At 41.6% G+C, this 124,759-nt stretch overlaps 1 long non-coding RNA gene, 2 other non-coding genes and 1 pseudogene across 3 annotated transcripts; 3 read left to right on the forward strand and 1 right to left on the reverse strand.

Moving 5' to 3' along the window:
- The first annotated feature begins 36,054 nt into the window (after positions 1-36,054).
- LOC141374021 (uncharacterized) lies at positions 36,055-107,734 on the forward strand. Its single transcript, XR_012380568.1, has 5 exons — positions 36,055-36,214; positions 37,010-37,186; positions 96,725-96,785; positions 105,777-105,898; positions 107,631-107,734. It is a non-coding gene; the product is annotated as an uncharacterized lncRNA (long non-coding RNA).
- TRNAC-GCA (transfer RNA cysteine (anticodon GCA)) lies at positions 36,784-36,855 on the forward strand. The gene has a single exon. It is a non-coding gene; the product is annotated as a tRNA-Cys (tRNA).
- TRNAC-GCA (transfer RNA cysteine (anticodon GCA)) lies at positions 39,462-39,533 on the forward strand. Its single transcript has one exon. It is a non-coding gene; the product is annotated as a tRNA-Cys (tRNA).
- On the reverse strand, positions 44,651-45,498 carry LOC112831786 (nascent polypeptide-associated complex subunit alpha pseudogene; annotated as a pseudogene).
- Positions 107,735-124,759: the final 17,025 nt, after the last annotated feature.

Raw genomic sequence — 124,759 nt, forward strand, 5'->3', positions numbered from 1 at the left:
TAGTTAGACCCCTGGCTAATGGTCCTTGCAAAATTTATGATGCCTTTAGCTACAGAGTGGATGTGAGAGGTCAGAGGCAGACAGTGGGCGAGAGAACACTGTCCCTGCCCTTAAGAGCGCAAAGCCATAAGCAAGACAGACTTGAAAAACAAATAATTCCCCCTCAGTAATCTCAGCTATATTCCAACCGTTGGAGAGACATTGTGGGAAATTGGAGGAGGAAAAGCCTGATTTTTTTCCAGGTTTCCTAGAGGAGACATTTGAGCTGATTTTGAAGCAGGGAGAAGGGTTCTTTAGGCGAGCAAGAGGGTGAGACAAACTGGGCTGGGACTGGGGAGAATTCTAGGCAAAAGGAGCAGAATTAGCAGAGGCATAAGTGTGTCAGGAGTGTGTTTGTGGATGGGGTGTGTGTGGAGGGGTCTGGCAGATAAGGAAGAGACCAAATGTTGGGGATGGGAGAGAGGAGTTGTGAGTGGGCCCCATGATCGGGGACTTTAACAGTGCAGGCCACAGGAGAGCAGTATAGGATTTGAATTTAGGAAAGATTGCTTTGGCAGCAGTGGGCAAGATGGATGGGAACAGGGTGATTAACACCCAGCTCAAACTGCTTCTCCAGAAAAATCGCTGTCCTCTGGCGGCCTTCAAAGGGATTCCTGCTCTTGGTCTTTTTTCCTAAATTTAACCTTTTCAGATATGAATGGGCGCGCAAAACAGTAGGTCTGAGTGTGGTCCAAGTTTCTGCAGTTCTGAAGAGCTCCCCAGTCGTGCTGTCTACCTTAAAAACAGCCAGTTATTTTACCCAGCAAAAGGAGTTTATTCAGGAATAGCAGAGGACAAGTAAATTAGGGGAAACAGTAGGCAAGTCCCGAGAGACAAAGGGAAGGTCGGCTTTTAGTAGATAATAGGAGGAAATTGGGGAGGATAGTTTTGAACAAAAGTTCATTGAAGCACAAGAGTTTGAGGTTGTGGAAATTGGCTGCAAGCAGTGGTTAGTGCGTTGTTGCGGGGCAGGGAGAGATCTTCCTTCCCTCCTGAATGATCTTCCTTCTTGCTGCTTAGGTAGGCTGCAGTGAGTGTTGCCTGCACGACAGCTCCCTCTTCAGGGCTTCCTGACTCCATTAAAGTTTTTTTCTTTTTACTTTGAGTATAGTGGACACACAGTGTTATGTTAGTTTCAGGTGTATCGCCCTGGCAACCATCCGTTTGTTCTCTGTACTGATAGCTAACTCCATTTTATTTATTTATTTAAAGGTTTTATTTATTTATTTGACAGAGAGAGACACAGCGAGAGAGGGAACACAAGCATGGGGAGCGGGAGAGGGAGAAGCAGGCTTCCCGCGGAGCGGGGAACCCGATGCGGGGCTCGATCCCAGGACCCCGGGATCATGACCTGAGCCGAAGGCAGACGCTTAACGCCTGAGCCACCCAGGCGCCTGCTAACTCCATTTTAAATGAGACTTCCTTACTTATTTCACTTCCTTAATAGCCAAAACTATTGGTCCACAGACACACTTTGAGGAGGAAGGCTTCAACTTGTGTGCACAACGGAATGATCTGGGGTTTTTTTTGTTGTTGTTGTTTTTGTTTTTTAAAAACTGGTGTCCAGTACCACTCGTAAGACTCATTTAAATAGTTACAGGTTGTGGTCTGGACAGTGAGAATTTTAAAAGTGCCCCAGGTGAAAGATCAGGTTCTTCTGTTTGTTTTGATTCAAAATTTTCACTAGAGGATGCTGGGATCTGGAAGCACCGGCCAGGCAGCCATGCAGGGTGAGAAGTGAATGGGGATTCAGTGTCCTGGGAGGGAAGGAGTCATTGCTTCACCCTGGGCTTGTGTTGCCTGGAGGCGGGAGTGGGCTGAGATGGAATGGGACTTCCCTGCTCATTGTGCTTCAGAGCGGGTGGTCCCTGGGAGTGGGGGGATATCCTAGGGAACCTCTAATAATTGCCTGGTAGTGGTGGCTTTACCTGTCAGCCCATTTCCATCAGCAAGGAGGGAAACTGTTCTCCTAGCTTCTTGGATCTTCCCCTTAACTCTTCTTTCCTTGCCTTGGTAGGGAAGGAAAAATTCTTCCTCTACCTTTCAAGGTCTTCAAGCTGGACAAAGAATTAAATTTATATGAGACAGATTAACAGGAGAAAAAAACCAAAGCTTTATTATGTGTGCCTGAACACGAAATTGAGACCTAGAGAAATGACTGAGGCAGGCGGATTTTACGCTTTTTAGACAAAGAAAAGATACATTGGTGAGGAATTAACAGGTTAAAGAAAACAGATGTTTGGAAGGTTTAATTAGTTAAGAAGTCTAAATAGAATTTGGGCTGAGGTGTAGTAGATTAGGAAAAAAGTAATAAGATTTCTTTCTATAGCTTTCTCGGCTTTCAAGTTCCTCTCTGGTCATGAGGATATTTTCTTACTTAGGGCAGGGAGAGTACTTTCATATGGGAGATTTATTTCCTGCTTTCAGGGGGACAGAGGAGGGTCTGAGTGTCCTTGCACCAGCTGTTTCTTATATAACTTTTATTTAAAATAATCAATATGCAAAGGTGGCACATTTTGGGGTGGCCTACCCTTAGCTCCTACACCTTCAAGAGTTGTCGTGATATGATATTGGCTTTAAAGTTCCTCCATGAGAATGGCACCAGCCATCTTCTCCCACACTCTATTTGTACTGCAACAAGCCTCCTTATTTCATACACACTATTTCTTTCCCATGCCTGAAGATGCTAGCTAGAACCACCAGTACAATGTTGTATTGAAGTGGTAAAAGAGTCTGACCGTCCTTGAGTTATTTCTGATTTTATAAAAAATGATCTTAACGTGTTATCATGTTTGCTTTTATTTCTGGAGGGGAGGGGGCTGCTCTTTATTAGGTGCAAGAAATTTCCTCTATTCTTGAGGTTAGGAAAAAAAATTTTTAAATTATGAATATTACTGATGTTCATCAAAGGTTCTTTTTTATCTGTTGAGATGACATAGTTTTCTCATTAAGTTTTTTAAGGTGGAGAATCACCTTAAAATTAAAGGATTCTCTAATCCTTGCATTTCTGGGTAAAATCTATTTTATTTACTTTATCTTTTTTTTTACATTATCTTTTTTTAATTGATGTAGACTTGACATACAATGTTGATATTAGTTTCAGATATACAACATAGTGATTCAACAAGTCTGTATGTTACTCAGTGCTCACCACAGCAAGTGTAGTGATTTATCTTTAAAACATTATGGGATTTGCTTTGCAAGCAGTTTGTTTACCATTTTTGGTAATTTGTATTAATGAATGGGATTGTCCTGCTATGTTTCTTATCCACAATTTATCAGTTTGGACATCAAGGTTATGCTAAACTCATTAAATGATTCTCTGTTTACCTATTCCCTGAAAGAGTTTGTACAAGCCTGGAATTATTCATTTCATAATGGTTGACAGAGCTTGTTGGTAAAATTATTGGAGCCTGAGGTTTTTATTTTTGGTAGATTTTTAATTAATAACTTAATTCTATACTGGTTGTAGTGTTCCCTGGTTTCTATAGTGTATATACTCCTCTTATGGCTAATAGCAATCTATCAACAGTTAACTATTGGCTTACAAAATTCCTTAATATTTAATAATTGGCCCTGGATTCCAGTGTGAGGTGGCTCCAGGATAATTTTTTGAGAGAGAGAGAGAGAGAGAGCACGAGCAAGCATGCAGGAGCTGGGGTGGGGAGGGGCAGAGGGAGAGGGAGAGGATCTTAAGCAGGCTCCATACTATGTCTTTTCATTCTTAATATTATCTTGGGGGGCTTTTTTCCTTGATCAATCATCCTAATGGTTCATCTACTTTGTTTTTGTCATCCCTCTCTACTGTATGTTTTATATTGTATTAATTTCTATTTACTTAATTTTTTCTTCCATTTACTTTCTTTGGCTTTAGTCTATTACTTTTTTAACTTCTTGAGTTAGATACTCTGTCAGTCAGGGTTCTCGACAGAGCCACGCAATAGATGCATACTCAAAGAAAGGATTAACTGAAGATAGTTTTTTTTTTTCAAAGATTTTATTTATTTGACACAGAGAGAGAGAGGGAGAGAGAGCACAAGCAGGGGGAGTGGCATACAGAGGGAGAGGGAGAAGCAGACTCCCCATGGAGTAGGGAGCCCGATGCGGGGCTCAATCCCAGGACCCTGGGGTCATGACCTGAGCTGAAGGCAGACGCTCAATGACTGAGCCACCCAGGCGCCCCTAACTGAAGATAGTTTAATGAGGAGAGTACTTATGCAGTTGTGACAGGGTAAGGAAACCAACAAGAGGTGAAGCACCCAGAATTTACAACAATAGGAAGCCATTATTACTCCTCAGTCTGAGGTTGTGAGAGAAGGTGCAGTACTTTCAGAAGCACCTCCCCGCCATGAGACAAGTGGCCTTGGCAGAGGAGCTGCCCCCAAAGAGCTATGACCTTAGGCAGAACAATGTTGCCTCTGCAAACTCCATGGCTCAGTAAGGAGGGAATGGAGAATAAGTAACCCTCTTTCTTTTCCTACCCTCTGAGGTCTGCCACTGTCATCCATTGGGTAAACCCAACTAGAAGCCAGTTGAAAGTTACCTGGGGTAATATGGTCCTTGGAGGTGAGATTCTTGGGGGCATAGAATAAGAGAAGGGCAACTGATAGAGGGGTGTGAGAAAGCAATCAGCAGAGAGACTTAGATCATTTATTTAGTCCCTCCCCACCCTTGCTAAGTCTGTGTATTTAAGGCTATATATTTCCCTCTAACTACTATTTTAGCTGCATCTCATAAATTGTAAAGTGAGATATACTCATTATTGTTCATTTCTAAATATTTTGTAGATTCTGGTAAGATTTCTTCTTTAATTTGTGAATTATTTAGGTGTATATATTTATTTCCAAACAGAAGGACTTTTGTGGTTTTCGTTTTGGTATTGAATTTTAATGTAATCACATTGATCTGAGACTGTAGTATGTTTGACACTAATTCTTGGAAATGTTTTAGGACTTGTTTTCTGGCCTAGTACATAATGTTCTCTGTGTGCTTGGAAAGCTTGTGTATTTCAAAGCATCTGGTAGTAGTAGTCTATGTATGTCTATTTGTCCCCATTAGATCAAGTGTCTTTATTCAGATCTTTTACGTCCTTAGTGTTGTCTTCTTAATCTATCAATGACCGAGAGAAGTGTATTAAAATCTGTCATTATGATGGGGGATTTTTTTCCATTTCTGTTTTACTTTCAATCTAATAAAATATTAGACAGAGTTTGGAGTCATTTCTTCCTGGAGAATTCAACTCTTTACAAAATGTGCTGACCTTTTTCATATGCTATTATTATTATTTTTTGTGTAAAAATTGATTTTGCACATGTGACTTCCTCCAGTAGGTACATTCTTCTCACATCCTTCTTGTCCTCATGGATTCTTGCCAATCCTTTAATTCACAGCTCATCTTATGCAAGCTTTCTTGACACCTCAGAATAGGTCAGGCTCCTGTCTATGTGGATGATTTAGCATCTTCGTTGTCTCTTTTTGGTGATCTTAATAGTTTGTAATTTTACATTTCAGAGTGATTATTTGATTTCATATCTGAGTCCCTCAATAGGCAGTAAGATCTATAATGGCAGGGAAAACGTTCGTAGTTGTTCACCATTGTGTCTCTAGAACCTAAAAGTTCTGAAATTAATAACTTCTTAGTAAGTATTTGATGAATAAACAAATGAAGTGAAAGCTGCTTGTAAAAGTGGTGTATTAGTTTATTAGAGCTGCCATAACAAAGTACCACAAACAGGGTGGCCCAACAACAGAAATCTACTGTCTCACTGTTCTGGAGGTTAGAAGTCCAAAATCAAGGTGTTGGTAATGTGGCTTCCTTCTGAGGGCTGTGAGGGAGGGATCTGTTTCAGGCCTCTTTTCTTGGCTTGTGGATGGCCCTCTCCCCCTTTTGTCTCTTCCCATTATCTTTGCTATGCAGATCTCTATGTCCCAGTTTCCTCTTTTTATAAGGACATCGGTCATATTGGATTAAGTCCTGCCCTAATAATCTCACTTTAACTTGATTACCTCTGTAAAGACCCTATTTCCAAGTAAGGTCACATTCTGAGGTACTGGATATTAGGGTTTCAGCATAATTTTGGAGGGACACAATTCAACCCATAATTAACACATGCTTATAAGCTACTTCCTTCACTGGCCACTGGAGGTTGAAGCTGAGAAGGAGGGCAAATTCCTGATGTGTGTACAAATGTGTGGGGGGGTATGTTTTAAAGGAACAGAAGCAGGGAAGGCACCCAACCAGCTTGTGGTAGATCTGGAACATAAACTCTTTAACTCATAAGAGGTTTGCCTTTTTCTATATTTGGATGTTTACTTTTGCTTTTGTGGGATAATGTAGCACTTTGAACACATGGGATTTAAAAAAATGATATATTAGTCTAGGGGAGTTTTCCCCAATTTCTTAATCGGTGAATTAAAGGTTTTATGGCAAAACATGTTTAGGAAATACTTCAGATACCCATCACCTTCTTGGAGTGTTACAAAGGCACAGGGACATTAAAGGCTCTGAGAAATCTTGCGGTAATGTGACCTAATTAATTTTATTGAATTCAGTATTTCTTGAACTTATTTTTACCAAGGAATACTCTCATTTTTATAGAATAATTTACCAATATACTGTATCATTTGATCAGATGGGTTTGGGAAATGCTGGTCTGGGGTTGTTTCTGTGGGTGGGAGAGAGCTGTCAACCCTGGTGGCTTCCTTTGTGTCTTTTTTCTCCTTATAATGGAGCAATTATTCTCTCTCTCTCTCTTCCTGTTTCTACTTCATCAGTGCTTAGGTCTGTCACATTTAGGTTTTCTAGAAATGGCAAAGGCTCTGGCTGAGGTTAGTAGTTTTGGTTGCTGTTAAAAAAGGGAGTAGACAGTTGTGTTTATTGGTGACATTTTGTTTACGAGGAGCTTTACAGGAGATTTGTAAAGAAAACTTCCTTCATTCCATTGCTCTTAGAAACTCTACAAGTCAAGCATAAGCTCCTTTCTGGGTCTCCATGTGCCCCAGCGATGATGTGAGCAGTAGTCATGCATCTGTGACAAGCTTTTCTTCGTGGAGATCCCAGTTTCAAGAGCATCTACAGTGTAAAGTATCACTCCTTAGTGGGAAGTTGATTTCAAACAACGGGTGAGAGGATGAGATCAGGCTGGTGTTAATTCCTTGCAGCCAATCACACAGGTTTTTGTGAGAACCAAGAGCAGGCTTCTTCTAAAGCATCTGCTCCTTCCCACGTCCTCCCGCTTAAGAGTGAAGAGGAAATGTGCTTGGGAGAACCCCCAGTCCTGCAGCTCCGGCCTCCCTGGAGATGGATAGGTCAACATTTAGGTGAGTGCGATTGGGGAGCTAGTGAGTCACTGCCTTTTCACATCCTTACTCATCACCATCTGTGACAGACCAGCAACCCCTGGACAGGACTGCCTGCGATCACGTACGGGATACTAAGGAGGCTGAGGGAGGAACATGAACTCCCCGACCTTCAGCCTGGGGGCTCAGTCAAAGGATGCTGGGAGTGCCAGGATCCAAGGAGCCAGCGGAGGTTTAGGGAGGCTCTGGGGTGAATTTGATCCAGGAAACAGAGCTGTGAACAACTTGAATGAGCAGCCCCGAAGGGTTCTCTTTGGAAACGTTCTCTACCGTCCATTTGGCTGTTACATAATCCTAGGGTCCTTCAGTTTACAAATGAAGTAATAAGAGTAGTAACAATTGCTACAGATTGATTGCTTACTGTGTGTCAAATACGCTTGCTAAGTGCTTTATAAGCACTGTCTTTTAATCTGTAAAATCACCCTATAATGGGGGTTCTTTTTTTCTTTCTTTCTTTTTTAAATTTTATTTTATTATGTTATGTTAGTCACCCTACAGTACCTCATTAGTTTTTGATGTAGTGTTCCACGATTCATTGTTTGCGTATAACACCCAGTGCTCCACGCAGTACGTGCCCTCCTTAATACCCATCACCAGGCTAACCCACCCCCCACCCCCCTCCCCTCTAGAACCCTCAGTTTGTTTCTCAGAGTCCATAGTCTCTCATGGTTCGTCTCTCCCTCTGAATCCCCCCCTTCATGTTTCCCTTCCTTCTCCTAATGTCCTCCATGCTCTTCCTTATGTGCCACAAATAAGTGAAACCATATGATAATTGACTTTCTCCGCTTGACTTATTTCACTTAGCCTAATCTCCTCCAGTCCCATCCATGTGGATGTAAAAGCTGGGTATTCATCCTTTCTGATGGCTGAGTAATATTCCATTGTATATATGGACCACATCTTCTTTATTATAATGGGGGTTTATAACTATCTTTATTTTGTAGATGTTGAAGCAGAGGATCAAGAAGGTAAAGCCACCTGCCCAAGGTCAAACATAGCTGAGACTCCCACCTGGATCTGACATCTGAGCTCCTGCTCTGAACCACCTAACTTCATCCTAACTTCATGCAGTGTATGAGGCACTTTGTGAATGGAAATGCGCTTTCCCATGTATCTCCCTCCACCTCTGCTACGATTGTGTGAGACGGCGTGAGCAGGTACAAGTACTCCCCTGTTGCAGAAGAGGAAACTGAGGCACAGAGAGGTTGAGTGACTTGCCCAAGTTCCACAGTGATAAGTGATAAGATCCACATAGTCTCCAATTCCAGTTTTTTCCCACTGGCCATGCTGTTTTCCAGTCCTTCTTCTTCTTTAAGCCTAAAGGTATGGTCAGGGCTTGAGTTGAAACCCAAGTAGTTACAGAAAGTACATCATAAAGCTCTTAGGATGGAAAGTTATTACTATTTTTTAAATTAAATTAAAAAATTTTTTTGAGAGAGAGAGAGCTTGAACGAACGGGGTGGGGGAGGGGCAGAGGAGAGGGAGAGAGAGAATCTTAAGCAGGCTCCACACGAGCCTAAGGCAGGGCTCAGTCTCACGACCCTGAGATCGTGACCCGAGCTAAAATCAAGAGTTGGCTGCTTGACCAACTGAGCCACCCAGACTCCCCTATTATTTGTTGTTTTTAAACAACATATAAAATTTATAATTTTTTTTTAAAGATTTCATTTATTTATTTGAGAGAGAGCGAGAGGGAAAGAGAGCACAGAGGGAGAGGGAGAAGCAGACTCCCACTGAGCAGGGGGCCCTCTGGGGGACTGGATCCCAGGACCCTGGATCCCAGCACTCTGGGTCATGACCTGAGCTGAGACAGACGCTTAACCGACTGAGCCGCCCCAGGAGCCCCTAAAATGTATAGTTTTAGTTTGAAATGCAACTGTTTCACTGACCTGCTTCCTACTGCTTCTCCTTAAATAACAAGCAAACTTGATGTAATAAAACTTTAACAAAAGTCTAAGTTGCCAACGCAAAATCCATCCTTTTTAACTTTATGGTCACCTGAGGGGCCAGAGAGTGAATATAAGTAGAATACAGAGGTGGGAGAAGCAAGCAGGGAGGGCAGCATGTGGGGAGGAAGAGAGCAAAGAGCGAAGAGCCTGTGAAATGGAGCTAGTCTGAAAGGCCTCATTTGAAAAATTTTTTGTGGATTAAACTTTAGTGGCTTAAAAGACAAAAACAAAAATAAAAATCCAGACAGACTGCAAACTGATAAAGCTGCTCTTCATACCTTTACCTCTTATTGATACATATAAAAATACTTACAGGTGAAATGATAGGATGTCCGAGATTTCAAAATAATCTAGTAGGTAGGGAAGTGAATGGGGTAGGTCAAGTTTGGCCACTTGATAATTGTTGACGTTGGGTGACAGGTACATGGGGATTTATTATAATATCGCCTCTATATATGTTTGAAAATTTTCATAGTAGAAAGTTTTTATTTTTTTAGAAGAAACTACTTCATTATAGCTAACTGGTGCCATCTATGGGTCATTCATGGAAACTGTCCTTTAAGGGAGGAAAACCCGGCAAGGCCAAGACATGTTGCAGAATAACCAAGAAGTCAAACACCTGGCTACTCAGTTACTGGGAAGGACTAAATACTGGGCAGCTGATGGGCCTTCTACTGTTTTAGGAGTCAGAGGCTTGGGAATAATATGAAATACTGACTTTCTATGTCTTTCCATGTTGAATTCACAGGCCCAGAGTTTAGCACAAGATTGGGTCAGCTGCTAGTAGTCACTAAATGCTAATTCATACAGGTGTGATTCCCTGGACAACAAAACAATGTTTGCAGAAATGGAATGGGTTATGTTGCAAAATTCGTGGGGTCTGGGTCCCGCGGTGTGGATGATTCAGCCATACTAGCTGGAAGAGTTCAAAAGTTATGATTTCTTCATCTGTAGAAACAAATAGCATACATGTACCTTTTTTTTTTCTTTTCCTCTTTTTCTGGAGAGACCTTAGCAAATCAACAACTAGTTTGGAGGGTCATGTAAATTCTAATATAAATAACTTTTGACATTGGAAAATAATTTTTCTGAAATGGTCTCTGCACTAATGTTTCTTAATCTTTCTTAGGTTATTTGGAATCTGTAACAGTAGTTTTCTGGAGTTGAGTGGCCCAGGGGTTGGACTTTTGTCACATCCTGCCTTCTCACTGAGTTGACACTTTTCTACCCAAATGTAGCCAACTTGCAGGCTCAGGTCATGAGACCATTTTTATCAGGAAAGAGATGGGGAGACAAGTATTTCGGTGTCTATGTCCCTTCTGCCTCTCTTCCTTTTCTCGTTTAATCCTCACAAACACCTCTCACGTTGTATTCATCTTAGTTTGCTAGGACTGCCAGAACAAATATTTGGTTTAAACCCAACAGACATTTATTTCCTTAGAGCTCTGGAGGCTACCAGTCCAAGATCAAGGTGTCTGTAGGGTTCATTTCGTCGGAGGCCTCTCTCCTTGGCTTGCAGATGGCCCCTCCTCTTGCTGTGTCCTTGCACAGCCATTTCTCCATGCATGCATATCTTCTTCTTCCTATAGGGACAGCAGCTTTATTGGATTAGGGCCCATTCCAATGATCTCATTTAACCTTAATTATCTTTTTAAAGACTCTATCTCTGTGTATACCTGAAACTACTATAACACTGTCTATTAATTTTACTTCTATAAAAAAAAAGAAAAAGAACCTATCTCCAAACACATTCTGAGGAACTGGAGTTAAGATTTCTTTCTTTCCTTTCTTTCTTTCTTTCCTTCCTTCCTCCCTCCCTCCCTTCCTTCCTTCCTTCCTTCCTTCCTTCCTTCCTTCCTTCCTTCCTTCCTTCCTTTCTTTCAAGATTTTATTTATTTATTTGTCAGAGAGAGAGAGAGAGAGAGAGAGCGAACACAAGCAGGGGGAGCAGCAGGGCAGAGGGAGAAGCAGGCTCCCCACTGAGCAAGGAGCCTGACATGGGACTCGATCTTGGGACCATGGGATCATGACCTGAGCTGAAGGCAGATGCTTAACTGACCCAGCCACCCAGGTGCCCCTGGAGTTGGGATTTCAACACATGAATGGGGAGAGGGGGAGACACACGATTAAGCCCATACCAGTGTTATTATTATTCCATTTTTTGCTAGTGATGAAGCCAAGACCTGGAGAATTTCCATATCCCCCCAAGGTCTCGTAACTCAGAAGTAGCACTGTCTGTATTTGAAGCTCGATTATTTGCACACTTTTCTTTCTCCCACACTGCATGCTAGTTTCTTTTTGTGCTAGCAAACACTTTTCCCGTCTCTGATCTCCTCCTGATGAGCTAGACATCATCCTCTCAGCTTCCCTGATCTTTTGTTGTCTCTGAGAATGAAGACTTTTGTTGTTGTTGCTTCATTTTGGTATTTACTGAAGGTTTTTTGGTTTATAATTTTTAAATTTATTTGCATTTATTTCAGTAATAACTGAAGGTTTTTAACTGCTCATCTCTCCAGGTAGTTCGACATGGGATAAGACAAATAGTAAAGGTGGGGGAATAGTGAGTTCTTGTCCGATTTCCCTAGTCTGTGGTCCCATTGCCTTTCTTAGCCGGCTCTTGAGCTGAGCCTTCTTGTTTTCTCCTTTTATCCTGAACATTAGTTGTTAAATAATCTTCGTCTCCCTTCATCTGCTCCCCTTATCACTCCATCTTCCTCTGACCTGTTTCTCCAAGAAGATGTCTGGAGTCAGTCCCTTAATAAAGTTTGAAGGACCACTTTGAGCAGACCAGCAGTGGTGAATCAGCAGGTGATTCAAAAGCCTGCTGACTTCCAAGTGGCAATTTATATTTTAGGGGAACACCAAATGGGTAGTTTTTATTATTTGCTGTCTTCTTGGTATAGGACTTTTTTTCATACCTGTCAATAATATTAATAATGAAACTTTCTGTTCAAGATGGCTGACCAGGAATGCCTCTTTACCTGTTCTCCCTTCCTAAATCCCATTGGATTGAATGAAGAAATAAAAAAAATTGAGGATACAAATACCTTATATTTCTACTTTCACACATAGTCACTTAATTTTTACAACAAATTTGGGAGGTAAAGTAGTAATACCAGCATTTTCCGTAAGGAAGCTAAATCACAGGGATGCCTGGGCGGCTCAGTCAGTTGAGCTTCTGCCTTTGGCTCAGATCATGATCCCAGGGTCCCGGGATGGAGCCCCACATCGGACTCCCTGCTCAGTGGGGAGCCTGCTTCTCTCCGTGCCTGCTTCTCCCCCTGCTTGTGTGTGTTCTCTCTCTCTCTCTCTGACAAATAAATAAATAAATAAAATATATTTTTAAAGATGTTATTTATTTGGGAGAGAGAATGAGAGAGAGCATGAGAGGGGGGAGGGTTAGAGGGAGAAGCAGACTCCCTGCTGAGCCGGGAGCCCAATGTGGGGCTCTATCCTGGGACTCCAGGGTCATGACCTGAGCCGAAGGCAGTCGCTTAACCAACTGAGCCACCCAGGCGCCCTAAATAAATAAAATCTTTAAAAAAAAAAAAAAAGGAAGCTAAGTCACCTTGCTTGCCCAAGGCAAAACAACATACCAGTTGGGGACCTGACACCTCAAGTGGAATCCAGAATTGCCTCATTGGGAGCTCTGGTCTGTCTAGGTTATTTGGTTTAGCAAGTCTAACCGTCTGATCAGGCAGCACTGACTTCTAATTACTTAAGAATTGCTTATATGGAGAAACCACTTTACATCTAATTTAAAGTCCGAAGATCTGTTTTTATTTGCATTAGTTCTCAATTTACAGTGTAGGATGCATCTGACTTCACCATCCATCCCTCCAGATGATCAGCATTTTCTTGGTGCTTGGATGAAGCTGAGGCTCATGAAGCTGCCTATTTTAGGCAACTCTGTATTTCATTTAGTTTTATAATAGTATCTGTGTTTTCACTTGGGGCCTGAAATAATAATCCAATTTGATATATAATTAAAAAAAACCTTTCATCATATTGGTGTTTAGTTGAAAGTAATGCCAACTGTCCAGTTTCTAAAAGATAAGCAGAAACAGGTGAAGCAGGTGTCTATGGAGACTTTGCCTTTGTCCCTGAGTCCAAAAATGTGTGAAAACCATGGTTTCAGATCATTCTAAATAAAAATGAAAGATTCAAGAGCAGTTATGTAAAGAAGAAATGCATCCAACCCATGCCTTACTGATGTCATTAAATAAGTGTTTAATGACCAAAAGCTATTCAGGAGAAAAATGAGCATGAATCCCTATACTGTCCTCAGAAAACCACTTAAAACTAAACATAGCAGATGTAAGAGTGGATTTTACAAATCAAACTAAACCAAGTCAAACAAACAAAAAACCAGTACCTAAATCTAAGAATTTAAGAGCTGCAAGATGTACCCAATAACTGAAGGACTTGAAAATAGGCTAACATTTAAAAATAATGATTTTTCTTATTTGCTGTATGCTTTTTGTGGAAAGCTTCTTATTTGCTTAAATTCATTATATATTTGGAGAAATAAAACTGTGATTTTACTATATGAACATAATTGCTGCTATTTTTTTAAGAGATCTTATTTATTTATTTGAGAGAGAGAGAATGCGAAGAGGGAGAGGGGGAGAATCTCAAGCAGACTCCGCACTGAGCACAGAGCCCAGCAGGGTTTGATCTCACGACCCTGAGATTATGACCCGAGTCTAAACCAAGCGTCAGACGCTCAACCGACTGAGCCACCTAGGCACCCCAAATCACTGCTACTTTTTAATTGTATCCTCTGCCATTCTCTTTATTTCTTTGTTTCTGAATGTGTATAAGCATACGCATATTTACACACAGGTACCATGTGCACCATACGTACACACACACACACACACACACACACGTAGCTAGTGGCTACCATACGCACACACACACACACACGCCAGTGTATATTCAGGATTATATAACATATGCTGTTTTATAAGCTCTTTTTTCCCTTTAACATATAATGAGTTTATTTCCATGACAATGAATGGATGTATATACTAAAAAGTGCTTTATTCCCAAGGCCAATTCACAAGTAGCCTGGCCCTCACCTCCAAGGTTCATTCATATTGGCAGGACCTCTTTCTTTCTCATGGATGAATAATATTCTGTTGTGTAGGTATACCACATCTTTATCTACTCGTTTTGGCTGTTGTGAATAATGCTACAGTGAACACAAGAAGGCAGATATCTCTATAAGATAGTGATTTCCTTGCCTTAGGATTACCCAAAAATGGGATCATACAGTAATTCTATTTTTCATTTTTTGAGGAATCTCCATATGGTTTTCCATAGCGGCCGCACCAATGTACACCAACAGTGTACAGTGGTTTCATTTTCTCCACATCGTCACCAACACTTGTTATCTCTTGTCTTTTTGATTGTCGCTCTTCTAACAGGTATGAGGTGATACTCTCTTGTGGTTTCGATTTGCATTTCCCTGATGATGAATGATGTTGAACACCTTTTCAGGTACTTATTATTCATCTGTATGTCTTCTTTGGGAAAATGTTTATTCATTTCCTCTGTTCATTTTAAAATCAGATTACTTATTTTTTATTATTGAGTTGTATGAGTTTTAAAAATATATCTTGGATATAGCCCCTTATATGATATATGGTTTGCAAATATTTTCTCTCATTCCACACGTTGCCTTTTCATTTTGTTGATGGTTTCTTCTGCTGTGTAGAAGCTTTTTAGCTTGATGTAGTCCTGCTTGTTGATTTTTGCTTTGTTGCTGGTACTTTTTTTAAATTTATTTTTAAGATTTTATTTATTTATTTGACAGAGAGCGGGAGAGCGCAAGCACAAGCAGGTGGAGCGGCAGGCAGAGGGAGAGGGAGAAGCAGGGTCCCTACTGAGCAGAGAGCCTGAGGTGGGGCTCAATCCCAGGACCCTGGGATCATGACCTGGGTTGAGGGCAGACATTTAACTAACTGAGCCACCCAGGCGCTCTGAAATTTTCTGTTTTTAAAAAAACTGAGAGAGTTTACTCTAAAATAATATTGGCTTTCTTTTTAAAAAATATTCTTAATTACTGATTACATTTCTTTAATAACTATGATGCAGTATTGAAATCCACTCCTTTCTGAGTTATAATTTCCCATGAATTTATCTATATCATCGAAGTTTTCAAACTCTACATATGTTCACTTTTTTATTGCTAATATTTTATGACTATTAGAGTTATGTTGTGCTTTTCCACATTTCTTAAATTGCATGCTTGGATATTCCTGATGATGATCAGTAAAGAAGAGAAGGCATCATGGAAAAGTTACTTGGATACAATTTCATCCTGTTGCTTTCTTATTGATCACTAATCTCAGGGATTCTAGATGTTGATTCACTTGTGATTGATTTATGGATGGTTTTGAAATATTTCTTATTAGTGAACTTTGACTTGGACTCTCCTAAATGCTAAATGGATGTCCCATCTGAGGCTGTAGAAAGGTAATTCAAGGGTCAGTGGCACTGATATGAGATCTTTTGACAGGATGTGCCTATGTGTCCGGGGAAGATGGTACGCCTCAGGGTCCAGCATGGAGGCAGCCAATGGAGGGACGCCGGACTTTGCGTGGGAAAGGCTCACTTGCTTTTTGCTTGTCCCGGAGCGTCGGGCTGAGGGGCAGGCGTCTGATTTGAAACACCTGCGGGGGCCTGCTCTCGCTCTCGCTCCAGGCTGGAGAGTGGCGGGCGCCATGTTCGTCTGCATGCTCTCCCTGCGCCGCGCTCTGTTGCTAGTACTTTTGATGTCATACCCAAAAAATCATTGCCACAACCAGTGTCAAGGAACTTTTTCCCCATGTACAACTTATATTTTAGTACTCATTGTGATAGCTTCCTTGCCATTGTTTTTTTTTATTATTATGTTATGTTAATCACCATACATCATTAGTTTTTTCTTTAAATTTTTATTGTTATGTTAATCACCATACATTACATCATTAGTTTTTTATGTAGTGTTCCATGATTCATTGTTTGTGCATAACACCCAGTGGTCCATGGAGAACGTGCCCTCTTTAATACCCATCACCAGGCTAACCCATCCGCCCACCCTCCTCCCCTCTAGAACCCTCAGTTTGTTTCTCAGAGTCCATCGTCTCTCATGGTTTGTCTCCCCCTCCAATTTCCCCGCCTTCATTCTTCCCCTCCTGCTATCTTCTTCTTCTTCTTCTTTTTTTTCCTTAACATATATTGCATTATTTGTTTCAGAGGTACAGGTCTGTGATTCAGCAGTCTTGCACAATTCACAGCATTCACCATAGCACATACCCTCCCCAATGTCTATCACCCTGCCACCCCATCCCTCCCACCCCACCCCCACTCCAGCAACCCTCAGTTTGTTTCCTGAGATTTAAGAATTCCTCATATCAGTGAGGCCATATGATACATGTCTTTCTGTGATTGACTTACTTCACTCAGCATAACACCCTCCAGTTCCATCCACGTTGTTGCAAATGGCAAGATCTCATTCCTTTTGATGGCTGCATAATATTCCATTGTATATATATGCCACATCTTTGTTATCCATTCATCTGTCAATGGACATCTGGGCTCTTTCCACAGTTTGGCTATTGTGGACATTGCTGCTATAAACATCGGGGTGCACATACCCCTTCAGATCCCTACATTTGTATCTTTGGGGTAAATACCCAGTAGTGCAATTGCTGGATCGTACATCATTAGTTTTTGATGTAGTGTTCCATGATTCATTGTTTGCGTATAACACTCAGTGTTCCATGCAGAATGTGCCCTTTTTAATACCATCACCAGGCTAACCCATCCCCCCACCCCCCTCTTGCCATTGTTTTTTAAAGATTTTATTTATTTATTTGAGAGAGAGAGGGAGAGAGAGAGAGAGCGTGTGAGCACAAGCAGGGGAAGTGGCAGAGGGAGAAGCAGACTCCCCACTGAGCAGGGAGCCCGACGTGGGGCTCCATCCCAGGACCCTGGGATCATGACCTGAGCCGAAGGCAGATGCTTAACCAATGGAGCCACCCAGGCGCCCCCTTCCTTGCCACTTCTGACTCATTTTCAGCACAATCACTTGCAAGCCTTTTGTTGTCCATCACGTGTCAAAAATATTCACTGGGATGTGATGTGAGGGCAAGAAGAAATGTGATGGCAGAAGATAGTACTGTAATGGGGCCAATGGTGGGGGCAGTTCCCTCTGGGTGCTGGCCGTAAGTGGGGGCATTGTCTGTAAAGCATTTAAAAATAGTAATAAAACTAAAAGTTGGTCTGCTTTTTATTATCACCATGCACCAGCAATTCTAAACAATGTCAGTGATACAATACTTCGTCTGTTCTTCCGCTGACCGCTCTCACCCACTTCCCACTTGGAACACCACTGCTCAGCAAACACCAGAGTGCCAGGCTTTTTCTGCAGTGAGGGAAGCAGTTTGATGCATTTGTGCCTTCTGGATGAGAGCATTAAAATAGCATATAGCAGACCTGCGCCGTCCAATAAGGTAGCCACAGCCACATGGGACTATTTACATTTAAATCAATGAAAAATAGTATTAAATATTAATTTCCTCAGTCTGACTCACCAGCCACATTTCAAGAGTTCATCAGCAGCTCCTTGTAGCTGGTGGCTACTTTATTGAACAGCACAGACATAGAGTATTTCCATCATTAGAAGAAGTTCTATTAGGGGCACCCGGGTGGCTCAGTCAGTTAAACATCTGCCTTCGGCTCAGGTCATGGTCCCAGGGTCCTGGGATCGAGTCCTGCATTGGGCTCCCTGCTCAGTGGGGAGCCTGCTTCTCCCTCTCCCACTCCCCCTCAAGCCACAGCCCGGACAAGAGGGCTTGTGCTCAATCTCTGTCAAATAAATAAAAAAAATCTTTAAAAAAAAAAAAAGAAAAAGTTCTATTAGTCAGTGTTGCTCTACACTATACCAACTGTCTGACCTTATGAAAATATCTATTAATTGTACACTATTTATATATAACATTATTATGTATAATGCTATTTATTGTATTTAATGCTGCTTATTATATATATTATGCTATTATTAAATTAAATATATTATTAATAAACAGTATTACATGTATTATATGTATTTAATATTTCTGAAATGAACAGTGGCATAGCAAATCACCATTTTATGGAACAGCATTAAGTGAGCTATGTCTCTACCCATAAAAGTTTAAGAATAGTTCTGTTCCATGTAAATATTACTGAATGCCTACTATGTGCCAGAACTCTACTAAGTACTGGAGATAGCAAAGTAAGTAATCAGATTCCTGCCTAGGATATCATTGTCTAGTACGGGAAGCATACAGGTAAACAAATATTATATTGCTGCATGGTATCTGTAATAATTGAAGTGTGCTTAAAGTATGGAGTCAGCACAAAGGAAGGTCTAATAAACTATCTCTACCTTGAAGGCGGGAGGAAGTTGGTATTTGAAGTAAGTGAGGGAAAGGGCAATGTGTTAATTGGAGAAATGAAGATCTAGGATGATTTATTCACAAGGATCAGTTCAGCCCATGCCATTGTAAAAAGGAATAAACAAAATGGTTTCTGGTCTTCAGGAAAAATGGTGAGCTGTGTCCCTAAGTACTTCAAATATTGCTGTTGCTAAATTGGAAGATGAGTTTGGTTGGTGGGATAAGAATGGCAATGGAGTTAATGTTACAGATTCTGTGTATTTTGGGGGAAGCCAATGTTAGAGAAGATGTAGGTTTGGTAAGAAGAAAATGGTAACATGATTATTGATTCAAGACATGAAAGAGTGAAGAGGTGTTGAATGAATTGGGGATAATGGCATGCTAAGGTAGGGAAGTAGAGAAGGAGCATATTATAAAGGGCAAAACATCTTAGGAAAAACCAACGGGACCAGACCATCTTTGATCCAGTGTTGAATTCTATCTAGAATAAAGCTAGAGCTTTTTGCCATAATTATGGCAGCATAATTACACAGCAGAGGAACTGGAGCCCCAGAGGGGGTGTAGTTTTGTCAAACTCCTAACTGCTTTCTAATACATTGGTGCTTATAAAACACTTGTGGGATAAATATAAATGTACTTATTGTGGTGGATCTCAGAATTTAGTGAGTATGGGAGTCTGCTAAGGAGCTTGTTAGAAATAAAGACGCCCTCCCCACCTCACTCCAGTGGGTTTGGGAGGAGGCCAAGAATTTTTATTTTTTTATTTTATTTTTTTAAAGATTTTATTTATTTGTTTGACAGAGAGAGCACAAGCGGGGTGGGGGGGGCAGAGGCAGAGGGAGAAGCAGGCTCCCCACTGAGCACGGAGCCTGATGCAGGGCTCTATCCCCGACTGAGCCACCCAGGCATCCCAAGAATTTTTATTTTTAACAAGTATCCCATGTATTTCTGATGAAGGTGGTCCTATTGACTGCAGTTTAAAAAATACTAGTTTATCAGAAAGATCAAATGGTCAGGCTACTGGAAGATTTCTGATCATGCCCCCCTTTACTCAAAAGAATAAAAAGAATATGCAAAGTGATTATTAGTTTTGATTTCCAACATCCTGAGAAATTTGCATCTAAAGCACATCGCAAATGGATTCCAGAAATTAGTTATTACATGTGGAAATGGGCTGACCTCACTAAGACTACTAAGAGGGAAATAATCGCTTGCACTTTAAGATTTATTTAATTTACAGCATACATTTATTAGTGATAATTTGCTTAGTTCTATAATTGGGCACAAGGGTAGGGCTTGTCTAGCCAACAGCTCTAGGCAAAATGCTAAGTAGAGACTGAGTGGAAATCAAAATCTTTGTAGCCAGTATGCTGCCTCTCCAACAGTTCTCAAAGATTCTTTCCAAGTTCCCCTGAGCAATGTTTCCCATTTGAGATAAGGAGGCAGCTCAATGTCCTGCTAGTTCACCATTATTGATTTTCCCTAAACTTCCTTTCTGGCCAAATGAAGGGCTCTCCATCAGGGGATCTTCAAGGGAGAGCAGCTCTTCTAGACGAGTGTGGTTTAATGTTCTGCATCCTTGGGGATAAAAGAGAGCCGAGAGGGGTACCTGGGCTTCTTGGAACGGAACAGAGACAAAGGTGAGGAGAATGTAATGAGGTGTTTTGAATCTCTGTGGCTTCTTTATGTTTGATCTTGTACATCCCTTATAACTCCATTTACTTTAGTTATTAAGTTCTTAAATGAATAGTGTTTATTCCTTATTGGGTGGATGACAAATTCAGGTGTGACCTGGATAATCAGGAAGTCTTGGAGAGGGTTCTAAGAGGACAAAATTCTGGAAGAGGAATCGAGAACAGTTCGGCCTCCCAGCAGCCTGCTGGAAGAATGTGGATGGGCTGATGGAGATAAAGGTATAACCTCAGGAGAGGTTAGAAAATGGAAATACCTTTTGTGAGTGCTAAAAATCTCACTAAGTCTCACTGTTACTACCTTTAGGTAGAGTTCCATCTTCCTCATTTGCCTGGAACTGATATGTGTGAGGCTCTTTTCTCTGGACAGGAAGTAACTATGTAGTCAGCCCAGGAAACTGAACTCATGTTACTAAGTGGGTCTCCTCACCACCACGCTCAAGAAAAAGAGTATGAAAGGTTTTCTATATCCGGGAGTGGACTTTTTGGGTGATGATAGACTGGAGGATTTGGGGACGATAGATTAGGGAAGGTAACCCTCCTGTGACCCAGGCTAGGGTTGGTTGGAGCCTGAGGACAGACTAGGACAGCCTAGAACAACAGTGCTGATTAGAAGGAAGTGTAGTGGATGATGGAGTGGGGAGGAGCAGAAATGACAAGGGAGTGGGAAGACTCGGGCTTGGGATACCTGTTCTCAAAAGGTCACGTTTGAGACACTTTCTCCTCCAACTTCCAGAGCTCCAAATAAACCATCTGACTTGTGATATGAAAACCCACATCACACAACTTATGATCCACAGCAACAACTGAGATCACTGGCCCCACAGGACCACACCATTCTTGGGGTTTCCAGTTTAAGGAGACAATGACTATAGAACAAAACAAAAAGTCTCAGTGGTTGCTATTTATACCCCCACAGAAACTCTCGCATTATCTAAGGCATTGGTTCTCAAAGTGTGGGCCATGGACCAACAGTATTAGCAACATTCGGGAAATGGTTAGAAATGCAAATTCTCGAGCCCTCACCTCTGATCACTGACTCAGACACTCAGGATCTCATCTCTGAGCCTTAAGGTGCCCAACACTTAGCCAACCTGAAAAACACCCCCACCCCAACTTCTTGGCTTTAATTGGGTTACTGTTTTAGAATTTTGGGGAATTTTAAGAATTTGGGAGTCATGTTTTACTCCCTCTCACTTGGAGCACACAAAGGAATAGCCAATAAATTGAACAAACTCAATGCTTTTCTTTCCTCACCAACTGTCAGAGCTCTTAGAACATGAAATAAAAATAGAAGAAAATTCTATTAGCAAAGAAAATCCATAGCAGATTGGAAAGCTGTAGATATGACATTAAGATCAAGGTCTTGCAAAATGTATATTCGTATGAGATGTACAGATACCTTTATAAAATTCATGAAAAGGGAGGAAGAAAACGGTGTGGAGAGGTGTAGGCTCCAGAGAGTCAGCACCATTTGCTCCTCAGCCTGTGTACATTTCTGGCTGATGCCTTTATTTCTCACCCTTAATAATGGTGGTTCTCACCTTGAACACAGTGGCTCTTCCAACAGCCCTGCTCTGATTTCCTGGTGCACCGTCATTTTCTGCTGTCTCACTCACTTGCCGTATTTTCTCCCTCTCCCTCCATTTCCCACTTCTTTCTTTTGGTGGAATTGCCGGTACACACCCCTGTCTATTCCAGACCAAGGTAGAATACGCCTTGGCCCTTCCTATCCCTCCTGACTATCTCATGACATATCTCCCCCTCATTACCTTAATAGTGGTCCTGTTGGGAGAAAGCCATGTTCACCCACCACCTATGTACTTTCTTTTAGCTGAAGACTCAATTCTACTAATGCCTTTCAGGTCGGGTTGCTAGATTACTAAATAAAAATATAGGAAGTCCAGTTAAATTTGAATTTCAGATAAACAATGAATAGTTATTTTAGTATAAGTATGTCCCATGCAATATTTGCAGCACACTTATACTAAAAAATCTATTTGTTGTTTATGTGAAATTCGAATTTAACTAGATGTCTTGAGTTTTATCTGGCAAGCTTACTTGCGGGGAACAGGGATTCCCACTTTGGTTGCCTAATCCAGGAGAGGTACTTTCTTTTAGAAAAGAACATATTTAGTCATAAAAATAAGGACAGGCTATTTGTACACAGCTGTGCTGTGTAATAAGATAGCCGCTAGCCACATATCGATTGCTATTGAGGACCTGAACTGGGGATTGTTTGAACAGTGTATACCCAATTTTGAAGGCTAAGTATGAAAAAGGAATATAACATTTTTATATTTTATAGTCTCAATAATTTTTTACATATCGATTACTTTTGAAATGATAATCATTTAAAATATTAGGTTAAAATGTATTTTGAAAATTAATTTCACCTGTTTATTTTTACTTTTAAATGTAGCTACTAGAAAATTAAAAATTATATATGTACCAATTTACACTTCCGGCCATGGTGTGTGAGGGTCTGCTTTTCTCCATGTCCTCACCGACACTTGGAGGGAATGTAAAATTGTACAACCACTGTAGAAAGCCGTATGGAGTTTCCTCAAAAAATTAAAGATAGAAATACTATGTGATCCAGCATTTTCACTACTGGGTATTTATCCAAAGAAAATGAAAACTCTAATTTGAAAAGATATATGCACGTCTATATTTATTGCAGCATTGTTTATAATAGACAAGACATGGAAGCAACCCAAGTGTCCATCCATAGATGAATGGATAAAGAAGATGTGGAATGTATAGACAGTGGAAATATTACTCAGCCATAAAAAGAATAAAATTTTGCCATTTGCAACAACATGGATGCACCTAGAGGGTATTATGCTAATTGAAATTTGTCAGAGAAAGACAAATATAATTTCATTTATATGTGAAATCTAAAAAATAAAATATATAAGCAAACAAGAAAAGCAGAAACAGACTTATAAATATAGAGAACAGAATGGTGGTTGCCAGGGGGAGAGGGTTGGGGAGATGGGTGAAACAGGTGAAGGGGATTAAGAGGTACAGACTTTCAGCTCCAAAACCAATAAGCCATGGAGATGAAAAGTACAGTATAGAACGTAGTCAATAACATTGTAATAATGTTGTATGGTGATGGATGGTAACTACACTTACTGTGGCGAGCACTAAGTAATGTATGGAATTGTTGAGTCACTATGTTGTACACCTGAAACTAACATAACATTATATGTCAACTATACCTCAATAATAAAAAAATAGTATATGTAGCTCACATTTGAGGTCTCCATTACGTGTCCAATGGACAGTGCTGGCCTGGAGTGGAAGCCAAGTCAGGGAGACCTAATGGCCGGCCATGAGGCAGATGCCCCCATGCCTAGGGGTTAGAGTCCCCTCATTACAAACATATTGTGGCTGACACGGTTGGGGGTGTACCCAATCCTTGAATATAGTATGTATTCACAAAGTTTTCATTGTTTTTATTTTCTAGTCTGATGATTTTTGGTGATTGGTGATTTTTGAATGATTGCCAAAAAATAGTCAGGGCTGATGTTTGCTATTCTGTGCATTTGGCAGTTGAGTTCTGACATTAGATTGAGATGTGGTGGGAGGGGGTACTGAAGGAGGAGGCGAGCTGGGAAAGATCCTGGCTCCTGGAAGCGGCGCCAAGTTGTTCTTTTTCACTTCTTTTTCTTTCTTTGGTTTTATGATTGCAAACTGGTGGTGGCAGGACAGCTCTGACTATATTTGTTAGAAGCAGATGTCCATGTTAATTTAGGATTTTGGAGACTGAAAACCATAGAGAGTGGCACTATGAAATATGGAAGAGGCAAATGAAAATTTTGTCAGCCAAATCTCTACAAGTCTCCTGACTTCTGAAAACTGTTTACAGAACTGGTTTCTGAAATTGGGACATCTTTTTATAACTGAAATATTTCAGGATTTCGAGGTTTAGATCTAGGACTTAAATTCTCCTTGATCTGCTACTGCCTTTCTCCCCCCACTTACCAACCTTCTTCTGAAGTTCCTGGAAAGTAAAGAAACACTAGTGAAAGCAAAGAAAACTTGAGACCTTACAGGAGCCAAGGGCTTGCTTGGTCTGGTAAAAAAAACCTGATCTCTACCAAGTTCCGTTTAAAATCTGTATGCCAACCATGTCAAACTGAAGAATCCGTTCTTGGCTGCAGGATCTGCCATCTGTCAATTTCCATTTTTTGTTCCTAATCTTCACCACCCACTGCCTGGGTTGCTGCATTGCCCTCCACAGATGCCTTGTCACTTGGTTCTAGGATATGGCATCCAAGATCTCAGGCCAGTAAAGAAGAGTTGCTGCCACATCCCTTATCCGCCACCAATCTAGTGAATCTGGTGGTTATTTCACTGAATCCTGTGGCCCTCTCCCCTGTGGCAGGCCTTCTTGTTGGCATTGCTGTCATTATTTGGGGGACCCCTGTAGTCTATGCATAACACATGGCTTGTCAGTAAGAGGAAAGCTGATGACATTGGCTGGCAGAATGAGGCAGGGAACAGAGACACTGGGGCTGTGTGCCAGATGCCATTTTGGGAGAAGGAGAACGTCTCACTTCCTTGAAGCCTCAGGATCTCAGACCCAAAGGAAACTGGGACTGGGTGTGTAGGAGGAGGGGTAGGTGCTGAGCAGGAGATTTGACTGTGTGGGAAAGTGCCGCTGGCTGCACTCTCTCCCTGACTGGGCATCTCCTTCACTGGGCAGCCTGGCTTGCCTAGACAGGGGTCTGAGGATTGGTACCTGGCTTGGAGCTCTGCCAGGTGAAGCTGGAGATTTGCCAGAAACTTATCAATCACTAATCATTGGTCCTTGTCCTACACCAACGGGAAACTGGAGATGTAAGGCAATATTCTAGATGGATGTGCCAGGACAGATAAGAACAAACAAAACATTCAGACATGTCGGGCTTTGCTCGCCAGACCATATCGCCAAATTCAACTATTCTACTTTGATTTCATTTTCCTTATTTACTGCCTAGTCATAATCATGTTGCTCACCATTATGTTTGTACTATCTTGGGTTTCATCCATAAGGCAGTGACCCTGCAAATCAGAGCAGGTGAGGGAAGGACGGGGTCTGGATCTGAGCCTCATATACCCCGGTGATGGTGGCCGGGGCTAGTCCGTGAGGTAGAAAAGAAACAAGACCCAAGGGCTTTGTAGTCTCCAGTCTTGGTTGAGGCATAGAGTGGTAGAATGGCCCAACAGCTGTAGCAATGACAGGGAATACAGGCAGGTAGTTCCACTTACAAATTGCTACGTGATAAACCATCCCAAAGTTAATGTGCAATACAACAGCTGTTTATTACACTTATGAATTCTGTGTGTTGGGAATTTAGAAAGGGCATGATGGAGATGGTTTGTCTCTGCCTTGCATCATCTGGGGCCTTAGCTGGGAAGACCTGAAGTCGGGATGACTTGCCAGCTAGGACTAGAATGATCTAAAGACTTGTTCACTCACATGTCTTGCTGTTGGACTTTAGCTGGGGCTGTTGGCCTGAATCCCTGCACATGATCTTTCCCGATGGCAGCTTGGGCTTCTTCCCAGCATGGTAGCTGGGATTCAAGAGCACGAATCCCAAGAAAAACAGGCGGAAGCTGCATGTCCCTTTCTGACCTAGTCTCAGAAGGCCTACAACATTGCTTCTGCCATCCTTTGTGGGTTGTAGAAGTCCCGAGCACCTGGTCAGAATCAAGGGGCAGGGACTACTTTTTAAGGGGAGAAGTGATGAAGAATTTTGGGGTCATGTTTTAAAGCACAATCTATCCCCTGACCACAAATGTTTACATTCTTCCCGCATGCAAAATACATTCACTCCTCCCAAGTCCCTACAAAAGTCTCATTCCATTATGAAATCAAGCTCAACCTCAAGGTGCAAGTGCAAACGAGGCCCCCTTGGGTGTGGCTCCTCAAATCCTTCTTGTGTACCATCCTTCTCAGTCTGAAGACCTGTGAACTGAGGAGATTGATCATGTGTCCCCCTATGAGGGGACAGGCCCAGGATATACACAATAGACACTCCCATTCAAAAAAGAGGGGAAACAGGAGGCACACAACAGCCCCTGGTCTGCAGCAATTCTAGAATCTAGCAAGGCGCATGTGACGAATTCCCTGTTAGGGTTCAGGGCTACTGTCATGATTTTCTATGCGTCTTGACTCTGCCTTCTGGGTTCTTAGTTTTGCCCAAAGTTACCTTTCCTTGGTTATAAGAAATGGACTCATAGGCAACCCCAGGAGGTTTGGGAAGGGAGGCGGCCAAGTACCTGGGCCACCCGTCCATAGCGGGCAGAGCTCTGGCCCCTGGCTTTGGTTCTGGAGCAGGGACCTGACCATCAGTGGGCAGACTCTGGTGATAAAGTGAGATCTATAGCTCTCTGTCCTTGGGGTGGGAGGACTAGACAGAAGTTAGTGTCTGATGTCCCTTACACAAAGTGGGGACCTGGGTCTAGGTATGCATTAGTGCAGGGAGCTTGGAGGACCCAGGTAGATGAGGCAGTTTTCCTAAAAGACAACGACTAAAGCTCTTTCAATCCATGTGAAGTGGGTCAAGTCAGAAAAAACTTTATGCTTGTTTTTTTTATTCACTTCCCAGAAGTCAATCAAGGCCCTTTGAGAACTGTATTCTTCCCAGCAATCTTAAATAATGCATTAACTTGCTGTTCCCAGGGGACATAATCAAGGAGTTTTAACCTATAGTAGTTTTCCTTCAGAGCTACTGGAATATTTTAATTATTTCCTTACAGTTTATATTTCACACACTTCCAAATAGGGTTGAGGCAGTTACATTTGAAAAACAAGACTAGCAAAATAAAGTAAAAACCATGTGAATAAGTATGCTAAAAACCATGTGAATAAATATGCTAAAAACTAGAATTAATTTAGTTACAGTGATTGAATATTAAATTTACTCTGAGTTTCATTCTGAAATATGCTGTGTCTATGGTCTGACATATCTTTGAAAATGTACAAAAGTCTAAATATTTGTTTCTGGGAATATTTACTTCCAGCTCCTTTAAAGATGAAGCTTATCTTAGTGTATATGGGGTGTTATTTGGAAGATGTATTTTGAATGGAATGTTTGAAGTTGGAGGGGTCTTGAGAGATCAATTCCAGGTCTTTCTCTCTGCAGATAAAGGTTGGAGGATCCAAAGAGATTCAGGGGCTTGCCCAAAGATCTGATTGAACAGAGCTGGAGTTGATGGCTAGCCAGGGTCCTCCTCCATACCATAAAGGAGAGATTCTTAGATCTGAAGTTTTCAGTGACTGCTCTGTAAAGCTTAATGAGAAAGGAAAAAAAAAAACCCTGTATATTTGCTGCAAGAAATTATGATTTGATATACACAGGGCTGATTTCAGATATAAAGTGACTCTAAACAGACACGAACAGGTAAGGGTAAGTGTACGACTAGGAAGGGAGATCTCAAGGGAGGCCAGAAGTTATTCTGGGTGTTGCTCACAGTGAGATTCCAGAGAAAATGACAGATTGAAGTCTCCATGCTACTTTCTCTTTGGCCATCCAATGGGAGAATGCCAGTATAAAGAACGATTTGGTCAGACCAAAGAATTTCAGCTTCCGTGTGTCGTTTGCTGACTTATTTCCTCCAGTAATTAGGATTGAATCAGAACCATATATGTGATATAAAGGATTTAGTATAGAGGTGAGACCTTATTCAGTTGTGGGAGCTGATTGAGCAATATACATAAGTCTGGTGCCCTGGGTCTGGTGCTGGGCCTGTGGTCAATGAGGCCAGCAGTCATGACGAGAGGGAAGATGGACATGAAGTGGGGGAGAAAAATGACAAACTGGAACCCCCATCAGTCTCTCAACGTCTCCAAACCTCCAACTTCAATGATGTGGGTGAGCTCCTGGCACATTTCACCCCAGAGCTGCTCTTACGAGGATTCAGAGAAGCTAAGGAGGAGGTCCAGCAGGAAGTGGATAGAACTGTGGGCCTGGGACTGCCCAAAGCCAACAATGTGGGCCCAGAAATCAGTGCATATGAGTGAACCACAACAGCACCTGTTCTAGCTCCCTCTATCTCAGTGTAAACATTTCCCTCCACCTTCTATCTCCTGCACACTCTCTTGTGGGTGCAACCCTAGCCCAGAACCATGCAGAGAAAGGAATTCTGGGAGATGTAGTTCCAGCTTAACTCAGTTGCTTTCATTCAAGCCACCACATCTATGAATTAAATTATTCTCTTTATCCCCCCAATAACCATATATTCAGTGTGCTATCCAAACAATTGGCAGGTTGGCTATTTTTATTTTATTAAAAATTTTTTTTTATTGAGGTATAGTTGACACACGATGTTACATTAGTTTTAGGTGTATAACATAGTGACTCGACAACTCTACATGTTATGCTGAGCTTACCACAAGTGTAGCTGCCATCTGTCACCATACAGTGCTATTATGATATCATTGACTGTATTCCCTATGCTGTGGCTTTGATCCCCATGACGTATTCATTCCAATAACTGGAAGCCCGTGTCTCCTTTCCCCTTCACCCATTTTGCCCATCCTTTTACACTGTTCCCTCTGGCCTCTTCTTAATGAGTCTGTTCCTGCTTTTTTTGTGTGTTCATTTGTTTTGTTTTTTATTTTTTTTAAATATATTTTTTTAAAGATTTATTTATTTATTTGACAGAGAGAGAGACACACACAGTGAGAGAGGGAACACAAGCAGGGGGAGTGGGAGAGGGAGAAGCAGGCCTCCCGCAGAGCAGGGAGCCCGATGCGGGGCTCGATCCCAGGACCCTGGGATCATGACCTGAGCCGAAGGCAGACACCCAACGACTGAGCCACCCAGGCGCCCCCATTTGTTTTGTTTTTTAGATTCCACATATAAGTGAAATCATAATATTTGTCTTTTTCTGTCTGACTTATTTCACTTAACATAATACTCTTTAGGTTCATCCATGTTGTCACAAATGACAGGATCTAATTCTTTTTATGGCTGAGTAATATTTCACTATATATATATATCACATCTTTATCCATTCCTCTATCGATGGACACTTGGGCTGCTTCCATATCTTGGCTATCATAAATAAAGCTGCAATAAACATAGGTGTGCATATATCTTTTCAAAATAGTGTTTTTGTTTTCTTTGTGTAAATACCCAGGAGTGGAATTATTATTATTAATATTTAAATATTTATTTATTTATTTATTTATTTATTTATTTATTTTAGAGAGAGAGAGAGCCTGAGCAAGTGGGTGGAGGGGCAGAGGGAGAGAATCTTCAAGCTGACTCCCTGCTGGGAACAGAGTCCCACTCCAGGCTGGATACTTCCACCCATGAGATCATGACCTGAGCCAAAACCAAGAGTCGAACACTTAACTGAGCCACCCAGTTACCCCCAGTAGTGGAATTATTGATAGTATGGCATTTCTAATTTTTTGAGGAAGCTCCGTACTGTTTTCCACAATGGCTGCACCAGTTTGCATTCCCACCAACAATTCACGAGGGTTCCTTTTTCTCCACATTCTCAATAACACTTGTTATTTCTTGTCTTTTTGATTCTAGCCATTCTGGCAGGTGTGAGGTGATATATCATTGTAGTTTTGATTGTTGGCCATCTGCATGTCTTCTTTGGGGAAATGTCTGTTCAGGTCCTCCACCCATTTTAAAATCAGATTATTTGGGGTTTTTTGGGGGGGCGTGTTGACTTGTATAAATTCTTTATATATTCGAGATATTAACCCCTTATTGGATATATCATTTACAAATATCTTCTCTCATTCAGTAGATTATCATTTTGTATTTTTTATTTTTATGGTTTCCTTCGCTGTGCAAAACTATTTTGGTGTAGTCTCAATAGTTTACTTTTGCTTTTGTTTCCCTTGCCTGAGGAGACATATCTAGAAAAATATTGCTAAGGCTGATGTCAAAGAGATCACTGCCATGTTGGCTATTTTTGGAAAATTTTTAGGAAAACTTAGAGAGGGGCAATATACGCCAGCAAGACAATATTTCATGAAACAAATTAGCAAAGGCATTCATAGAAGGACACAGGACTATGGTTGTCACATAGTAACTTGTAAGGAACAAACTTGCCCATAAATAAGGCACATCTGTACATGAAATTTTAACTTCTGCACTGAAACACTGCAATGTGAGTAGCTTGAATGGACCTTGTAAAAGGGCCATTGTTTCATCTAGAGAATAAATTGAACCCTGGGAGATTGAATCTAGATTGCTTTGCGAGAGAGAAAGGAAGAAGGGAGGAGAGAAGGGGAGGAGACCGTGATTTTGAGAATGAGTTTTAAGGTAAAAAACAGACCTTGCTGTGACCTCAGGGCTATAGCAGAGCACATGGTTTTCCCTTGAAGCCTCTGGAGATGTCAACTGCAAAGCAATTACTAAAAATATCATTTGGCCAATCTTCCCCATGACAACCCATGTGGGTGCCCTTTGACTGGGACACCCCCTCACCCCACAATTTTAGTAAAACTAACATGTACCAGCCCCCAACTTTCTTTCACCTGGCTGAAGGCTTAGCACAAATTGAATGACTTCCCTAGACAGGGTATGGATAGAGTAGACAACCTGAGCACAGGACAGGTGGATTTGTGGGTTTGACTGTGGGGCTAAATCCAGAGGCTGCTTTTCCAAGAACAGAAGAATAGGCTCTAATATTAGCTTTATTTTGCTTCTTGGTTAACTGGGTAATGAAAAGGGGCTAAAATAAATGATGCGGTGACCATCTGGGGAATAAAGAATGCCAGGCGGTGGTAGGCCCTGCTGGGAGCAGACAGAGGCATTTGGGTTTGCTGTTGAGTTAGAGGAAGAATTTGTCTTGGTCTGTGAATCAGGCAAAATCTGTTCACTAAGTTGGAGGTCGTGGAGTAGCTTCCCATCAAGTGATATAAATGCTTACATTGCCTGCCGTTTCTACAGTAGGCATGTGTTTGGTTTTTTGAGGTGGCTTCTTTCATTACTCAAGTTCTTTGTAATATTAGGGCATAGGCTTTTTTTGTGTGTGAAAAAACACATAACATTAAATTTACCATTCTAATCATTCTAAGGGTACAGTTCATTAATGTTAAGTATGTTCATATTATTGTGCAATAGATCTCTAAAACTTCCCTATCTTGCAAAACTGAAACTCTATACCCAGTAAACATTAATTCCTTTCTTCCTCCAGCCCTTGACAAGTATTTTTTTCTTTCTTTTCCTAAACCACTTTATTGAGGTATGATTGACATAAAAAAAGTATACATGTGTAATGTATACAACAACTTGTTGAATTTGGAAACAAGTACAGACTCATGAAACTATCGCCACATTCAAGGCTTTAAATATCCATCACCTCACCTCCAAGTTTCCTCTCACCCCCTTTATTTCTAAATTTCTATCTATCTATCTGTCTATCTATCATCCATTTATCTATATATCTTAATAGATTTTTTCTTCTGTGATAAGAGCACTTTACATAAGAGCACTTAGCAAACTTTTAAGTATACAATAAAATATTGTCAACTGTTGGCCATATGTTGTACTGTAGATCTCCAGAACTTATTCATCTAGCTTCACTGAAACTTTGTATCCTCTTAACTGGCATTTCCCCATTTCCCCCTCCACTCAGATTCTGGTAACCACTGTTCTATGTACTCTCTAGTTCTATGAGTTTGGCTATTGTACATTCCTCATAAAGTGGGATCATGCATTGTTTGTCATTCTGTGTCTGGCTTATCTCACTTAGCATAAACTCCTCCAGGCCGATCCATCTTGTCACAAATGGTAGGATTTCCTTCTTTTTCAAGGCTGATTAATATTCCATTGTATATTTATACCACATTTCCTTTATCCATTCATATGGTGATGGACAGTTGGGTTGCTTCCACATCTTGGCTATTGTGAATAATGCTACAGTGAACCCGGGTGTGCAAATATCTCTTCGATATTCTTCTTTGAATTCTTTTGGAATATGTATGAGAAGTAGTATTGCTGGATCACATGGTAGTTCTATTTTTAATTTTTTGAAGAAACACCATACTGCTTTCCATAGTGGCTGCACCATTTATGCTAACAGTGCACAAGGATTCCAATTTCTCTTTAACCTCACTAACACTTGTTATTCTCTGCTTTTTTGATAGTAGCCATCCTAAGGGATGTAAGGTATCTCATTGTGGTTTTGGTTTGCATTTCTCTTGTGATTAGTGATGTTGAGCATCTTTTCCTAGAGCATAGGTATTTATAAGAAAAAAAATCTTTTGTGGAATAAAATGAGGAAAAATTAGGTAGTAAGGCTGATGGTAAATCTTGTGCCCACAGTAACATATTCCCTTTCTTTTTAATCACTTTTTCTGTCATTTTTGGGCCATCATTTTGCTTTTGACCTAGTCTCCCCACTAGAAGTTAATTTTTAATTTGTGAGTCATACATTGTTGGGATTGGAAAAGATTAAGGAGATCTTCTAAGGGCAACATCCCCATTTTCGAGTCAAGAACCCTGAGGATGAAAAAATGAAAAAGAATTCAACTAAGAAGGAATATAAGGGGAGAAATCCTTAATATAAGGAGAAAGAGACTTCTGATTACTGAAACTTAAATTCTAATTCATTCCCATTATGAAAGAGTCCTGTGGAATCTGGAAATATCAGGAAGACCCAATTTCCAAAACTCTGTGGTCGAGCATGTTTTGAATAACTGCCACAGTTTTCATGACATTTCTGCCAGATGTCTTGTGCTGTCATCTCCTCCTCTTCTGTAGCCCTGATGTAAATCTTTGAGTGATGGGCTTTGGAGCTCAGATTAGATCATTTGGCTTGTATACCTTATAATTAAAACATATATTAACTTTTACTTATGTTTGATAATGAGACCCAGTTCACATGTGTGACATGATGATAAAGGGAAGAGAAGTTAGGAATACAATAGCAGGCCAGTTCAACCATCATTTCTGATCTCCTAGCTTGTAGGTAGGGCAGGCGGGGGTGGTCTGTGCCTCCTGAGGTATAAGAAATCTCAACAAATGTGGACAGTATCCTCAAGGCCAGAGCAGGCCCAACCATTCTCCCCAGAGCTTGCTGTGTGTATTAAGGGTTCTCTTGAGAAACGGAACCAACAGATACATGAATAGATTTATTATGGAGGCTGGACAGTCCCAAGATCTGCAGTCACCAAGCAGAAGACCCAGAAGAGCTGATGAGTAGTTCCAGTCTGAGTCCAAAGACCTAGGACCGGATGGTGTGAGTACTAGGCGGAAAGACAGCAGACTCAAGCCCCAGGAGCTGATATTTCTATTTGATTCTGAAGGCAGGAAAAGACTAATTGCCTAGCTCAAAGAAGTCAGGCAGGAGGAAGTCCCTATTACTTTTCTTCTATTCAGCCCTTTAGTGGATTGGATGAAGCCCATCTAAAAAGGGAGAATCCATCTGCTTTATTTGATCTCTGATTCAAATGTTAATCTTACACAGACTTGTACAGACACACCAAGAATAATGTTTGGCCAGATGTCTAGGCACTCTAAAACCATCACACTGTGGCTACCCTCTGAGGGTTTCCAAGATGACTTTTTTGAACCCATGGACATATTTACCAGCTGTGTGACCTTGGGTAAGGTATTTAACTTCACTGTGCCTCAATTTCCTCATTGTGAAGGTGATAACAATTCCTCTCTCACTGGGTTGTTTTAAGGATTAAGTGAACTAATATTTGTAAAGTGCTTAGAACCCTGCATGGCAAATTATAAGTACAGCATGTGTTTAATGCAACTTTAACATATTTCAATAGCTTTGTATTTATTTTGATGTGTAGTAGAAGGAAATACAACTGGCATGATTTCAAGGATATTTTTGCTTAGGATGAGGTGAAAAAAAACCGGTAGCTTGATTTCAAGACAAATAGTAAGTAAATACTGGTATGGTAGACCTTGTGATAGGGGAAAATGAATGATTCTGTTTGGGAAATATTGTGGATGAGAAAAAAATAAGATAATATGTAGGGTAACCAATGAAACCCAACCCAGTTTTCTGGGGGAGTTCGTGGGACACAGGACCTTCAGTGCTGAAACCAGGAGAATGCACCGCAAATCAGGATGTTTAGTGTACTCATATGTAATGTGGAATTCGATAACATTTCTGGACATTAGAGACTATTTGAAGCTCCATTTTCCTTTCCAACTAATGAACTCTTGAGCTGGGCTAGAAGTGGCAATTGGTTCACAAGTAGATGCTCATAAAATTTAGATAGAGCCACTGGCATTTGGATCATATGAGGACAATGAAGTTGGCTGGTACATATGAGAGACAGTTTTGTTTGATAACACCAATAAAGTAATCAATAAGATAGAAGCAGCTCAACCAGTCAGCACCAAATGAGCAGTTTTTTTCTCTTCTCCTTTCTTCTTTCCCACAAAAATCCTGTGCTTTCCCCACAGGAGCGGGACCCTTTTCTGACGACTCCATCCGGAATCTGTACATCCCAAATTGCAATTCTGACACCCCAAATAAAGGCCTTTGTTCTTTTTTCAGTTTCCCCTCCTTTTCTCAGTTGACAGTAAGTTTGATATTTATCCCAGAGTCACACATTGTTCCTGGCACAGGGGGTCTCCAAGGAGCTGGTAGTAGGTAGAACCTTGGTTCTGATCCTGCTTTGATATGTCTGTGACTTTATTTATTTATTTATTATTTATTTTTTTAAAGAGTCATCCATTTATTTAAGAGAGAGAGAAAGAGAGAGAGAGAGAGAGTGCGCACGTGCTGGGGGAGGGGCAGAAGGAGAGAGAGAGAGAATCTCAAGCAGACTCCTTGCTGAGGGTGGAGCCCAATGCAGGGTTTGATCCCAGGACCCTGAGATCATGACCTGAGCTGAAATGGAGAGTTGGACGCCTAACCAACTGAGCCACCCAGATATGTCTGTGACTTTAAACAAGGGTCTTCAGTTTCCCTCCATCTGTGTTTCTTGGTCTGCAAAAGAAGTGGTTGGAATAAATGATCTCCAAATCCCGTCCAGTGCTGGTTCTTAGATATGAAGCACACACTATATCTGTTGCGGCTAAAATCTCAATTCCACTGATGTTCCAGGTGAGAAAAGAACAATGAGAAAAGCATGTACTGTTAGTCTCTTCAGGGGCTCTCAAATCCAGCCTAAGGCAGAGGAGAAAAAGAATGGAATGGAGTTTCTCCCCTCTCCTGACTTCCAACCAACCACAGCCCTGACACAAAGTGACCAGCCCAAGCTTAGGATGCTTTAAAAAGACCTGAAAAATGTATGTGGTCTGGGAAATCAGCAGAAGACAGACTTCTCAATAGGTTTAAACATGCAAGATTTCCATAAGAAGGACTTGAACTGTTTGTTGGGGTGAGAGATGTCTTTATGTAAAGCCATGAAATATAGGTGGCTTTAATTGTGGCTGTGTTTGGAAGCTGAAAAGGAATCTTTGGTGGTAAGTAGGACTGGGAAAAATAATTGACTTAATTGATTAAAGGCTCCTGTTTGGAGCCTTGTTTCTCTTCATCCAATGAACTTTCGGAGTTGACAATATTCCAAGTTCCAGGCAAGTTATGTGTTTTTTTTTTTTTTAAGATTATTTATTTATTTATTTATTTAACAGAGTTAGAGAGAGCACAAGTAAGCAGAGCGGCAGCCAGAGGGAGAGGGAGAAGCAGGTTCACCGCTGAGCAGGGAGCCCGATGCAGGGCTCGATCCCAGGACCTCAGGATCATGACCTGAGCCGAAGGCAGACGCTTAACCAACTGAGCCACCCAGGCGCCCCTCCAGGCAAGTTATGTTACATAAGAATGTAACTCGCTGACCATCTGTTTTTGTAAGATTAAAATCATCTTACAGTCCTGGCTTGGAAAAGCTATTTCACACCAATCATTATTTATACATATTTTTTTTCCAGAATCAATTTAATGTAACAAATATCTACTGAGGGCAGTTATGAGCTCAGTTCTGTGAAGTCATGAAGAGGAATAAGAATCTCAGTTGCTAGGAGCCCCAGCTATAAAGGAAGTGTGACAGGAATCCAGTCATCGGCATTATGTTGATGTTGCCATTTGTGGAAACCCTGATGATTTTTACCTGGCACTGAGATTCACTTTATGTGAGATGGGGTGGGCAGACAGGCTCTGGGTATTGGGAAGTCTAAGAAGAGTTTCTGGGCTCCAAGAGCTTAGTTTTCAGGAGTCCTGTCGTTTTTTCATAATAAACTTCTTCTAAGGCTTGTAATGCCCAGACGCCTTCCAGGCAGCGTTCTCTCTAATTATAGCTCCCCTGAGTCACTGGAGGTTTCAGAACCAGAGTGTCGAGAGAGAGATAGACTATAAAAACAAGCTTATATCACTGGGGGTATAGCTCAGGGGTAGAGCATTTGACTGCAGATCAAGAGGTCCCTGGTTCAAATCCAGGTGCCCCCTGTACACTCAAATTTTGCTTCAGAAGGATATGGATTGATTTTGGCTCTATTATTTTCCATAACTCATGGCTGAATAATAACTAATGTCCTTTGTGCATATGCCAGGCACCAGTCTGAATTCTTTGCATCAATTATCTCCTCCATTTCCCTCCCAGATTCTACAAGATACATACCATGCCATCAGTATCTTCATTTTACACGAGGAGACAGACAGACTTGGAGACACCCAGTAATTGGCTGATGGTCAAAAATCTACAAAGAGAAGGCTTAGGATTTGGACTCAGAGCACATGTCCTCAATGACTTCCTGATGCTACTTGTACTGTTCTAGTGGTAAAAGTTTTGTGACAAAATTCCGCTTAGTAATGCTCCCAAGGTGCCAGGACTGTCCGTCCACTTTTAGAATCTTTGGGCTGCAGGGTCAACCCAGGGACTTAGTGACCGTGCTCACACTGTGCAGTGCCCTGGGGAAAGTAAGTCTTCATTCATAAAACACTGCTAGGGGTGAGCATGAAAGGGCCCGAAGTTTAGGGAGCTGCACTCTTTTCCTGCTCTAAAGCTCGAGGAATTTCTATTGCCTTTCCACCCCCCATTCCTTTCCTGTAGCCCCGCACTCCCACCACAGGTGCCTTCACTCAGGACCCAGGTGTGGGCCAGAGGTCAGGCCCGAGTCTGAGTCTAACCCCTGCCCACAGCCCAGGCCATGCTGTGTCTTTAGAGGGGCTTGAACAACACACAGAATGCCGACTATGAGGCAGGACTGTGCCAAGCGGGAACCCCAAGGTGACTAGGGCACGGCCCTGGTCTCAGTGTGCTCTCCACCAGGAAGCAGGGCTGCAAAGTGCACCATCAGAGGGATGGGATGTGCAGGGAGCTGTGCCAATGTCAGGTATGCAGAGGAGGCAGTGATGCTGTCCCTCTAGGGGAGGGAAGGGTAAGGGAGGCTTCCTTGGGTTGCTGATGGCAACAAGTTTCAAAGACGAATAATATCTCCCAGGACAGAGCATGGAGTGGAGGAAGGGGTGTGGGGCGTGGCGGCTGAGTTGCAGCCGGACTAGGCTGCCTGGGCCAAGGCTGGGACCAGATGGATGCAGGTGGAGGCAGCTGGAGAACACAACAAGATTTGGGAGTGTCAGAAGATGAAGTTGAAGAGGCAGATAGAGATCCACATGAAAACAAGCCCGCCTATTGTGCTGAGACTTGGAGCTTCTGGGGGAGGCATTTAAAGGGCCGTGACCCAGATAGACGCCATTTTAAGCAGGGTGCTCTGGGAGCAGGAAGGGGGGCGGCTGTGAGCAGTGGAGGCTGGGAGGAGGCCATTTAGGGGGTGGTGACATTGCCAGTGTGGGGGTGGGGATGGACCTAAGTGACGTCAGAGCTAAAATGAGCAATACCCAGCGATTAACTGGAGCTGGAGAAGAGAAGCTGAGAGAAGCCCACGGTTGTCAGTGTTCTGACCAAATGATGGAGTACACGGTGGTGTCACCAACCCAGATGGGGAGGCGGCTGATCATATGGTTAGGGAGGCAGGCCTGGCGCTGAGCCCCAAGCCTACACCGGAATCCCGGCCTCAGCACCTCCTGGCTGTGTGACCACTCTGTGCTTCAGTTTCCCTACGTGCAAAATCCATATGCTGATATTAATACCTATTTTATAGCATCTTTGTGATGATCCCCTGGGAAGTTATGGGTGGAACCTTTACTACAATGGCTGGCACATAGCAAATGTCCGGTAAATATGAGCTGTTATTATGACGACAAAGCAAAATGAGGAAGAGGTGCAGGTTTGGGCAGGCAGGTGGCACGTTTGTTTTGGGGCACACTGGGTATGAAATCTGAGGTTTTTGTAAGGCCTCAGAGGGGAGCGGCTGCGAACGGGCATCTGGGCCCCCCCCGAGAGCTGGTGAACTGAGGCTTCAGCTGCTGTTGGCTCCTCGGCTTCGTGGAGGCGACAGGCCTCTTCAGGGAGGATTTGTTGCAACGGCAGAGATTCTCTCGACCTTTCTTCTCAGTCTCAGAGATACACAAGATTAAAAATCCTCAGACGGGAGCTGAAGGCAATAGGATTCAGAGGTATTAGAGGTGAACTTTGGACTTTGGAATACCTTGTTGTTGTTCGACTGTAAACCGGGACAGTTCATCCTGGATGGAGTCCCCTTTGAAAATCTGATGAAAACATACACACTATCCGATACGTGCACACACACGACATTTGCCTATCATTTCAGAGTCATACCTGAACCTCTGAAGTTTCTGGATACCTGGTTAAGGTGCCCTCCCCGTCCAATACTCGTCGGTGACCCAGTACTTAAACATTCATCGGTGTGAGGGTGCGGGGGAGAACATCTGTAGATGTGCCCAGAGATTCCTGGGCAGTTGGTAGTGTATTTTAAAAACTGGAAGATTATACTGAGAATTACACTGAGCTTTAGGTGCTGGGAAGAGGACGAACATACATGTTCTGGGAAAAGTAGGAGCTGGTGTGTGGCTGAAAGGGAATTGAGGATGAGTTTAAATCCAAGAAGAATCTCAGCTGTAAAAGGTATTTATGAAGTATGATGTAACTCATAGAAGGGAAATAAGTGTCTATGTGAAGCCTGCTGCCATCAGGGGGTATAGCTCAGTGGTAGAGCATTTGACTGCAGATCAAGAGGTCCCTGGTTCAAATCCAGGTGCCCCCTCTGTGATCTTTTGCTCTTCTTGACAGGCTTTTTAAAACACTGGGTTTAGGGTGAGGCAAGCAACTAGGGGCTCAAAATTTAAGGCTGTGCTCACTCTCATGTAAGTCCCTTAGCTTGTTAATTCCCCACAGTAGAGCCTTGTGCATATGAATTCACCCCTCTTCCAACATATACACACATAAACACAGTCATCCACCCAGAGACATATATACACACACCCCACACACCAGATGTCCCCCAACCACATACACACACCTGGACCCACACAGCATCACACAGACTCACCAACAGACAAAACATACACACACGCATACATGGACTTTCTCACAGATACCTTTATTTTTCCTTTCTGTATGTTCAATCTTATTAACCAGACCCTTTCTAGCTTCCTTTCTCCAAACTTTTACCCATTTACTAGTTTGGATTTACAAAAGAGTTGTAAAGATAATATAGAGAGGTCCCGTATACCCTTTGCTCAGCTTCCCCTAATGTTAATATCTTGCATAACCACGGCACATTAATCAAAACTATGCAATAAACATTGATGCAACACTATTAACCAAACCTTAGACGACATTCAGATGTCACCAATTTTTCCACTAACATCTTTTTCTCTGTTCCAGGATTCAATTCAAGATACCATATTGCCTTGAGTTATAATGGCTCCTTAGTTTCCTTCAGTCTCTGACAGATGCTCAGTCTTTCCTTGTGTTGTTTTTTTGTTTGTTTTTATAATCTTAACACTTTTGAAAAGTCCTGGTCAGATATTTTGTAGAATGCCCCTCATTTTGGGTTTGTCTGGTGTTTTCTCATGATTAGACTGAGGTTATGGATTTTGGGGAAAAATATCACAAAGGTCATGTGCCCTTGTTGTCCTCTCTTAGTAGGGGTAGAAGAAAAGCCCTGCAAAAATTTAGGAGTCCGCTGCATTGTAAAAATTTAAATGTACAATGGCTGAGGCTTATCAGGATATGCCTTCTAAAGTGAGATACCTCACAGAATGAAGCACATCACTTGGTGGGTCTCTTTGGATTTTGGTGTCAGTGTATTTGGATGGGCTTCTTTGGTATATCTACTAGATAACAATAACCCAGAAGATTGTCAGTTTTTTTTTTTTTTTTTTTTTTTTTTTTTTTTTGTGGATCCTAGAAAAAGAAAAGGGTCTGCACTCAGTCGGGGCCAGGGGGAAAGCTGTTCCTCCACGTGGGTGTTATGACTTAGTATTGCAAGCGTAAGTGGCAGCTCCAGCCTGGTTAATTCATCTTTCCTTTGTTTCATAGTGCATTGAATTTACCTCTTGTTTATGCTAGTACGTGGTACAACGTAACTGTTTATATGTCTATGTATTAGGCTAACCTTGGCAACAGTGTGGTGATAACTCTGAAATCTCAAGAGCTTAACACAAGGAAGATTTATATCTTATCCATGCAAGATCTGGAGCAGGTCTGGTGGTCCTTCACCCTCTTGTAGCTAGGTCATCAAGCAAAATGTGGCCTCCAGGGTCATCACTCCAGGGGTAGTGAGAGTTGGAGGAATCGCACGCCTGCTGCCTTAGCCCGGGCAAGATGCACCACACCTCAGCTCACAGTTCATGGGACAGAACTAGTCACATGGCCCCCACTTCATTGCAATGGAGACTGGAAAAAGTTAAGAAAGCGTTTGGATGTTAGTGAGTATTAACTTTTACTGCCATAACTGATCTTGCCTACTCCAGTGTGGGCCCCTAGCTGGTAGCAATTCTTTTTGATTCTTATTGTTATCACCAGTGACTGGTAAGTACCTTGTCCATTGTCAGGGCTCAGAAAGTATTTGATGAATAATGACTATTGGCTAATTGAGTGAATGAGTAAATGAAGCAAGATACATAAACAAGGTATATTCTTAAATTATTTGGAAACTGATTTTAGTATAAGGCAAGAATTATACCTCTCACATTGAAAAAAATGACTTATTGATGCTTTCTAAGCAATCTCTTAAAAGATTCAAACTTTTGTTGAAGAAGACAACTTCATGCCCATCAAGTAAAACACAGAACACTAATTTTTTTGCAGCTTTGTTTTACTTTGAAAAAGAAATGGTTACTACTCTGCCTCCCTTTCTAAAATTGTCCACATGACATTTACCCATTATAAAGTCAAAATACCTTTATTGTATAAAACCTTAAGCATATATCAAAGAATGTAGGAGGGAATTAAATTTGGTTGGATCTTTACTACCATCTTTTGTTAACTATTGTCTGTTAAATGTGATGGTGTTTGTACACGTGGGTGCATGTTTTACGTAAGTATACGTAAACATAACAAAAATGTATCAGGCATATCTAAGCAACATCTCAGATCCTCTTGTCTGTTCCTGTTTCTGAGGCCCTTGGCCAGCTTTTCTCCCCTGGCTGCCACTGCAGTAGCTGAGGAGGTATGGACTCTATCAACGTCACTCTGGTCCACCCAGCAGTCCCTCTCCTGTCCCTGCTGGATGCCTCTCACCTCCTACTCTTGGCTTCCCTCTTGCTTTTGAGTTATAAGAGGCCATGAGACCCCCTTGGTACCCCCACATGCAGAATCTGGAGGTGTTCAGGAGTTAATGCATCATGGGGAAAACGTTTCACCGACAAGATACAGAAGCTGAGGGCTAAGTCTTCTCCTCCCTTCCTCAGCACAGACTGTCCTGTGATGCAGTAGTTCATACACCCTTTGGAGAGACAGCTTTACGAGCTCGAGCAGTCAAGTGCACTTGTTAACAAGTGACAGCCAGCTTGGAAATGCCCCTTTGCACTAACTTACCCTTTCTCTGCCTCACCCCCTTTTACCCCTCTCCTCCCAGGGATCACACTTGGTGAAAAACTAGTGACACCCAAGCTTTTGCCTCGAGCTCTAGGCTCTGGGGTATCCAGAGACCACAGACAGTCAGGATACTCTTTCCAGTTCTCTCTCAGCCTTTACCACCACACAAGAGAAAGGAATTGCGTCCAAGCTCTCATTAAACAAAGGTATCATCCCTGCCAGGTTCCAACTGCCAGGATCTGCATCTCTTCCCCTGAGTTTTTTTTGTTTTTTTTTTGTTTTGTTCCCCCTGTTTTGGCAGCCAGAGTCTCTATCTATATCTGCCCCGGGGAGCAGCCTTCAAAGAACAACAGACAGAGGTTGCTGTTTAAATAACTCAGATTCCTTAACCCCTCCCCCATGGACGAACTTAGCCAAGATGCCATCCACCTTGGCTCCAGAGTTCCCAACAGTGTTAGGTGGGGCTGCCCACAGCGTTAACTTGTATGACAGAGCAAACTTCATTGGCTGCTTCCCTTTTCCTGTCTCACTTCCGCTCTCCTCCATCAGTGTTATCTTGTGGTCACCTCCCGAAGAAGCTCCTTGAATTTGGGTTCTGGACGCAGAGTCTGCTGCTATGGGAACCCAAGCCAAGACATCAGCCTACAACATAATTTAAAAGATTGTTATAACCTGATCCTTTTCATTTAACAAAATAACCTGTACCTGATGTTCAATATTCTAAAACTTATCTAAAATAGAAGAGTTTAAATGCTGCATGGTATTTATCATATGGACTGTAGAAAGAATATGTTGGACATTTCTGCTTCCAACTTTCCTATCCAGCTGTAGGGAACCCAGCACCAAACAGAGCCAGATAGGCTTTGTCTCTGGGGGTCAGAGTTGCAAATAAATAAGCTATAGATCAGTCATTTGTGCACATGTTGGGAAAGGAATAGCCAACATAGAGATTTCCCCTGACTTCTATTTGATGTTTTTTGAAGGTTGCCCTGTAGCAGGGATTCTTAGAGAAATATCAAAAGCATCTCGATTATGTTCTGCTTTAAAAGGAAATGAATTGCCTCCAAGCTTTCATTAAACAAGGTACCATCTTGTCTCATTTCCCTTTGAAAAATAATGACTGCAAAAGCTCATTATGTGGTACTTTGCTGCCTGATGGATTTTGTTTTACTGTGGGACAATTTGGGCTTCCTGCTTCCTAAGGGACAGACCTCTCTCACTGTTAGACAGTTAGGATGACTGCTAAAGTTTTATTCCAACCCCCTGAATGATTTGGGGCCAGTTAACAAAACTTTGTCAGTTCTGGGTTTTCATTTGTACATTGGAGGTAATAAGAGTGTTCCCCTTACTAAGTTTGATGTCCGAATTGTATGCTGCCAATGAATCCACAGTGGCTGCTCAGTAAATGATAGCAATTACTTCACAGTGATTGCATTTTCAGTGGTGAGAGGAGTAGCACAGAGCAGAGGGTGGGGCTTAAGAAATTTTCCAGGGGACGTAGCAGTGGGACAAGCAGATATCTAATTAGATTCAGGGAACACGAATGGCTGTCTGCTCAAAGGTATCTCCTCTACATGCTCTTCCTGCTGCGTCAGAGTTGGACTCAAAACCCTGCAGAATTCCAGCCCTTCTGCCTGGCATAGCCCTTCTCAAAGTACACCAGGAACATCAGCAATGCCTCGGGAACTAGTTAGAAGTGCAGATTGTCAGTTTCCTCCTGGGACATTAGAATAAGAATTTCTGGAGGTGGGGCTCGGTAATTTATGTTTTATTTATTTTTAAGATTTTATTTATTTGTCAGAGAGAGCAAGAGAGCACAAGCAGGGGGAGCAGCAGGCAGAGGGAGAAGCAGACTCCCATCTGAGCAGGGAGTCTGACGTTGGGCTCGATCCCAGGACCCTGGGATCATGACCTGAGCCGAAGGCAGACGCCTAACTGACTGAGCCACCCAAGGGCCCTGGTAATTTATGTTTTAGAATGCTACTCTTGTGCATCCAGGTTTAGAAAATCCCCAGTCTACTCTAAGCCTCTACCTTGGCTTGTCTAGCCCCTCCTCCCATGGCCAGCCCAGGGGGCTCTGCCAGATTCATGTTCCTCCTCTTCAAGCCTTCACCCTGAAATGTTACTGTGTGTTCAGTTGCAATTACACACGCCTTTCCAGCTCTGATTTTCATCTCTTGTCTTGTGCACTACACTAAGACCTTAGGTCTGCCATTGGGTGTGATTTCAATCCCTCCCTTTGTCCCTGTGTCTGGCAGCTCCAGACAACTCCTCCTGGTGCAGTTTAGTGTCCTCAGTCTCCCTGGAGTCTGATGAGGAAGCTGATATTTCTTTTTTTTTTCATCCAACAAGAAGCCATAACTTTATTAATGATAGAAACAGTACAAATTTCAAACCAAGCTGCAGTTATTCTTTTGAAACACCAAAAAAAGTCCTCGTTTTCAGATGGTTACATTGTTAATTCCATAATAGCATTTACAATATCATTACTGTTGTTCTTCAGGGCTCGGACTGCCTTTGCTCTTGACACATTTGCTTGTGACATGACCAATTCTATGTCCTTAACCTCTACACCGGTTTCATCAACTTCTTCTTTTTCACTCTCCTCTTGTACAGTTGGAGTCTGTGTGTTTTCTTGAATGTTTGAGACAGCTTCACCTTGAACTTTGAATTTCTCAGCAGCTGCTAGTTGTGCTTGCTGAGATAAATCCTCGATCTTGGCTTCCCCCAAAACTATGTAGGTATCTGAAGCTGGGCTCTTGTAGACATCTGGTTTTGTGATGACAAAGAGGATATTCTTAGATTTCCGGATAGTGACTCTTGTAACCCCTGTAACCTGTCGAAGACCCAGTTTGGACATAGCCTTCCGTGTCTTCTTTTCACTCCGGCTCTGTTTTGCTTTACTGACTGGTTCTTCATCAATTTCAGCAGCTGCTGCCAGCTGGGCCTGTTGTGTGGTTGCCTGTGTGGAATCCTGTTCCTCAAGCTCTGGTACTGATTCATCACTGTCAGATTCTGTTCCAGACCCTGTCTCAGCCTGGGGCTGTGGCAACTCCTGCTCTGTAGCAGGGACGGTTTCTGTGGCTTCACCAGGCATTTTGTGAGGGGAACACAGAACCAAGATGGCAGCAGAAAGAGAGCGAGCGAGAGCGTGACCCACGCCTGTTGCAGAAGGAAGCCTGGTGGAGTGGCGAAGCTGATATTTCTACCAGGTTTTGGCCCCTGCAGAAGGATTGGCCCATTAGTAGCCCAACATTCGGGCTCAGTGCTGCCCCAGTCTCCAAGAGAGAGTCAGGCATCCTTTTTAAGATTGAGTCCCTGAGTCATAAGCTGTCATTTCTGTTACATTTTATTTGTTAGAAACAAATCACCAAGAGTGGTTCACATTCAAGGGGAGGGGAATTAGGCTTTACTTTCTGAAGGGAGGAGTTTCAAAAATTTGAGGGCATGTTTTATAACCACAGAGTCAGTCTTTGGGGAAAGCTTCTTTCCACATACCACCCATTTTTTTTTTTTTTTTTTTTTTTTAGAGAGAGAGCATGCGAGCATGGGGAGGGAGGATAGGAAGGGCAGAGAGAGAGAAAGGGAGAGAGAGAGAGAGAGAGACACTTAAGCAGACTCCATGCTCAGCGTGGATCCTGACTCAGGGCTCGACCTCACGACCCCGAGATCATGACCTGAACCAAAATCGAGAGTTGGATGCTTAATTGACTGAGCCACCCAGGTGCCCCCATACTACCCAATTCTTAAGATGATCTGCTCTGCTGGCCCATTCTGGCAGATTCTAGATGCTCACCTTTATCTTTGGCCAGGGGTCCTAAACCAGCCACTAGACAGAGAGCCTTTTCTATTTCTAATATTCAATTGAGGTTGCTATCAATATCCAAAGGGTCTAATCTCTTTATAATGATAAGGTTCAGTCATTTATTGAGCACTTACTGTGTGAATTGGTAACTGGTGCATTGGTTATGCCCTAATTGCCTGTATCTTCCTTGGTGAGTCACATGCCCTAACACAACCAACCAAAGCCTTTGTCACTAAGAGATTAAATTGAGTTAATAAGTTCCAAATTTTTGTATATTAACCAGGCACAGAACTGCCACATGAATATATGCAGCTAGAACAGAATGCAAAGCTGCTCAGCTGAGAGGGTGAGAAGTGGCTGAAATCTGGCCCACACTCCACCAGCTGAGTTAATTTGGACTCCATGTGCCTAGAGGAAAGGGAGACGTTTTCTGATGTGCACAGGTGTGCTATTGATCTGCTCAGCATGAAGCCCTCAGGGCTAATTTTTACATCCGTGTGTGTGAGCTGGCAGTGGCCCTGGTTGGATGTCTTTTTGTTGCACACAACAGAAACCAACTCAAACTGGTTTTAGCAAAACAGAAATTTAAACGAAAAAAAATCTAGCTTTCATAGTTGGCTTCAACATGGCTGGATCCAAGTAACCAGGTCATGTAGCCAGGAATCTCTTTCTCTCCTTTTCTTAGATCTGCCTTTCTTCATGTTAACATTATTCACAGGAAGAGTCTCTTAAGTGGTGGCATGTTGACCAGATTTACCTCCTCTCTTAGCCACCCCAGGACTAAAAGAAGTTTTCTAGTGTTTCCAGTCCTGTGGTTAAATCTCATGGGTCTGTTTTGAAGCATTCATGTGCCAATGGCCATGAAATTCTCTGATTTGACTGTCTCTAGAGCTGGGGAGTTGGTTCTACCCTGTTCAAACCACACTAAATTTGAGAGTGGATGGTTATCTATTTTTTTAAAAAATGATGCTTTTACCAGAAAAAAAATAGTGGAAATAGATCTTGGATGGATTAACAATAATACATAGCTACTACATCTATTCACTGGATTCACACTTGGGTATGGCCAGTCAGCATAGAGTCAAATTACAGAAAGGGGACTGAGAAGATGATAAAGAAAAAGTGTGCGTCTTACCCATAATCCTGTGGCAGCCACAGGTTACCCTCAGGTAACCTACAGATTCTCTTCTCAGGGAATTGAAAAGCTATTCCCGTAGCTCGGTTTGGCCTCTCAGTATCGGCGATATAACTGGGATCTCTTACATAGCCTCTGGATTTTATCTCATTCCATCCATTCCTATCTAGCTCTTGCTCATGGCTCCTTGTAGTATATACTGCAGAAGCCTGGGTTTGAAGAATACTCATGGTATGCTTTGGATATGTCAGTCCTTGATGTCCCTGACTTTTCCTTTCTTGTTCTCAGGCTGTCTCACTTCTGAGTCTTTTTCTGAGGAGTGGGAGCTGATATCTATAGGCACAGACTCTTCTGAAGGGACCCCAAAGAGCCTTCTTCTCATTCACAGGAGGTAGGTAGACCTACCTGAGAAAGGTCTAGAAGAGGATGGTCTAAGAAATGCTAGTTTGTTATGTTACCTGTCAGAATCCAGAGATTTGATCACAAGGCAGGAAACAGTCACTTGAGGAATTTATCCTATTTGGGGCCATGTGCTTCAGGGTGGCCCATTCTTGGCCAGTGTTTTAAGCCAATCCATCAGTTGCATTTCTTGGTCTACAGAAATTGGTTAGGAAACGGAGTCACAACCCAAGGACAGCCAATGCTTCTCAAAGGGAATGTTTCTGGTTCTTTTAGGAAAGGGTTCCTTTTTTGTTTGTTTACTTCTTGCAGGCCTTGAACCTGGAAGTATGCAAAAGCTGGAGCTTTTTTGCCAGCTAAAAGCCATAAAGAGTAATCAGCTCTGAGGAGCCACTAGTACAGAGGAAGTGAAAGCTAAGAAATGGAGAGAAAAAGGCCAAGACCTGGGAGGTAGTTTTAGACCCTGGAGCAAGTCATGCCTGACTTGCTAGACAACTCCTGGGCATTTCAGTCTTGAGATCCAGAAAATTCACTGTCTGTCTTGTTCTCTATCACCTGCAAACAAAAAATTCCTCAGGAATGCATCCTGACACCATGCTGTTCCAGTGATTACAGAGGTCCACTAGGGCCTTCATGCTCCTCTTCAGACCCAGAGCGCGGCTTCTCACATCCCCAACCCTATCTCCAGAATCCCAGTTAGCCCCTCCCCACCCTGCTGAACCCGTTTCTCTCTTTGTAAATATATGATAATAAGTCATGCCACCCACCACCTACGGGGGTTGAGGACTAATTAGAACACTTGCGAAATTCTTTGCTTTTACAAAATGTCAGCAAAAGAGCTCTATGTATTATCTCTTACTCTTGATTCTCCTGCCCTTAAAAAAACTTCTGCAAAATAAAATTTGTCTTTTCTTTTAAAATATGACCAATTATCTAGATTTGCTTCTTTTTAAAAAAAATTTATTTATTTGACAGAGAGAGAGACAGCTAGAGAGGAAACAAAAGCAGGGAGAGTGGGTGAGGGAGAAGCAGGCTCCCTGCTGAGCAGGGAGCCCTATGTTGCAGGGCTCCATCCCAGGACCCTGGGATCCCAGGCACCTCCTAGATTCACTTCTTAAGGCGCAAACAGCTAGATGAAAAATATTTCTCTCTGTGGTAGGGGGTGGGATTCGGGGACAAACTGGCTCTCTCTTTTCTGTTCTCTCACTTTTCCCCCTGGATTTTTCTAAATTCTTGACTTTTGGGTTTCCAGTACGGGAAAGAAATGCAGTTATTCAGACAATGCCAACACCAGTGAGAGGTTAACTTGACTTTGTTTTGAATCTGGGTTTATCCCCAATTGGTATCATTTTGAGAAAATGTTCCCCTCATTTGTGTGAGTAAAGTAGCTTTACCATGGAGGAAATTGACCATCTGATAAGAACATCAGGAAAGAAAAAAGTGCATGAAAATGTATTGGAAAGGAAGGGGAGAAATAGAGGATGAGCAGTAAAGAGAGGAAGGTGACATGGATTGAGATAGAAAATGTACTTGAATCAACCTCTGATCATGGTGTCAAATTTTGGTTAGATAATAGAATACTGGTAGGGTTGCCAGATTTAGCAAATAAAAATACAAGACACCAAGTTGAACTTGAATTTTAGATAAATAATAAATAATTTTTTAGTGTAAGTATGACACATTTAAAGATTGCCAGACAATCTTTGAATGTAGGAATATGGGGATTTTTCTTTCTTAGGGTCAATGAGTTTTCTTGCTAACATTCCGGAACCTATGAGTGAGACTGACTCCAGCTCCTATCTTGAGATCGAAACCATGGAGTAGTTGTCTTATAAGTTCCTGAAACTTCTAGGCTCTTCCCTGTTTCAGCAGATGCCTTCAGAGGGCTGAAATGTTCACATATTCTTTTTATCTGAGCACTGTGAATGTATCATCCTTTTTTAAAAATACTTTTTTATTGTGGGAAATTTTCAAATACACACAAAAGTAGAGAGAATTACCATGAACTTCCATTACTCTGTTTGAAGAGTTGTCAACATTTTGCCAATCTTGGCCTGCTTACTCCCCACGCCCCCTTATTTTGCAGTAGTATTTTAAAGAAAATCCTAAACTTCACGTCACCTTCAGATACGATGTTTCTTTTTAAATTTTATGTTCCCTCTCCTGTCCTTAAGTATATATCTGATCTGTTTAATATTGCCAAGATTCCACTTTCCCCCTTTGTTTCCTTTCATATAAAATAGTTAATATAAAATAACAGCTCTCTTCCTTCATAAGATGATCTTGGTTCATTTTCTTCCTCAAAGCATCCCTGTAGTTCAAGCCTTTGCCTCACTCTGGTGACCTGTTCAGGCCTCAGGGATCTGGCCCGCATTGTGCTGAGGTGTCTGTGGACCATGGTGGGTGGGAGAAGGGTTGGGGGTGAGGGGGTCATTTTTTGGCTTTCTCTCAAACTTCCTTCCTGTGACAAGTACTCATCCTTTCTCTCTTTACTCCTAGCTTTATGCATCATGCAAGTCTATACTTTTTAGGGTAACTATGGGATCCTCTGATTTAATATTTAAATATTCCCAAGAGGGGGCGCCTGGGTGGCTCAGTCAGTTAAGCATCTGCCTTTGACTCGGGTCATGATTCCCAGGGTCCTAGGATTGAGCCCCGCATTGGGCTCCTACTCCCGCTGCTTGTGTTCCCTCTCTCGCTGTGTCTCTGTCTGTCAAATAAATAAATCTTAAAAAAAAAAAATTCCCAAGAGTAGGTTTGAAGACACTGTGAGCAGCATGACAGAGGACTGTGGCTCTCACTCTTCGGGGAACACATGGTCCCCTGAGGTCTTGTTAAAACACAGACCCCGAGCCCACCCCGAGAAGTTCTGGTTCCATAGGTCTGGAGTGGGGTCTGGTGGTCTGGGGAGCACAACCTTAGAACCACTGGGATAGTAACAACTTTCTGGTTATGCAACCCTGAAGAAGAATCCTTGTTCTGGGACCATGGGCAGGTTACTTAACCTCTCTGATGTAGTCTCCTCATCTGTGATCAACAGATGGTCATTTCTTCTCCCTTTCCAGTGATGACTTGCTGCTTTTAAGAGTGTTAACAGAGAAGGGGAGGCAAAACTGAAAAGGAACAAAGGCCTTTATTTGGGGCCTCAGAATTGTAATTTGGGGCACGCAAATTCCAGAGTAACCAGAAACGTGTCCTGCTCATGTGGGAGAAATCAAGGGATTTTTATGAAAAGAAGGAGGGGAAGGGGTAATTCCATAATTTAGATAAAAAAGAGAACAGAAAAAAAAAACACACTGCTAATCTGGTGCTGACCGGTTGAGCAGTTTCTGATTACTATCCTATTGATTATTTTATTGGTGCTATCAAACAAAACTGTCCCTGGTATGCACCAGTTATCTTTCCTGCCCTCATATGATCCAAACTAGCCAGCTGCTCTGTTGAAATTCTATGAACAACTGCTTGTAAACCACTTGCCACTTTTGGCCCAATTCAGAAGTCTTAGTTGGAAAGAACAGAGCTTCCAATGGAGTCTCCCATGTCCAGAAATGTTAGACGTTTCTACAAACGCAAGAGCTCACCCTTCCTTTGTGCTGTTTTGTCAGTGGCTAATTGGAAATGGTTTTGCCTGGAATCCAGTTGCATCCGTAGTGTGGAGTTTTGGGTCAAAAAGGTACTGTTGAACTCGGGGTTGTACTCTGGCTCCTGAAGAGAGGGAATGATGAGGAGATACCTAAAGGTCGTTCATTCAACCAGTTTGTATTGAGCACCTACTGTGTGCCAGGCACTGTTCCAGCTGCCAGAGATACAGTTAGACAGGATCGTCGTCCTTAAGAAATTTGCATTCTAATAGGATGAGAAAGAAGGGAACATTCCTGGTGAGGCCCTGAGGAAATAGGAAAAATACAGCGAGGAGCCAGTTAAATAATAATTTATAGTATTCCCTCACAGTTCCGGAGGCTGCAAGTCCAAAGTCAGCTTTGCTGGGCTAAAGGTACGGTGCTGGCAGGACTGCACTCTCTCTGGAGGCTCTTGGGGACAATCTGTCTCTTACCTGTTTTGGCTTCTAAAGCGCATTCCTGGGCTCATGGTTCCTTCCTCCATCTTCAGACCTCCCTTCCATCTCCTCACCTCACCTCCTGTTGCCTCCATAACACAAGACAGTGTGGGGGCAGTGCAGAATGTAGAGGAAGGGTGGAAGATGACCCAGAAAGGACGGGAACAATGTCTGAGAACTGTGCTGACTGTGGCCGCCGGGGCTCCGCGAGGCCATGTGGTCACACAGCAATGATAAGCAGTGTGTATTGGGAGGTCTCCACGGACCAGTGCTTTACAGTTCTCACAATTACCCTTTGAGGGAGGTGCTTTTACACATGACAAAACTAACGCTCAAAGTTCAACTTGCCCAGAGTCACTCGGTGAAGTGGTAACACCAGGAGTCCAAGGCAGGCAGCCTGCCTCCAGAGCAGAGCCCCAACGAAAGCCTTCCTACTCAGTATGTAGACTAGCAGCACTGGAATCCCCACCACGAACTCGAACTCAGCAAAAGTGCAGACTCTCGGGCTCCACCCTCTACCTGCTGAATCAGATTCTGCATTTTCCCAAGAGCCCCTGGGATTCCGATGCAGGAATTGGTTAGAGAATCCCTGCCCTCAAGCATTCCATTGGAAATGCCGTGAAAGGACCTTTCCAGCAAGCTGAGGAAGCTATCTTGCTCTTTGGTGTTCGCTTTAACAATACTAGGGAGCCCAGTTATTCTGATATGTCTTCATCTGAGTAAGTAAACAACAATTAAAAATAAACCCTCCCTGAGTTCATGTCTCTAGGCCTAAGGAAGGACATCACAGTGCCCTCTAAATAGCAGTTACTTGTCTCCTGGGCACCAAAATATTTGCTGACTCAGTTATTCATCATCTCTGTGTGCTGCGGGGTCCAGGGTGATAAATTATGGAAGAGAGTTATTAAATTACAGCAGTCTCTCTTACATCAGATGCTGGTGTTAGGCATATTTTGGGCATTGCTATCATCACACAGGAAGTAGAGAATTGTGATTATTGTGCTTATAAAAGATGGCTATTCTCAGAAGTTTGTTTTTACCCTGGGTCCTTGTTAGGCTGGTATTCTATTTCTAAGGCTTAGAGTGTGTGGTTTTGGCTGAATCAAGGAATAGAATATATAGAAATAGAATCGGGCTAGCAGACCAGTGTTTCTCATGAGCCATTTGCATTAGAATTGCTTGGTGCTGGCTAAATGTATAGATCTTTGGGCCCCCCCTGGAAAATTAGAGTGAAGGGTGAGATCCAGAAATTTTAATTTTTAACTGGCTAACCTGGCAATTCTTACATAAGTGAATCTTTGAGAATTACCATTGTATACATCAGACCTAACTCTGTTATTGTGTGATGACGAATCAGAAAAAAAGAGCAGTATAATGACTTGGCCTAAAATTTCAGTGCCCCACAGAGAGTAACATTTCCAACTTCCTATAATATAATATATATATATGTGTGTATATATATATGAATATAAAAGTCTTGTATAGATGGTTGGCTTTTTCGGAGAGCCTTTTGGATCTATCAGCATCTCTCTCTTTTTTTGGGTCTATCAGCATCTAATAAAGGCAAGGCTAGCTGATTGTGTGGCTACATGTGAGATAGGCAAGTAAATGCCAAAGAAACAGTAGTGCAATGTAAAAATTCTCTCATGTGATAGATACTAAGTGACCATTTTGTCGTCAGGCATGCCAAATCCAGAGGATTTTTGCTAGAATTGAAAGAGTTAAGGCACCTGGAAGAGTTCCTTGAACGAGCTGACATAATGCCACAAATTGCCAGGAGGGGGCAGCAGAGAGCTGCCGAATGGCCCATAGTGGCCCGTTGAACCAAGGTTATCAATTAGGAGATGTTAGAACAGCGGCCAAAAGCTGGTTCTCCCAGGTGTGTCTGCTAAGGAGACATCTAACCTGGACAGTCTGAAGCTTGGCCCTAAAAGAAGAAATCTGGGTCTGAAGCAGAGGCAGTTACCTCTTAATGAAAAAAGGCAATGCCCAGGCTAGTGGGTGGAGGAGAAAAGCGGGAGTCAGAAAGGCAAGCTGAGTGAGTCAGGAGCCAGGGGTAAGTGGTGGTGTGCCACAGTGGGGTGGTGGACTCATCAGGAAGCTAAGGGGCTGTCGGGGAGCACAAGCTTCTTCTGAGGCACTTACCTTGATTTACAGCATTTTAAGGGCCACTGCCCTGGTAAGATCAGGAAACAATGGGGCTCCTGATGAAGAACATTTCCTAACCAGATTATTAAAAAACCTGGAACTTAATCCTTTATTTGACAAGCCCTTTCATAGTGCAATCTTCAAATTCTTTTTGGAAAATGCCCTAGTATTAAAAAAAAAACTTAAGGAAAACAAGGCAGTGCATGATTAAATACTGCAATTATGGTACAATCAATACTTGCTCCAGAAGCTTCAGTGAAGGGAGAGATCAATGAAGGTTTGAGTGGCCAAGGAAGGTTTTTTTTTTAAGGAAGTGAAATATGATCTGAGCCTTAACCAGCGAGTATGATTTAGAAAAGCAAATGAGGACACTCAATGAGTCAAGGGAGAAAACCTCTGTCTGTTTGCAGGCCTGTGATATAGCCTGTCTGCCTATATCAAGGGGGCCTGGAGTGTTTGTTGGGCTGGGGCATAAAGACACTTGTTTAACCTTTGTTTGATGGTTTCTGACACATTTTGAAGGAAGAGGGTCCAGCTTCTTATGCAATAGGAGTGTATCACTCACTTAGAGGAAATAAACATTGATGCCACATGCATCTGATGCAGGTAGCTCACAATGAGAGAATTTGCTAGCGGGGACATGTTGTCTGATTCCTTCCACTTAGGGCACCATAATCTTGACTCTGCGAATAGGCAGGATCTGCTCAGGGCATGTCTAGATCTATAAGATTATACCCAAATTTTACGAAGATGATAAAAGGTTTTATTGCAAATTCCTGAAATCATATTCTGTGCTGAGAACCAGGTACGGTTAACCATGTGCTTACACAAACAGAGACCCATCTCACAACAGATCTATCTTCTACCCACGAACGGGCAGGTGATTAGCCCTTATCGTTGTGGCCCAGAGAGTAATTATCACGTATTTGGGTAGATTTTGTTTGTATACCCCATCTCTCCCCGGATGTTAGCTTCGCGCTTTTTATTACTAATCACTGATAGATCTTTCTGTCTTTGCTTATAAACTAGTTAAAAACACTATCTCCTTTTCAACTAATTTTTATAGAGTGCTTCATGTCCCTCCAACACACTCTATAAAGTATTAGCCTTTATTTGGGTTCTTGACACAGCAGCTCTTGTTTTTCGGATGTAGTGTCTCTCAACTTTATTTGTGTATTTATTTATTCATGTATTCATTCATTAATTCATGCATTTATTTTTGAGTCTGAGTAACTTGAAAGATAAAACACTTCCCATCAAAATCAGTAACAGTGGCTCCCTGTGCCAGTGATTCTCTTGGGAATGGAAGTGGGGCTGAGGGTGAAGTTTCCATTGGCGATTCATCACAGAGATCCCAAGAAATCCTCCCCTCTAAGCCCTGCGCTGCTTCTAGCTCAGAAGCATTGCTATCACTTCAGGATTCAGGACAGCGTGAGTGTGTCCGGCACAAGCGCAGGTATCTTGCAGTAATCCGTGTTCTCTATCTGCTATGGTTTGGGAAATTTTTCCTTCTGGCGAATCCCTTTGGTAGGTCCAATCACTTCCAGTTTGGGATCCAAGGGAAAGCATGTTCCTCATGGGTGGTACCAAGGGACCTTCTTGGAGAACACCTCCACATTTCTTCCTGGCAGCGTGAGTTTAGAGGGAGATCAGCGATAGTATTATTTAATCATTTAATGCCCACTCTCGGGTTATGCATTCTTTCAAGAAAGCGTTTCCCTTGAGGACATTCCTCAGGGTGTCAGGACACCCATAAACAATTATTTGAGGAAGAGAAAAGAGCTAAAGTTAGGGTCAGTTGTCTGAAGCTCCACATAAGAAGGATAACTTAGATGAGAGGAAATTAACCCTTGGAGGTGTTTCATACCTCTAAATGGCTGAGAGTTGTAGGAAGTATCAACAAATCTGAAATCACAGTTGAATGCTGTGTTAGTGAGTCCAGGCCATAATAAAATGGATGAGGGTTGCATATGTCTGTAGATGGGACTATGTTTTACATGCAGAGAGTAGGTAGTTTATTTCTAATTAACTGATCTGATCCACACTGCTGGATCCTAATTTTTAGTCCAACGGAATAATTTTAGTCCAACTCAGTAATTTAAAGTCTCTATAAATTTATGCTTATTTTCTTTGCATAGACACTGTCTTCCTGTCCCTACCCATTGTGCCTCTCTAAAGTGGTGGTGGATCCATTAGGTGTTGTCGTATATGTGACCTTGGCTGGTTGGTGTGGCGGTGGGGGGGGGCGGGGATGGAATTCTTGGACTGCACTGTTCTCTGGAACTGCTCCCATCACTGTGGCAGAGGGGCTGTGTTGGGCTGCTCCCCAGCTTGGAGAACTCCAAGGTTAACTAGCTCCTCCAGAGGAGTGTTCAGCTGATGTCCACTGCTGAACCGCAATGGTTTGGCAGGTTTCCCTGTTACCTTAGCCCTGCCCTCATTCTTGCTGTGCTGTGGGTACCCCTGAAGCCTGGCGGGGATTGCTTCTGTGAAACTCCCCAGGCTGACTTTCAGGGGCTTTGGGGAGTTTTGGGTACCATCTATGGGACCAGAAGGCAGCAGCTTTGGAGAGTTAACTAAAACCTTTCCTCAGGGATGCTCACACCAGTGTATTTTCATTCCAGTGCTGGAAACCATAAGCTGGATAGAAGTCTTTTACTTTTTGTAAATTCCCTCAACCCCTTCCTAATACACCTCTGTTCTCTGAGTCTCCAATCCAAATAAGGGAGACTGATGTGCATCTTGCCTTCCTCTGTTTCCTTTCTTCCTTCCTCCATCCCTCAGGTTGGAAGGGGAAAACTTTGTGTTTCCCACTTCCTTGCCATCTTATCTTCTTTCTCCCCTGGGGCAGCAAGCATCATAGTGAGTCATCAAATGTGTGTGGAGTAACCTCCCTATGGTGATCCCCACCCTACATGGACTGGCAGCATCAGCACTACCTGGGAGCTTATTAAAATGCAGAATCTCAGGCCCTACTTACCCAATGGACCAGAAGCTGCCTTTTTAACAAGATCCCCTGGTGACTTATGTTTATATTGAGGTTTGAGAAGCACAGTTGTAGAAGAAACTGTATGATCTTATTCACGTAGGCTTAGCCCTTAGCAAGTTAATAGGAATTAAAGAGATTTAAAAAATTCCTTTTCTCTTGAAAAACCTTGCTCTTATAAACCATTAAGTTGCTGCAAAACTCCAAAGCTGAATATTAACTGTTTTACTTTTTGCACTCTTGCTTTAATAAATCATTAACCTTCTAAAGGGAAATAGATGTTTCTGAGAGACTATGTGATGTTTGGTATGAGGAAATACAGATGTTAATCATACTAAAGTATTGTCCCTTAGAGATTTTGGAAAAAGAGAAGAAAATAATGAGAGATGAAGTAAGTAAAACAGTTAAGTTGGGGACAATATAATTTGTTATACTTAAATCTTTTTGTAATGACTCTGGTACTGTACAATTTATAAGTAGAAAGCAAATTTAACTGATTTATGTCACTATATCCATGCTTCCTAAAAGTGTGTTTTGCCAAAATGTCCAAAAAAGGTGGGTTTCAGGGGGGCCTGTGTGGCTCAGTTAGGTGTCCCACTCTTGATCTCAGCTCAGGTCTTGATCTCACAGTCATGAGTTCGAGCCTGGTGTTGGGCTCCATGCTGGGTGTGGAGCCTACTTAAAAAAAAAAAGGTGGCTTTCATAATCAGTTTAAAAAGTGCTATGAACTATATATCACTCTTGGAGACTTACAATAAATATTGTTATTATAAAGGAGCTGCAAAGTCCTGACGGGAAATCCCTCTAACTCATCTAACAGGGTTTTCTACAACTCGCTTGTCTGTGGAACACTGTTTCATGTAATATCCATTAGCATACCACAGAACCTATGTCCTCTAGAACATGCTTTAGGATATTCTAATCTAGGGGCACCTGGGTGGCTCAGTTGGTTGGTTGTCTGCCTTTGGCTCAGGTCATAATCCCAGGGTCCTGGGATAGAATCCCGCATTGGGCTCCTTGCTCAGCAGGGAGTCTGCTTCTCCCTCTGCCTCTGTCCCTTCCCCCCTTGTGCTCTCTTTTGCTCAGATAAACAAATAAAATCTTTCTAAAAAAAAAAGAATATTCTTTTTTTTTTAAAGATTTTATTTATTTATTTGTCAGAGAGAGAGAGAGAGAGCACGAGCAGGGGAAAGGCAGACAGAGGGAGAAGCAGACTCCCCACTGAGCAAGGACCCCAATTCGGGACTTGATCCCAGGACCCTGGGATCATGACTTGAACGAAAGGTAACCACTTAATCAACTGAGCCATGCAGGCATCCCAAGAAAGAATATTCTAATCTAAAATAACCCCTTACATTAACTATGCAATGATTGCAAGTCTAAGTTGTGGCGTTCCCAAGTGCAACCTGGTGGCTCCTAACTGGTCTAAACTGACCCAGATTCTCTTGATTCACAATCAACGTCAAGGGCCCTAGGATCCACAGGGCTCCCTCCAGGTGGTGCCTCCTCCTCCCCTGTGTCCTAGACCTGGCTGCTCTGCTGAGATATCTTTGTATAGCTAGGCCTTGTTTTCTGCCTCTATAATCAGCCAGTTCAGTTGACACCATGGATTGTTGGCTTGCCTCTCAATTCACTTTCACCTCAGATGCCACCTCTTAGATCTTGGAATTGAGCATGGAACATAGGATAAAGAAGCTGACATCTCCCTCTCACAACCCAGCTCAGCTCCCAGGCCAGGTTCCTGAGACTCTTGCTGCTGAAGAGGAGAGCTGCACAATTACTGAAGTAAATCTACTCTAATGAGTCAGCACAGACTGCCTGATGACAGCTGCAAGAACCAAGACATGGCTTTGCAAACCACAAAAGAGGACACATCATCTGTATGGGGTTTCTGTGTCCTTTCTTGGCAGTCTTGGAATATTGTTCATGTGCTGTGTGAGGCTAGACTTGCAATTTCAGGTTCTTTCTGGTAACATTGCGTAAAGTACATGCATGTTTAGAGAGGATGAGGTCTCAGAGATTCCCTCCTCTTTTTCTCTTGTGGCAGAAAGAATCTGGTGTGCACTGTGTTTGGAAGCCAAGCCTCATGCTGTAGTTACACATACGATCAACTGTGTATAGGTTAGCATGGAGTATAATTCCATGGGACTGATGTTGCTAGATATGAGTCAGAAGAGAGTCCTATGGTTGAAAAATGTTGGGAACTGCTGGGATGATAGTTGGAATATTGGTGGGGTCAGAGTGGGATGGAAGGAGTGTCAGAAAGCTAATGGATTGTGAGAAGGCAGTCGAATTACACACCTATGCTCAAGACATGGCCTCATACTAGGAGGGAAATACTTCCCTGCCCCTCGACTAGGGTTTGGCTATGTGTCTTGCTTTGGCCAATAGGATATTAGCAGACTTGACATGAGCAGAGGCTTGAAATAGGCATGTGCAAGAGCTTCCCCTGGGTGGTCTACTCCTTCTCAGTCTGGGCCTCAGAATGAATACTCCAGAGGCTGGCCTGAGCCCAAAAGCCAAGCTCAGCCAATCCTTAGCCTGAAACAGAGGTGCCTGACTTAGTCCAGCCTAAGTCAGCCAAATTACTATCAACCTGCAGACTTATAAGTGTCAGAGTAATTGCATGCTGTAAGCATTCCCCATGGAATTTTGGGGTTGCTTGTTATGCAGCACTATTGTGGCAATGGCTGCCTAATATACTGGATTAAAGAAATTAAATAGGTTTCTGCATTGCATTATTTCTTTAATCTTCTGTGTGCACAGCAAATCTTTAAGATGGCCGTAGAATTAGTGGCAATTCTCATTAGACCTTTCTTTTTCAGAACAATTTATGATATCAAGGCAGGTAGAGATATAACCAGAGTTGGCTTTTAGGGGGAGGGTAATTAACCCTCCTCTTTTCTCCAGCCCCTAATATAACACACACATACAGAAGTTCACCCTGATAAGAAGGATTGCTGATATGATGGGCTACAGCTCCACAGTTAAAGGGTCAAAGTGTTAGAAGGAATAGTTTTGGATGTGGAGAGGGGAAAGGTGAAGTTTTTGAGGTTGTTCCATTTATTATCTTTATGCACATAGCTGTTAATCGATAGATAGCAAATATTCATTCTCTGGGAAACGGCTCAAAAGACAGCATAAAATGAAGAAAATACGTACTGTCTGAGGTAGGGGAGCTACCCACCTGTGAGGAATTAAGAATGGACCTCAGAAGTGTGGCAATAAGGTAATCCAGCTAATTACCACACCTGCTAGTTCACTGGGGGTATGTTTCCTTCCCAAGTTTTTCTTGTACCTCCTTTTCTCTTATGAGGGCTGACTGGAGCTGTACCCTCATGGCAGGAGCCTCCTACATCGAGCAAGCCTTGGGTGGGGGACCCCGTACTGCTCTGCTAGAGGTCAGTCTTCAGGAGAAGTGGTTCCGTGTTCCTCCTGGGTAGATGTGTACTTTCCTTGCCTGCTCTCGCCGCTGGAGTGATGAAACCCAAAGCTAAGCCAAAGACACCAAGGAGGCCATTTACTTCTACCCTTTGGGACAGGGGTTGGAAAAAACTCTGTTTTTCCAGAACCACACAGTAAGTATTGTAGACTTCTCAGGCCACGCAGTCTCCATCACAACCACTCATCTCTGTGGTTGTAGTGTGAAGACAGCCACAGATAGTATATCAATGAAGGAATGTGGTTGGGTTCCAAGAAAGCTTACTTACAAAGACAGGTGATGGGATGAATTTGGCCTGTGGCCATAGTTTGCTGACCTCTGCTTTGAGAAATGATTTCTTAACAGCGAACGCATCACTGTGCTTTAAGTCAACCAAAGCCCGTTGTCCGGAAAACACATTTTCCTGAGGCTTCCCCTCGGCACTTCTTGATCATGAACCTGTGGCATAAAGTGTTAGGTTGGAGGGTCCCGGCTTTTTGTCATCATTCCCTCTTTTTTCTCAGATGGGACAAAAGCATAATTTATAATGCTCTTGTGAAGTGAGCTGTATGCATTATAATTTTGCCCCTCTTTTGTAGGTGCTTGACATTTACTTTCGAATCATCCACAAAAGACATGGGGGGAAAATCTAATAGCAAAATAAATTGTAGGACATTAAATACTACAGTTTGGTTAATTGTAAAAAGATAGGTTAACTTTGCAATAACCATTGTGAGACATGAGACCCTGGTGTATTGCTTGTGCATTAGAAGGGTAGGCAGCATATTTAGTGTAGGTGAGTAGGGATAACTCTGAATTCAATTTCACAGTAATGAGACCCACGCTATCTGCACAATAGCCTTCCTGCATTTCTGTGCACTTGAAACTTTAATGACATTACCTCAAAACATGGCCCAGATTTCTTTCCTTTTATGAATCTCCTAAGTTTTGTGCCACCACGATTTCTCATAGAATAACTGCAGGCCATACGTTTAAGCAAGCTGAAATGAGTTACACAAGAAGTCACTCCTGCTGTTCATGATCCACTTAATTACCAGCTTTGCTAGATCACCCATCAGTAACCCCAGAACTTTTCTAAAGAAACACAGCCACAGTCAAGGGGAGAGATTTGATGGTTGACAGCATGTGGCTGCATTTTTCTGTCTTTGGATACCAGTGGATTCATTTTCAGGCTTGCAAAGGTCTTAGGCACCTCCATGCCTTCATTCCACAGTGGGAAGTTTCTCTAGACACTATGGGAGCACAAAGAATGCAAGGAGAGAATTCTGGCAGCTAATTTATAAATCTTTATCTTAAATTCTATCCTATTGGCTCTCCTGAACTCTATGAAATCGAATTAGACAATTCTGTCTGATTTTCTCCCCAAACCTTATGTGCGTTTTGTATCTTCTCATTTTGATGCCTAATGAGTGGGACTGGGTTCACGCTTATGTGCTGGTCTTCCTGGGGTCTATGAAGCCATTTCCAGAGTGAAAAAAAAAATCACAGACAACAGTTCCAATTAGCAGAATGTGTGTAACTTTCTTCTAAAAGAACCCAAAGGAGTAGCCTGGGTGACATCTGCTTTGGATTAGTTCCTGCTTTCAGTGCCTAGGCAGGGAGGCTTTCCGATAAAACAAAACAGCACCCCCTGACCCCCGCCCTGAAAAATGAAGATGTAATGTGTCCAGTGTGTTAGAGGCTTTGGAAGTGACCCAAACACCAACACAAAGTAGACTGTATAATTGCTTCTTCTGTTGCATTTATTTTATCGCATTTTATTTATTTATTTATTTATTTATTTATTTATTTATTTAGTTGCATATTTACTACCTTGTGTGACCTAATGGGCCTATTAGAAGGGGTATGTAAGTCAGATTTTGTTTGCCTTTGTTTTGGTAACCAGTGTCTGTCCATCTCACTTTTCCTACCAACTATTTGGAGGACCCGCTTTCCCCTTTTTGTTGTTAAAATTCTACTTTCCAACTCCAGACTCACCCAACTCCATGCCACGTAAGGCGGTCACATCATTGCCTACCTTCCGGCCACCAACATGAGTTTTAATTGGGTCATAGGTTCATTGTTAAGCCAATGAGATATCTTGAGGCTATCCCTGAGACATATAGGATAGAAGCAAGTGTTCTCTCTACCGGTTTTGAATAGAACACGCTGTAGCTCTTTGTATAGTTTTAGCCATTTTACTGTCCTGTGAACGTGAAGCATGCGTTCAACCTCTACAGGGCAGAGCTGAGAAATAAAGAGAAAGAAAGGTTTTGGGTCCCTAATCAGTTCACATTTGATTTCCCCCTGGATTTTTCAATGATACAAGATAATAAATTCTTTTCTTGCTTAAGCCCTTTGGGTTGTATTTTCTGTTACTTGTAAGCAAATGAGGTGTAAATAGTCAGATCCAGATGACCACTGTTCATGCTGAAAGGAACCTCAGGGATGATCCACTTCAACACCTTTAGAGTGAATAAATCAGGGAGGTGGGACTCTGACTTGATGCCAGTTCCATAGTCTGCTGGTGGTAGAAGTATGTGTAGCATCTGGCTCTCTTTCCTTTCCTGCTGTTAAATTAAGAACTATATCTATCCTTAGGAGATGTGACACATTCCAGAAAGTTGCTTCATCTTTTTTATTTATTCTCATTCAAATATGCCAGCTCTAATGTCCGTTTTTACTTTTATCTTCTAAAATAAAATCACAACTGGCTTGCCAACTAAAAAAAAAAAATTAAACCCACAAAAATAAGAGTTATTGTAACAGGCCTTTGACTTGTCAATTTGAGTTGAAACTATAACATTCCCTATGACTATGTGATGGGCCTGCTCTGGTCTTTGTTACCTCAAAAGTGGGTGCATCCTACCCACTGGCATCAGGTAACTTGACTTCGTTCCCATGGTGACTTCTAATGGGCCCAACCTCCCAGACTTGGGGACTGAGCCCCCATCCCTTTCTCTCCTGGAGTCAGCCTCTGCTCAGGTACCTTCTCAACTTTGGGCAGAGTCTCTGGCCCTCCCCAGAGTTGATGTTAAAGTCTTATCTCCACTCACACTGCCCTGCCCCACCTCACTGAACTCTCTTCCTAGGATTCTACATATGGTTTGAACTCTGGTTCTCTTTATAAACCTGTAATGATGGTCCTTTCTGCCTCATTAAAGGATATATGTGTTGTTTTCTTGCTCAGATGGCCCTTGGAACTCCTCTGACTATGCTCCTTGGGAAACCTGGTATATTGCCTTTTCTTTTTCTCAAATAGAGCAATTACCCTATTTGCTACTCCCAGAAGACTTTAGCTAATGCTGATGTCCTGAGGGCCTAATTGAATTTATAGACTTAAGAAAAAATAAATATGAGCCAATATTTAAAAACCTGTGATATTATGTCGCAAGTATCTAGTTTTAGACTATTCTTTAAAAATGAGATGATCTGGCAACAGTGTTTCCCCATTTTCACCTTTTACAACTGTTGGATGTGAGTTTCAGGTGCCCTTTTGGAGAGTGTGCCACAGTCCCCAGCATTCCCTATTGTACTGTCATGTGAGCAACAGCCCCCACAGCATCACAGGGGCCAGCCAGGAGTGATGGTGGCCTATGAGCGTGGGACAGCTTTAAAGGAGAGTGGGGTTGGAGGGAGAGGGACAGTGCTTATTTCTGGTTGGGTTCTTTCTGCATTGGAGATTTGGATGCGGGAAGTTTGTTGGGCTTTGCTCTCAAGATCAGCCCCTGGGCTGAGAGGGAGTAAAGAAAACAAGACTGGGAAGAGAGAGAAGTTGAACAACAAAAGACCTCAGTCAGTCCTACAGGGGGTTCTGCAGCCGGGATGACATTTCAGAGTTGTCCTGGATTGGGCCAAGTAGATTAAACCTTTATATTTTCCACCCCAATCTCTGGATGTGGGCTGCTCCTGAGAAGACAGAGTACACCCGAGGTAGGGGGGCTCTCTTCGGCTGGGAGCAGTCCCCACAGAGGGACTCAGCTGAGAGCTTTCAGGCTCCACAGCTCCCAGCACCTGGAAGTATGAATACGTTAGTCCTGGAGGGGCAATGCAGGTGGCTCTCAACAGCATCTACTAGAGTGAGGTTTGGCAAACTGGGGCCCAAGGGCCCAATGCGGCCTGCCACACGTTTTAGTAAATAAGATTTTACTGGAACACGGTCATGGTCATTCACTTCTACACCGTCTGTGGCTGCTTTCCTTTCACAAAGGCAGAGTTGACTGGTTGTGCCTAGAGTATTTATTATCTGGCCCTTGCAGAAAAAGTTTGCTGCAGACACCCGAGGTAGGAGTAGACAATCCAAAGTGTCTTGTTCAGCAGAAGGTCTTTGTGACATTTTCCAAATACTAGGGTAGTAGGAAGCGGGTGGAAGGAGGGAAAGGTGAGCATAAGGGGGAAGATTCTGGCTTAGGCAGGAGGCCTCATTAAAAAATTTGCCTCGAGCCATTTAAGTACAAGAAGGTAACTTCTGGAGGTCTCACTGAGCTGACCTGCAGCCTGGCTCAGGGTTTTCTCCTTCTTCTACATGATGGGGTCAAAGAAGGAAGTCCATGATTGTTTTTACAAAGGTGAGGTAATTCATGAGAGGCTCATATTTTTAAATTCATTTGCTACAGCAAAAGAGAGGGTGGCCAACTCAGTCTTGTAACAAAGTCTGGGATTTAAAAGGGTCTGGCATATTCAGGAGCTCTAAGGCCCATGTTAGAGAGAAGGGGAGAGCTCCAGAGGAGCCATGGCTCAAATTCTCCATGGTTAGAGACAAACACATCTGAATGTCAGTTGGCCAAGATATACATTTAGAACAAATGAGACTGCCCAAGCTTTAGTATGAGCTTGTTCATTTCCATGTTCAGTGTTCATTTCAATGTGGTGCTTCTTTATCATTCACTTAAAATAGGTAGTTTCTATAACAACAGTCCTAAATTAAATAAATGCATGCTCGTCTCTTTGTTATGGAGGAAAACAATGTTTCAAAGACTCTTTTCTGCTTTGCTAATCACTTTCAAAGCTGAAAAAAATGTTCTGACTTCATAACTTCATAGGAGACTGAGCCCATCTCACTAAGTTGTCTCTGTGAGCTCTGAATTACTATTTTGGGGCAGAACCCAGCTGCCTGTGGAGGCCAGATACCCATTTGTCTCTGTACAGCAGTGAGGTTAGATGCATTTGGTCTTGAGTCTGGGCCGAGACAGTTAAAAATGCAAGACACTGAGTGTGGAAGACACCCACGAGCCCTTCAGCAGGGCAGGTGGGAGGGGAAGTTCAGGATGAAAGGAAGCTTTTGAAGGGTGAGGGCAGTGTTTCTTAAGAAAGACCATCTACTGCAGGATCACTTGGAGAGCTTGATTTTAAGAAAACACTCCTGAACCCCAACTTGATCCTTCCAAATCAGATTCTATGAGAGTGGAACTCCAGAATCTGGACTTTTTAAAAAACAAGGTCTTCAGGTGATTCTGATGCACACAAGTTAGAGGAACATCTTGGCTCATCTTTTGCTCCCTTGCTATCTATCTACCTCATCCAGGGGAAAATGTATTTACATGACTAGCAAGAACATATTTGTTGGGGGGTGGATAAAATTCCAATGAGGAATTTGTATTTTGATGGGTTTGGCATTTAGGGATGTGGTGGTGATGCCATTAGGGTTTATGATTTTTTGTGTTCGAATTGCAGATCTGTCATCCATTCTTGCTAAATTCAGTCAACAAACATTTAAATATTGATTGACCACCAGCCATGTTGCGGGCATTGTGCTAGGCTTGGTGAGTACTGGGAAATATAAAAAGAATGCCTACCCTCAAGGAGTGCACAGTCTGGCAATTGCTGCCATTTCACAGATGACAGACTTTGGTGGACAGAGGTGGGCTGCTACTAAGTGGCAGAACTGGGACTCCGTTTTGAACTCTGAGTCTCCTAGTCTGGTGTTTTTTTGAGCCCTTCTATCTTTTTAAATGTAATGATGCCCTTTCTTTAAAAAAACTAAACTTGGCTTGGAACATGAAGAATCATACTCAGCATATTTTTATATAGCATATAAAAATATTTTTATATAACATAAAATATATGCTATATAGCATAAAAGTATATGCTATATAGCATAAAGCATATGGCATATAGTTATTTTATTTTAATGCCCCAGCCATCTCTTTGGAGTCAGAAATCCTGCTATCATTTGGAAATGATTCTGACTATGCAAGTTTCTCACTATAATCATGTTCAAGTTGCAAGACTTTCTTTCAAAACTCTCCTAAGGAAGCTTCCCTGCAAGGAGGTCACAGAGAACAAGATCCAGTACTGCAGAGATGTTGAATAAGAGGAAAATGGAGGCACAGTCAATGTGTCTCCCACATTCGTGGGACATATGAGGCCATTAGTGACCCCTGGGGTGAGTAGTCCTGTCCAGTGGTCTGGACAGAAGCCAGAAAGCAGGAGAGTAAAGAGGAGTTGAGGGAGGAGCAGGAGAATGGAGCTGAACTCAATTAAATGATCAAGATAAATGGGATCAGATAAATGGAGGGAACTGAGACAGGGAGCAAAATTTGGCCAAAGAAGCTGGGAAATTGAGCATAGGGAGCGGCAGGTTAGAACTGGAGCTGAGGTTATTTCCAGAAATGCAGAGCAACACCCAGAGGCCGTTGTTTACACTCACCCAAGTGGGCAGGCCACATCTTGTTACAGCAGTTGGGACTACATAGCTGGCTCTGATGTGGTCTTTGGCCAAAACAAGTAATGAGGTCAGCTCAGACTCGAAGGATTAGGAAATAGGTGTTTAATGGGAAAACTGAAAAATCACACTGCAAACTGGAGTAATTGGGGCCACTTTTGCAAATAGTCTACCCAATCATCCTTCTGCTTCCATGAGCAGGCAGAACCCACCATATTGGCATGTAAGTCACACTTCGTTGTCTGCACAGAAAATCAACTCCCTTTCCCCAGGGGTGAGGTCTGCCCAGGTACCCACTGAATGAATTGATGGCTACCCAGTTATTCTATCTCCACTGCCTTGTCTTAGGCCTGGAAAGCAGGCTTCTTGGCCCTGATTACCTCCAACATGCTCTGTAGTCCCTTTGAACTTGAAATGCTTTTAGTAATGCCTTGCCACCCAAGGGACCCAGTTCTGAGAGGAATGTATAATGTTAGCAGAAATGAACAATACAAAAGAGGCAATTGAGCCACATGACTTCTGGGAACATCCAACACAAAAATGTTGTCATTTCGACACTCCCTGGTCTTCTCAGAAAACGACCAATAGCACAATGAACTTGATGTCATTAAGCAGTAAACTCCCTAGGTGATTATGTTGGCTAAACTTAATATGTACAGAATGTTGCCTTCCTCCTTCACCATCACTGTGCTGCTAGGAGCTGCCTTTAGGACTTCTTTGTAGTTGAACAAAGCTGGTGACAATCCCAGTGTACTCAGTGAACCCCTTCCAAGGGATGGCCCTTGAATATCAAATATGCTGCTCTCTCTCCACAGGGCATGCAACGACCATTAACATTCTTCTCATGCCTTTTGTGAGAATTACAAACTAATTACAGAATGCATAATTAAGTGCTTCATCTTTCAAATGTGAAAAAAACCCCACAACAAACAAGCATTCCTCCCTTTGAGCTTGATTTTACTATTGGTGATTAGCAACATGATTCACTCTGAAATGGGAAGGCTGTGCTTTGAAGCATACTTCTCATTTTTTAAGCATAATAAAAGGTTGGAAGCTCAGGACAGGTTTGAGGTATTTTTCCCCATAGAAGTAGAGTTCATCGGAAACCCCTTACCTCTCACCCTTTGTGAATTATTGTTTAGTTCTCATGGGGCTTGTGGAGTGCATTCTTTCTTCATTGGCTCAGGTCAAGGTAGTGGGTCTCCGAGGCATAAGACAACAACTACTGACATTCACTTAGCACATTATAGTCAGGGGAGCTTCTTTATACCCATATCTCATTTAGTACTTACAACAAGCCTGTAAGGAAGCTGATTCTATCTCAATTTCACAGTTGAGGGTCCTGAAAGCCAAGGAGTTGATGTGATTCAGAGTCATATGACTAACTAAAGGATGACTGGGATCTGTGGCCAGGCTCAATATGATTCTAAAATTCCATGTGTTTCCTCCTACAACATTATGGAAAGGATGGGGGTTCAGCTGGATAAGTTGTTTGGACCATACCTTGGGATCCCCCACTTTATTTTTCTCTTGTGTTTGATACAACCCAGCACTGCTCTTTGTGATGTTTGGTGGGAGTCGAGTTATGACAGCACAAATAAACAGGCAAACTCATCCATTCAAGGAAGCAGATGTAATACTGTCTGTATGTTGAGATTTAATTATGGGGTCAGACCTTGTTATAAGATAATTTCCCCTTAAAATGGCTTAGAGAGTGTGGAGGAAGCCTCCATAGACATGAACATGCTTCAAAGTAATTAGACATATGTATCAGAAAACATCTACTTCTCTATTCACACCACACTTTTTGAAAAAAGATTTTATTTTTAAGTAATCTTTATGCTCAATATGGAGCTCAAATGTACAACCCCGAGATCAAGAGTTGCACGCTGCACTGACTGAGCCGGCCAGTGCCCCCACACTTACAACATTTCTGACACAAGATGTGTGGGTTTTTTCCACACCCACCAATTCTTGGACACCAGCTGGGTGTCCTGCAATTCAGTTCAATTCTGATGCTGTCTCCCTGGAGTTAGTATTAGTATCAGATCCCACAAGTTAAGGGCTCAGTCTCACAAGACTGACCCCCGCCCCCACCCAGTTTTAGAGACCAATCACAAGTCCAGGTTGTCACCTATAGTACAATTCAGGGAAACACTTATGTATCCTGGTTTAATAAATAATAAAGGAAATGTTAAAGGATATAGAAGGACAGCCGAAGGAAAATATACATAGGGTGAGGTCTGAAAGGGTCCTGAGCACAGGAACTTCTGTCTCTGTGGAGTTGGACAGGTGGATGCGTTCTCCAACCCAGAAGCTCTCCAAACCTCATACTTTGGTTAATTAACTTGATTTCCAGCCCCTATCTCCTCTCTGAAAAAATGGGAGGTAGGTCTGAAAGTTCTAAGATTCTAATCATGGCTTGGTCTTTCTGGTGACCAGCTCCCCTCCAGGAGTCCACCAAGAGATGCTTGTTAGAACAAAAGATGCTCCTATCACCCAGGAAAGTCTGAGGGATTCAGAAGCTTGTGTCAGACACGCCTATCACTCAAGAAATTACAAGGGTTTTAGGAGCTCTGTGTGAGGAACTGGGGTCAAAGACCAAATATTAGTAGGAACCAAGGTAGTGGGCAGAGAATATATATATATATATAATGTGTGTATAACTCTCTTATTATTTCATAACACATTAACCCCATGAATAGCTACTGTCTGCCCCCTCCTTGCCCACTTCTCTCATTTTATTATCTTTTCTCTTTTTTGTCCCCACTAGATTATACAGCTGTCCACATTTAAATCCCAAATTGGAAATTGCATGTATATTTAATGTATGAATCAACTGACATTCTTCCTGTCTTGGGTCTGGAAAATGAAGTCTAGGAGAGCTCTGTTGGGATTTCCAGAAACTGCCAATGATCTCTTTTGTAGTAGATGTTCTAGAAACCCTACTTATACTTCACTGGTCTACCATCCAAGTGATGGCACTTGATTTCTTTTCCTGAGAACTTTCTCTGGATACCAGAGTCCATTTGAGTACCCACCAGGCATCCTCCAGAACATCTTCTGAGACTAGTCCTCAAACAATGAGTTATAGGAACTGGTGGACAAATACTCCAGCTCCCTCACTTCTTTGGCAGGATAACTTTGAGGCATATGGCCTCCAGAGTTTTTCCAGTGAGACTGGGCTCTAGGTACCTACTAACATACCCGACTTGATATTGCTGCCTTTTCGTTCCCCTGTCTTGCTCCCCCCTCCCCTGCTGGTGTTTCCTTTATCTCCCACATAACTACTTGCATTCGGTTCTACTCACAGCAGATTTAGGGTCGGTCTCTGAAGGAATCCAAACCAAGACACCTTTGTACTCAAGCAGTAGAGATACTTCCTTCTGCTAAGTCAACAAGTGTTTGTCAAGTACCAATTCTAGGTCAAGCATCATGTGTGGAGAGCAGGATATCCCAAGTGAGTTCTCCAGACTCACTCTGGTCAAAGCAGATCGGGAAGTATAGCATGCTACAATCTCCCATATAGCACATTGGCATATTAAAGGTTCTGAGAAGTTGAGCAATAAAGAAACAAGCTTACCATTGTTTATTTTAGTATTTCTTAAAATTTTTAGGTAAGGAACTCAGTTTCTCTGCCATAGCAGCTATTATATTCCTGGGCAGCGTGATGGCAAATGCTTATCTAGATGGACTGTTACACCAGGAAGGAGCAACTCAGGACAGAATTCTGATACCAGGAGTTTCTTCTATGCGGTGACAGATTTTTTCAGAAAGAATGTTAAACCAAATCTTTTAGGGTTAGTCTTCTTTCAATATGACACTAAAATACTCTCATTCTCTCCATCTCTGTCTCTCTTAACATGTCTATATATTTATGAATTCATCCACTTAACCATTCTCTTATTCACTCATTTGATTAATATTTGAATAATTACCATATGCAAGGCATAGTGCTGCATATTGGGAGATATAATGCATAAGTGGATGTAACATTTCCACCTTTCCAAATATTACTCAACCCTAAAGAGAATGAGATCTTGTCATTTGTGACAACATGGAAGGACCTAGAGGGTATTATGCTAGGTGAAATTAAGTCAGAGAAAGACTATCATAGGATTTCGCTTATTTGTGAATCTAAAAAACAAAACAAATGAACAAGCAAAAAGTCAGAAACACCCATAAATACAGGGAACAAACTGTTGGTTGCTAGAGGGAAGAGGGGATAGGGAGACGGGCAAAATGGGTGAAGGGCGGTGGGAGATACAGGCTTCCAGTTATGGAATGAATAAGTCACGGTGATGAAAGGTACAGCATAGGGTATACAGTCAATGATATTGTAATAGTGTTGTGTGGTGACAGGTGGTGGCTGCACTTGGGGTGAGCGGAGCATAATGTATAGAGTTGTTGCATCACTATGTTGTATACCTGACACTAATGTCATTGTGTGTCAACTATACTTCAATTAAAAAAAAATTTCCACCTTTCCAAAGTACAGAACCATTTTGATACATTTTGGGTCTTATAAAACTAAAAATCTACTTTGTGTTCTGTCAATTTCGGTGAAAATATTAATTTTTGATACTTTATTTGTTTAGAGAAGTTTTAGATTTACAACAAAATTGAGAAGGAGGTACAGAGATTTCTTAAATACCCCCTGTCCCCCTACATGTCTAGCCTCCCCCATTATCAACATCACTCACTGGAGTGGTACATTTTATACCAAGGATGAAGCTACATTGACACATCATAATCACTCAGTCTGTAGTTTACCTTAGAGTTCACTCTTGGTGTTGTACATTGTATGGGTTTGGACAAATATATAATGATGTGCATCTATCATTATAATATTATATAGAGTATTTTCACTGCCCTAAAAGTCCTCTGAGCTCCACCTGTTCATCTGGATTTGGCCATTCTAATAGTATAGTGGTATTTCATTGTTCCTTGAATTTGCATTTCTCTGATGACATTTGAAGGGGAGCATCTTTCATATGCTTATTTGCCATCTGTATATCTTCTTTGGTGAGGTTTCTGTTAAAGTCTTTGGTCCATTTTTAGATGAGGTTGTTTTCTTATTAATGAATTTTAAGAATTCTTTGTATATTTTAGATAACTCCTCTATCAGATGAGTTCTTTGCAAATATTTTCTCTCATTCTGTGGTTTGTCTTTCAATTCTCTTGATATTGTCTTTCACACGGCCGAAGTTTTTAATTTTAATGAAGTCCAGCCTATCAATTATTTCTTTCATGGACTGTGTCTTTGGTGTTTTGTCTAAAAAGACGTCGCCATGCCCAACGTCATCTAGGTTTTGCCTATATTATCTTCCGGGAGTTTTATAGTTTTGCATTTTACATTTAGGTCTGAGATCCATTTTGAGTTAATTTTTGTGGAGGGTATAAGACTTGTGTCTAGATTCACTTTTTGCATGTGGATGTCCAGTTGTTCCAGCACCATTTGTTAAAGGGACTGTCTTTGCTCTATTGTATTGCCTTTGCTCTTTTGTGAAAGATCAGTTGACTATACTTATTAAAGTCTATTTCTGGGCTCTCTCTTTTGTTCCATTGATCTATTTGTGTGTTCTTTTGCTAATACTGCCCCCTCTTGATTACTTATAGTAAGTTTTGAAGTTGGGTAGTGTCAGTTCTCCAACTTTGTTCTTCAAAATTTTTTCGGCTATTTGAGGTCTTTTGTCTCTCCATATAGACTTTAGAATCATTTTTTCTATTTCCATAAAATAACTTGCTGGGATTTTGATCAGAACTGCACTGAACCTATAGATCAAGGTGGGAAGAACTGACATCTTGACCGTATTGAGTCTTTCTGTCCATGAATATGAAATGTCTTCATTTATTTAGTTTTGCTTTGATTTTGTTCATCATTTTGTAGTTTTTCTCAAATAACACTTACACATATCTTGTTAGATTTATGTCTAAGTATTTAATTTTTGGGGTACCAATGTAAATGATGTTGTGTTTTTAATTTCAAATTCTAATTGTTCATTGTTGACTTTTGCAAAGTATTTGTTTTAAAATCAATTTTGTATAAAGTATGTTTTTGATCACGATGGAATTAAGTTAGAAATGATAGAAAGAAAGATGTTCGGGAAACTCACTAACGTGGAAATTGAACGATACTCCTAAGTAACCAATGGGTCAAAGAAGAAATCACAGGGGACATTAAAAAGTACTTTGAGATGACTAATGTAAAGTACTGCTTGGAGATAAGTTTATAGCTATAAAATGCCTGTTAGAAAAGAATAAAGATCTAAAATCAATAACTTAACCTTTCACTTTAAGGCACTGGAAAAAAAAAGAACAAACTAAACTTAAATCAAGCAGAAGAAAGGGAATAATAAGGATGAAGGCAGAAATTAATGAAGTGGAGAAATGAGAAACAGTAGAGAAAATCAACAAAACTTAAAGCTGTGTTTCTTCAAAAAAGATCAACAAAATTGACAAACTTTTCACTAGATTGACCAAGAAAAAAAGGGAAGAGTCAAATTATTAATATCAGAAATGAAGAGGGGACATGATTACTGTGTGTCTTAGTCAGCTCGGGCTGCTCTAACAAGATACCATACATTGGGTAGCTTATCAACAACTGAAATTTAGAGGCTGGGAAGTCTGAGATCAAGGTGCCAGCATGGCTGGGTTCTGGTGAGCTCTCTCTTTCAAGTGGCAGACGGCTGACTTATTGTAGCCTTACATGGTAGAAAGAGTACATTCTAGCTGGCTCTCAGGCCTCTTCTTGTAAGTGCACTAAACTCATTCATGAGGGCTCTACCCCCATCATCAAATTACCAAAGTCCCTACCTCCAAATAGTATCACCTTGGGGGATTAGATTTCAACATATGAATTTGGTGGGGACACAAACCTTCAGTCTTTAACAGCAATCTTACAGAAATTAAAAAAATATGTTAAAGGAATATTATGAACAGCTGTATGCCAATAAAGTAGATAGCTTAGATAAAATGAACAAATTTGTAGAAAGACACAAACTACCAAAATGAAATCAAGAAGTAGAATGTCTGAACAGACCAATAATAAGTAGAGATTGAATTAGTAGTTTAAAAAAAGTGCCCCCAAAGAAAATCTCAGGCCCACATGACTTTACCAGTGAATTCTACCAAATATTTAGATAGGAATTAATACCAATTTTTCACAAACTCTTTGAAAAAACAGAAGAGGAGGGAACATGATTAATACAATCTGCTTCTTCGGTTCCCAGCTCCACAACTTCAGACCCTAGTTTACAACTCATCCCTTGCATGAGTTGAGCTTACTACTTACCACTTCAGTTTGGCCTCGGAATCCCTATGTGTGAATTGTCCCTTTGGAAAAATCCTGATGAGATGAAACCTAAGATCCTGGATCTATTCCTGTCTCTTGGCTTGGGCCTCAGAGGACCAGACCCTGTGCAGCTGAGATGCTGTCTCTCTCTATTACTTCCCTGGGCTAAGAAATGGTTTAGCCACCCAAGAGACATTGGGGCTAAATGCTACTCATCATGCCTCTGGTTGTATTTAAGCCAATCAACAGCCATATAGACTCCCTCAGAGTGTATGCCAACTGATTCTAGATCAGCTTCCAGCCAGGACCTGTCTGGTAGCACCAGGTCAAGGGAGGGCGTGTGCAAGCACATGGCTAGGTTCAGTCTTTTCCCAGGGAAATGAACCATCTTTAAGAGGTTTTTGGCTCCAATTAAGCAGGACAACTCGATGGCTATGTCTGGCTTTATGGTCTATATCAGAAGCTTCTTGGAATAAACTGATTCATATGAAGGGCTTATAATAGTGTCTTGGACGTAAAAAACCCTCAACAAATTAACCATTTATTGTTCACCACGTTTATGGTGCCTCTTATGGAGACTCAATAAATGATAATTTACCACTCCTGCCAACTCATGCTATCCTGTGTCTCCTACAGAGTTTATATGAAATCAAGAGAGAAATAATCCTGTGGGTTCTTGGTAATCTGCAAGGCACAAAACAAATGCAAAGGAAAAATTTCCTGATCCTAACAGCATTTATGATTTTCAAAGAATTATGAGAAAAAAATAGTAGACGTGTATGAGAGTTTTTGACTAACTGATTACTAAAAAAGTTTACGAAATCTTAGCAGGGTTAAACAATAAAATCCCTTTAGCAAACTTATCATTAGACCTGCTGTGGAATTACTAATTTTTCATGACATAAGAAAAAGTTAATGTGTTTTTCTTATGCCTAAATCTAATCTTATGACTTAACTCTAAGCATAGATTTATTATATGTGATGGAATTCTAGGATGTATATTTTGAGACAATTCACACTAATTATTCCTTACATTTTCCTTCTCGTTATCTTGTTAGAGTTGAGGGAGAAGACTATTTTTGAACTTGAAAGCTTCTATGTAAAAAGAGTAAGGTTCCCATTGTTTTTAATGTACCCTAATTACTCCAGAAAGAGTCAGCCAGGGGCTAAGAATATTTTATAAAAATAACCCCAAATCAGTTTGTTCTCTCTTGTCTCTGCCCCATCCTGCCTGATGGGACCTGGTTTCCTCTACAGGGCTCTGGAAGTTCCTGGAGCAGGTCTCACAAGTGCTCTTCCCCAGTCTGCTTTTAGTCTTTTCCTCTCATGCACTGATCTGCTGTGGTAGATCCTCCCAGTCCTGCCTTACCACTCCCGATGGAGCTGTTGCTGCCTCAATGGTGCCAGTCCTTGTCCAAAAGCCACTGACCCTAACCCAGTGTGTCCCGTCACCACAGAACCTGCTGCTATTAATGCCTCCTTAATGGCCCAAGGAGATCATAAATGAAACCAGCTGTATTTACTCCCTTGTTTATTGCATTCCTATTTCCCCATGATTCAGACTTGAGTCTATAGAGGTTAGGGAACAATCTGAGGGCAAACATGTTCTTCTTATAGATATCTGCATCCTTCAGAGCCTGGGCCCCTACCCTTGAGCCTGACTCCTGCTCATCCTGGCCTCTCTTTCCTGGGTCCTTGTAGCCTCAAACTTGACCCAGCAGCCCACATCCCCAGGCCAACACAACTCGGGACCATTCCCAGACTCCTGTTACTATTAATGAAGTCCAATTGGCAATTAATTTTTAAAATCAAGCAGACCTATTCTTCTTGAAAAAGGAAGTACATTACAAAGAAGGTGATATAATTCCTATTTCCAGAAGATCCTTACAATTCCCTCATAGACAGGCTCCCAAAGTGCCCCCGGGGTTGGTTTTATACCAGCTATATCCCAGCATGGGTTCTGGAGTCACATCTGGATTTGAATCCTATCTCTGCCATTTAATTAGCTGTGTGACCTGGGCAAGGTGCTTAAGTTCTATGAAATTTGATTTGTTCATCTGTAAAATAGAGATAAAAGATAACTTTCTTATGAGATGGCGGTGAGCACTAAATGGTATATGTAAAGTGTTTAAGAGAGAATGTGTCCCATATTGAATATTATAGTGCCAATACCAATCTTCAGTGATAATGGCTCTTGGGGTCTCCAAATAACTTTGAAAGAAGACAAAGGCCCTTCTGGCCTATAGTAATGAGGAAGAGTTTTTATTATTTTTGTGAGGTCAAAGGAAAGACAGAAATAGACATACCTCAAGGCTGCCTCAAAGTGTAAAATTTGGCCTAAAATGAACATTGATAACGAGAAATCTCTTTTCCTAGTGTAAGGGATGGGAGGGGGATATCATTGAGGTGGGTCACATTAACTAACTGTTGCACCTTCTCTCTTGGAGGCACTCTTAGGGTGGCCAGATGAAGCAAAGAAAAATACAGGACACTGAGTTAAATTTACATTTCAGATAAATAACAAATACTTTGTTAATGTAAGTATTCCCCACATGTCGCATGGGCATCCTATATTTTGTCTGGCAGTCCTAACCCTTCTACCACTCCTTTTGAGATCCTGGCACTATGTGGCTTTCTGCTTTGGACATTTTACCAGACATCTTGGTGCTTGTCTGTCTGTGTTGGTTGGTGGTTGACATGTCCATTTCAGAAGGTCAACAATAATCCTGAATTACAGAGTTCATACATCATGACAAGGAAAAGCAAAATCTTCTAAAACTAAACTCTGGGGTGTGGGTCATCATGAGGCTGCTCTATTTAGCTCGTGAGGAGATGCTGGCTGCAGGGCTTCTGCCTGGCTCAGGTCTTGAGCATCATCATCATCCTTAGTGCTGAAATAGGCAGCTCAGAATAGACCAGGCTTTGTGGCTGAAGCCAGCCCAAGGAAACACTTGATAAATAGTGGTACTTATTAATATTTGTCCCCATTTCACCTGGGTCTGCTGATCACTGGGAACCATCTGTTCCAGTTCCACTGTGTGAGAAGACTTGATGGAAATGCCCATTAATCACAGCTGGGTCTACTGGGGAGTAGGATTGATAGCAATTAATTGACAATATTTATTTGGGAAGCTGCATTACTTTGTGATAATTATAGAACCATGAGTAAACCATCCCCTCCCCCCTTTTCAGTAATAATTAGAGCCATAGAGACATGTAGAAATTGCTCTGCTATCTTACCGATCTCTCCAGGAGGCTACTTTTCCTGGATGGCTGGAGCATATTTGGGAGACTGGGCTGGCTCAGTGGTGGCTGTTGCTCCTCATCTTTCCAGTAGGAACATGACAGTCTGGATCTTCCTTAGGGCCCTTAAGTGGTCACCTGCCTGGCTTTCCTTATTAACAGTCTCTCCTGACTTAGTGGGAAAGCTAGAATTATTAATAAAAACTCATGGACTGAGCTTGCAAGAATCAATAATAAAACTTTACATTTGTAGGGGTTCTTGCAAGACTTCTTCACACATTTTATCCATTTGTGGATTCATAGCGATCACTGAAACCTCCATTTCGCAGAAGAACAAAAGTGTTGGGACTTTCTTAAGGTAGTTAAACTTCTAGGATTAGAATCCAGGTCACCTGACCATTAGGCCACATTCTATCTGATGGCTCTGATCTTTTGTGGTCATCTTCCTAGGAGAGGGAAGTTCATTTCAGTAGCACTTGAAGAACAATTTCATGGTACCAGAAGAAGGTGTCATTCCTATTTGGCCCAAAATTTCAATTAAGGCATCATAGAAATAAGCAAATATTACCCACCCCTCCACAGCCAATTGTTAAATAATTACTAGTATACCATTGCTAACCTTTCAGAGCACAGCTGCTTTCTTCTGTCAGTCTATATACTTACTTCTAAACAAAAGGCTTTCTCTACTACAGTTCTACTGTTCAGTCAAGGGAGCACTGGGCATTTGTGTCTGTACAACACTTGAAAGGTGGCTTGTCCAAACTGAGGTGTGCTCTACGTGTAAAATACACACGAGATTTTCAAAGACTTAATATGCAAAAAGGAATGTAGAATATCTCATTAATAATTTTAAAAATATTGATTACATGTTGAAATGGTAATATTTTAGATATGCTTGGTTAGATAAAAGATATTACTAAGATTAAGTTGACCCTTTATTTTTTGCTTTTGTTACTGTAGCTACTAGAAAATGTGAAGTTAGGGCCGTCTGGGTGGCTCACTCAGTTAAGTGTCTGATTCTTGATTTTGTTTTTTTTTTAATAATTTTTTATTGTTATGTTAATCACCATACATTACATCATTAGTTTTTGATGTAGTGTTCCATGATTCATTGTTTGTGCATAACACCCAGTGCTCCATGCAGAATGTGACCTCTTTAATACCCATCACCAGGCTAACCCATCCCCCTACCCTCCTCCCCTCTAGAACCCTCAGTTTGTTTTTCAGAGTCCATCGTCTCTAATGGTTCGTCTCCCCCTCTGACTTACTTCCCTTCATTCTTCCCCTCCTGCCATCTTCTTCTTTTTTTTTCGTAACACATATTGAATTATTTGTTTCAGAAGTACAGATCCGTGATTCATCAGTCTTGTACAATTCACAGCGCTCACCATAGCACATACCCTCCCCAATGTCTATCACCCAGCCACCCAATCCCTCCTACCCCCCACCACTCCAGCAACCCTCAGTTTGTTTCCTGAGATTAAGAATTCCTCATATCAGTGAGGTCATATGATACATGTCTTTCTCTGATTGACTTATTTCACTAAGCATAACACCCTCCAGTTCTATCCACGTCCTTGCAAATGGCAAGATCTCATTCCTTTTGATGGCTGCATAATATTCCATTGTGTATATATACCACTTCTTCTTTATCCATTCATCTGTCGATGCACATCTTGGCTCTTTCCACAGTTTGGCTATTGTGGACATTGCTGCTATAAACATTGGGGTGCACGTACCCCTTCGGATCCCTACATTTGTATCTTTGGGGTAGATACCCAGCAGTGCAATTGCTGGATCGTATGGTAGCTCTATTTTCAACTGTTTGAGGAACCTCCATACTGTTTTCCAGAGGGGTTGCACCAGCTTGCATTCCCACCAACAGTGTAGAGGGTTCCCCTTTCTCCACATCTCCTCCAACATCTGTCGTTTCCTGACTTGTTAATTTTAGCCATTCTGACGGGGGTGAGGTGGTATCTCACTGAGGTTTTGATTTGGATTTCCCTGATGCCGAGCGATATTGAGCACTTTTTCATGTGACTGTTGGCCATTTGGATGTCTTCTTTGGAAAAATGCCTGTTCATGTCTTCTGCCCATTTCTTGATTGGATTATTTGTTCTTTGGGTGTTGAGTTTTATAAGTTCTTTATAGATTTTGGAAACTAGCCCTTTATCTGATATGTCATTTGCAAATATTTTCTCCCATTCTGTCGGTTGTCTTTTGGTTTTGTGGACTGTTTCTTTTGCTGTGCAAAAGCTTTTTATCTTGATGAAATCCCAATAGTTCATTTTTGCCCTTGCTTCCCTTGCCTTTGGCGATGTTTCTAGGAAGAAGTTGCTGTGGCTGAGGTCGAAGAGGTTGCTGCCTGTGTTCTCCTTTAGGATTCGGATGGACTCCTGTCTCATGTTTAGGTCTTTCAACCATTTTGAGACTATTTTTGTGTGTGGTGTAAGGAAATGGTCCAGTTTCTTTCTTCTGCATGTGGCTGCCCAATTTTCCCAACACCATTTGTTGAAGAGACTGTCTCTTTTCCATGGGACATTCTTTCCTGCTTTGTCGAAGATGAGTTGACCATAGAGTTGAGGGTCCATTTCTGGACTCTCTATTCTGTTCCATTGATCTATGTGTCTGTTTTTGTGCCAGTACCATACTGTCTTGATGATGACAGCTTTGTAATAGAGCTGGAAGTCCGGAATTGTGATGCCGCCAGCTTTGCTTTTCTTTTTCAACATTCCTCTGGCTATTCGGGGTCTCTTCTGGTTCTATACAAATTTTAGGATTATTTGTTCCATTTCTTTGAAAAAGGTGGATGGTATTTTGATGGGGATTGCACTGAATGTGTAGATGGCTCTAGGTAGAACTGACATCTTCACAATGTTTGTTCTTCCAATCCATGAGCGTGGAACATTTTTCCATTTCTTTGTGTCTTCTTCAATTTCTTTCATGAGTATTTTATAGTTTTCTGAGTACAGATCCTTTGCCTCTTTGGTTAAATTTATTCCTAGGTATCTTATGGTTTGGGGTGCAATTGTAAATGGGATCAACTCCTTGATTTGTCTCTCTTCTGTCTTGTTCATGTATAGGAATGCCACTAATTTCTGTGCATTGATTTTATATCCTGCTACTTGACTGAATTCCTGTATGAGTTCTAGCAGTCTTGGGGTGGAGTCTTTTGGGTTTTCCACGTATAGTATCATATCATCTGCAAAGAGTGAGAGTTTGATTTCGTCTTTGCCGATTTGGATGCCTTTGATTTCTTTTTGTTTTCTGATTGCTGTGGCTAGGACTTCTAATACTATGTTGAATAGCAGTGGTGATAGTGGACATCCCTGCCGCGTTCCTGACCTTAGGGGAAAAGTTCTCAGCTTTTCTCCATTGAGAATGATATTCGCTGTAGGTTTTTCATAGATGGCTTTTATGATATTGAGGTATATACCCTCTATCCCTATACTCTGAAGAGTTTTGATCAAGAAAGAATGCTGTACTTTGTCAAATGCTTTTTCTGCATCTATTGAGAGGATCATATGGTTCTTGTTCTTTCTTTTGTTAATTTATTGTATCACGTTGATTGATTTGCGGATGTTGAACCAGCCTTGCAGCCCGGGGATAAATCCCACTTGGTCATGGTGAATAATCCTTTTAATGTACTGTTGGATCCTACTGGCTAGTATTTTGGTGAGAATTTTTGCATCCCTGTTCATCAAGGATATTGGTCTGTAATTCTCCTTTATGATGGGGTCTTTGTCTGGTTTTGGGATCAAGGTAATGGTGGCCTCATAAAACGAGTTTGGAAGTTTTCCTTCCATTTCTATTTTTTGGAACAGTTTTAGGAGAATAGGTGTTAATTCTTCTTTAAATGTCTGATAGAATTCCCCTGGGAAGCCATCTGGCCCTGGGCTCTTGTTTGTTGGGAGATTTTTGATGACTGCTTCAATTTCCTTAGTGGTTATAGGTCTGTTCAGGTTTTCTATTTCTTCCTGGTTCAGTTTTGGTAGTTGATACATCTCTAGGAATGCACCCATTTCTTCCAGGTTATCTAATTTGCTGGCATAGAGTTGCTCATAATATGTTCTTAGAATTGTTTGTATTTCTTTGGCGTTGGTTGTGATCTCTCCTCTTTCATTCATGATTTTGTTGATTTGGGTCATTTCTCTTTTCTTTTTGATAAGTCTGGCCAGGGGTTTATCCATCTTGTTAATTCTTTCAAAGAACCAGCTCCTAGTTTCGTTGATCTGTTCTACTGTTCTTTAGGTTTCTATTTCATTGACTTCTGCTCTGATCTTTATTATTTCTCTTCTCCTGCTGGGTTTAGGCTTTATTTGCTGTTCTTTCCAGCTCCTTTAGGTGTAGGGTTAGGTTGTGTATTTGAGACCTTTCTTGTTTCTTGAGAAAGGCTTGTATTGCTATATACTTTCCTCGCAGGACTGCCTTTGTTGTATCCCAAAGATTTTGAACAGTTGTGTTTTCATTTTCATTGGTTTCCATGAATTTTTTTTAATTCTTCTTTAATTTCCTGGTTGACCCATTCATTCTTTAGTAGGATGCTCTTTAGCCTCCATGTATTTGAGTTCTTTCTGATTTTCCTCTTGTGATTGAGTTCTAGTTTCAAAGCATTGTGGTTTGAAAATACGCAGGGAATAATCCCAATCTTTTGGTACTGGTTGAGACCTGATTTGTGACCTAGGATGTAATCAGTTCTGGAGAATGTTCCATGGGCACTAGAGAAGAAGGTGTATTCCGTTGCTTTGGGATGGAATGTTCTGAATATGTCTGTGAAGTTCATTTGATCCAATGTTTCATTTAAAGTCTTTATTTCCTTGTTGATCTTTTGCTTAGATGATCTGTCCATTTCAGTCAGGGGTGTGTTAAAGTCCCCCATTATTACTGTATTGTTGTCAATGTGTTTCTTTGCTTTTGTTATTCATTGCCTTATATAATTGGCTGCTCCCTCGTTAGGGGCATAGATATTTACAATTGTTAGATCTTCTTGTTGGATAGACCCTTTAAGTAGGATATAGTGTCCTTCTTCATCTCTTATTACAGTCTTTGTTTTAAAATCTAATTTGTCTGATATAAGGATTGCCACCCCAGCTTTCTTTTGGTGTCCATTAGCATGGTAAATGGTTTTCCACCCCCTCACTTTCAATCTGGGGGTGTCTTTGGGTCCAAAATGAGTCTCTTGCAGACAGCATATTGATGGGTCTTGTTTTTTAATCCAATCTGATAGCCTGTGTCTTTTGATTGGGGCATTTAGCCCATTTACATTCTGGGTAACTATTGAAAGGTATGAATTTAGTGCCATTGTATTGCCTGTAAGGTGACTGTTACTGTATATTGTCTCTGTTCCTTTCTGATCTATGCTGCTTGTAGGCTCTCTTTTTGCTTAGAGGACCCCTTTCAATATTTCTTGTAGTGCTGGTTTCCTGTTTGCAAATTCCTTTAGTTTTTGTTTCTCCTGGAAGCTTTTTATCTCTCCTTCTATTTTCAATGATAGCCTAGCTGGATATAGTATTCTTGGCTGCCTATTTTTCTTGTTTAGTGCTCTGAAGATATCATGCCAGTCCTTTCTGGCCTGCCAGGTCTCTGTGGATAGGTCTGTTGCCAATCTAATATTTCTACCATTGTAGGTTACATATCTCTTCTCCCGAGCTGCTTTCAAGATTTTCTCTTTGTCTCTGAGACTCGTAAATTTTACTATTAGATGTTGGGGTGTTGACCTGTTTTTACTGATTTTGAGAGGGGTTCTCTGTGCCTCCTGGATTTTGATGCCTGTTTCCTTCTCCACATTAGGGAAGTTCTCTGCTATTATTTGCTCCAATATACCTTTTGCCCCTCTCTCTCTTTCTTCTTCTTCTGGGATCCCAATCATTCTAATGTTGTTTCGTCTTATCGTATCACTTATCTCTCGAATTCTGCCCTCATGATCCTGTAGTTGTTTATCTCTCTTTTTCTCAGCCTCTTTATTTTCCATCATTTGGTCTTCTATACTGCTGATTCTTTCTTCTGCCTCATATATCCTAGCAGTTAGTGTCCCCATTTTTGATTGTACCTCATTAATAGCCTTTTTGATTTCAACTTGGTTAGATTTTAGTTCTTTTATTTCTCCAGAAAGGGTTTCTCTAATAACTTCCACACTTTTTTCAAGCCCAGCTAGTATCTTTAAAGTCATGATTCTGAACTCTAGGTCCGACATCATACTAATGTCAGTATTGAGTAGGTCCCTGGCAGACAGTACTACCTCTTGTTCTTTTTGCTGAGGTGATTTTTTTCATCTTGTCATTTTGTCCAGAGGAGAACAGATGAATGAAAGAACAGAATGCTAACAGGTTAACAACATCTCTAGCAAATATACTCTATACAAATCAGAAAAGACCTCAAACCAGGGGACAAGAAAGGGAAAGAAAGAAGAGAAAAAAAAAGAAAAAGAAAAAGATAAAAACAAACAAAAACAGAACAAAACAAAAAAAAACAGAATATGATCAAATATGATCAGGCTAGTGCATAGATCAGTGCCACACACTAGCTTTTGGGCATATTTTCGTCTGTTAGAAGAAAGTGCCTGCTAAAATTTTAAAGGAAGAAAGACTTATATATGTACAAAATAAGGGTTGATACAATGAAGGGATGGCAGATGACTGTAAAGATGAAAATTAGAAAAGGAATTAATAAGATAAGAAGTTGTTTTTAAAAAGAAAGAAGATTTAAAAAGAAAAAGAAAAAAAGGGGAGAGAATGTGATCAGGCGGGAGAATAGAACAAAGCCATACACTAATGATTTAGGGTATATTTTGATCTGTTAGAAGAAATTGTATGTCAAAATTTTAAAGAGAGAACAACTTATATATATATGCCAAAAATAAGGGTAACTACTATGAAGGGATAAAAGTATGACTCTAAAAATGAAAAATAAAAAATGTTTTTTTTAAAAAAGGGATTGATAAGATGTTGTTTGAAAAAGGAAAAAGAAAAATTAAAAAAAAAAAACAGTTAAAAAAATTAACTTTGAAAACCTAATGAATTATGGTAAAAAAGCCATGAATTCTATGTGCAGTATTCCCCTAGCGCTGGAGTTCTCCCGTTCTCCTTGATCGGTAAACTTGGTCCTGGCTTGCTGGCTGTTCATGCTGATCTTCTGGGGGAGGGGCCTGTTGCCATGGTTCTCAAATGTCTTTGCCGGAGGCGGAATTGCCCCGCCTTTGTGAGTCCGGGCTAAGCAAGCTGCTCGGGTTTGCTTTCAGGAGCTTTGGTTCCCTGCAAGCTCTCGGTACAGCTTTGGAGGACCAGGGTGAAAATGGTGGCCTCCCAATCTCTGCCCGGAGGAGCTGAGAACTCGGGGCTCCACTCCTCAGTGCACCCCCAGAGAAAAGCAGTCAATCACTCCTGTCTCCCCGGTCTCCGGCCGCACTCCGTGCTCACCCAGCCTGTGATTGAGCATTTCTATGTCTGGCACCCGACCCCGTGTCGAGTCTCCAAACCCAGCAGATCCCTGGGGTGCGCTCCCGTGCCGCTCCTCCCGGGGGAGGAAGGGGAGTCTCCCCAGCTCTGCCGCTTGTTGGGTCCCTGCTGGAGGCGCAGTGGCCCGACTGGGCCGTGGATCACAGTTTATGGCAACCCCGAGCTGAGAGCCCACGCCTCGGCTCCGTCTCTGCAGCCGGCTTCCCCGCTCCGATACCTGGGAGCTCTGCTGCACTCAGGCACCCCCGGTCTTTCTGTGACCCCAAGGGTCCTGAGACCACACTGTCCCACGAGGGTTCCACCCCCTGCTTAGCCACTGCAGCGACGTCCCTCAGCCGAGCCAACTTCTAAAAGTTCCGATTTTGTGCTCCGCGGCTCCACCACTCGCCAGAAGCGGCCAACGGAGGCCCCCTCCCCCGCCATCTATCCTCCCGAATATCGCCTCGGATTCACTTCTCCGCACGTCCTACCTTCCAGAAAGTGGTCGCTTTTCTGTTCAGAGTGTTGTTACTCTTCTTATCTTCGATCTCCTGTTGAGTTCGTAGGTGTTCAGAATGGTTTGATCCCTATTCAGCTGACTTCCTGAGACCAGACGAAATCCAGGTCTCCTACTCCTCCGCCATCTTGCTCCACCCCTCCTGATTCTTGATTTTGGCTCAGGTCATGATCTCAGGGTTGTGAGAATGAGTCCCGCATGGGGGTTTGTTCTGTGCGTGGAGACTGCTTAAGATTCTCTCTCTCTCCCTCTCCCCATATACCTCCTCTGCTCCCTCTATTGAAAAAAAGAAAGAAAGAAAATATAAAGTTACCCATATGGCTCACATTATATACCTAATGGATAGCACTGCCAGACTATAAGCTCCCTGTGTACAGGAACCATGTTTCCTCAGTAACTAGCACAGTGTTTGCTACATAGTAAGTACTTCAATAAATATGTGTAGATTGAATGTATGGAAGAAGGTGGAGGAGAGACAATGGCTATATAGGGAATAATTACATGGGGTCTTGTAATCGATAGAGATATAAAACCATTAGAGAGTTGGAAGGGACTGTAGAAGTCATATGTGTAGACCAAGTGCTCTGCCAGTGATGGAACACATCTTTAGGTGTCCTGATTGGTGGCATCCTGCCTTTGTAGGAAAATGTTTAGTAATTGGGAACACAGTGCCTCAAAAGGGCATCTGCCTCTAGCTGGGCCTTCATTTGCTCCAACAATCCTCACTGCATACTTGGGTGCATGTGCACATGTGTGCCAACATGCACATGCAGGCACACATGTGTGCATACACATGCATAACCCAGCAGCCGTCTACTTGAGGTGAGGAATAACTCCAGGTTCTACCTCTCTCCCTCTTCCCTGTTGGCTCTGCTCTTGGTCTCCTTCCGGGATCTCCCTCTTTGTCCAGCTTCCATGGGTTTGGTGATGTATTTGCATGGTTTTGGGGGATTTTGTATTCATTCTCTCCCAAAGCACTACTGCCCACTTCATGGCTCCCTCAGCTTCACATATCCCAACTCCCAAATAAGAGAAGGGCATAGCCTCATACTCAGACCAGGCTTTGTGGGTAAAGACCATAGGTTGGAGGCACCACCCAGAGCTTGTCCTGCCCAGACAGGGGACCTGGGATGGGAGCAGCATACCCTCTCATTGTGGGATGGCATCTATCTGTAAGAAAGCTTCCCTCTTTTGGAACTGAGTCTGTCTCCTGGAAACTTTCACCAGTTAGTCCATCTTCCTCTACCTCCTCTTCCTTCTTTTCATCATTGAATAGAAATAGCTAATATTTATTGAAAAATTCCATGAGCCATTGGCTCTGCTAAGCCTTTCACACCACTTATCTTATTTAACTCTCATAACTACCCTGTGAGGCAGGTAGTACTAACTCCATTATAAGATGAAAGAGCTAAGGCTTAGAGAAGTTAAGTTACCTGCCAAAGTTCATCCAGAAAGAATGGCAGAGCTGGGATCTGACCCAAGTTCAGTCTGATTCCAAAGCCCAAGCTACTAGCCATGTTGCTATATTGTTTTGCAATCAGTTAATTCTATATTCTACAGTCTGTTCCTGCTTTCAAGAGTTTGAAGACAGCACACCCCTCTTCCCTGGCCCAAACACCAATCATAATTATTTTTTCTTTTTTTCAGAGTGGTCACTTTTATTTTCTTCCACTTCTCTTCTGCTTCTGGCAACCCTGATGCTCCTGTTCCTCACATGTTAGCTTGGTGTTGGTCATGCTACCATTACAGAATTAGAGGAAGTGTTGGTGTATGAGAAAATAACATATAGCTCTTGAAAAAAAGGATTTTTACATATACTGTATTTTATTTGAGTTTTACAACAGCCTTGAGAGATAGTCTTCATATTTTCATATATTATGATAATAGCTGACAAGAAATTAAGTGATTTATCCAAGAGCATACGTGTGATAAATGAAAGAATTGAAACTTTAAAACTAGATCTTCCTATGCAGACTCCATCTTTCCCCCACTTAGATGCCCCCATACATGATGTTGGGGGTCTTTATGGGTATTGACGTATTAGCCCCCTGGGGCCTTGGTTTCATGAGTTCCTGCACCAGAGCCCCTTGGAAAGTCTATGAGACTACGTTGAAAGCCAGATTCCTTCTTTCAGAAATGTTACAAAGGTATTGACATCTATTTATAAAGATACAAGTTTTTTTAATTGAACTATAATTAACATGTAATATTATATTAGTTTCAGGTACAACATATTGATTTGGCAAGTCTATACATTACTCAGTCCTCCGCACAATGAATGTCGTCACCATCTGTACTCTACGATGTTATTACAGTATTATTGACTCTCTTCCCTGTGCTGTACTTTTCATGTCTGTGATGAAAATGCTTTTATAACTGGCAGTCTGTACCTCTTGATCTCCTTTATCTATTTTTCTTATACCCCACTCATCTCCCCTCTAGCAACCATTTTAAGAGTCATTATTCACCATAGCCAAGATGTAGAATCAACCCAGTGTCCATCAATTGATGAGTAGATAAAGAAGATGTGTGTAAATACAGTGAAATATTACTCAGCCATAAAAAGAATGAGATCTTGCCATTTGAAACAACATGGATGGACCTAGAGGGTATTATGCTAAGTGAAATCAGTCAGAGAAAGATAAATACCACATGATTTCATTTATATGTGACATCTCGGAAACAAAACAAATTAGCGAGACAAAACAGACTCTTCTTTAAAAAGGATTTTATTTATTTATTTGAGAGAGAGAGAGAGTGGGCATGAGCAGGGGAAAGAGCAGAGAGAGAGGGACAAGCAAACTTCACAGTGAGTGCTGAGCCCCATGCAGGGCTCAATCTCATGGCCCTGAGATCCATGACCTGAGCCAAAATCAAGAGTAGGATGCCTAATAAACTGAGCCACTTAGGCGCCCCAAGGCAAAACAGATTCATATAAAGATGTAAGTTTTTGAAAGAGTATTTGCATCTTTTCAGCAAGGCTTAATTTTGGTGGGAAAAAAGACAAGAGACTGAAGGGAACCATTACAAACACCTTGGTGAACCAAAACTTAAAGCCATGCAGGCTCCTGGTGGAGCACTTTATAAAGTACCTGGTGTGCAGCAGGACTTCAATAAGTATTCGTTGGAATGAGTGAGCTTACATAGATTTACAAAGGTGAAATAGAGCAGACTAACCTTCTTTCTCCATGTAAGGAGCAATCAGAGCCTAATAAACCAAGGTCACTTTTCAGTATTTAGGAATATTGAGTGTTTGATGACATCGCTGAGACTAGAGCTCAAATATAGTTTTCTGAGCCAGCCCTGGCTTTGGTCACCACCTTATACCCCCGGTAGAATGCCTTAGAAAGGTCCTTTTGGAGGGTTGGTAAATAGGTGCCATGGTAACCAGGTTCCAAGGTAACTAGACACAAGTGGGATGGTGGCAGTGTGCTGTAATCAGCATACTTCACCATTGCTTCCATGAACACAGCTGCCCTACCGTTCCCTGCGAAAGGACTGGGGCATGCCCAGCAGCTGACAGGTTTCAGACGGAAATGAAACAGTTCCATTAAAGGTTTCTGTAAAATCACCCCTGAATTACATTGTAGGCCCCTCTACTAAGCCTTCGGAGCTCTCTTTTATTAAAGCTCTCTGTCTTTAACACCGCTCACCCACTGTAGTCACAGTGCAGTTAAACTATGTAGCATTGCTTTGGCTATCAGATGAGTTTGCACAACTTAAGCTAGCTTGCTGCCCCTTTTGCCTCTGCCAATTTGCTGGGAAACAGTGGCACCATTTTTTTTTGTTTTTCCTGAATGGCAACATAAATGCAGATTGCCCTGCTATTACACCAGCTTAACAATAGTATGTATATATTGATAAAAATGATAATACTTTGTGGCTATAATCATTATCATGTTTTATCCACACATAAACTCTGGGAAGTACTTATTATCCCCATTTTCCAGATGAAGGTGAGAATGGAGTCTCAGAAAATGTGAATGTCTTATTCAAAATCATGCAGCTGGTAGTGAAGAGGCTGGGACTCAAAACGAGGTGTTTTCAACCTTCAAGCTGTGTCCTTGCTGCTCCACTGTATGACAGTGCAACCCCCTGCATGTTTTTCCAAACTTTTCTCTTGCTGCTCTTCCAGAACCATCCCCATCTGCTCTGTGACATTCCTGTTGAACTGTTTGCTGTTCTCCAAATATCATTCTGCTTTTCAATTTGCTGCTTTGTGTTTCATTCAGGAATCTCCCTTAGCTCTTTGCCTCCCTGGACAGTGTCTCCTCACCTGCAGAACCGAGGTAAAGCATTCCCTCCTCTGTGAGATATTCCTAGAACCTCTCTTCTTTATTAGAAAAGACTTGCTGTTTTCATGAAAAGCAGTTACCTGTTTCCCCATCCGACTCTCCACTAGGGTGTGAACGGATTAAGGGCAGGGCCTGGAGCTCTTTGCTTCTGTTTTTCCAGGACCCACTTCAGGGTCCAGAAGCAAGTAGAAACTTAATAAATGCCTTTTGAAATGAAAGGCCCACATGTACTTCTAATGGTTAAAATAATTCAATTTCATTTGATTTATGAATGTGTCATTCCTTTCTGAGGACTGACACATCCTTGCAGAGGATGAGCTGTTTGGCCTCTCCATGTGGTGAGGCATTCCGTGTGAGTGATTGAACAGCATTCCAATAGATCACGAAGGCACATTTTAATTGTCAGAATGAGAGTCCTCCTCCTCAATGGCCAAGATTATTGGTATTTATTGTTACTTCCCACTCTTTAGTCTTTGGTTGATAGCTCCTATTAGCATATTTTTCTATAAAATTTGTCTTAACAATTATTGTGTACTACAGGGTCCAGTTTACAGCCCTTATTACTTGGAGAAATTTGAAAAATGACTTGTTTTTGGCTCAAGAATGCTGGACACTGTGCAGTTTCTCATCTCTTTATAGTGATGCTAAAGATTAATTTATTTTCTCAGGAAAAACAATTTCTCTGTCATTGTGAATCCCACACTTTGTCCTTCTCATTGAAGATAATGGTCTGAGACAACACCACTTTTCCTAAATGACAATAAGAGAATTATAGGCAAGTTGCCACTGGGTTACTGCAGCTTTGTTTTGGCTAGAGTTTTCCGATTGCTCTTCCTTCATCTATAGTTAGAAACTTTTCCTTTGTTTTCAGTGAAGGGAGTATCTTTTAGACAACTACATGCTAAGAATTAGACTTAAATATCATGAAGTGAGTATCAGTGTCAGTATTTGTGGTAGACATCACAAGGCATTTCTCTTAGTCCTTGCCAGGAGAACCCCAAATTAATTCCCAAGAAGAATATATACAGCCTCAACAGAACACTTAACAATGAATGTAGTAACTGTATCATGGCTTTCTGGCTCTCCTTTGCTGGATAGTTCCTTTCTCTGCCTCTCTGGAAGCCAGGGATAGAACTTTGAGTGTTAGTGAGCCCAAGGGCAGGTTCTTAACTTGGCTACTCCTATCCCTCTTGCTTCTTGCATTGGAGCATTGAGGTGACAAAGCTAAGGTAAAAAACCCAAATTCTTAGAGCAGCAGAGGGAAGGACAGAAATTGCTAGATACTTGAGGACATATATGAGCTGCTGAACCAGCCGTAGACTCCTACCTCTTGGCTTGTTAAGTAAACCAGAAATGTCCTTAAAGTTTGAGCTGCTGTCTGTTAGACTTGTTATCACTGTAGTCGTTTGTTGCCAGGGATGGATATAGTATAGTGCGGATGGTCCTTCTACTACTCTAGCCGTCAGGACTTTACCCAGTGCCCAGACCTGTCTCTGCCCAGATTATGAGCTACCCCTCAGAAATATATTGGTTTTTTTCCTCTGGTGAAGCATGAGCTAGCTACCCATTTCTTTGTAACTTCAGCTTGCATTAATCTGCATTTAATCTGTGTTCTTTTCTCTGCCATCTAACATCTTCTCAGCATTTGTATTAATATTTCCAGGCAACAGCAGGTAGTAGGTGAACTGACTCCTATCGCAGCAATTATAATGAATACTTTGCTTTACTGTTTTGATTGTATGACTGTCTCTTTGGTCTAGACCAGTGCTATCCAGTAGAAATATAATGAGAGCCTCAGACATAATTTCAAGTCTTCTAAAAGGAAAAAGTACATGCATGTTATAACATTAACAATAATATCTTATGCCATGTAGTGGTTAGAGTGAAGTGTTATTCTCCCAAAACAATAAAGTATGTTTAATGGAAAAAAATGTTGGCATTGCTTTAGTTTTAAAATTGAAATGAATTAAAATTAATTTATTGCACTGGCCACATTTCAAGTGCTCAGTTGCCTTATGTAACTACTCTCGTGGATAGCTCAGGCCAATGCTGTAAAGCCCTTGCAGGAAGGAACTATGTTCTCTGCAGCTCTCTTCTTAGTTATTGGTTCTTCCTGGAACCCTTCCTGGGTCTCCTAACCTGGCTTAAGTGCCCTTTTACAGGCTCCTATAGTCCTCTATGCTGATTTGTCTGGCAGTGTGTGCACACCCCTGTATTGCAATTACTTATTTACTTGTCCGTAGGTTCCTTACAGGTGAGGGCTGTTTCTAGTTCAGTTATATGTCATGTGCTTAGTAAAGGGCCAGGCATATTGTAGCATTCATTAAAAATGTACTGCTTTCTTTCTTGAACTGTAAGATTCACCAAAAATGTTGTTTTTGGAGCCTTTATCAGAACAAGAGTTCCTTGAGGGTAAGGATCATGACTTATTCATCTCTGTACCCTCTTCACCTAGCCTAACGTTCAGCACGTAGTAGGTGTTCCATAAATGTTTGTTGAATGACTACGGAACCCAGCCACAACCCCAGGCTTTGCAGCCCTTCTGCCCTTAGAGCTGAGGATGGCAGGTGTTATAGGCAGCCTTACTCTTTGAAACTTGTAGTCACCATCTGAAGGCCTGTGTCAGATTCTCTGAGCTGGAGTCTGCCCTGCTTCCTCAGTCTGGCTGGTGCTGGGCCTGTCTTGGGCTTATAAGGCTCACTCTGCCTTCCTCAACAACTGGCTGTATGACCAGAGGCAATGGCCCCACTGGCTCTCTGAGCCCAGCCTCCCTCTGGAATGCTTCATCTTGGATAATGCTTTACTTTGATTTTTACATGGTTATGGTCTCCTGGGATAGACTGATTTCTGGCCTACAATCATGCTTGCCTAGTCTTGGGATTTCCTCTTCTGCCTACCAGACTAGATTTCCCCTCAAGTTGACTTCAATTCAGTTGTTTGGATTGTGCAGTGACAGGGAACACCTCTAGGGGGCAACATTCACTTGCAATCACCCTAGATATGAAGAGTTATTTTGACAACATTCCAGCAGATGGCAATAAAGTGTTTTGAGTAAGGGGTGCATTTTTCTGGTTTGCACAAAGCTCCCAAATCCACTAGTATCTGAGCTGCCAGTGGGATGTGCCTGCAAATCTAGCAGGAGAGTCTAGTTGTAGTTTCTTGCCCCTCTCCTCTCACCCTTAACCTTCTAGTTAGTCTTACCAGGCCAGGTATAGAGAAGCCATGCTAAATAGGAAAACCTCATGCTTAGGGAATGAGATACATTTCCTTATAACTATGTCTTGTTGCCAGCATCACAGGGTGGTGCAGCCACATGCACCACCCCTAAGGCTTGCCTCAGTTCTTGCACTCTGGTCTCATTCCCTTGTTTTCTGTAATTGATCTGTTGACAACACCTGTACTGTATCATGAGTCTGCTTAAGGTTCTTAAATGGCGCTCCATTTTTCTTATGGGCACCAGTGGAACATGGCCCTGGAGATTGGAGCCACGGTCTTGGAGCCTTGGAGGAATATTCTATGCAGGATATATATGTTTTTTTAATTTAAAAAGAAAGCCATTTAAGACCATTAAAAGGAAAGGACAAAGAAACAGAAGGGAGCTATTTAGTGGTTCCAAGAGAAGGAAAGTGTTAAAATGCTTGTGATGCTAATTTTCCTTTTAGTCCTAATTGTCTGGACTGGTGGAATCATCCTTAACTGTGAGCGATTTATACAGCTATGAGCATCTCCATGTGTGAGTCCATCGGGAGGAATGCAGCCCTCTGATTATGGACTTTATCATGCTGCATTTCAGAGCACATTTGGGAAGGAGAATCTACAACCATAGTCCTACAGGGCTAAATGCCATTGCCTCAAGCCAGTAGGTTCTAAGGAAGAGTATATCACAACATGCAGCGTTCCCTCAGTTTTGTCTTGTTTCAGAGCTAACTTTATCCCAGAGTCTCCTTGTCCTCCAGTTTTCCTGAAAATATATTCCTGCTTAGGAGAGCAGAACCAGTAATTCTCTTGTTTGGTTCTTCTAAGGTTGGACTATTCTTTGGAATATTCCAGATTATTTCTTGGTGGTTTGTGAGCCAACTTGATATCAGGGTAAGAGGTCACCCCGCACTGCCTAGCGAAGTGCTCACTGATCTGGCACAGTGAAGATTTGCTCAACTTTCTTTCCAGAAGCTATGTAACAGATATGCCTAAGATTAAGAGGAAACAATTTCATTCTGAGACATCACTGGGGATACATAATAGAACTGGATTGGGGGAAAACTGAGTTCTAGCATTGGTCCTACATTTTCAAGTAGTTATGTAGCTTTGGGAAACACCCTTTTTGGATACTTCTTGTCTTACATTAAAAATGCAAGATTTGAAAGAGGGGAAGTTTCCAGAACTCCCTGACTTTGGGTGCTGTATAACTTGACAGGCAATTGCCAATGCAAATACTGAACCCCTAAGAGCAAGAGTACCAAATGCCTAGCACTTTGCAGCCACATTACCCATAATCAATCCCACTAGTCTTTCCTATTTAGCCTGAGTGTGGTCTCAGAATCTTTCTCAACACAATGTCCGAGGGGGCCATTACGAGTCATGAAGTTGGAAGGTTCAAGATGGAATCTTCTTGCTGTTCCAGACTGAGATTTCAAGGTTTCACATCTCTCATGGCATTGGAGTTTCCATTTTCCTAGCAGCAACTAAAGCTAGTTAGTTGTTCATGATGACAGGCATCTTAACAGACTCTCTAGGATAAACTCCCATTCCCAACTTGTGGCATACATCAAAGAAAAGGGTCTGAATGTGAAAATAAATGAAATGAAATAAGCAGCAGCAGTAAAGACAGAGGCTGTATCAATATTAAGGAATGACATTTGATTTGTGTTATATTAAGTAGGAGAGAGAGAGAATTAAAAAAAAAAAAGATTCCAAAACTAGTTTGGCAAAGCATCCTCACATCTCAGAACAGGGGGAAGAAATCCCTTTGCCTAATCCATTTGGTTAATAATGTGTTAACAATTCTGTATGGCTGATTTGAAAACTGAAAGCTTTTTGTTTGCCTTGGTGTAAACTGATGGACGGTATAGACCATAGTCTATGTTCCCCAGGGACAAGAACCATGTGTTCAAGGTCTTACATTCTATATACTTTTATGTTAATCCCTTGAGTCTTATTTAGATCCAGTATTGTATCGTTGGGCCAGAATTTATTTCATGCTATTAGTTTTCAGTAGTGGTTCTCAGACTTTATAGGTAATAGAACATCCAGGAGCTTACAAAAAAATGCAATTCGTTGGGCCCTGTCTCCAGAGAGTCTGACTTAATAGATGTGAGGTAGTGCTTAGCAATATTTGTTATCAAGTCCCAGATAGTCCTTAGATGACAATTTGTAAAATAGTTATCAATGTATAGTAAAGTAGTTCTTTCCTGAGCTTAAAACCAGACATTGATGGCTTCCATTTTTCATGTAAGTGAACCTCATGGTGCCATAATTTAATTCTGTGATGCTCAGTTTGTATCATACCTTAAAGAATAAATTGAAGAAGACATAGAGAATAGCAGTGGTTCTTGGGTATGAAAACCCCCTAATGACAAAATATTTATATATCCATGTGATAATATTGAACTTTTGGTATCTACTGATAGAAAACATACACCAATCATGAGAAAATACTATTCATTAATTAACACCTTAAAGGCATTTATAGTTCATCAATAGCATCTATGCACAATCAAAAGTATTTGTGTACATGTGTGTGAAAGATACTGTTTATTTAATTTATGTACAGTAGACTGGGAAACCCTAGGAAGGAATTCCATCAGCTAAACCATGTGTCTCCCATCGTGCCTTAAGTGTTCTTGACATAGAAATTGGAATTACTGGGAATAGGGAAGGGCCTAGCAAGACTTGAGCTTTAATTCCACAAAGGACACACACTGACTGAATTATGTAGCTACTTAATCCATATGTCTTCATTTCCTCATCTGTAAAATGACGATGGCTAATATATTCCTAATGGGACTCCTGTAAAGATCGAATTATGTAATATATGCACCGTTCTGGCCTGACCTAGACAACCAGTGCTTGTTTTCTTTTTTCCTTTACAAGAATTAGTGAAGGGACTCTTTAAGACTACAGCCACAGGAGAATCTGAAGCTTTATACTTTCCCCTTTGATTCAGCTTGAACGTCCCAGAGGCTTTCTTTCTCTGTGTGAGATGGTTTTGAGGAACTTCCCAATTGGGGCTATGCTGATGCTTCTTTTGTGGCTGTAGTTGACCAAGAGTCTATAAATAAGGCATAGAATGAGAGTGGGCTCCTGCAAAGTTACAAGTGTCTGACATTATTTTTCTTCATTAAAAAGACTCTCAGCACTCAAGGAATCATACAGAACAAACGCCAGCCCCATTCCCTTCCATTTGGAGAGGGACACAAGGAGCATCACCCATAATTAGTGTGTTTTTGTTCCTAATGTTCCCATGTCAAGTCTACAGATGGAGCCAAGGTTATTACATCCACTTGGAACATTGTTTTTTGTCCCTCGTCAGGAGATAGCAGGAGGAAGTTTGTGTTTCTCTCTTCTGCAACTATTCTAAAATCTGACACTGCAAACACTTGGGCTCGAGGTTTAATTTAAATATCTATGGTATAAAATTACCAGTGTTCACACCCCTTAGCATTTTCCTGACAAATTAATTGCCAATACAATTTTCAGCAGCAGGTGTGTGTGGAGGGTGGTGGGGTTGCGGGTTCAGTTTACAGGAGGTAATTACGGGTGCCCTTGGCCAGGAAAGAGCAGATATGATATTAAGGGAGCCAATGTTTTGGGTAAGCAGCACCTGCTCCTTTGCCTGCTCCACAGACCCATGGATCTAGGAAACACATATAATTTGGAGGATTTAGGGTGTCACACATTTAGTACATGTAATTTAATCTTTTAAACACAGGGTGATCTGTGACTGCCATGGGCTCTCTGAAATCACACTGGGTGTTACCATTACCTGGTTCTTGGATCATTGTTCCATTTTTTCAGCATTTCAAGTCTTCAGAACAGCAGGATCAAGAAGACAAACAGCAAAAGGCCTAAGGCAGAGGTAAATAGGCTACAAAGAAATTCTTTATTTCAGCTGGGTCTTGAATTTCGGGGCACTTTTGTTGACATATCTGAAAGTAACTGGTCTCCTCTGAAGGAGGTGGGAAAACATTGAGCTGGGATGAAGCATCTGACCTTTTCAGAAATAGCCTCTGCTCATTCAAAGTCTTCATTGAAAAACCGTTTCCCTGAAATACACATCTTTAGACAAGACGCCTAAGTTCCCTTTGCAGCCTGTCTCTCTCCACAGTTGTAATTCTTTAGTGTCAGAGGCATTTGCTGTTGGAGTTGTTTTCATTTTCATTATGTTTCACTGTCACAGCAACAACAGCAAAAACAAGTGAACAACAAAAGCCAGCAAAAATCCCAAGCTGGGGTGAGGAAGGGGTGGAGGTAGTAAAGGCTGGAAGAGATATAAACCCTTAAACATCCTCCTAAAATATTTTCAAGTGTTTAAAATATTAGCACTTTATAGATTTCTTTTCATCTCAAAGATAGTTTTGGAAATAAAAGGTTATAACCTTGTGTGACAACAAACAAACAACAACAACCACAACCAAGTAACAAAAACCAAGAGAAGCACGTACATTTGATTCCATTAAGTCTTGTTCTCAATTTTTCTCTCTGATGCCAGTTGCTTTTAAAAATATTAAAGATCCAATGAGAATGAGATAATATTTCTGGCATTCTAGTTTCTAGAATAATGGAATCGGAGAGAAAGGAAAGAGGCCGTTTGTTGGCTAAGGTTAGTGGACAAGGGTTTCAGTTGTGTTATTTATTTATTTATTTTTTATTTTTATTAACATATAATGTATTATTTGTTTCAGAGGTACAGGTCTGTGATTCAACAGTCTTACACAATTCACAGCGTTTACCATAGCACATACCCTCCCCAAAGTCCATCACTCAGCCACCCCATCCCTCCCACCCCCAACACTCCAGCAACCCTCAGTTTGTTTCCTGAGATTAAGAGCCTCTTATGGTTTGTCTCCCTCTCTGGTTTCGTCTTGTTTCATTTTTCCCTCCCTCCCTTATGATCCTCTGTCTTGTTTCTCAAACTCCTCATATCAGTGAGATCATCAGTGAGATAATTGTCTTTCTCTGATTGACTTATCTTGCTTAGCATAATACCCTCTAGTTCCATCCATGTCATTGCAAATGGCAAGATTATTTTTGATGGCTGCATAATATTCCATTGTGTGTGTGTGTGTGTGTGTGTATGTGTGTGTGTGTGTGTGTGTGTGTGTATACCACATCTTCATCCATTCATCTGTGGATGGACATCTTGGCTCCTTCCATAGTTTGGCTATTGTGGACATTGCTGCTATAAACATTGGGGTGCACGTGCCCCTTTGAATCACTACATTTTTATCTTTGGGGCATATACCCAGTAGTGCAATTGCTGGGTCATAGGGTAGCTCTATTTTCAACTTTTTGAGGAACCTCCATACTGTTTTCCAGAGTGGCTGCACCAGCTTGCAATCCCACCAACATTGTAGGAAGGGTCCTCTTTCTCTGCATCCTCGCCAACATCTGTCATTTCCTGACTTGTTAATTTTAGCCATTCTGACTGGTGTGAGGTGGTATCTCATGGTTTTGATTTGGATTTCCCTGAGGCCAAGTGATGTTGAGCACTTTTTAATGTGTCTGTTGGCCATTTGTATATCTTCTTTGCAAAAATGTCTGTTCATGTCTTCTGCCCATTTCTTGATTGGATTATTTGTTATTTGGGTGTTGAGTTTGATAACTTCTTTATGGATTTTGGATACTAGCCCTTTATCTGATATGTCATTTGCAAATATCTTCTCCCATTCTGTCGGTTGTCTTTTGGTTTTGTTGACTGTTTCCTTTGCTGTGCAAAAGCTTTTTATCTTGATGAAGTCCAAATAGTTCATTTTTTGCCCTTGCTTCCCTTGTCTTTGGTGATGTGTCTAGGAAGAAGTTGCTGTGGCTGAGGTCGAAGAGGTTGCTGCCTGTGTTCTCCTCTAGCATTCTGATGGACTCCTGTCTCACATTTAGGTCTTTTATCCATTTGAGTCTATATTTGTGTGTGGTGTAAGGAAATGGCCCAGTTTCATTCTTCTGCATGTGGCTGTCCAATTTTCCCAACACCATTTGTTGAAGAGTCTGTCTTTTTTCCATTGGACATTCTTTCCTGCTTTGTCGAAGATGAGTTGACCATAGAGTTGAGGGTCCCTTTCTGGGTTCTCTGTTCTGTTCCATTGATCTATGTGTCTGTTTTTGTGCCAGTACCATACTGTCTTGATGATGACAGCTTTGTAATAGAGCTGGAAGTCCAGAATTGTGATGCTGCCAGCTTTGCTTTTCTTTTTCAACATTCCTTTGGCTATTCGGGGTCTTTTCTGGTTCCATACAAATTTTAGGATTGTTGGTTCCATTTCTTTGAAAAAAGTGGATGGTATTTTGATAAAGATTGCTTTAAATATGTAGATTGCTCTGGGTGGCATAGACATTTTCACAATATTTGTTCTTCCAATCCATGAACATGGAATGTTTTTCCATTTCTTTGTATCTTCCTTAATTTCTTTCATTAGTAATCTATAGTTTTCTGAGTACAGATTCATGGCTCTTTGGTTAGATTTATTCCTAGGTATCTTATGGTTTTGGATGCAGTTGTAAATGGGATCGATTCCTTAATTTCTCTTTCTTCTGTCTCATTATTAGTGTATAGAAATGCCACTGATTTCTGTGCATTGATTTTATATCCTGCCACTTTACTGAATTCCTGTATGAGTTCTAACAATTTTGGAGTGGAGTCTTTTGGGTTTTCCACATAAAGTATCATATCATCTGCAAAGAGTGAGAGTTTGACTTCTTCTTTGCCGATTTGGATGTTTTTTATTCTTTTTGTTGTCTGATTGCTGTGGCTAGGACTTCTAATACTATGTTGAATAACAACAGTGATAGTGGACATCCCTGCCATGTTCCTGACCTTAGAGAAAAAGCTCTCAGTTTTTCCCCATGAGAATGATACTCACTGTGGGTTTTTCATAGATGGCTTTTATGATACTGACGTATGTACCCTCTATGCCTACACTCTGAAGAGTTTTCATCAAGAAAGGATGCTGTACTTTGTCAAATGCTTTTTCTGCCTCTATTGAGAGGATCATATGGTTCTTGTTCTTTCTTTTGTTAATGTATTGTATCATGTTGATTGATTTGCGGATGTTGAACCAACCTTGCAGCCCAGGAATAAAACCCACTTGGTCATGGTGAATAATCCTTTTAATGTACTGTTGGATCCTACTGGCTAGTATTTTGGTGAGAAATTTTGCATCCCTGTTCATCAGGGATATTGGTCTGTAATTCTCCTTTTTGATGGGGTCTGTGTCTGGTTTGGGGATCAAGGTAATGGTGGCCTCATAAAACGAGTTTGGAAGTTTTCCTTCCATTTCTATTTTTTGGAACAGTTTCAGAAGAATAGGTATTAATTCTTCTTGAAATGTTTGGTAGAATTCCCCTGGGAAGCCATCTGGCCCTGGGCTCTTGTTTGTTGGGAGATTTTTGATTACTGCTTCAATTTCCTTGCTGGTTATGGGTCTGTTCAGGTTTTCTATTTCTTCCTGGTTCAGTTTTGGTAGTTTATACGTCTCTAGGAACGCATCCATTTCTTACAGATTATCTAATTTGCTAGCATATAGTTGCGCATAACATGTTCTTATAAGTTTGTATTTGTTGGTGTTGGTTGTGATCGCTCCTCTTTCATTCATGATTTTATTTATTTGGGTCATTTCTCTTTCCTTTTTGATAAGTCTGGCCAGGGGCTTTTCAATCTTCTTAATTCTTTCAAAGAACCAGCTCCTAGTTTGGTTGATATATTCTATGGTTCTTTTAGTTTCTATTTCATTGATTTCTTCTCTGATCTTTATTATTTCTCTTCTCCTGCTGGGTTTAGGCTTGATTTGCTGTTTTTTCTCCAGCTCCTTTAGGTGTAGGGTTAGGTTGTGTATTTGAGACCTTTCTTGTTTCTTGAGAAAGGCTTGTATTGCTATATACTTTCCTCTTAGGACTGCCTTTGCTGCATCCCAAAGATTTTGAAGAGTTGTTTTTTTCATTTTCATTGGTTTCCATGAATTTTTTTAATTCTTCTTTAATTTCCTGGTTGACCCATTCATTCTTTAGTAGGATGCTCTTTAGCCTCCATGTATTTGAGTTCTTTCTGACTTTCCTCTTGTGATTGAGTTCTAGTTTCAAAGCACTGTGGTCCAAAAATATGCAGGGAATGATCCCAATCTTTTGGCACTAGTTGAGACCTGATTTGTGACCTAGGATGTGATCTATTCTAGAGAATGTTCCATGGGCACTAGAGAAGAATGTGTATTCTGTTGCTTTGGGATGGAATGTTCTGAATATATCTGTGAAGACCATCTGGTCCAGTGTGTCATTTAATGCCTTTATTTCCTTGTTGATCTTTTGCTTAGATGATCTGTCCATTTCAGTGAGGGCGGTGTTAAAGTCCCCTACTATTATTGTGTTGTTGTCAATGTGTTTCTTTGATTTTGTTATTAATTGGCTTATGTAATTGCTGCTCCCATATTAGGGGCATAGATATTTACAATTGTTAGATCTTCTTATTGGATAGACACTTTAGGTATGATATAGTGTCCTTCCTCATCTCTTATTATATTGTCTTTGGTTTAAAATCTAATTTGTTTGATATAAGGATTGCCACTCCAGCTTTCTTTTGGTGTCCATTAGCATGGTAAATGGTTTTCCACCCCATCACTTTAAATCTGGAGGTGTGTTTGGGTCTAAAATGAGTCTCTTGCAGACAGCATCATATCAATGGGTATTGTTTTTTAATCCAATCAGATACCCTGTGTCTTTTGATTGGGGCATTTAGCCCATTTACATTCAGGGTAACTATTGAAAGATATGAATTTGGTGCCATTTTATTGCCTGTAAGGTGATTATTACTGTATATCGTCTCTGTTCCTTTCTGGCATATGTTACTTTTAGGCTCTCTCTTTGCTTAGAGGACCCCTTTCAATATTTCTTGTAGGGCTGGTTTCCTGTTTGCAAATTCCTTTAGTTTTTGTTTGTCCTGGAAGCTTTTTATCTCTCCTTCTATTTTCAATGACAGCCTAGCTGGATATAGTATTCTTGCCTGCATATTTTTCTCGTTTAGTGCTCTGAAGATATCATGCCAGTCCTTTCTGGCCTGCCAGGTCTCTGTGGATAGGTCTGTTGCCTATCTAATGTTTCTACCATTGTAGGTTACATATCTCTTCTCCCGAGCTGCTTTCAGGATTTTCTCTTTGTCTCTGAGACTCGTAAGTTTTACTATTAGATGTCGGGGTGTTGACCTATTTTTATTGATTTTGAGAGGGGTTCTCTGTGCCTCCTGGATTTTGATGCCTGTTTCCTTCCCCACATTAGGGAAGTTCTCTGCTATAATTTGCTCCAATATATCTTCTGCCCCTCTCTCTTTCTTCTTCTTCTGGGATTCCAATTATTCTAATAGAAAAGAAAAGAATATGATTGGGCTGGTGAATAGAACAGAGCCACACACTAGATTTTGGGTGTATTTTGGTCTGTTAGAAGAAACTGCCTCCCAAATTTTTAAAGAAAGATTTATGTATATACAAAAATAAGGGTAAATACAATGAAGGGATAGAATATGACCATAAAGATGAAAATTAAAAAAGATTTTTAAAAAGGAATTGATAAGATAAAAAGTGGGTTGAAAAAAGAAAGAAGAAAAATTAAAAACAAAAACACAAACAAAAAAAAAAAAGGAGAGAATGTGATCAGGCGGGAGACCAGAACAAAGCCATACACTAGAGATTTAGGGTGTATTTTAGTCTGTTAGAGGAAACTGTATCCCAAAATTTTAAAGAGAGAAAAACTTACATATATACAAAAAATAAGGTTAACTACAATGAAGGGATAGAATATGACTCTAAAAATGAAAATTAAAAAAGATTTTTAAAAAAGGAATTGATAAGATGTTGGTTGAAAAAGGGAGAAAGAAAAAGAAAGAAAAAGGGAAAAAGAAAAATAAAAAAATAGAAAAAGAAAATTAAAAAAAATTAACTTTGAGAGACTAAAGAATCATGGTGAAAAAGCCATGGATTCTATGTGCAGTATTCCCCTAGTTCTGGAGTTCTCCCGTTCTCACTGATCGGTAAACTTGGTCTTGGCTTGCTGGCTGTTCTTGCTGATCTTCTGGGGGAGGGGCCTGTTGCCGTGGTTCCCAAATGTCTTTTCTGGAGGTGGAATTGCCCTGCCCTTGCTGGTCCTGGCTAAGGAATCTGCTCAGGTTTGCTCTCGGGAGCTTTTGTTCCCTGCAAGCTTTCCGTACAGCTTTGGAGGATGAGAGTGAAAACAGCGGCCTCCCAATCTCCACCCTAGAGGAGCTGAGAACTCGGGGCCCCACTCCTCAGTGCGCCCCCAGAGAAAAGCAGTCAATCACTCCTGTCTCCCTGGTCTCCGGCTGCACTCCGTGCTCACCCGGCCTGTGACCAGGAGTTTCTATCTCTGGCTCATGACCCCGTGTGGAGTCTCCAAACCCAGCAGATCCCTGTGGTGCCCTCCCGCACCACTCCCCCCGGGGGAGGAAGGGGAGTCTCCCTGGATCTGCCACTCGTTGGGTCCCTGCTGGAGGAGCAGTGGCCCGACTGGGCCGCAGATCACGGTTTATGGCAACCCCGAGCTGAGAGCCCACTCTTCAGCTCCGTCTCTGCAGCCAGCTTCCCTGCTTCGATACCTGGGAGCTCTGCTGCACTCAGGCACCCCAGGTCTTTCTGTGACCCCGAGGGTCCTGAGACCACACTGTCCCAGCAAGGGTTCCACCCTCCCTCCCCTGCTTAGCCATTGGAGTGACGTCCCTCAGCGGAGCCGACTTCTAAAAGTTCCGATTTTATGCTCCACTGCCTTGGATTCACTTCTCCACGCGTCCTACCTTCCAGAAAGTGGTCACTTTTCTGTTCAGAGAGTTGCTGCTATTCTTTTCTTCGATCTCCTCTTGGGTTTGTAGGTGTTCTGATGGTTTGATAGCTATCTAGCTGAATTCCTGGGACCAGACAAAATTTAGGTCTCCTACTCCTCTGCCAAGTTTCCCTGCCTCTCACTTGTATTCTTGAGGAATTTGGATCTCATCCAAAATTCATCAACCATCTTGGCTACCAGGCTTCTGCCATGTTTCCTGGGAGGCAGGCCCACTTTCAGAACTCTTACCGGTGTTTGAAGATCCCAGAGTTGGGCAGGACCATCTATTCTAATCTTTCATTTTACAGAGGCCCACTGATGGTCAAGGGACTTATCAAAGATTGTCAGGTAATTTAGTAATTGAGCTAGGGCTAGAACCTGGATGTGACTGTCTTTAAAGTAGCAACAAACAAATGTCATGGGGCCATAATCAATTACTTTACATGGAAATGGCCTTGAATTCTTAATTTGAAAATCAGCTTTACTCTACATAATTTACAGATTATGATGCTTTTGATACAAATGCCATGGTGCTGACAGGCAGGTGGAGCTGGGGAAGAAGAGAGTGGATGTTTATTGAGCACCTTCTATAGCCAGGCACTTACAATTTACTATTGCATGTAATTTTCACGTGTCTCTAATGAAGGAGATATTTATATTTTGTAAGTGAGAAAAATCAAGGCATTTAGAAGTTGAGCATTTGCCCATCCAGCTGTCCCTATAGGATTTGAACCCATCCATATATGCTCCAAAGTCCTTCTATACTCTTTGTGTCAGCCCATTCCAACATTATTTTTGTTACTCTTTTCTAGCACCAGGCAAACCGCAAAGAAGGGTCAAGATAATCACCCTTATCATGTAACACAAGCATTTATAGTGCATCTATCAAGTACTGGGCTTTGTGCTGGGTAGGGGGAAAATACCAAAAAGCTATGAAATCTTTGTGTGACTGAGAAAGGCTCTAGAGGTATGAGGGCATCACATAAATGTGGCTTTCGCTGCAATTGCAGGAGATCCAAACATTGTCCCATGGCTTACAAGGCCCTATATTCTTGCTAGTCACAGTGGGCTTCGAGGACCAGTAGTTAATATCAGCCTCATCTGGTAGCTTATGAGAAATGTGAAGCCTCAGGCCCCAGCCTAGACCACTGAATCAGACTCTGCATTTTAACAACATCCCCAGGTGATTTGTATTCACATTCAAGCTTGAGAAGCATAGCCTACAACCTCTTTGTTACTGCCCAGCCATAGTAGCCTTCTTTTTGCCCATAAACATGATTATCTGGCTCCTACCTCAGCACCTTTGCCCTTGCTATTCCCTTCCTCTGACTGCCTTGTCCCCCAATTTCTTTCGTGGCTCTGTTTTGTCATTCAGATTTTGGCTTAAGCAGTATTTCCTCTGAAAGTCCAAGAGTGCTGACTCCTAGAGTACTGCATTATCCTCTTATATTTTCTCATAGTATTTATTATTCTCTGAAATTATATATTGCTTATTTGTGTCCATACTTATTATCAGTTTCCTCTCACTAGAATGTTAAACTTGAATGCAGGACTGCTTTGCCTGTCTCGTTCACTGTTTTATTTCCAGCACCTGGAACACTGCCTGGGTCAAGCTTGATGTCCAGTAAGTGTTTTATAAATTAATAAATGGATGAACAACGGAAAGTATTTCATTGCTTTTGAAATTTCAGCATGTTGATATTAAAAGCTAAGGTTATTTGCAAACATTTATCTAACCAACTACCAATCTATATGACCACAACATTTTTTGTGTGTTTGCTAGTTTGAGATAAAGTTCTTTGGAGCTGCAGTTCATGGATCAAGGAGAGGAAAGCTGTAGTAGGAAAAAAAAAGTTCTTCCTAAACTTTTGCCATTTTATTATAAATTGATTTTGGTAGGCTGGCATTGGGGAAATTTTGACTTATCTGCATAGGTAAGTTTTCCTCTTAATACCCTTTCAGCAATTCCCTTGAGAAATGCAGATATTTACTCCTGGCACATGCAAAAATGTGATTGGAAATCTTCTCTTTTTATTTATAGGCACCTACAAGGAAGTGGTTTATTTCTTGGTTAAAAACACCAGTTTAAAGAGACTTCATGCATACTTTACGAGCTGACTCTGCAGTAATACACTGCAGATATTCCTGGAATGAACGGCAAAGGTAACTGCCCTGAATTCTGATCAGACAGCCTGGGAAGAACTCGCGCACCTATGATCTATGAGGGTCCTATAAAAAACAAAATGAGAAAGAAAAACTGTTTGATACTTAATATATGCCAGGTGACTTAGAAAACAAGATCTCATTTTAAGTCTCATAACAACCTTATGAGGCAATAATACCCCATTTTACAGAGTGAGACATGATGATGAAGATGTTAAGACTTAATCAAAGTCATCCTGCTGGTAAGTGGCAGAGCTGGAATTCAAATCCATGTTCTGGCCACCATAGTACTGGCCATTCTTAGTGAAACTTCATTCTCTACCATCCACTGTCCATGGTAGGGTGAGTCTGCTGCTGCCCTTTCATATGAAAACTTTTTCTGTGAGAGCCAAATTTTCTACTTCCTTCAAAAGAACACCCCAGGGACCAATGGCATTATAAAGGACTTACGAGGAAAATAGACAGAGAATGCTCTAGCTCTGAGGTGGGGAAATCCAGAGATGAAAATTTTGTTTACCTCACAGAACTGTGTGGCATTTTTAGTCAGTGGATCCAACCAGATATAATTTATTAAGAATTTGAGATTAGTCATTGTGATTTCACATACACATGTGCATTATTTTATTAGCCAGAGAGTGACAGCCATTGTCAAGTGGAGGACCTAATTCAGACTAAATATTCCTGACTTGTTTTGTCTACAGAGGAGAAAATAATTTTGAGGGCAATCTGATATTCAGATGCCTGAATCTTTCTTTCTAGTTACCTGAAGGCATTGAGAGGAGAGGTTGCTTGGACAGTACCCCTCTCCCCATTAGATTCTACTCCTAAGCCCTAGATCTCTCTCTCTCTCTCTTTTTAAAGATTTTATTTATTTATCTTACAGAAAGAGTGAGAGACAGAGCAGGGAGGAGGAGGCAGAGAGAGAGAGAGAGAAGCAGACTCCTTGCTGAGCAGGGACTCGACAGGGGACTCGATCCCAGGACCCTGGGATCATGACCTGAGCCAAAGACAGATGCTTAACCGACTGAGCCACCCAGGTGCCCCAGCCCTAGACCTCTTAAAGAGATGATCTGGAGCCTTGATTTCCTGAGGGCTCATTTTACATCTTTTCTCCTGGAAATGAAATACCCTAACTCTATCCCAGTATCCATGCAAAGGACCAAGGCAATATTTTTCAGGTGAACCCAAAAGGTTTTGCCTGGGTTCCCAGGAGTTTCCTTTTCTGTGCCAAGAGGCCATTTGTGCAAAAGGGGTCCTGAATTTCTTTGCTAAGTGCTTTGAAATTTCCCGACAGAGTTTGGGTAATTCCCAGTAGATGGCGCTCATCAGCAACTTTCTGAAAAAGCCATGCCTTGAACTTTCACAAAAGTACTTCGAAAAGGTTTTGAGATTACAGCCTTTTGGAAGACTAGAGCTTTGTAAAAGATACATTTTAGCTCATTTCCTGACTCATTGCCCATTCTTTCAGAAATAAGAATTTGACGGGCAGGAGGGAAGGTTGCTTTCCCTTAGTTTATAAAGTTACTTTCTTTTTTAAAATTTTGGTAACTTTAATATCTGGCTCAGAGGAAAAAAGAATAGTCAGAGAAAAATTCTTCTCCATCTAGCCCCCATTTTTTTCCCCACTTAGAGGATCCGAATGTATCTCTACCCCCCAAACACACTGTACCCCAGAGGTTTTTATTTAGATGTCAGTTGCTTAGAACTCAAAATTACCTTCTTTTTGAAATAGGTATTTTAAGAATGGCGGTGAGGCCCCCATAAATGCCTTCTCAACTCCTGCTGTGCCTGAAGTTCAGAGTCTCCGCGCTATTTCAATAAAATCTAGGCATTGTGGATGCCATTGTTTCTATGGAAAATGAATTCTGAACTCCTTTACTCTCAGTGGAGCTGCAGGGGCTGATACAGTTTTCCTGGCACCTGTAACTTGTCAATTATCCTGTGTAACAGAGGGAGCGCTCATGAGCCTTTATGCTTTGTTATCCTTAAATGGGCAGTTACCCTCCCAGCGCAGACCTGAGCTTCCTCCCCATGCAGGGCTTTGGGAATCCACTGTTCTCAAAGCAGAAGATGCTTTTCCTCAAAATCAGGTCTCCGATTGAGTTTATACCTTCTTTCAGTAGTTGAGTAATCCTATCTTTGGCAGATGCAGCCCCACAATAAATTACAGAATTTTAATCACATTGATTATAGATTATAAAGGATATCTGGGAAAAATTGAAGTACAAAAGGACTGAAAATGCAGTTCAGGGGATAGCAAAATCAGAGGAAAACTTTGATGGTAGGTAATTCACCAAATCTTCTTTTAGAAACTGTGGTTCATTTTATCACCAGCTGATGGTACACACCATTCCTTCTATATTCAGGCCCTGTCTAGTCTAAGCAGTGATGGGGTCCTTAGGTTGGGTCCCAGGTGTCTCCTAAGACCTTAGGGTACAGATGCTAAGTCTGATCTTAGTACAAAGTATAATCTTAGCTCTTTGTTAAGTGTTAGAAGGGTAGAAATATTAAATTTTAGTGTTATGCACATAAAAGACAATAAGGCTTTTTAAATAAAAAGCTATTGCCAGATATATACAAGGGTCATTTTGCTAAGTATTTATTTTCCCCTTTCCGAACCCTCCTACACTGTAGGTGGGAATGCAAGCTGGTGCAACCCCTCTGGAAAACAGTATGGAGGTTCCTCAAACAGTTGAAATTAGAGCTACCATTCGATCCAGCAATTGCACTACTGGGTATTTACCCCAAAGATACAAATGTAGGGACCCGAAGGGGTATGTGCACCCCAATGTTTATAGCAGCAATGTCCACAATAGCCAAACTGTGGAAAGAGCCAAGATGTCCATCGACAGATGAATGGATAAAGAAGAGGTGGTATATATACACAATGGAATATTATGCAGCCATCAAAAGGAATGAGATCTTGCCATTTGCAATGACGTGGATAGAACTGGAGGGTGTTATGCTGAGTGACATAAGTCAATCAGAGAAAGACATGTATCATATGACCTCACTGATAGGAGGAATTCTTAATCTCAGGAACAAACTGAGGGTTGCTGGAGTGGTCGGGGGTGGGAGGGATGGGGTGGCTGGGTGATGGACATTGGGGAAGATATGTGCTACGGTGAGCGCTGTGAATTGTGTAAGACTGTTGAATCACAGATCTGTACTTCTGAAACAAATAACGCAACATATTTTAAGAAAAAAGAAAAAGAAGAAGATAGCAGGAGAGGAAGAATGAAGGGGAGTAAGTCAGAGGGGGAGACGAACCAGGAGAGATGATGGACTCTGAAAAACAAACTGAGGTTTCGGGAGGGGAGGAGGGTGGGGGGATGGGTTAGCCTGGTGATGGGTATTGAGGAGGGCACATTCTGCATGGAGCACTGGGTGTTATGAACAAACAATGAATCATGGAACAGTACACCAAAACAAATTATGTAATATATGGTGATTAACATAACAATAAAAAAATTTAAAAAAAGGTAATATTTTCCCCTTTCCCTTCTATTATTTTCAGTGTTTCCTCCCAGAGAGTGTTCTGTTTAGATCTCTCATTTATTTATGCATTTGATAAATATTTACCAAGCATCTTCTACATGCCAAGTCCTCATCTAGATAAGAGATCAGCAAACTATTGTTCATGGGCAAAATCCAGCCCACCACCTATTTTTGTAAATAAAGTTTTAATAGAACAGAGCCATGCTTACACATTTACATATCATCTATGGCTGCTTTCATGCTACAGTGACGGGGGCTAAGTAGTTGCAGCAGAGACTGTTTGACTTGCAAAGCCCTTTACAGAAAGACTTGTTGTCTATAATGAAGATACAGTGGTCTATGGTCCTAATGAATTAACAGTTTTGGGAGGAGACGTGATGCTAGAAAGAGAGAGACAATAAATAAGTAAACACACACACACACACACACACACACACACACACACACACATATATATATATACTGCTAAGTGCTATAAAACAAATAAAGCCAGGTGATGTACAAGAAAATGGATAGGGGACAGAGGAGTTATTTGAGATGGCATGGTGAGGGGAGGTCTTCTGGAGGGACTTACATGTGAACAGATCTATCTGAGTGTAGGGAGAGGGCATATATAAGGAGATCTGGGGAAAAGCCCCTGAGGCGAGGGAAGATCACCAGCAAAGGCTTAGTCTGGAATTAGGTTGATATGTTAAAGGTGCAGAGACAGGTTGGTTAGTTTGGGGTGGGCACAGCGAGAGGAAAAATGACAGAGATGAAGTCAAACAGGTGGTCAGGGGCTGGATCAATGGGGCCTTACAGTGTTCCCCAAACACTGGGAAGCCTTTGGATGGTTTGAAGCAGCCTAGTGACATGAACTGATGAATACTTTCAAAGATCATTCTGGGTGTCAGGAAATGGGCTGGAGTGGGGCAAGGATGGAGGAAGGAGACTGATCAGGAGAAATCTAAGTGAGACGGAATGGAAGCAGTGGTGATGAGAAGTGGATTGATCTGGGCCATCTTCTGGAGTTGTGACCAGTGGGACATGCTGATGGATTGGGTTTGGGAGTGTGAGGGAAAAAGAGGATTCAGGGTGAGTTTAGGTCTTGGATGGAGTAACCAGTGGAGGGTGGTGTGTTTATCTACCTGGAGAAGACTGAAGGTGGAACAGATTTGGGTAGAGATGTGGATAAAGAGTTTCGTTTGGGGAAAATTAAGTTTGAGGTGCCTGTTAGATATCCAAGTAGAGATGTCAGAGAAGCTATTAGATATGTACTTTTGATATGATATCAAAATTGGAGTGCTATCAGAATTAGAAATACGAACTTTAGAGTCCGTGGCGTATTGATGGTTTTCATAGCCATGGGGGTGGAAGAGATCACCTAGGAAAATAATCATATCAACATGATTATTTATATAGATAGAAAAAAGGAGAGGGCTACCAAACAGGTATAAGTATTGCAAAGATCTTCTCACAGAATGGGAAAAGTATGAATTAGATTCACATTCTAATTCCTCCTCGGCTTTACTAGCCATGCAGCGTTGGCCCTTTTACATCTCTGCTCCTCTGTTTCCTGAAGTTGAAAATCTTAAAAATCTACTACTTTAGCCTCTGATTTAACCAGTGATTGGTTGCCAAGTCATATTTCTTATCTAATCATGAGTCACTTCTACATGGAAGAACAAAACTCCTTGGTCTTCATGTGTTCTCACTTGAAGTCATTTCCCAGATTTGTGGATTAAGGAGCAGAAGTGTTGGGGATCCAGTGTTTGGAAACTCTTGTTTGATCTGCACGCAGCTAGGATGACAGAGCTTCCTAGCAGCCTTCCCACCTTGTGCTGATAATGTGGAACCAGTGGTGATGCTAGCTTCGTATAGTCCTCTGAGTTGATGTGGAGAGCAACTATATCTCCATGCAGGGGAAGAGCTGTCTGCACTTTTGAGTTCAGAGCAGACTTCAGGGCTCTAGGGCTCTGAACTTGGCTGGAGTATGTCCAGGAGGCTTAGAATTGGGAAGTTCTCCAGTCATTCCTTTCAGTATTTTCAAAGAAACAAAGACATTGTCATCCTAAAGCCAGTAGACCTCTGCCCCTATTTGAATCATCCTAAACTGGAGAATTGGAGATTGCTGGCCTCACTTACTATCCCCTACCCAAGACAGCCTAGAAGGATGATCTCAGGCCATTGGAGACTTTGTGACCAAAGAGTCTGCATTTATAGAGTGATTTAAGCAAGATATTTATTTTATTTGAGCTCAGTTTTCCCTATCTGTGAAATGCATGTAGTATCAGCTTTATTGGTTAGTATACAGATTCATGGAGATCATCTTTGTGAGAATGTCTAGCAGAGTCAGTATTAGTTTCTTCTCCTGTGGGGTACACTCCTGGTCTGTCCTTAGTATGTGTGCCCTGCCCCAGTGACTTATGCAATGATGGTAAGACAGGGGAACTAGGGCCAGCCTTGGGAAGGAGGCCTGGAGAATGAATGGGGATGTTAGAACTGGTGAGAAAAGCAATATTCGCCTGTAACACTGGGGTGCTGTTTCCTGCATTCCACTCAGTCTTCTCTGTTTTATAAATTTTCTCCAGGTATAATGTACTAGTTGTACCATTTATAAATATATATTTATAATAAATATATGTTTTGTTTTTGTCCATTCCTGGCACAGAGCTCCTAACACCCTTGGAATTTCCTGTGATGAGGGTGGCAAAATGTCTTTTGTTATGCTATCGAGGCAACTTTTGGAAAGCTACCTAAGGATGTGGGCTGGTTGCCAGGGGAGCCAATTGTATGATTGGTGGGTTTAAACTTTTAGTTGTGTCCCCCTCCTCCGATCCTGACCTCCAGAAGGACAGAGGAGCTACAGATGGAGTTCAGCCATCAATAGCCAGTAATTTAATCGATTATAGCTATGTAATGAAGCCTCCATAGAAACCCTAAAGGATGAGATTCAGAGGACTTCCAGGTTGTTGAATGGGCATCCATCCACATGCCGCTGTGCCAGGTCCCGAACTCTGTGGGGAGAGAAGCTCCTTTGAGACCTCACCTGTTGTAGCTCTTCATCTGGTTATTGATTCATATCTTTTAATACCCTCTGTCATAAACTAGTAATCTAGTGAGTAAACTAATTTCTGAGTTCTGTGGGCCACTCCAGCAAATTAATTGAACCCAAGGAGGGAGTTGTGGGCATCTCTGATTTAAAGCTGGTTGGTCAGAAGCACAGGACAATCTGGACATGTGATTGGCATTGGGGGGGGGGGCAGTATTGTGGGACTGATTCCTTAGCCTATAGTGTCCGATGCTGTCTCTGGGTAGATAGTGTCAAAGTTGAGGTGAATTTTAGGACAGCCAGCTGGTGTCAGAGAATTGCATGGTGTGATATAAAAAACCCCACATATCAGAATTGGTGTCAGTATCATATCATTAAAAACCACCTTACCTCTTCCAACCCTGCACAGACACTAAATGTATTGAATTTAAACAAACTCCATTTATTGTGCACTTCTTTTATGTTGAGAAGAAGGTATAGTGTAAAGAAGTTTTAGATTGGAGCACCTGGGTGGCTCAGTTGGTTAAGCTTCTGCCTTCAGCTCAGGTCATGATCTCAGGGTCCTGGGATGGGGCCCCACATCCGTCTCCCTGCTCAGTGGGGAGTCTGCTTCTCCCTCTCCCTCTGTGATCTTTCTTGCTCTTATTCTCTCTCAAATAAATACATAAAAATCTTGACAACATAAAAGAAGTATCAGATCAATAAATTCAGAGGGGAGGGACTATGCTTCCAGCTTGGCTTATATCCAAGGTTGGGGTATCTATAGAACTTCTGTATCTATACAACAGAAGAGTTTACTCAAAGCCAGTGCATTTGAGTTACTCAGACTTTTATTTATTTTTTGAATTTACTCAGACTTTAAAGTGCTTATGATTCATCTTGAAATCTTGTTAAAATGAAGATGCTGATTCAGTATGGATGGTGTGAGGTCTGAGATTCTTCATTTCTAACAAGCTCTCAGTGATCTTGATGTTGCTGCTTCAGGGACTACATTTGAATAGCAAGGGTCTAGATTTCTGCAAGGTTGAAAATGTTATGATTTTATGGTAGGGGATATAGAAGGTATATCTCTGCCACCATTCATTTATTCATTCATTCAGTAAATATCTAGGGCTCGACATGGGTCAAGACCTGGGACTGTAGAGCTGAATGTGGCCTAATCCCACTTAGAAAGTCAGGCTCTAATTAAAGAGACAGACATGGAAACAAACATTTTTCAAAACCACTCTGACCCAGATTCCTGAAACAGCGATTTCTTTTATTTCCTTAAAATCTTTTTCTATTCTCTGGCTAAGTTCTTTTATTCTCACATACTGAGGCCATATTAAAAGGTATACTATAGGGCAGGAAGCTGATTGGCACGTGTCTAATGAAAAGAGAACTGGATTTAGAACATCACAGAGTTTATTTTGAGTCTCAGCTCTTTTATAGTCATGAGGCCTTGTTGGAGATTCTTGAAACCTCAATTTTCCTATTGCAAAAAAGAGAATTATGACTAGGTTACTATCACATGAGATTTTTATGAAGTTTAGTCTGAGATAATGGATGTAAAATGTGTTTGAAACTGTAAAGAGATGTGTCAATGCAAAGAGATTGCCAGATTATCACGTGTGCATGCAGTATAGTGTTATCTACAATGGTGAAAAATATTTGAAATAAATCTAAGTGTCTCAAAGATGGGACTGCAGTAAGGTTGGGACCATATGACTAGTTCCAGCCAATGACCTGGGAGCTGCAATGACATGTTGTCAGTTCTAGGCTGTGGCAGTTTAAAGCCAATGTGCCTCCTCCATCCTTCCCCTCCCCTGATGCAGAGACCCTGAAGGCCACACACACCAGATTGTCTACATGATGGATGCAACCCAGATCTCTAGTCACCATTTGGAGGAGAACCACATAGGAGGGCCACCTGTCCCACATCACACTTTTAGTGAGGATAGAATAAATTTTTATTGTGTTAAGCTGTTGCAGTCTTGGAGTTATTATCAAAGAATAGCCTTTCCGATTCTAAGAATACAGTTAACTCCTTCAGACTTTCTATGCATTTAGATATATAAGTAGTTATAAATATATACTATTTCCTTGTGTATTCTTCCATAAATGTCCTGTTACTGTATATATTGTATTGCAATTTATTATTTTCACTCAAGAATATATTGGAGACATATTTTATGTTGGTTCATATAAGTCTATCTTATTCTTTCTGCAGATACAAAGGATTCATATTAGGCATGTAGTCATTCCTATACTGATAGATATTCCATTTCTCGCTCTTTCAAACAATATTAAAATAAGCATATTTATACATGCTCCTTGGTATACAGGTGGGTGATTTTTTTTTTTTAAAGATTTTATTTATTTGAAAGAGAGAGAGACAGCGAGAGAGGGGAACACAAGCAGAGGGAGTGGGAGAGGGAGAAGCAGGCTTCCTGCCGAGCAGGGAGCCCGATGCGGGGCTCGATCCCAGGACTCTGGGATCATGACCTGAGCCGAAGGCAGACGCTTAATGACTGAGCCACCCAGGCGCCACCAGGTGGGTGATTTTTTTAGAAGAGATGCTGAGCAATGGAATTGCTAAGTTATAGGGCATATGCATAGCAAATGTTAATAAACACTGCCAAATTGCCAACCAAATTATTTTTTTTAATAAATGAATGCAAATATATATATATATATATTGCATTCAGCATACATTGAATTTATACTCCTACCAGCAGTGTGTGAGAGTGCCCATTCCCTATTACCTTCATATTACTTAAGTAAGAATATCTAAAAATCATTGTTTAATTTACCTATTGCTGTGTAACAAAACACCCTAAAATTTAATGGCTTGAAACAACAACCATTTTATCATTTCTCATGATTCTATAGCTTTACTGGGCTTAGTTAGGCAATTCTGCTTCTTGTGATATAGTCTACCATTATCTGGGGGATTCAACTGTACTGGGATGTCTGAGATGGCTCATTTTTTTGGCTGCCACTGTGTCCTCTCTGTGTGGTGTGGTCTTCCTATAGAAAAGCAGCTGGGTTCCTGGGGAATTCTCTTGAGTTGTCTTAAGGCCTGGGCTCTGACATCCTAGAACATTATTCCCCCCCGATATTGGCCAAAACACTTACAGGCCAGCCCAGGTTCAAGTGCAAAGGACCCCAAAATTGTTGGCAGCAATTTTTAGAGACTACTTACACAGTTATTATATATTATCAGAACAATATTTGTGTCTTTGGGTTTAAACAGAATTGGAGAAATGGCATTTGCCTAACTTCCAATATGCAAGGGTTGCTTAGAGTGTTTGACTCTTGATTATGAAGTGGAATGTGCTCTGTGCTCATCAAGTTGGAGAAATATGAATTTCTGCTAGGAATTCTCTGAGCTTGAAGGTCAGTCATCCTACCAGTGACTATATAAGCCAAGGTGTGAACAAGCTATAATTTCTTCCCATTCTAACACTTTCTAAATATACCAGTAGAAAATCAAATGAAGAATCAAGTTCAGGCTCATTTCTAGCTATCCATCATGTATTTGGGAGCTTCAAGGGTAGATATCTTGGGAAATATTAAAAATAAATGGCTCAGACATGTACAAGATCTGCATCATTCAGAGTGATAGTTTATCAGTTAATCTCCTCCTAAGATGGGGTAGGAGGTGAGGCAAGTGAAGGAGTTGTAGTGGGAGGGGAGGGCAGGGCTTGGAGGCAAGTTCACTGATGGATCAGGACAGTTTTTCTGATTTGTGGTCTTGATTTCGCTATACATTGCTGTGTGGACCCTGGAATGGTAGGAAGAGATAGGAACCAGAGCCAGGGAAACAGAGTTTGGGATAAAGGGGGAAGAAGATATTGGTCATTTCTACTTACTCATGGCTCCTTAGGAAGGGCTTTTTTTCTTCTTCTGCCTATTCCAGAGAAGAGGTCTATGGAAAATATTCATGATCTTGTATGATCATAAATTTCCTGGAGGAAGGACATTAAGCATTAAATTTAGGGCTTCCTAAAATGTTTGACATGGAGTTAGAAATACAAAAGCTTATGGAAGAGTAGCTTTTGACCTTTGAAAGGAAAAAGGAAGGAGCAGAATTAGGCAGGGAGTCTAGACTGTGATGCTGAACTAGTAAAGCTAGTTAGTTCTGCTAGTCTGGTCAGGGATTAGCTAGTTCTGCTGGTCCAGTGGGGGATTTGGAGGTGGGAGGGAAATTGTCCACTAGAGGAGTCCTGCTTTCCGTGGAAATGGGTAATTCTTGCACCACATGTTTTGCTTAATTATTAGCTGGAGGCTGCCACCAGGATAGCATGGCCTCAACTACATTGCTTTAGTCAGTCCTTGACTGCAGGCTGCTAGAAGAGCGTGCCCTTGGCCTGAAAGTGGGGACGGATCAGTCAACCACATTGCCTTCAGCTGGGCCTGGAGTTCTTTCTCGAAGGAGTTGTGCTTTTCGGTGTCTGCCACATATACCTTATCTTTCACCAGTTTTTTCCCCCCAAATTTTCTTCAAAGCTGCCTTGCAAGAGCAAGGGGTTCTCTCCTGTTGATATGGTCATGAAACTCTTGGTTGCAAGTGTTTGAGAGTGACTTGAACCTGCTTAGGAGAAAAGGGGATTTTACGGCTCATACTGTGGGAAGGCCAGAAATAACTGACACCAGAAACTCAGATGCTCCCAAGATGGTCACTGCCTCTCATCTCTACTCTTGGTACGTTGGGTTCTTTGAGAGTGCTGGAAAATATGTCAGCCTTGCATTCACCATTCTGCTTCTGCCAAAAGAGGGGCACATTTCCTCTTGGTTCTCATTTTTTTAATCTCAAGCAAGGATTCTTGCTTAGATATCAAGCAAGGACCACCCCCCTCCGTGCCTTTTCCTGGGTCCAGCTTCATTTTCTAATTGTTTCCAGCAACAGATGTTTAGTTTAAAGGTGAATGAACATTCAGTTTTAATCAGGCTCTTTAAACAGTATTTGGGCCACTTGAGGCTTTATCGCTAAGAGCAGTTGATATTTGCTTTCAGGGAAAATAAAGAATATCGAAACCTCTTTCCAGCCTGCAGCGATGCAGACTCTTACCTCACCCACTGCTTTGAGAACCTCCATCAACTAAGAAGATTTTGTTCGGTTTTATTTTTCTATAGTTTTGGTGTCAGTTGGATATTCTTTTTTTTTTTTTTACTTTCAAAAGTTGCTTTATTGCTTATCTCATTTTCTTTTTTTATTATTATGTTATGTTAATCATCATACATTACATCATTAGTTTTTGATGTAGTTGGATATTCTAGTGAAACAGACTACCCAAAAATCAGTGGCTTCAAGCCATAAGCGTTTATGCTTGCTCACAAGTTTGTGGGTACGTCTTCCAGTCTCAGCTGGAAATATGCTCATATATTTGTAGTCTGGTCTAGGCTGGCCTTATCTGGGACAGCTGAGCTCTGCTCTGTGTGGGCACCTGTGGGCACCTGTGCTCCAGCAGCCTAGCCCAGGATTGTTCATGTGGTGGTGACAGGGTTCTAAGAGAAGGAACAGAAGTGTGCAAGCCTCTTGAGACCTAGGCCTGGGACTGGAGAACCATTAAACAAGCCAGATCCAGGGTGTGAGAAAATAAACGCGATCCATTGATGGGAGGAGCTGCAAAGTCACATTGCAAAAGATGCAGATATAGGGAAACATGAAGAATTGTGGCTATTTTTGCAAAACAAAAACAAAAAGAAAAACAACTTACCACAGGTTTAAAACAAAGAGAAACACCTTAAGGTTTTTTTCAAGATATGGTCTTTTATTATAAAATTAAAAATTTTTTACACTATGTCTGCTTCCTCCCTACATTTATAACTGCTCTCCCTTCCATCACCTCCCTCCCTTCACACGCTATGCACCCCTGCATCCAGCCGAGGAGGGCTTAGAACCTAGAGAGGATTCAGAAAAGACAGATTCTCTGACTTGACAAAAAAAGAGACATAGGGACTGGATTTACTGTGTGTATAAGGAAGCCTGTTGGATGAATAAATAAAAGGAAGGAAGGAGATTAAGGGGGTGGGACTGGGTGACCCTTAAGATGCCATCAAGATGGTGTATATTGAACTTCGAATTTATAGTCTTTTTGATTTACTCTGCCATTTCCCCTTTTCACAGAAATTCTCCTCACATCAGAGAAGGGGACAGACAGAAGAATAGGGTTAAAAGGCACTCAAATGATAAAACAGAGTAGGTTGGGGACAGCAGCATGGAGTTAGGGAGAGCAGGAGAAACAAGTTGCATTTATTGAGTTTCCCTGAGACACTAAGCTTTGCATCTACATCTTCTGCTGTGTTTCACCTTTCTCACAACCTGGGCACCAGGCAATATCAGCCCCATTGTGCGGCTGGAGAAATGGAGGCTCAGCAATATTAAGAAATGTGCCCAGGTCTCACAGTTAGCAGCAGCTTTGCTGTTGTGTGTTTATCCTTCAAAGTCAGTGATTGGAAGGTGAGGAACAGAGTGGGATCAGCAGCAGTCTTGCAGGCAGCTGATGGAGGAGGAGCTCCAAGTTCTGTGATGATGATTGTGAGTCTCTTGAAGACCCACTGTGCCGATTTCACCTTTGTATCCTCACTGCTCAGCATAGTGCCTAACACATGCTGAACATTCATATTGGAGATATAATCATGTATTATCCAGCAAATAATGAAACAAGGGCTCTGTTAACATGTAATTAGCATGTAATTAATGATTGAAGTGATGGGGAGTGAGTTATGGTGAGGGCCATAGGAAAATACAAATGGTTGACAAAACCAGGAGCTCCATGGCTACCAGGCTACCAGGTTGAGGGGCAGGCATGGGGTGAAGAGGAAAGCTAATGGAGACCAACTTTCTCCACTTAGTGGCATTGGATACTGATGCTCTCCAGAGTTGCTAGAACCAAATACTGAAGCTTTTCTCATGGACTGAGAGAGGGAAACACCTGGCCATCTTTTAGCTTTGCCACAACTTGGGGGAGTAGTCAGTAATAATGGAAAAGAAAAGACTCTAAGAATGGAATGAAGTACAGGGGATTGAGAGAGTCTTCAAGCAGCTTCTGTGGGTCATAAAAGCATCCTGTCTTATCACAAAATGACAGACACTGGGCATTAAGCAGTTATTTTAACAGGTGATGAAACAAGCCCACAGATACAGGACTTTGGGTTTAATGCATATGTCTTTTTTTTTCTTTTTTCCTCTTTTTTTTTAAAGATTTTATTTATTTATTTGACAGAGAGAGACACAGCGAGAGAGAGAGAGCACAAGTAGGGGGAGTGGGAGAGGAAGAAGCAGGCTCCCCACTGAGCAGGGAGCCCGATCCAAGGACCCTGGGACCATGACCTGAGCCAAAGGCAGACACTTAACAACTGAGCCACCCAGGCGCCCCCCCCCCCATTTTTTCTTAATCAAGCAACAAGTAGTAGTACAACTGAAGGCTGTCTTAAAAAGATAGGATAAAAATACCCAGGAAAATTTGTCTCTAAGATCCCAAAGTTTTGCTAGTAGTTGATCTACCAGTGTGGGTCCAGTTATTGTTTGTAACAAACCAGCCCAAAACTCAGTGGCATAAAGTAACTATCTTATCGTACTCACAGAGTCTTATCATACTCACAGATATCATACTCATAGTGGCATAAAATAACTATCTTATCATACTCACAAATTCCAGACAGGGCACAGCAAAGATTGCTTCTTGGTATCTGGGGCCTCGGATTCAAACTCAGAGTTTCTCAAAGGCTTGGGGACTGGAATCATCTGGAAGCTTTTTCACTCACACATCCGTTGATCCTAGCTGTTGGCTGGGACGTCAGCTGGGCTCTCAACTTAAACACCTACATATAGCCTCTCCATGTGGTCTAGTTTGGGTTTCCTCCTGGTATGGTGGCTAGGTTCCAAGAGCAAGTGTCCCAGGAGAACATGCCATTTTAATGTTTTAGCCTCAGAAACTGTAGCATCAATCCTGCTCTTTTGGTTGAGGAAGCCACAAAGATCTGTCAGGTTTCAAGTGGGGGGGACGTAGACCTCCCCACTCACTGGAGGAACATCAAGGTACAGTATAAGAAGAGCACATGGGATAGGGATGATGTTGCTGTCTTCTTAAAAATGCATCTTTCGGGGGGCGGAGCAAGATGGCGGAGGAGTAGGAGACCTAGATTTCTTCTGGTCTCAGGAATTCAGCTGAATAGGGATCAAACCATTCTGAACACCTACGAACTCAGCAGGAGATCGAAGAAAAGAATACCAACAACTCTCTGAACAGAAAAGCGACCACGTTCTGGAAGGTAGGACGTGTGGAGAAGTGAATCCAAGGTGATATTTGGGAGGATAGAAGGTGGGGGAGGGGACCTCCATCGGCCGCTTCTGGCAAGTGATAGAGCCGCGGAGCACAAAATCGGAACTTTTAGAAGTCGGCTCCGCTGAGGGACGTCGCTCCAGTGGCTAAGCCAGAGGTGGAACCCTCGTGGGACAGTGTGGTCCCAGGACCCTTGGGGTCACAGAAAGACCAGGGGTGCCTGAGTGTGGCAGAGCTCCCAGGGATCGGAGCGGGGAAGCAGGCTGCAGAGACAGAGCCGAGGCATGGGCTCTCAGCTTGGGGTAGCCATAGACTGTGATCCGCGGCCCAGTCAGGCCACTGCTCCTCCAGCAGGGACCCAACAAGCGGCAGAGCTGGGAGACTCTCCTTTCTCCCTCGGGAGGAGCGGCACAGGAGTGTACCGCAGGGATCTGCTGGGTTTGGAGACTCCACACAGGGTCAGGTGCCAGAGAAAGAAACACTCGGTCACAGGCCAAGTGAGCACGGAGTGCGGCTGGAGACCGGGGAGATGGGAGTGACTGACTGCTTTTCTCTGGGGGCACACTGAGGAGTGGGGCCCCGAGTTCTCGGCTCCCCCGGGTGGAGATTGGGAGGCCACCATTTTCACTCTCATCCTCCAAAGCTGTACCGAGAGCTTGCAGGGAACAAAAGCTCCCAAGAGCAAACCCGAGCAGCTTGTTTAGCCCGGACCAACAAGGGCGGGGCAATTCCACCTCCAGCAAAGACATTTTGGAACCACGGCAACAGGCCCCTCCCCCAGAAGATCAGCACGAACAGCCAGCCAAGACCAAGTTTACCTATCAAGGAGAACGGGAGAACTCCAGCGCTAGGGGAATACCGCATATAGAATTCATGGCTTTTTTTACCATGATTCATTAGTCTTTCAAAGTTAATTTTTTTAACTGTTTTTTTTTTAATTTTTCTTTTTCCCTTTTTCAATCTACATCTTATAAAAACCTTTTTTAAAAAAAAACCTTTTTATTTATCATTTTTAGAGTCATATTCTATCCCTTCATAGTAGTTACCCTTATTTTTGGCATATATATATAAGTTGTTCTCTCTTTAAAATTTTGAGATACAGTTTCTTCTAACAGATCAAAATATACCCTAAATCACTAGTGTATGGCTTGGTTCTAGTCTCCCACCTGATCACATTCTCTCCTTTTTTTTTCTTTTTTTTTAAATCTTCTTCTTTCTTTTTTCAAACAACTTCTTATCAATTCCTTTTATAAAATCTTTTATAATTCTCATCTTTACAGTCATATTCCATCCCTTCATTGTATCAACCCTTATTTTGTACATATATAAGTCTTTCTTTCTTTAAAATTTTCGGAGGCACTTTCTTCTAACAGACCAAAATACACCCAAATTCTAGTGTGTGGCACTGATCTATGCACTAGCCTGATCATATCTGATCATATTCTGTTTTTTTTTGTTTTGTTCTGTTTTTGTTTTTATCTTTTTCTTTTTCTTTTTTTTTTCTCTTCTTTCTTTCCCTTTCTTTTCCCCTGGTTTCAGGTCTTTTCTGATTTGTTTAGAGTATATTTTCTGGGGACGTTGTTAACCTGTTAGCATTTTGTTCTCTCATTCATCTATTCCCCTCTGGACAAAATGACAAGATGAAAAAAATCACCTCAGCAAAAAGAACAAGAGGTAGTACCGTCTGCCAGGGACCTACTCAATACGGACATTAGTACGATGTCAGACCTAGAGTTCAGAATCATGATTTTAAAGATACTAGCTGGGCTTGAAAAAAGCATGGAAGTTGTTAGGGAAACCCTTCCTGGAGAAATAAAAGAACTAAAATCTAACCAAGTCGAAATCAAAAAGGCTATTAATGAGGTGCAATAAAAAATGGGGGCACTAACTGCTAGGATATATGAGGCAGAAGAGAGAATTAGTGATATAGAAGACCAAATGATGGAAAATAAAGAAGGTGAGAAAAAAAGAGATAAAAAACTACTGGATCACGAGGGCAGAATTTGAGAGATAAGCGATACCATAAGACAAAACAACATTAGAATAACTGGGATCCCAGAAAAAGAAAGAGAGAGAGAGGGGCAGAAGGTATATTGGAGCAAATTATAGCAGAGAACTTCCCTAATGTGAGGAAGGAAACAGGCATCAAAATCCAGGAGGCACAGAGAACCCCTCTCAAAATAAAAAAAAAAAATAGGTCAACACCCCGACATCTAATAGTAAAACTTACGAGTCTCAGAGACAAAGAGAAAATCTTGAAAGCAGCTCGGGAGAAGAGATATGTAACCTATAATGGTAGAAACATTAGATGGGCAACAGACCTATCCACAGAGACCTGGCAGGCCAGAAAGGACTGGCATGATATCTTCAGAGCACTAAACGAGAAAAATATGCAGCCAAGAATACTATATTCAGCTAGGCTGTCATTGATAATAGAAGGAGAGATAAAAAGCTTCCAGGACAAACAAAAACTAAAGGAATTTGCAAACACAAAACCAGCCCTACAAGAAATATTGAAAGGGGTCCTCTAAGCAAAGAGAGAACCTAAAAGCAGCATAGACCAGAAAGGAACAGAGACAATATACAGTAACAGTCACCTTACAGGAAATACAATGGCACTAAATTCATATCTTTCAGTAGTTACCCTGAATGTAAATGGGCTAAATGCGCCAATCAAGAGACACAGGCTATCAGATTGGATTAAAAAACAAGACCCATCGATATGCTGTCTGCAAGAGACTCATTTTGGACCCAAAGACACCCCCACATTGAAAGTGAAAGGGTGGAAAACGATTTACCATGCTAATGGACACCAAAAGAAAGCTGGGGTGGCAATCCTTATATCAGACAAACTAGATTTTAAAACAAAGACTGTAATAAGAGATGAGGAAGGACACTATATCCTACTTAAAGGGTCTATCCAACAAGAAGATCTAACAATTGTAAATATCTATGCCCCTAACATGGGAGCAGCCAATTATATAAGGCAATGAATAACAAAAGCAAAGAAACAAATTGACAACAATACAATAATAGTGGGGGACTTTAACACCCCCCCTGACTGAAATGGACAGATCATCTAAGTAAAAGATCAACAAGGAAATAAGGACTTTAAATGACACACTAGACGAAATGGACATCACAGACATATTCAGAACATTCCATCCCAAAGCAATGGAATACACCTTCTTCTCTAGTGCCCATGGAACATTCTCCAGAATAGATCACATCCTAGGTCACAAGTCAGGTCTCAACTGGTACCAAAAGATTGGGATTATTCCGTGCACATTTTCAGACCACAGTGCTTTGAAACTAGAACTCAATCACAAGAGGAAAGTCGGAAAGAACTCAAATACATGGAGACTAAAGAGCATCCTACTAAAGAATGAATGGGTCAACCAGGAAATTAAAGAAGAATTAAAAAATTCATGGAAACAAATGAAAATGAAAACACAACTGTTCAAAATCTTTGGGATACAGCAAAGGCAGTCCTAAGAGGAAAGTATATAGCAATACAAGCCTTTCTCAAGAAACAAGAAAGGTCTCAAATACACAGCCTAACCCTACAGCTAAAGGAGCTAGAGAAAAAAAAAGCAAATAAAGCCTAAACCCAGCAGGAGAAGAGAAATCATAAAGATCAGAGCAGAAATCAATGAACTAGAAACCAAAAGAACAGTAGAACAGATCAACGAAACTAGGAGCTGGTTCTTTGAAAGAATTAATAAGATTGATAAACCCCTAGCCAGACTTATCAAAAAGAAAAGAGAAATGACCCAAATCAACAAAATCATGAAAGAGAGGAGAGATCACAACCAACACCAAAGAAATACAAACAATTCTAAGAACATATTATGAGCAACTATATGCCAGCCAATTAGATAACCTAGAAGAAATGGATGCGTTCCTAGAGATGTATCAACTACCAAAATTGAACCAGGAAGAAATAGAAAACCTGAACAGACCTATAACCACTAAAGAAATTGAAGCAGTCATCAAAAATCTCCCAACAAACAAGAGCCCAGGGCCAGATGGCTTCCCAGGGGAATTCTACCAAACATTTCA

This window comes from Callorhinus ursinus, unplaced genomic scaffold (assembly GCF_003265705.2).
Source record: "Callorhinus ursinus isolate GAN/ISIS: 27379988/994484 unplaced genomic scaffold, GSC_fseal_2.0 scaffold1, whole genome shotgun sequence".
Taxonomy (NCBI): domain Eukaryota; kingdom Metazoa; phylum Chordata; class Mammalia; order Carnivora; family Otariidae; genus Callorhinus; species Callorhinus ursinus.